Here is a 126,666-nt window from a genome sequence, read left to right as displayed (position 1 = left end):
GTATGGCGAGGGCTTCTAGCAAAGTTGCTTAAGAATAGTGGTGGCGGCCATATTGGCTGTCACCCACAATGCCCTACAGTGGACAGCACTGGATACAGAGCAATATGTGGTTTCTAGGCTGGGCATGTGTCCGTAATTGGGTAATATAAAACATCTATTTTTATATTATATATTGTTCTGTCTATCATCTGAGATAAGCAGGGTACAATACGGTGCAGCTTCCTGGGCACCATTATCAGACTGCACCTCCAACTATGGATTAGCTGCTTGCACGGTGCGGCCAAGCTGCTCATTGTTTACCATCTGAAAGAAACTGATAGGGAGAGAGTGAATCGTCACCTGACATGTAATCAATAGGCTTAGGAGCGGCTCAATATGAGAGACGTGCGAGTAGGACAGAGCCCTGCTCAATCCTTAAAGGGGAAATCCTGACAAAATTGTCTTCTGATATGTCACGGATACGTGTGAGAAATGGACATCTGTGACACCCGATGACTCCTGTTTATTAACAGAAATTTCTGTCAATAACGTCGCAATGTTCTCAGGCCCCCTTTAAGCACCCAGATAGATTTCCTGATCCACAGGATTTATCCTGAACATCGTCCATGACGGAAAATAGGCCTGGAAATGACACTGATCCGACACAGACTAGTGTTTCCTGATTGTAAAAACGGCCACGGACGTGTGAAGAAGGCCTTGGTGTTCATCAACCTGTGGCTATCCTGCCGCTGTAAAACTACAAATCACATCATGCCCTGACAGCCTCCTGTGCACAAGGTTTGATAAATCTCCCACTATTTTATTTTATGTAAATAGGTGTAAAGGGTTGCCCTGATTAACCCCTTCCCTTTGGTAACACAGAGTTAAGTTAATAGGGTCTGTGGCATCTAAGTGGTCAGCCTGCCTCTGCCTCCTGCCTTCAGGGTGCCAAGCAGATAAGATGGCAGCCAGGGGCCTAGTACAGAACCCTAGCCCTGCCATCTTTGTACTCCTTTTACTGAAGACAGGGTGTGTACTAATAGAGCAGTTACGCCCTATGGATATGCGGGGAGTCTGAACACTGTCGATAAAGTAGGACAATCCAAGGAAGGTCATCCCGCAGCCGGTGCTCCGGTCATCCTCTATGGGAAAGATTAAACTTTCTGGGCACTGAACTTGGAAATGTCCAACGGCCCCATAGAGAACAGATGGACTATTGGTTGTGTACACGGGGAGAATTATTACCCCATTCTTGGGATTGGTAGATCCCCCTTTTTAAAGCGGTATTTCCATTTGGGCTTAGAGATAACAAGCTAATTGGTATGACCTCCTAGACCACCAAGAACTAGGGGTACAGTTGCCCTGCAGCACGGATGGTGCTTAAAGGGGTTATCCAGCGCTACAAAAACATGGCCACTTTCTTCCAGAGACAGCACTACTCTTATCTCCAGCTTGGGCGGGGTTTTGCTGCTCAGTTTTGCAAACCGCACCTTAACTAGAGACAAGAGTCGTGTTATCTCTGAAAGAAACTGGCCATGTTTTTGTAGCACTGGATAACCCCTTTAAGCACCATCCGTGCTGCAGGGCAACTGTACCCCTAGTTCTTGGTGGTCTAGGAGGTCATACCAATTAGCTTGTTATCTCTAAGCCCAAATGGAAATACCGCTTTAAAAAGGGGGATCTACCAATCCCAAGAATGGGGTAATAATTCTCCCCGTGTACACAACCAATAGTCCATCTGTTCTCTAGGGGCTGGTGAATGTCTTGAAAAGGTGTACACTTTTCCGGTCTGACACAGTGCTCTCTGCTGCCACCTCTGTCCATTTCAGGAACTGTCAAGAGCAGGAGAGGTTTTCTATGGGGATTTGCTGCTGTTCTGGACAGTTCCTGACATGGACAGAGGTGGCAGCAGATGGCACTGTGTCAAACTGGAAAGAATACACCACTTCCTGTAGGCCATACAGTAGCTGATATGTACTGGAAGACTGGAGCGTTTTAAATAGAAGTACATTTCAAATCCGTATAACTTTCTAAAACCAGCTGATTTCAAAGAAATAAAAAATTTGTCTGAGTACCGCTTTAACTGAGTGTAGAAGAATACAGTGTATGCTTTAAACTCTAGTGTACAGGAGCAATGATTTGTCCAAAACTAAGAGTTGAATCCAAATTTTGGAGGGAAAATTCCGAGCAAATTTGATTTGGTAGATATAATTCATTCGCTGAAGGCAGAAAAAAGGGAAGAGTCTGGCATGTATCACGCTGCTGCATTGTATGAAGAAATACTGCAGTGTCGTCTCCCTACATGTGTCCTAATAACAGTGTGATTTGTATAGACACATGCTACATTCGTCTTATATTGTGCGCTCTTCTCGTACGTGAACCCATATGGCGGCTGGTAATTTAAATGACAATCTATAAAAAAAAAAAAAAAAAAAAAAAAACCTTATCAGAATAAGCAAATAACCTTAGCTGGAAAAAGACAGCGGCGCACGCTGATAAGGAATATTCTGTGCACCGCGGCCATCTGGAATCATCATCTGTTATAATCACCGCCTCACATGGTACAAATATAGATTGATTTCAGGACGCCGAAGGGAAGACGTGCTGATAGAGCGATGACTTGGGGGGACGCAGGTCACGGGGAGAAATGTATTGACTGTGCATATATGTCACACTGTGCTGCTGATGGATACAGCCGCTCGGCCCGTCTTTAATAAAAGCTTCCTTACTGCTGCTTACGGCTTCTCTGTAATCACAATGCATGACATTAGCTCCATAGAGACACAGTGTAGACACAGGTAGGACACGGTGATGGAGGATAATGTCCCCAAGACTGAAAGGAAAGGACAGTGATGGGGGAGGGGGTAAGGGACCTGATTCACTGTAATGGGGGAGCATGTCATCTATCTGTAGGAGTTATAGATATCAATATTCATCTATGTCGGTAACATACCCTCCAGCGTGATGTAATGTACTGCAGGACCCCCCATACTGAACTGCACTCATTGTTCAGACGGGCCCTAAAGGGATTTGTTTTTGTGTATTGGAGAGTCAAACAATTTTTTTGTATTATCCCTGTACTGTGACATCACTGTGTGTATTATCCCCCTGTACTGTGACATCACTGTGTGTATTATCCCTGTGCTGTGACATCACTGTGTGCATTATCCCTGTACTGTGACATCACTGTGTGTATTATCTCTGTACTGTGACATCACTGTGTGTATTATCCCTGTACTGTGACATCACTGTGTACTATCCTTGTACTGTGACATCATTGTGTGTATTATACCTGTACTGTGACATCACTGTGTATATTATCCCTGTACTGTGACATCACTGTGTGTATTATCCCTGTACTGTGACATCACTGTGTGTATTATACCTGTACTGTGACATCACTGTGTATATTATCCCTGTACTGTAACATCACTGTGTGTATTATCTCTGTACTGTGACATCACTGTGTGTATTACCCCTGTACTGTGACATCACTGTGTGTATTATCTCTGTACTGTGACATCACTGTGCGTATTATCCCTGTACTGTGACATCACTGTGCGTATTATCCCTGTACTATGACATCACTGTGTGTATGATCCCAATGTCTACTTGTTACTCGGCGCACCTTCCTCCCTTCAGTTGAATCCGCACTCTACATCAGTGTGTGTGTGTGTGGGGGGGGGGGGGATGAATGTATTTTCTCTTCTGATAAGTTGTAACTAGCTATGAAAAACATCTAATTTCATTTTACCTTTTTCCCATTTGTTTCCATCGTTTTCCCTGCCAGCCGCACATCCTCATGTAGCTGCCAATATCGCATATAGAACACTGATAGCCTTACTGACTATGAGAAATGTTGTTTGCCAGCCACATGGGAATCCCTCCATTATAGAGACGAGCGCCTGCACAATATTTATCACATTCTCACGCGGCGGGGAAAGAACATTTCATGTTAGCTGTAACTATTAATCAATGCAGTTCACTTTTCCTCCCCAGCTAGAACACAAGCCTCAGAAACCAGGCCCATAGATTTTCTTTCAAGCACGTTGCTCCTGAGAATATAATTCAGCATTGATGCCCGGGACACAGATTCCGCAATCTGTTTAGTGCCCAGAAATCTACTGTATTGTTGAACATGTGACAGAGCCGCAGATGGGTCCTCGTATCCAATAATCAATTCATTCAATAGACGCCGACCCCCCCTCCCCCCCACCAAAAAAAAAAATTCCTTGTTGAATTCTCTTCTCTTTTTTTTTCCTTTTTTCTGATATAAAACTTCTAATCCCCTGCAAAAAAGTTAACCCCTTCCTGACATTTGACATACATGGGTGCGATAATGTCAAGAAGGATGCCGAGCCTGCTCCTTAGGCACCCAGCAACAGCAGGCTGTGAGATACCATCTGATCCAAGCCATTTAACCCCCTAGATGCTGCAGGGTGTAATTAGTTTAATGGCGGAATAGAGTAAGACAGCAGTATTTTTTAACACCTTAGGTTAGGTGATCAAAAATATTTTACTTTTTTTCCTCCTCACCTTGTAAGAGTTATAACTAGATATAAGTGAACCAAACTCAACACATCGAGATTCTTGACAAAGGTAAAGTTTGATTTGTTACAGAACCAAACTTTTTGCAGAGTGCGTAAGGAGCATGTAAAGATGGCGGCTGCATATTTTATTACACATAGAAAACAAACAGAGCCTATGCTTACCTGTTTGCGCTCCCGCAGTGTCCTCCTAAAGATCTCCGGTGTCCCTCGCTGATTGCAGCTGCATCCACCTCACTCAGCCAATCAATGACTGAGACGGGCCAGCACCGAAGCCAGTGATTGGCTGAGTGGGTATCACTCCCGGGATGGGCAGTCACTCCCTATCACTATCACCACAGTCACCCAATCACTATCTGTGGCACTTTCCCATCACAGTCAGTGAGATGAAAGTGACAGCCCATTTAACCAGTAACTGACTGACTGAGATGGGACATCACCGTGGCCAGGGGCGTAACTACCACTGTAGCAGCCATAGGGCCCCTATGGGGCCCATCCCTGCAATAAACTGGGCCTCCTGAGCTGTCATCATACTACAAAGGGAGATGCCTGCCATTATGTACTGGGGGAGAGGGGTAGGGATAATAGGGGAGATGTCTATTTTGGGGGACACTATGTATGAAGGGGATACAACGTAAGATGCCTACCACAGGGGGCACCAGGGGAGATGCCTACCACGGGGTGGGGGGGTGATACTAGGCGAGATTCCTATCACAGGGGCACTAGGGGAGATGCCTACCATGGAGGACACTAGGGGAGATGTCTACCACAGGGGACACTAGGGGATATGTCTACCACAGGGGACACTAGGGGAGATGTCTACCCCAGGGGACACTAGGGGAGATGTCTACCACAGAGGAGACTAGAGGAGATGTCTATAATGGGGGACACCAGGGAACATGTCTACCATGGGGGACACTAGGGGTGATGCCTACCGTGAGGGACAACACTGGGGGAGATGTCTACCACAGGGGAAACTAGGGGAGATGCCTACCACAGAGGAGACTAGGGGAGATGTCTACCATGGGGGACACTAGCGGAGATGTCTACCATCGCGGACACTAGGAGAGGTGCCTACCATGTGGGACACTAGGTAAGATGCGACCATGGGGGAGCACTATCTACTGGTGGGGTTAGCAGATGCCTAACTGCCTAGCATATGCTATCTACTGGGTGGAGGGCTAATAAACAGGGGGATTATCTACAGTGGGATGGGGGATAGGAGGGTGGCCCAATCAAAAGTTTGCTATGGGACCCAGCCCTTTCTAGTTACACCCCAGATCGTGGCCAGTAATTGGCTAAGCAGGTATCAGTGCCTGGCAGGCAGTCACTCCCCATCACTTTTATCTTGGAAATGACAGCTTGCCTAGCCAATCACTATCTGTGGTTCTTTCCCATCTCAGTCAATGATTGGCTGAGCAGGCTGTCACTCCCAAGACGAGAGTGACAGCCAGTTTAGCGAGTCACTAACTTACTGAGATTGGACAGCGCCATGGCCAGTGATTGGCTCAGTCAGGAAGAGGAGGCGGCTGTGATCTGCTGGGGACGGGTGGGGGGTGGGGGGTTAGGGGGGAGCGGACAGGTAAGTAATGAAAAACAAAGTTGCTGAACCACCTGCAATCATTTAGCTGTTTTAGTGCAATTCGTTTAAGGTTCAGTTTGGAACTTCAAAGTTCAGCCAACCTGCCAAACCAAACTTTTAAAAAGTTTGCTCATTTATTTCAACTGAATCGTCAAAAAATACCCTTTCTTTTCAATACCTTTTGACCTTTGCTTGATGGTAATGTATGACTTTCATTAGAAAAAATAAGCCTCCATATGGCTATGTAGACGGATAAATAAGAAAAATATGACTTGGAAAACAAGCAGAAAAAGAAAACGAAACTAATGTTAACAAAAATTGGAGAGATAAAATAGAGTGAGCCCACTGCATACTGTGTTATTATTGAGGTCAATGTAAAAACCATATGCAGTAAGCTCCCTCTAGTGGTGGCTACAAGTTTTCAGTATTAGGGTATGTGCACAGGAGGAAGACAGGAGGCAGACCCCAACCCTGGAGTATCGGTCTCATAGACTCTTTTATGACAATTCTACCTAGTTAGAGAGTAATAGAGGCCCAGGGAGTGTGTCATCTTACAACTAATGGGATTTGCTATTGAGAAGTCTGGGAAAGGTGGATGATGACCATGAAGTGAGTTATAATACGGACGATAATGTTGACCTCTAGTGACCCCAGGATGCAATATACTGCAGGAAAGCTTTGTTAAAAATAACATTTCTGAAGCGACATCCTTATTCAAAAATATTTTATTAGGGCTCCATGATCCATAATGCGGCGAGGAAGCAGATTATCTAAATTGAAAAGCATTTGTTGAAAAAGCCTGAATCCGATCCCGACGGGTCGGCATAATCCAACATTTGAAACACATAAACCTGTATTTTTAATTGAAAAACAAATTGTGAGGAGTCGTCTCATCCCGTGTGGACCGAAGGAGAGCAAGAAATGAGATTGTGCTGAGGTAGAACGCTCAAACTATAATAAAGCAGGAATTACCGAACAAAATAAAGCCGCTCCGGAGGGACGGAAAAGTCTCTTCAGCAGCTGCCACAGAAACCTGTCATATTGCAAATCTGATGAAGAAATATTTTTGGAAGACAAATCCAATGCCAAGTGCCCCCCCAATGTGAAGGGTAACGTTCAGTATCACAACATGGTATACGGTAATGCTCACTCTTCTAGGGTAAGCTGGCCAGGCACCTTCAAGGCCTGGTGATTAGTGTTTAGCGGATCTGTCAAACTCTTGGGGTTCGGCAATGTTAATGGAACCTGATGCAGAATTTCATGTATCCATGTTGTCCTAGGGTAGCATCCAACTTCTGCAGCTGCGGGGAATCAAATGCTGAGCATTCGGGTTTGGAGAATGTTGATGAATCCAAACAGTTTGACAGGTCTGCTCAACTCTATTGGTAATAGAAACAGGTGATAGACCATCTAATGGGTATCAGGTTTTCTTAGATTGCAGATGTCCGCAGAGCGAAGGTTTGACACGTAACATTTCGACATCCCTAATCCTTTTGTTTTTGGTTGGATAAACTAATACCAGAAGAGTTTAGAAGAATACACACCAAACATGCATGTTAATGTGGGGATCGAAAGGGCATATGGCCAACAGCTATCTGAAATGTATGGCTCAGTTCACACCTACGTTGTGGTTTCCACACACCATTGGTGTCCAACATGAAGGACTTCATTGGCTTATAACAGAGTCCGGTAGATTCTGTCATGGTCTCCACCATTTTCTTGAGCTGCATTTTTGTTCCCATCAGATATCACAGACTCTGCGACAGAGGTTCCTGATGAAGCCGTCAGTGCAGATGTGTTCCATACAATGAAAAACATTCACTTTGCTGCATGCCTGAATTTTTTTTGTCACATGTCTTGCTAGTAGATGACTTGCTAGACACTTCCTGAGGGGCAACACTTCCGCCATAAGGATGTAATCACACATTACAGTTCTGTGGCTTTGCCATTCATACTGGTGGACTGTATGAATCACCATCTTCACCAAAACCCATAGCCAAGCCCAGCTGCCCAGGTGACTTTCTTTTTTTTTTTAAACTGTAGTTTTTATTATTATTAAAGTTTTATACAACAGAAAAAAATGAAACAGCAGGTTGTAAAGCCAAAAACAGGTGACTCTCCAGTACGGCATATAATGAGCATTAAGCTCCCGAGTGAGGTCGCAGAGCACGTGGCAGGCGGAGAGCACATAGTTCTTTCAGGAAAACTTTCATATAAACACTGGAACATTGTGAGGAAGTAAATCAACATAGATAATCTCCAAGCCTGTAAAAGTAGTGCAAAATCGGGTACTGACGTCACATCGTAAGTATATAGGACCAGAATAAGACACATAATTGGAGACCAAACGACAGAAGACACGTACTAAGAGAAGAAAGACGGACAGACATGACAAACAGCGACAGGGGGGGGGGGGGGAGGAGGGGGAGGGGGGGAGGGAAGGTAAGGCAGCGATCTAGACTTTTCAGGCATATCCCTGTTGTGTACAATAGGCGTCCCATGGGGACCACACTGCATCAAAGGTATCTAAACGGTTTGCCAACGAGGCCGTAAGATGGTCCATGGTCCTCATATCTTTTATTCTAGCTATCAGGTCCATCAATGCAGGGGGTAGGGTCTGCTTCCACTGTCGCGCTATCAAAGTTTTGGCCGCTGACAGTAGTTGCAGTGTAAGCTTAGTAGCTTTTTTATCAATATTCTTGGGGGTCAAATTGAGGAGGCAGGCCAGAGGATCACACGGGAAGGGTTTCTGTATAATATTGGACACCATGCCACACACAGTGGCCCAGTAAGGCCTAATGATCGGGCAGTCCCAAAAGATATGTTGAACCGTTCCGGTTCCCCCCAGGCATCGCCAGCACAGGGGGGAGATGGAAGGATTCAGTCTGTTCAGTAATTCGGGGGTGTGATACCACAGCATAAGCAGTTTGTACTGGGTTTCCTTGTATGCAGTGCATATGGACGTTTTGGCTGCTCTCTCCCATATGATCCTCCAGCACTCCGGAGAGATAGTCTTGGCCAAAGCCGCCTCCCATTTCGCCATGTATTTATGGCAGATCAGGGTGTCGTCCGGAGGCGAGCCTAATATCTTGTAGATATCAGAGATCATTCCCTGCATATTAGGACCTAGTCTAGACAATTGCTCAAAAGCTGTGGGCTTTGATACCGTGGTGGAAGCCATTAGGGTTGTCATGAAGTGATGTAGTTGCAGGTAAGTGAAATGCTCAGTCCGAGGGAGTCCATATTTCTCACATAGGTCCGCGAAAGGCAACAGAGTGCGGGTTAGTGGGTTGACAATGTCAGCGAATTGAAACAGGTTGTGTTCCCCCCATGTCCGGACTATTGCAGTCTGCATGCCAGGGGGAAATGCAGGAGTAAGAAGGAATGAGACTAAGGGCGATGCTTCAGAGGTAAGTGTAAATTTGGCCGAGCATATCTGCCAGATGTGCCTCGTATGTTTGATAGGGCCAAGGAGTGGATCAGGGAAGGTGGCGGCCGGGTTAGAGAGCCAGAGGATAGAGTTAGGATGGGTGGGGGCCAGCCACCTTCGCTCTATGGCCATCCATTTACTGTAAGCGTGATAGGCAGTCCAGGAAGGGATATAACGGAGATGGGCCGCCCAGTAATAATGTGTGATATTTGGGACCGCCAAGCCACCCTGTAGTTTACTAGCCATCATCACTTTTTTGGGGATCCTATGCCTCTTCCCATCCCATATAAATCTAAACATAGCCGCCTGCATGGCCTTAAGTTCCTGCATAGGGACCCTGACAGGTAGGGTTTCAAATAGGTACAGCAGTTTGGGGAGTATAGTCATCTTTACCGCTGCTATTCGACCCAGGAGGGAGATGTAGTGTTTGCTCCATTTTGCCATAAGGGTCTTAACGTCCCTAAAGAGTGTGGGGAAGTTAGCCTGGTACAAGGAGAGATAGGATGCGGTCAGACGAATCCCCAGATAGCGGATAGAGTCCGTAGACCAGCGAAATTTAAAGGTCGCCCGTAGGTGCTGCAGCTCTCCAGCTCGCAAGTTGAGGGGAAGTGCTTCAGTTTTGGCTGTGTTGACCTTGTACCCTGATAACACCCCAAACTCTCGCAACAGTTCATTTAAATTAGGTAGTGATATGAGTGGGTTAGTGAGGGTCAACAGGACGTCATCTGCGAACAACATCAGCTTGTATTCCCTCCCCCTGATAGTGACTCCGCTGATATCTACATTGCTCCTGATGGCCGCCGCCAGAGGCTCTATACAGAGGACAAACAATAATGGCGAAAGTGGACAGCCCTGGCGGGTGCCATTGGAGAGGGGGAACACTCCCGACCGTTGGTGCGAGGATACAATGGATGCTGTCGGGCGAGAATATAGGCCCTGAATCGCTGCCAGAAAGGGACCGGAGAACCCGTAAAGCGAAAGGGCTTCCATTAAGAAGGGCCATCCCAGGCGATCAAACGCCTTTTCAGCATCCAGGCTCAAGACCAGTGCCTTGTCGTTTTGGAGGTTGACAGCATCGATTATATCGATCGCCCGCCTGGTATTGTCTGACCCATGCCTACCCATAACGAATCCAACTTGATCCTTATCTACCAATGACGGCAGATAGAGCCCAAGGCGTGTGGCCAAGATTTTTGTGAAAAGCTTTAAATCCGTATTTAGCAGGGCGATGGGTCGATAGCTAGAGCAGTCTAGAGGGTCTTTGTCCGGTTTGGGTATTAGAGTTATGTGGGAATGAAGCATGGAGGAGGGGATGGGGGAGCCCTGCATATAGGTATTAAAGAGCGAAACCAGTTGGGGGGAGAGGAGTTCAGAGAAAGTTTTGTAATACAGATAGGTGTAGCCATCCGGCCCCGGGGATTTTCCCGAGGGCAGATGTTTCAGCACCTCCTGCAGTTCCTCAAGAGTAACTGGGGAATTTAAGTGTTCCATTGCCTCCGGGGTTAGAGTGGGTAGATTGCAGGTGGTCAGAAAGTCTCTTATCTTCTGGGCTCGAGCGGCTGGGTCAGATGGTAGGGAGGATGGGAGGGAATATAGAGCGGAGAAGTATGTCTCGAAAATTCGGGATATGTCTGCCGGGTGGTATTTGGTATTCCCCTGTTCGTCTCTGAGAGCCTGCGGGGATTGTGCGGCCGAGCGTTCAGAGAGCATACGAGCTAAAAGGGTATGCGCCTTGTTCCCCTTCTCATAAAAGCGTTGTCTAGAAAATAGGAGTAAACGCTCTACCTTATGGATAGAGAGATCCTTAAGCTTAGCTCTGGCCGCCACCAACCTACGCAGGGTGCTCACCGAGGGACGGGAAGACATGGAGGCCTCTAGAGTGCGGATACTGCGCTTAGCTTCTAGGATATCAGCTTGGCGGTCCCTTTTGAGTTTAGAGCTGAGTGCTATACAGTGCCCTCTTGTGACGGCCTTATGGGCTTCCCACAGAACTGAGTGGGAGGAGACTGATCCTTCATTCTCCCTGAAATAGTTCTCGATACATAGTTTAATAGAGTCTCGGGATACTTGGGTTTTAAGTAGGGATTCATTGAGGCGCCAATGACATTGTCGGGTGGGTGAGAGCATGGGGGCCAGGGTGATGCGGACAGGGCCGTGGTCAGACCACGAGATGGGTTCTATGTCTGCTTTCCGGAGTAAGCGAACCGTCGGGATATTCCCAAAAAAATAGTCAATTCTAGTGTGTGTTTGATGGGGGTGGGAGTAAAAGGAATACGCTTTCTCCAGGGGGTGCACAATACGCCAGAGATCATAAAGATTATGTCGGCGAATCAATTTACGGAATTCAACCGACAGCCTACGTGAATCATGAGAGGGAGGAATACCTGAGTGAGAGCATCTGTCCATCTGATCTGAGAATGGAAGATTGAAATCGCCCCCTAGTATTCTGGGGGAGGGCGGATAGGTTGCAAGCCGCTTGAGCACCCCTCGGAGAAAGGGAATTTGCCTGCGATTCGGGGCATACACATTACAAAGTAGGAGGGGTTTACCCTGTAGGGTCCCCTCCACTACCACAAATCTCCCCCCAGGGTCTGAATAGGAGGAAGTCACTTGTAGAGGACAGTGTCGGGAGATCAGAATAGCTACCCCTCCCCTTTTACATCCCATTGAGGCCGAATAGGCGTGTGGATAGAAGTGTTTAGAGAAGTTAAAGTTGGCTGTAACATCAAAGTGGGTCTCCTGTACAAAGGCGATATCTGCTCTCAAGGAGCGCAGTTCCTGCAGGAGCAGGCGCCTTTTAATGTTAGAGTTTAGCCCTTTGGCATTAATGGTGACTATCTGAGCCATAGGGAAGTCAGGTGGGACATAAGGCTAGTGAGAGCATAAAACTCACCCGAATCCACAACATAGGGGATCCACCACGGGAGGTAATCCAAGGAGGCAGGAAGTCCATTCGAAGTCTGGAGCTGCTTGGGAGGGGGAGGAAAGAGAGGGGGGGGAGGTACATAAAGGCTACATAGAAAGAAGAAAAGGGTAAACAATGCATCAATAAACATTTCAGAAAAATCCCAAAAAAGGGAGTTTATGGCTCTAGGCCATATACCCATGCAAAATGGGCATGGGGAGGAGCAAAAAAACCAAAAGAGGTTCTCCCTACTAAACACAGATAAATGTAGAATCAAAAAAAACATAGGGATAAGGCTCCTAGGGGGAGGGAGAGACCAGGTTGCAAACCAGACAGGCATCAGGGTGTACGGTAGTCAGGTTGGCAACCCATCCATGCAGCCTAAAGAGCTGTAGAAGCAAAAAATAGGCCAAATGTAAAGCAATAAACAATAAAAGGAAGAAACAGTCCCACCGCCAGGTGGTAGCTCAATGGGTCCAGAGGACAGGGCGCTAGATCAGCGAGGAGAGGAAGAAGAACCTCCAGGGTCGCGAGCTGGGGGAGGTGAGGGGTGAGAAGAGGATCTACGCCGCTTCTGCTGTGTGGAGTGCCAGACAGTCTCGGGAGGGGCGGGAGGATGAGCGACAGTCCATTCCGTGATCCGAGGGATGGGGAGGGCAAAAGTCTCGCAAAAGGCAGGAAGGTCGGAGAGGTCTCTCAGAGTTGCCGATCTGCCATCCTTCCTAGCCACCAAGGCGAATGGAAAGTTCCAGCGGTACATGACTTGGCTATCTTTCAGAGCAGTGAGGAGGGGACGGAGAAGCCGTCTCTTTTGCAGAGTGAGCCAGGACAGATCTGGGAAGAGCTGAATAGGGGCTCCATCGAACTCAAGATCCTTCATGGCTCGGACTTTAGTCATGATGCGTTCTTTCACCTCATAATCATGCACACAGCAGATAACGTCTCTAGGGACGCCAGAGTTCATCTTAGGCCGGAGGGCCCTGTGAGCCCTGTCCAGCTTGATTTTGTGTGAGGAGGGTTCTCCCAGGACTATGTTGAATATGGCCTCAAGAGTTTCAGAGAGGTCCTCATCGTGTGTTGCCTCAGGTAGCCCCCGGACCCTGATGTTGTTGCGCCGTCCCCTATTGTCCAAGTCCTCCATGTGGCGCTGCATGTCATTGAGGGCGGAAGATTGCACCCCTACTGTAGCGTGGAGTTGTGCGATGTAGGAGCGGGTGGCGTCGTGCTCCTCCTCCAGATTTTCTACTCGGTCTGACACATGTTGGATATCTTTACGGATTTCCGATATTTCCACCCTACACGCCTTGATCTCCGAGAGTAGGGCTCTGAAATCATTTCGTGTGGGGAGCTGAGAGAGAAGCTGTCTAACATTGCCCTGAGATTGAGCCCCAAATATAGACGAGTCAGAGTCAGAGTCTCCCCCAGGTTGCCAAGAAGTCTCATGTGGCGGCGTGGTTGCGAGGGAATTGCCCCCATTTTTAGCTTTAGTAGATTGTCTCTGGGAGGATTTCTGTTGTGGGTTTTTTGTGTGAGATTTGTCACTTCTTGGAGGCAAAGGTGCTGCAGCCATGCCTAGATTATATTTTATAGAAGATGCAGACCCACAGGAGGGAGAGAGGGCAGGGTGCAGGGAACTCCGCAAGGGGGGGGTGGGAGAGGCAGGTAGAGGGTCCCTCTGCGAGACGGGGGGTTGTGTAGGAGGCTGTATGGGAGCCGCTTCCTCCTGTTTCGTGTTTCCCTGGAGGGTTCCCTGGGGCCAAGATGGCGCCGGCTCTGAGATTTGGGGGAGTTCAGATGGGTCTAGGGTCCCCTCAGGAGGTTGTGGGCTATTGGGGGGGTCCCCCGGTCTCAGGGCCTCACTTACTGCGTGCTGGGATGGTGTCTCAGGGTGCCGGGATGCCTGTTCTGCGTCTCGTGCAGCCGGGCCCGGCGCCCCACGTGGACAAGATGGCGCCCGCTTTCCCTCCCGGTGCTCTGAGCGTGTCCTCGGCTCTGCGCTCACCGCCGAGAAGTGAGCCGCCCGGGTTCCGCAGCAGTCCGGTGGAGGTGCGGGAGGTAAGCTGAAGGAGCGGGTCGGGTCAGTGACTTCTGACCCTCCGGGTGGCTGGCGCTGGCTGCGGGATTCGCGGCCTTCAGACGTACCGCGCAGGAAGAAGCGCTCCAGCGTCTGCAAGCGGGTCCTCCGTGGCGCCGCAGGAGTCGGGGTAAGTGAGCGTCCCCCGGTGGTCTTCCCCATGTGCCGGTGTGCGGTTCTGGCGGTGGGAACACCTGTAATTAGGCTTGTTCAGGGCTGCATGGACGGAGCTCTTTCTGTGCACGTCCGTTCACATGGCCGGCTAGCTCCGCCCCCCCCCAGGTGACTTTCTACGTTGGTGATAAGTATACTCTATCACTCCCATAGCAGCATTTGTATCCATACATGATCTTTCTGTGAGATACGACCAAATCGTCAACTCCTTCCGCCAAGACACCCAATGGGAACACTGTTATGCTGGCTGTTTTATCATTTCAGACCATGCCATTTGAATCCAGAGCTACCTTGCACCCCAGCCTAAACATGTGATGCTTGTACTCAATACTACCTGTTGACGGGGTCGTTCCCCCTATAGGCCCAGTTGAGGCATCTAAACTGTTCACTTGGCCATGCCAACTGCAGGTCTTATTTTCTCATTCACCTAACCTTGACAAGCCTTCTTGGTATGCCCAGCTGCATCCCATAGGAGACCACCCAGGGACCTCTTGAAACTTTTTGGCTATGCGAACAGCTTATAACCTTAAAACTAAAACCTGTTGAGTTCTCATCCTACCCCAAATCCCAACTGCGCATCAACCCTCGATGTGACCCCATTCCAAGTTCTGCTCCTCTAACAATGTCACAAAATAATAATAATAATAATAATAATAATAATAATAATAATAATAATAATAATACCCTTTAACCACTAGGAAACTAAAGTTGTCACTCACAATACTGAAGAAGGGAGGCTTCCATAAATTCTGTATAACCTGCACCACCCTGTTCCGATTGTTAGTGAATTTGGGAGTCTTGAAGGAGTTTTGAGATCTATCCAGGTGCTGTTCGCCTCTGGGACCCTTTGATTGTCTGTTTATTCTTTCTTATCCAGGCATCTTCTGGAAGGGCACAGGAATCCGATGAGGACTGCAGTATACTCTTCTCACAGTCCTGCACTCTCAGCACTTACCCTTTGAGCGCCATCACGGAGATATCAGCAGATCAGTACTGAAGCTCCCAGCTATATCAATAGTGCAGAGGAGAGAGAGCAGAGGACTCTTATAGAGACACCAAGCTCTCAGTATGCTGATATATATCATACAGACTAAGCACATATACCTGAATCGTATAATTCAGCATGATGGTGGACGTCAATACTATAAGGAGGTGCTCTCTAAGAATATGGAAATTAGTGTGTTAGAAGGTATAATGCGTAATGCTTGGACGTGTCATCACTATCTGATCAGTGGGGGTAACTGCAGCATGCTCACTATTCTTAGAATAAACTACATTTGTAGTTGCCTCCAAACCCTGGTGCCTGACGATACCCAAAAGCTTCCTTTCCACATAGGATGACACTTGCATTATACACAGCACATGGTAGGTGACCCCACCGATCACTAGATGCCTGGCTGCCAACCTTTTCCATCAGAAGTAAAAGGGGTAGTGCGGCGTTTATTATTTATTCACTAAATAACGCACATTACAAAGTTATACAACTTTCTAATATGTGGTATTTAAGTGAATGGCCCCCTTCCCCGTGTTCCCCCCACCCTAGAAGTGTGGTGCATTATACTTACGTATTCGCTGTCGACCGCGGCCGCCATAACTATGCTCAGCCAATTGCGGCTGAGCAGCTGATGACGCGCTGGAACGGGGCCGGCATGATGGACGGCTGGAGCGGTCCGGCCGGCCTCCTGAAGATGACGTCGTCGACCCAAGATGGCAGCCGGGGTCGACAGCGAATACGTAAGTATACCACACCACACTTCCGGGTTGAGGGGAACACAGGGAAGGGGGGCATTCACTTAAAGGGGTAGTGCAGAGGTAAACAATTATTCACAGAATAACACACATTACAAAGTTATACAACCCCTTCCCCGTGTCCCACCACCCCCACCCGTGTACCCGGAAGTGTGGTGCGCTATACATACCTGTCACATGCCGACTCGTCTCCGATCTTCAGTCTGCCATGTCGCCTTCGGACGGCCGGGCCGAATCCCTCCGTCCGTCCTGAGTGCCGGCCGCCCTCTTCAACGTCATCAGATGCTCAGCCGCGATTGGCTGAGCACAGTTTGGCTCAGCCAATCGCGGCTGAGCAGCTGATGACGCGGCAGAGAGCGGCCGGCACTCAGGACGGACGGAGGGATTTGGCTGAAGACGACATGGCAGACTGAAGATCGGAGACGAGTCGGCACGTGACAGGTGAGTATAGCGCACCACACTTCTGGGTACAGGGGTGGGGTGGGGGGACACGGGGAAGGGGGCCATTCACAGACATAACATACATTACAAAGTTGTATAACTTTGTAATGTGTGTTATTCTGTGAATAATTGTTTACCGCCGCACTACCCCTTTAAATAACACACATTACAACTATATAACTTTGTAATGTGTGTTATTTAGTGAATAAATATTAAACACCGCACTACCCCTTTAAATACAAATATTTATAACTTTTTGACACCAGTTAATTTGAAAGAAAAAAAATTGCTGGATAACCCCTTTAACTCAATTGATCTCTATTGCAGTCTTGACCATTCACCCACACATAAAGTCTACCATGGAATACTTTTTTTACTTTTTGTATAAGCAATTTAAAGAACCTGGATGTAGAAAGACAAGACGATTATTGTTCCAGTGTTACCCCAATGGATTCTAATACGATTACTGAAAGATCTAGAGACCCCGTCTCAGTTCTGTAAGCATTCTTGCGACTTCTAAGGGTCTGTTAAAGGGTTTTTTTTAAGATTAGCTTAAGCACAGCTAAGTTCTTGGTAAACAGCGCCTCCCCTGTCTTCAGGTTGTGTATGGTATTACAACTCTGCTCCATTCACTTCAATAGAACTGATAAGCAATACCACACTCAACCTGAGGACAAGAGTGTCGCTGTTTCCTGAAGAACGCGGCCATGTTTTTCTAAGCCAGGATGACTAGCTATATATTGTTAATATTGGTCTATTGAGGCAGTGCAGACAGGGAGGGGAGGGCGCCCGGCTTGCTGCCCCCAGTAGTAAATATATTTATATATGTAATAACAACAGCAGATTGATTCTTTTCTGAGTTGGGATGGGAGCAAGCGGCGGTTCACGGGGAAGCGTAAACACAGCTGTATTGTGGGTTAATGGTGCCGTCTGCTTTCTGTTTCCTGCGCTAATCCAGTAATGTTGTCGTAGCAACAATCAGGTAGCTTTTAGGTACTGCACGGGATTGTAATGCTTTTTATGCAGATCTTTTTTCTTTTTTTTTTTTTGTATCCAGGCAACAAAAATAAATTGCATTGCCATTTACCTGGAGAAAATAGAGCAGCGCTATAGCAGACGATCCCGTTAATATCGCCAATTACATGAGATTAATTGCAGTCTGTCCCAGCAAAAACATAAGAAGGAAGGGGAACAAACAAAGATATATAATACAGGACTGTAACCTAATACCAGAGGTCAGAAAGATGGAGCCGGCTAAACTTTATGAGGGATTGAGGAAGTCAAAAACAACTGCGTCAATATTAAAGGGTGTTTTTTTTGTTTGTTTGTTTTTTTAAATAAATCCAATGCAGCAGTTTTGTTAAATGGCCCCAAATATTCAGCTGTTATCAGTGAGGTTGCAGCACCTGCTGCATCACTCCCTGTCTGCTTTCTGTAGCATCATTCATCACAAGGCAGCATGCTGTAATCACACCTCACTCACCCTAAATGTCCCAATAAAAATAAATATGTATCTGTGTACATGACAGGAAGATTTAAAGGGGATAAAACACCCCACAGCTGTCAGCGGTTTCAAAACATCCTGTGAAGTGCCATTCCCTCTGATGGATTATGGCAGCATAGTTAAAAGTAATTTTATCCCAGACAACCCCTTTAATGTAGGCTAGAGGGACCAGTCTGAGATGGTGACATCAGTCAGAGGTATGGGGCTAAAAAACAAGATCCAGCCAAGTGAGGGAGGAGCCAGGAAGCTGGAGACAACACACTTTGTGTAGTTCTCCTATTTTCAACTTCCTGTTAAGGGTGAATCACACAAAACCAACCTGAAGCTTGTACTACAATTTTAGTAGGTTATATCTTGGAGTGAAAGTTTTATTTATATACAATTTTCTGATACCGGAATACCCCTTTAAGTAACTGAGAGGGATAGGAGAGTGAGCTTACTTACTCTTAAAGTGTCCCTGTCGTTATAACTTTAAAAATCCAAATTAACAGTAGATATGATATAAAGCAAGTTTGTAATTTACGTTCATTGTTTTTTGTTTGTTATCATGGAAAACACAGCACTTTCTGTTTTCTGACTCTTTTCTCAAAAAACAGAAACAATCAGAAAACAGGAAGTCCTGTGTATTCCAGGCAATCTGAGCGCTCACAGAGAGAAGGCAGTCATGTGACTGACAGACACTTTAAGCAGTGACTCTCTGTACTGGCCAGAATTCCTGTGTTTAGTCTGTTGTTTTTTTTTTGTTTTTTTTTAACCAGCACAAGTCAGAAAATCTGCCTTCAGGAGACTGGACCTGGATTTCTGGTAAGTTCAGCTTTGTTTTACAGCATGATAACAACAACAAAAATAATGAATGTATATTGAAAACTTGCTTTATATCACATCTACTGTTGATTTAGAGTTTGAAAGTTATAACTACAGGGGCACTTTAAAGATTCTGCAGGGGTAAGATTTCCACTGCCCACTAAGGGTGGAAATGTGGTATTACATAGCAACCAAATGATCCTATGAAGCATAGGCAGACTCAGGCCCGCTTCTGCCATGAGGCGGAATGAGCCTTCCGCCTCAGGCGGCAGAATTTGCGGTCCGGCTGGGGGCGGCATTATGTCCCCCCTGCTGTCATTTTTGTTAAGTATCACTTAACAAAAATGACAGCGGCCGCTCACCTGTCCCGTCGCCCGCACTCTCCACATCCCGTCAGGTCCCGCGATGTCACCCTGCAGCTGTCACGGACCTCCAGGCTGTGGTGAGTGCCCGGGGTCGGTGGGGGACGCGCTGGGGTGATCGGGTCGCGCGGGACCGCCCCGGGGGGGATGCCGGCTATCACTCGGGGCGGCTGCCTGAGGTTTGCCTCAGGCGGCAGAAACCCTTGAATCGGCCCTGGGCAGACTCCTCATATTGGTATGCCTTGTAGTCCATATGGACATGCGTTGCCTTATGGGGACCCTATTGACTCTAAGGAAATACTGTTTAAATCCACTGAAATGAAAGGTTCTTCACTTTTTCTCTGATCTCTCGTCTTCCCTGCAATAGAATCAGGATCAGTTTCACCTTCAGTAAATCAATATCAATTCCCCTGCTCAACCGCAGTCATCTATCCTGTGTGTAAGTGACGGATATGTCCTGAGCAGCACAATGCAGCCCCTCCACAACCCTGTACAGGGGCCCAAGTATTTACATGCTCTCTATATATAGTTGTCTATATTGTGTGTATTGTATTGTCCATAGAACTTTTATATCAACCTTTAATGTAGTTATTTTTTATTCAAATTAAACAGTAAGTGGATTATTGTATCTCTACACCACACGCTGATCAACTAATTCTTCTCGAAATCTCTAACTTTTAAGACTTTCATCTCCTTAGAGCTCCCCATCATTTTCTACATCTTAAAGAAGTTTTTGGTAAATTAATTTTAGTATAGTAAAAACTTCTAAACCTTTCTACAATACTTTATGTATTATTATTATTATTATTATTATTATTATTATTATTATTCTCAGCTGAGAAGTGATACAGTTGTATCTAGTGTAGACAATGCTCTGTGAGCTCTACAGCCTGGACCCCAGACTGATACATTGTACATAGCTAGTCCTGCTCTCAGCTGAGAAGTGATACAATTGTATCCAGTCTAGACAATGCTCTGTGAGCTCTACAGCCTGGACCCCAGACTTATACATTGTACATAGCTAGTCCTGCTCTCAGCTGAGAAGTGATACAATTGTATCCAGTCTAGACAATGCTCTGTGAGCTCTTTAGCCTGGACCCCAGACTGATACATTGTACATAGCTAGTCCTGCTCTCAGCTGAGAAGTGATACAATTGTATCCAGTCTAGACAATGCTCTGTGAGCTAAACAGCCTGGACTCCAGACTGATACATTGTACATAGCTAGTCCTGCTCTCAGCTGAGAAGTGATACAGTGTATCCAGTCTAGACAATGCTCTGTGAGCTCTTTAGCCTGGACCCCAGACTGATACATTGTACATAGCTAGTCCTGCTCTCAGCTGAGAAGTGATACAGTTGTATCCAGTCTAGACAATGCTCTGTGAGCTCTACAGCCTGGACTCCAGACTGATACACTAGCAGTCCTGGTGGAATATGAAGCCACCCTGTGCCACACTACTGTATGTGAGGGCGATATATACACATCATATACAGAGCAGTGATTGTCCTGTTTTCTATCCCTGGAATATGAATCCAGACTCTCTCTGGTTCTCTCTGACCAGGCCGGAGATCTCTTGATAAATGGATTCCTTGCATAATGTGCATTGTGACTTTTCTAACTTTTCTTCTGACGCCTTAAATGGCGAAATGAATAAGTAATCACGCCCGGCATCAATAAGTGATTCCCTCATTCACATTCTAGCTGCGCTCTGAGGTCTGTGGATGTCAGACTTTCTATAAGTGGAGCCATGGGATGTGTCAATGGAGCGTCACAGGCAGAAATAGCTGTGGAGGGCAATGACATGGCTATGGGGAGACCTTTCCTGCACAAAACACATAGATATTTAGGGTCTTAAAGGGGTACTCCGGAGAAAAAAAAAAGTTTTTAATCAAATCGTGTCAGAAAGTTATAAATATTTGTAAATTACTTCAATTTAAAAATCTTCTTGCTGCATGTCCTGCAGGAAGTTGTGTATTCTTTCCAGTCTGCCACAGTGCTCTCTGCTGCCACCTCTGTCCATGTCAGGAACTGTCCAGAGCAGGAGAGGTTTTCTATGGGGATTTGCTCCTGCTCTGGACAGTTCCTGACATGGACAGAGGTGGCAGCAGAGAGCGCTGTGTCGGACTGGAAAGAAAGGCTGTATAGCCTATCATTACTGCTCGACTCGAGATGGCGGGGAGGGCCCCATCCACCCTCTCCTTGGGAAATAAAGTGAGTGAACGTCTCTGCATACAATCCAGCATTGATTCCCAGTCCTTTGAATAATATCCCCGTACTTTGCAGTAATAATTCTGGATCTTATTGACAGATGATCCGGAGACTTTCTCTGCATTTAGTGTCTGTAGGAGTAATGACATGCACAGGACACCACCATTCATCTAAATCAAAGCAAAATGGATCTTTGGTGGACAAAATAAATCACAGCGTCTCCCGAAGCATCTGCAGGAGGATGGAGGAGATGGAGGACGGACGATTGTGAGGACATTTACTAGAATGATGATGTACAGAGCGATCGCCAGACAGCAGAGAGGTGATGAATGGTGCCCAGTAATCATAAGGACAAGTAAGAGGTACACCAAGAGCGGGGACCATGGAGCCCAAGCATTGCAGCCTCCAGGTGGATACACAATGTGATGTCCTCCCCTCCATCCCAGCTCCATATATCCATATATCATGTATTCAGATGCAGTATTGTGCGGATAATACATGTGTTATACAATTGGGGCTAATCCCCCACCAGATGTAGCTTCTCTGGATCCCTTATCAAGTAGTGATGTCACCGTTTCTTTTCCCACATTGATTTTAGATCCTTAGGAGGCAAAATCTGTATGAATGTAAAATATGAACATACTCCTAGGATATGTTCACACACATATTTTTGAGCAGTTTTCTTCAATTGAAGTCTATTAAATTTGGGGAAATGCTTAGCAAATAGGAGCTAAAAAGGGAACTATCCGCAGGTTAGACAAATGTAACATGCTGATGGCCCCCTATTGCCCAGGAGACGCCAAGGAGGAAGGTATGTCTCCTACCTTCATCCTCAGCGCTGTTCCACTGCAGTAAGTTGTAAGCATAACAATCCGGGGAGACACTTAGGAGCACTGCTCGCCCCCATAGTGCTGATCTGGCCCACCCCCATCAGGTCTGTTCCACTTATTATCATTAGAAAGGAGCGGGCCAGCTCCTAACAGTGCAACACTGCTCCTAACAGTCTCACCAGACCATGGAGTAGATGACTAACACCATCAGAATGGCACTGAGGAGGAAGATAAGAGACATACCTTCCTCCTCAGCATCTCCTGTGCAATAGGGACATATCAGCAGGTTAGATCCATCTAATGGTGGTTTTACACGGAACAATTGATCGTTCGAATTTGCACGATAACGGTTGAATTCGAACGATAATCGTACGTGTAAACGCAGCGAACGATCAAGCGACGAGCGAGAAATCGTTCATTTTGATCTTTCAACAACATCGTTCGCAAAAAATTCGCAGATCGTTCCGTGTAAACATTCTTTCAACGATTTCACCTATGTATGAGATAGGCTTAAGCGATCGCAAAACGATCGCAAAACGATTTTTCCGTACGATGTATCGTTCCGTGTAAATGCTGATCGTTATGAAAAAACATTGTTCATTCTAAATCGTTAATCGTGCGATCGGGCGAATTATCGCTCCGTGTAAAACCACCATAACCTTTAATTGTTATGGCCATTGTTACGATAACAATACATTAGAATTTTGGCACGTCATTTGGGATGGGTGGAAAAAAATTAACGGGGGAGGGGGGAGTGTTTTAAAATGCAAAAAGGAGACTGAAAAAGTTTGAAAATGCCCTTTTTTTTCTAGTAAAATGTTGTTTTTTTTAAGGGTGAAAATTAGCCTCCAAAAGTCTGTGTGAACTTTATTGGAGGTGGGGGAACATGCACTGAAAAAGAGTGACATACTTACCCAGTTAGGGGGTATAGAAACATCTCAAGACATTGACAGTGCAGTTCTCTGATGATCCATTGTCACTGCTGGAATCAGTTATCAATACAGCCTAGCTGTTGCAGGCTGTACCAATCGATCTCATGGATCATGGCAGTACATATGTACTGCATTGATCTGTATGAGGAATCCAATGATTGGAAAATATTTAGTGATATTTAGTACATGGAATTGTCTCTGGGAACAGACAGATGGGCACAAGGTGATGTAAATGTGAGCACTGAGGACAGACCCTCCCTCCCTTATGCCAGCGCACTCTCTGTCACCCATCATTGTGGTACATTCAGTAAGAACAGGACAGGACGTTCCATTACCTGCAGGTATTACAGTAAAATATCTATAGTTTCCAGCATTATTTTTCAAGTTATTTGCTAACAGCATTACCGAAAATCTCTGCACTGTTATCCCGGAGGATTTTTACTGAAATTCTAAAAAGAAACAGTCACCTGCCGGGAAGGCTCAATAAGGATGCAGCGTATGTGGTAGTAGATGCATGAGATACATCGCCCATTCCTATCCTATGCCTCACAGAGGCCGCCACATGCAAATGTAAAACAATAAAATGCAGGATCGGTACTAAGTGGGTTCCCCAAAATTCATGATTAATGGTATCGAGGGGTATGTGCTGGCAAGTCCCCTGTAGGTCTAAATACCACTAGGATTTTAACATCAGAGAGGCTGTGATGTCATAATGTACAATTGTAAGACAACATTTTAGGACTACTCATATTTTTTTTATTCAACTGGTGTCAGAAAGTTATACAGATTTGTTAATTACTTCTATTTAAAAGTCTTCCAGTACTTTTCAGCTGCTGTATGTCCTACAGGAAGTGGTGTATTCTTTGAGTCTGACACAGTGCTCTCTGCTGCCACCTCTGTTCATGTTGGGAACTGTCCAGAGCCATTGCAAATCCCTATAGAAAACCTCTCCTGTTCTGGACAGTTCCTGACATAGCTTATCCTGTAGATATGCCATAAAAGTCTAAGGCACAAATATCCCTTACGACCTATAAGTTGTAAGGTACAATGTATATAGATCAGTCTAGAACATCGCTGAGAGGATCGATCGGACTGAGATTTGGGGGATTTGGACCACTTTGATCTCCTTACTCCTGAACAATGTCTGCAGTGTGGCCCCTGGGGCATTATCCTGCTGATAGAGGCCACTGCCATAAAGGAGGGGTGTATGGTCTGTAAAATGTTTAGGTCGATGTGTAGCTAGTAGGGATGAGCGATCCTTAAAGGCGCTCAGGTAAGTCCAAACCCGACCTCTCAGATGTAGATCTAAGGCTGCCTGAAAAACATGGAAATGGCCATAGGCCATAGGTTGTATCAATGTTTTCCAAGACTCCCTAGGGCTGCACCCAACTTCTTCAGCCACCGGCAATCAAATGCTGAGAAGTTGGGTTTGGATGAACCTGGGCGTGCTTGAGGTTCGCTCATCTCTAGTAGCTAGTCCTCGCTCCCCCACACATCAGTGATCTTGGGGAGCCATGACCCTATCCTCTGTCACTGTTTGTCCTTCTTTGGAGCACTTTTGGTAGGAACACCCCACAAGACCGGTCTATTTGGAGGTGCTCTGCCCCCATCTTCTAGATATCACAAATGTCAGGCAGATCCTCATAGCTGCCCATTTTTCCAGCTTCCTCTTTAACTGTTCACCTGTTGCCTAAGGGCCCTATTCCACAGTAACGATAATCGGCCGGATCGGCACCATTTGTCCTGATTTGGCAGATTATCGTTCGGTGAAATAGAGAGAACGATCAGCCGATGATCGTGTCATCGGCTGATCGTTCATTTAGGGCCAGACCTAAAATCATCGTTCCCCCACCGCGCATTGCATTGAATAGCGGTGCGCGGCGGGCGACCGACGATTTAACAGCAGCATCATACATTACCTGTCAGGTCTTCTTCTTCGCGCTGTCTTCATCCCCGGGTCCTGCGCTTTCTATCTTCTGAATGGCCGGTCAGCTGACGAAGCGCTCAGCCAATCACAGGCCGGGACCTCTGCGGCCTGTGATTGGCTGAGTGTGGCCTGTCAGCTGACCGGCCATTCAGAAGATAGAAAGCGCAGGACCCGGGGATGAAGACAGCACGGAGAAGACCTGCAGGTAATGTATTACTGCTGCTGCAAGGGCTGCAAGGACATCGGTAACAATGTCCTTGCAGCCCTCGCTCAACGATCATCGGGCCGTGGAATAGGCCCAGTAATCGAGCGACGATCTACCAGATCGCCGCTCGTTTACATCGTTGATCGGGCCCTTCTCGGCCCGTGGAATAGGACCCTAACACATCCCAGACCCTGACAGACACCATTGTAACCCGACAGCCAATGTTATTCCCATCACCTGTGAGTTATACATGGCACATCACAGAATTACCTGATAACTATGTATATTACTTATTAGCCCCGGTTAATGCATTACATTGCAGGAGATCTCTTTGGATGTCTTATGATTTGTTGTAACCTCAGCCGACATCAGTCCTTTCACACTCTCCAAGCTTCTCTTGATCAGATTTCCTTAGCGCTTTATGTCTAGGGTTTGATTACCCAGAGGCCTTTGCACTACAATGCTGTAGGAAGAAGAAAAAGTTCTTGCTGGGAGCTTTCCTGTCCTCAGACTCGGCAGGATTTCTTGAGAGGAATCACATTTCTTTGCATACAGCCGGTGATCCAGCTGTGCCCCTTTTTCCTCTTCGCTCTCCTATTTGCATTACAAAGACGCATTATTCCCAGCCGATCCTGCAGACTGCAGATTACTCTGAACCTGCCAGAACCCAAGCAGAGGTAAGTTGTACTGCCAACAAAAGCCTCCTATTAATTCAAGTACCAATTGAGCTGCTCGAAATGCAAATCCTGCTAAACTGTGGTTCTCCGCTATACATTGTCACTTCTCAAGTCAACGAGGGATTGTCAGCTAACTTCTAGAGTCCTACAGTGCCGTATGGCGTCTCTAGAACTGCCGTAACAACTTACACAAAGGTGGGCACAAGGGATATTGCTGATTTGTATTTACTGGTAACATTATGTTTTAAAGGGATTTTCCTTTGATCCCAAAAACATATCTTAAAGGAAATGTGTCATCAGAACACTAAAAAAAAAGGTGATTTTTTTTTTCTCATTTTCAATTTTACTATATCGGTTATAAAAAAATTCTTAGATCTTGCAGTATTCATTTTAATCACTAGGCTTCTAGGTAAGTTAAAATTTCCTGTTCTGTCTGTGATGATAAGGAGGAGGCTGCTGGAAAGTGATCTGTACAGAGTTACAGGGAAAGGTGACACCAAAAGATAGAATATAGCTGAGTCTCCAATATGGCTGCCCTTATACAGACAATACTGGAAGGAAGTGTGTGCCTTCAATATGGCCACTAACATAGAGATAATACAGGAAGTGTGTGTCTCCAATATGGCCGCCCCTATACAGACAATACATGAAGGAAATGAGTCTCCAATATGTCTGCCCCCTATACAGACAATACAGGAAGGAAGTGTGTGTCTCCAATATGTCTGCCCCTATACAGGCAATTCAGGAAGAAAGTGTGTGTCTCCAATATGGCCGCCCTTATACAGACAATACAGGAGGAAGGGTGTGTCTCCAATATGGCCGCCCCCTATACAGACAATACAGGAAGAAAGTGTGTACCTCCAATATGGCCGCCCCTAAACAGACAATACAGGAGGAAGGGTGTGTCTCCAATATGGCCGCCCCTATACAGACAATACAGGAAGAAAGTATGTGTCTCCAATATGGCTGCCCTTATACAGACAATACAGGAGGAAGGGTGTGTCTCCAATATGGCCGCCCCCTTTACAGACAATACAGGAAGAAAGTGTGTGTCTCCAATATGGACGCCCCTATACAGACAATACAGGAAGGAAGTGTGTGTCTCCAATATGGCCGCCCCTATACAGACAATACAGGAAGGAAGTGTGTACTCCCAATATGGAGTCAATACAGGAGGGAAAATTATGACAACCCCAAATGATTCTCTTAACAAATAAAACATCGACAGCATTGATATTAAAAACAAAGACATTATTACCTTCTACAGACTGACATCTACTGAATTAGACGACAATTCCACTGACGACACATTCCCTTTAAGACTTAAGCACCTGCCATGGAAATGTCCTCCCAGCTTCCCTAATACAAGCATGTTTCTATGGCATCCCTTGATCACACGCCGAGGTCATTTCCATTGTGCTCCTTATTCCTATTTTTACTCGGTTCATTAATGGATATCTAGGCGGTGCAGCAGATAAGCCGATGAAACGCGCCGCGCACTTTTAAGTCTTGTTGTCCTAGTGCTCTGGCTTCAGAAGATAACAAATCAAAAAAAGCATTATAGGAGCCAGGACCCCGAGCCGGGGATGATTACAGGCCTATAACTACACTCCTCACAAAATGATTCCTTCTACCTTTCATTATGGGATTTAATGGAATAAATTAGTTCTTTATCAAATCCAGTGATTATATATATATATATATATATATATATATATATATATATATGTATATACCTCCAATGCTGTATATCATGCAGTATAACAGTAATGGCGGCCAGCTACCGATGTCCGATACCTCAGCGTATTATCATGTTATATACCTGACAACTAGTATCCCCTGCAGTTTATAATATTCATATTCATTACCAACATGTTCTGATCTCCCTTGATGATTTTCTAATCTACTCCAAGAACCTGAAGACCCTTTGACGGCATATCCTCTTTGTGTTACTACAGATCAATACAAGAGCTTTGTTTCCTGATAATAACATTTTTTTTAAGAACTGATTAGCGGACTTGCTGAATTGTTCAGGTTCAGCAATGTTCTCCAAACCTAGCTGGAGAAGTTGGATGCCATCCAAGGGAGTCCTGAGTAACATGGATACATCCAAAGCTGTAGGGAGTCCTCAAAAACATGGATACAGCCTATGGCCTATGGCTGTATCTATGTTTCCCAGGACTCCCTAGGACGACATCCAACTTCTTCAGCCGCCGGGAGTCAAATGCAGAGAGTTTATGTTCAGAGAACGTGACGGACCGGAGCAGTTCAGCAAGTGTGCTCAACACTAGACTTGATATGTTCTTTGTAGCTCTGACCAGGCCACAAACTATGGTTCTTAAGGCTCTATGGAAGTTTCTTGGCTTTGAGTTGGTTCAGTACTCTCCCAGAAGTCTGAGAAGAATAAGTATCTACCATTGTGGTTCCTTGGCTACTGATGATGAAATAAATTTCCAGTGTCTACAGTATCTTCAGTCGACTTTCCAGGTCTGATTCTCCTGCTGATTCCAACCATATTGTGGCTGCTACTGATATCCAACTGGAGGACATTACGGTGTGCTTCCTGATTTATGCAATAAGTTTTTAATCCTGGACAAATTCTTTCTTATTGATGGTCATCCCGGAATTGAGGTCCTGTTGGTCACCAAGTTGCCTTTAGGCTGCTGCTCTCCACTCAAAGAAGTGACATGTCACTTCAGTGTGAACATACCCTAACTGGCAGGCAGGGAATGGGCTACATTGCTTCATTACACACACTTCACAAACTGTTAGGCAACAGTGACACCCACAGTCTTTAGTAGGTACTGCTTTAGGAAGTGTAGAAGTGTCCATTTTTGTCTAGATCTTGCTAGAAGGTGGGTGGAGCATGCTAATAGGCTCCAAATAAAAGGCCTGCACAGACAGGGTTTAGGGGAGACAAGTTGAGTACTGTAGCTGTTGAAGAGAAAAGCAAACTAAAAACCAGTAGAGAAGCTGTCAACACCAGAGAAGAAAAGCTGCTGTAGGAGGGGAACAAAGAGTAACAGTTGGATTTCAAGCTGAGCAGAAAAGAGGAAGACAGTTTTAGGTGAGAGGAAGAGACTAGGAGAGAGTTTGTCAGGTGCATTTTCCACAGTCAGGAAAGGACCTGCACTTCTACAGAGAGTGGGAATCCTCAGTTCAGGAATGCAGGTGGATGGACTTGAGTATGTTTGGGTAGCAGAGTTAACTAAGGTCTCTGTACCGCAAATTTCTAAGTTTTGGGGGGGTAGGATGTACAAGGACCCCTGGGCACTTCTAGGAACTGCACGTAGTGGCTTTTGGCCCGGCCTAAATACTAAAGCAGAATACTCCCTAGCTGACATAATCCTCTAGTTGCTACACACACACAAACACACACACACACACACTTTGTCAGTGATACAAATGCAAGTGACTTATAATTTTTAATAATTTATAATAATTTTTATTTATATAGCGCCAACAGATTCCGCAGCACTTTACAATTCTGGGGGTACATATATATAGACAAAAAATAGACATTACAGAGATATACAGTACATATAATTATCCATACATGAGAAGTGAGGTCCCTGCTCGCATGCATGAGCTTACATGCCTGTCACCAGCCAATGCCTGCATGCACAGGTCTAAGTGCTTAAATGCTTGGCGTGTATGTATGTGCCTGTGTGTGCGTGGTGAAGGTGTGTGGGGGGGGGGGGGGGGGTCGGGGGTGGTGGTTGAGGGTAGCAGTCAAAATTAGGGAACCTGGTAAGCCTGCTTGAACAGATGTGTTTTGAGGGCACGTTTGAAGCTTTGGGTATTGGAGGTGAGTATGACAGTCTTGGGTAATGGATTCCATAGAACTGGTGCAGCTCGGGTGAAGTCCTGGAGACGGAAGTGAGAGGTGCGGATCAAGGTGGATGTTAGTCGTAAGTCATTAGAGGAGAGTAAGGCACGGGTAGGACGGTAGACAGAGATGAGGGAGGAGATATAGGGAGGTGCAGCACTGTGGAGAGCCTTATGGGTGAGCAGGAGGACTTTGTATTGTATCCTGTGTTTAATAGGGGGCCAATGTAGTGACTGGCACAGGGGGGGGCATCGGTATAGCGGCTGGACAGGGAGAAGAGCCTGGCTGCTGTATTGAGAATGGACTGGAGAGAGGAGAGTTTAGAGGAAGGAAGGCCGATTAGTAAGGAATTGCAGTAGTCTAGACGGGAATGAATAAGAGCGACAATAAGAGTTTTAGAGGATTCGACAGGAAGGAAGGGACGGATTTTAGAGATGTTTTTTAGATGCAGATTACAGGAACGTGAAAGAGATTTAATATGAGGAGTGAAGGACAGATCAGAGTCAAATATAACCCCAAGGCAGCGGGCTTGTTGTGTAGGGGTTATGGTTGAACCACAGACAGAGATGGAGATGTCAGGTGGAGGGTGTTTAGCAGAGGGAGGGAATACAAGAAGCTCAGTCTTAGAAAGGTTTAGTTTTAGGAATAGGGAGGACATAACGTTAGAGACGGCAGACAGACAGTTACTGGTGTTCTGTAGAAGAGCGGGGGTGATCTCACGGGAGGAGGTATATAGCTGGGTATCATCGGCATAGAGATGGTACTGAAAACCAAACTTGCTGATGATTTGTCCGATGGGTAAAGTGTAAAGTGAGAAAAGGAGAGGGCCCAGGACTGATCCCTGAGGAACCCCGACTGTAAGGGGGAGAGAAGATGACGTGGAGCCAGAAAGTGATACACTAAAGGAGCGGTCGGAGAGATAGGAGGAGAACCAGGAAAGAGCAGAGTCCTTGAGGCCGATAGAGCGGAGCGTGGAGAGGAGGAGCTGGTGGTCTACAGTGGCAAAAGTGACTTCTGACATTAGGATTTTGTAGAAAAACTGTAACTGTACTGAACAGTTCTTGGGCAAAAACTATACAGGCCCTTAGACATAAGGCACATTAAATGCTTTTTAGCATTTAGCCCCCGTTAAGCCCCGCCCCCTGTGTACCCTCCCATGTTCCTCCTGGCCCGGGACTTCCTGTATTACACAGTGTGGAGAGGAGGAGGCTGGCTGCTAACCTCCAGCTACAGGCTCCTGCTTCCTGACCACCCCCCTCCTGTCCTGCTCTCTGCTCAGCAGCTATAAATGCAGCTACTTCGGGTTGTAGATAGGAGGGAGGTCGGGACAGAGAGGAGAGGGCTGTCTGCTGAGCTGGGCTGACAGAGGCAAACACACACTAGCATCTGTTCCCCCAACCCCTGTAGCTGCTGCCCTTTACCCCCTATAGCTGCACCCTCTTCCACAGGCTGCATTGCCCCTCTGCACCTGTAGTTGATATGTACCTCCTAAGGCTGCTGTGTGAGCCTTCCCCCCAGACTGCTGTGCCCCCCCCTTTTCAGGCTGCTTTGCCCCCCCCCTTTCAGGCTGCTGTGCCCCCCACCTTTTCAGGCTGCTTTGCCCCCTCCCCCCCCCCCCCCCCTCACACACACTTCAGACTGCTGTGCCCCCACACACAGAATGATACACACTTATAGAGAACAATATACGGTCATACAGAACCTTACAGAACAACACGCACCCATACAGAACAAAACGCACCCATACAGAACAACAAGCACCCATACAGAACAATACGCACTCATACAGAACAATATACACCCATACAGAACAAAACGCACCCATACAGAACAATATACACCCATACAGAACAACACGCACCCATACAGAACAACACGCACCCATACAGAACAATACGCACTCATACAGAACAACACGCACCCATACAGAACAAAGCGCACCCATACAGAACAATATACACCCATACAGAACAATACGCACTCATACAGAACAATATACACCCATACAGAACAACACGCACCCATACAGAACAATATACACCTATACAGAACAATACGCACTCATACAGAACCATACAGTGCAATATACACCCATACAGAACCATACAGTACAATATACACCCATACAGAACAATATACACCCATACAGAACAATACGCACTCATACAGAACAATATACACCCATACAGAACAATATGCACCCATACAGAACAATACGCACTCATACAGAACCATACAGAACAATATACACCCATACAGAACAGTATACACCTGTACAGAACAGTATACACCTGTGCAGAACCATACAGAGCAATATACACCCATACAGAACAATATACACCCATACAGAACAATATACACCCATACAGAACAATATACACCCATACAGAACAATATACACCTGTACAGAACCATACAGAACAATATACACCCATACAGAACAATATACACCCATACAGAACAATACGCACTCATACAGAACCATACAGAACAATATACACCCATACAGAACAATACGCACCCATACAGAACAATACGCACTCATACAGAACAATATACACCCATACAAAACAATCCGCACTCATACAGAACAATACGCACCCATACAGAACCATACGCACTCATACAGAACCATACAGAACAATATACACCCATACAGAACAATATACACCCATACAGAAGAACAGTATACACCTGTACAGAACCATACAGAGCAATATACACCCATACAGAACAATGTACACCCATACAGAACAATATACACCCATACAGAACAATATACACCTGTACAGAACCATACAGAACAATATACACCCATACAGAACAATATTCACCCGTACAGAACAATATACACCCATACAGAACAATATACACCCATACAGAACAATATTCACCCATACAGAACAATATACACCCATACAGAACAATACGCACTCATACAGAACAATATACACCCATACAGAACAATACGCACTCATACAGAACAATATACACCCATACAGAACAATACGCACTCATACAGAACAATATATACCCATACAGAACAAAACGCACCCATACAGAACAATATACACCCATACAGAACAACACGCACTCATACAGAACAATATACACCCATACAGAACAATACGCACTCATACAGAACAATATACACCCATACAGAACAATACGCACTCATACAGAACAATATACACCCATACAGAACAATACGCACACATACAGAACAATATACACCCATACAGAACAATACGCACTCATACAGAACAATATACACCCATACAGAACAATATACACCCATACAAAACAATACGCACTCATACAGAACAATACGCACTCATACAGAACAATATACACCCATACAGAACAATACGCACTCATACAGAACCATACAGAACAATATACACCCATACAGAACAATATACACCCATACGGAACAGTATACACCTGTACAGAACCATACAGAGCAATATACACCCATACAGAACAATATACACCCATACAGAACAATATTCACCCATACAGAACAATATACACCCATACAGAACAATATTCACCCATACAGAACAATATACACCCATACAGAACAATATACACCCATACAGAACAATATACACCTGTACAGAACCATACAGAGCAATATACACCCATACAGAACAATATACACCCATACAGAACAATATACACCTGTACAGAACCATACAGAACAATATACACCCATACAGAACAATATTCACCCATACAGAACAATATACACCCATACAGAACAATATTCACCCATACAGAACAATATACACCCATACAGAACAATACGCACACATACAGAACAATATACACCCATACAGAACAATACGCACTCATACAGAACAATATACACCCATACAGAACCATACAGTGCAATATACACCCATACAGAACAATACGCACTCATACAGAACCATACAGAACAATATACACCCATACAGAACAATATACACCCATACAGAACAGTATACACCTGTACAGAACCATACAGAACAATATACACCCCTACAGAACAATACACACTCATACAGAACCATACAGTACAATATACACTCATACAGAACAATATACACCCATACAGAACAATTTACACTCATACAGAACTATATGCACCCATACAGAACAATATACACCCATACAGAATATACACCCATAAAGAACCATACAGAACAATATACACCCATACAGAACAATATACACCCATACAGAACCATACAGTGCAATATACACCCATACAGTACAATATACACCCATACAGAACAATACGCACCCATACAGAACCATACAGAACAATATACACCCATACAGAACCATACAGAACAATATACACTCATACAGAACAATATACACCAATACAGAACAATGTACACTCATACAGAACCATACAGTACCATATACACTCATACAGAGCAATATACACCCATACAGAACCATACAGAACAATATACACCCATGCAAAACAATTCGCACCCATACAGAACAATATACACCCATACCGAATATACACCCATAAAGAACCATGCAGAACAATTTACACCCATACAGAACAATATACACCCATACCGAATATACACCCATAAAGAACCATGCAGAACAATTTACACCCATACAGAACAATATACACCCATACAGTACAATATACACCTGTACAGAACCATACAGTACAATATACACCCATACAGAACCATACAGTACAATATACACCCATACAGAACCATAAAGTACAATATACACCCATACAGAGCAATATACACTAATACAGAACCATACAGTACCATATACACCTATACAGAACCATACAGTACAATATACACTCATACAGAACAATATACACCCATACAGAACAATTTACACTCATACAGAACAATATACACCCATACAGAACAATATACACCAATACAAAACCATAGAGAACAATATACACCTATACAGAACCATACAGAACAATATACACCCATACAGAACAATCTACACTCATACAGAACCATACAGTACAATATACACCCATACAGAACAATATACACGCATACAAAACCATAGAGAACAATATACACCTATACAGAACCATACAGAACAATATACACCCATACAGAATATACACCCATAAAGAACCATGCAGAACAATTTACACCCATACAGTACAATATACACCCATACAGAACCATACAGTGCAATATACACCCATACAGAACAATACGCACTCATACAGAACCATACAGTTCCATATACACCCATACAGAACCATACAGTACAATATACACCCATACAGAACCATACAGTACAATATACACCCATACAGAGCAATATACACCCATACAGAACCATACAGTGCAATATACACCCATACAGAACAATAACACAAATACAGAACAATACACACATTTTGTTGGGTATTTTGGAGCATATTATATAGTATTCAGTATGTTGGAGGTCACCCAGCTTTCCCAGCATCTTGTAGTCAGTAAAATGGAGGTCACCCAGCTTCCCCAATTTCTTTCACTCAGTATAATATGGTCACCCAGCTTCCCCAATATCTTTCACTCAGTATAATATGGTCACCCAGCTTTCCCACAATCTTATACTCAGTAAGATGGAGGTCACCCAGCTTTCCCACCATCTTATACTCAGTGGCTGGTAGCCTCGGGGAGCTGCATAGTATATCTATACTGTGCAGCTGAAAACCATATCACCACAATTGTGCTAATTGGTTCCCTATAAAGGAGCACTCCAGCCCTTACCTATTATTACCCACCCCACATCAGTGCAGGGACGGTAGATGGCACCCCAGGCCTGTACTTCTGCCAGCGGCGATGTTCCAACCATTGGGGTAACGTCTCCTTCCCTTCTAGTCATTTGTGACAGGGAATTCCTACTGCTCTGTGTGAAGGGGCCAGAAGTCACCTTGTCAATGTAAGTCTATGGGATGGTTCCTTGTCAGCGCTGAGCCGTCCCATATACTTATACAGTAAAGAGATCCCCGACCCCGTCACAGCGAGCAGTAGGAATTCCCTGTTTACAAATGACTGGAAGGGCTGAATGTGTAATCCAAAGTGTGAGAACAGTGCTACTGGAGAAAGTATTGGAGTGGGTGGCATCTACCTTCCCTGCACTGGAATGTGGGGAGCATAATAAGTGAGGCCTAGAGTGGTCCTTGAAGGATGGGCCACTAGCCGGCTACTCATGGGCCAGTGCTGTGTGCTTGCCCCCCAGGCTAAAATTTGCCAGCCAGCCCCTGGCTATTTGTACTTTGTGGTCCATGAAAAAAGGTCCATAATTGTGTGGTGGTCGCACTCGCCTGTGTTAGTGCCCAACCGCCGGGATGATTTTATGCTGGTGGTTGGCGTATAGCTCAGCCAGTGATGATAGTGTTGTGACGCCAGTGCTAACTCAGCACACAGGTGTGATGGTATACCTGTTTTGTTTAGTGGCTGGCTATATGGATCCCCAATGGTCGGTGACCTGCCGGGCTGTGATGGGTCCCTTGGGCTCTTATCACTGTGAACCAGAGTGGGAAGATGACCCATCCGGACTGTCGGTATCGCCACCCACAGAAAGGAGAAAATTATTTAAGGATGGTGTAGCCTTTGTGTATAGGTGCTGGTACAATAATTACTGAGTCCCAGTAGAATAAATGACGTGATCTTTACTGTTGAGTGTTGAGTAGATTAGAGGAGTTCTGAAGAGTGGAGAGGAGTTTGTCGGGAGAGCCCCAGCCCAGTATAGTAATGTGCTCTGACGGAACTTGGAAGGAGAAATACTTGAAGAATACTTGAGAAGTGAATACCTGTGGCTGTGTTTTGACCTGAATGTTGTTATAACCACGTTCTGCCCTGCAGTGTCGGGTTACCCATCCTACGAAGGTGACACAAGCCCCAGTCTTAATTACCTGAGTGTAGCTAAGTGTCCCAATTTTTCTGGTGTCACCTGCGCTGTAAGATAGAGTACGTAGACCTTTATACGGTTGCTTTGCTCTATCCGGGTTAGTTCCTCTGTCTAGGATACCACCCTACTTTTATTAGAGATTCTCAGCATGGGCTGGGGTAATCTCTGACTTGTTCTCTTTTAGCTGCTTAGCACTGCATGGTGCCTGTGCGTATAGCTTGAGAAAAGAAAGTCTCTGCGTTCTCATACACGTGTGTCTGTCCACTACAACAGCTGGTCAGTCCCAGACAGGGAACCTGACAGAGCCAGGCCCTGGTTAAGTACAGCAGGGATGCTGGGTCTGTGTGTCCTACTCCTCTCCCCAAGTGGCTACATCCCTCAGGGTGTGTAAAAGTCCCTGTGAATGGTGGAGAAGAAAATGTGCAAAGAAAACAAGATAGAGATAGGCAGAAGGAAAAGAGCATCTCTCATTGGCTCACAGAATCACATAACAAGACAGTAACCCTATAGTGACTAGAGCTGTGCAACATATACAAAATCATACATAGTGATATCTTGTAGCGATCACCAACTTTTGCGACAGGTGTTCAGACTAGGAACACCCGTGGTGGGATACCACAATTGCATCTGTAGTGTATCCGCATCTGCAAAAAACTTTGATCTGCGTTTTTCAAGGACGTCACGGATGTCACATCCGTGACGTCTGCCGAAAACATGGATCCCATAGACTTCTATTAGTAATCCACACTGCAATCACAATCCGCATGTCCTATATTTTTGCGATACGGATTGCGGACTGTGTGAATAGCCCAATAGAAATCACTGGGCTTTAAAGCCCCTATTCCACCGAACGACTATGACGATCAAACGAGAGCTGTCAGTGGCCGAATATGGACGATAATCGTTCCGTGTAATAGGACCTTTAGGCCCTTTGCTATGGGTTACGGATTTACTTAAAGAACACTCAGTCCAATTAGACTAGACTCTGCTCACCAGGATCTTCACAGTTTGGCTGGCTGTGGTGAGAAAAGATTCATACTTACAGATAAACTCTGGGGATGTATGAGGAAGCCTCTGACTGAAGGCCTAATATAGAACGGCAACGCCGGGGAGCCTTTTCCTTGTGGACTTTTCCTTGGAATACCACCCCCCGAGTAACAGTCAGATGGAGCAGATCAATAACCAATGTTGGTCAACACATGTGGGGAGATTTATGAAAGGGTGTGAATATACACCTGGTCAGGGGCGTAGCTAATGTCTCCTGGGCCCTGGTGCAAGAGGTCAACTTGGGCCCCCCCCCCCCCTTTTCACGACCAAGACCGATATTACCAATAACACCAGCCTATAGGAAGAGAACATTTTATCACCATACATATTACCGCCATACTGTTATTGACCAAATCCTGTACACTGAGACCAATATTACCAGTAATACCAGTATATAGGAAGGAAATATTACCGCTACACCACAACCACTACCATCACTACCATATTGTTACTGACCAAATCCATACTGAGACCAATAAAACACAGTACCGGATAAAAGTAACAAATATTACCACCACATACTGACTAACACCAGCGCTGCTACTGAATAATCCACTGTACACAGATCACTATCACCTCATCCAGTCATATAGAGGCTGACCCAGCCCTACACAGGCTCTGTACACCATATACATTATAGTGCAGTTATATCAGGTGACTCACAAGGGGCGTCTTCTCTGATCAGAGTCGTTTTAATTTTCTCCTCCATCCGTCCTGGGCCGTTATGAGAACTTCTCCGAGCCACGAATCCACAGAATCTGCCAGACAAACATATTAGGCTCCTCACTCCATTAGGCACCATCCTTATCTCTCTACTAGCTGCACATCTGTATTGGTCCCTATATGCCCTCATTTAGTGGGTAGGCTGACACTATGTGATCCCCCTTATAGTATATGCCCCCCTCTGTGTAGCCTCCTTAAAGGCCCTCTCCCCCCTTACTTATACCCCCTTATAGATGGCTCCCCTCTCCCCCCTCCTTATAGATGGCTCCCTTTCCCCCCTGCTTACAGATGGCCCCCCACTCCCCCATAGATGGCTTCCCTCTCCCCCCTCCCTTATAGATGACTTCCCTCTCCCTCCCCCTCCCTTATAGATGGCTTCCCTCTCCCCTCTTCTTAGATGGCTTCCCTCTCCCCCCATTATAGATGGCTTCCCTCTCCCCTCTCCCCCATTATAGATGGCTTCCCTCTCCCCCATTATAGATGGCTTCCCTCTCCCTCCCCCCATTATAGATGGCTTCCCTCTCCCCCCTCCCCCATTATAGATGGCTTCCCTCTCCCCCATTATAGATGGCTTCCCTCTCCCCCATTATAGATGGCTTCCCTCTCCCTCCCCCCATTATAGATGGCTTCCCTCTCCCTCCCCCCATTATAGATGGCTTCCCTCTCCCTCCCCCCATTATAGATGGCTTCCCTCTCCCTCCCCCCATTATAGATGGCTTCCCTCTCCCCCTTCTTATAGATGGCTTCCCTCTCCCCCTTCTTATAGATGGCTTCCCTCTCCCTCCCCCATTATAGATGGCTTCCCTCTCCCCCTTCTTATAGAGGGCTTCCCTCTCCCCTCTCCCCCTTCTTATAGAGGGCTTCCCTCTCCCCTCTCCCCCTTCTTATAGAGGGCTTCCCTCTCCCCTCTCCCCCTTCTTATAGAGGGCTTCCCTCTTCCCCCTCCCCCATTATAGATGGCTTCCCTCTCCCCTCTCCCCCTTCTTATAGAGGGCTTCCCTCTTCCCCCATTATAGATGGCTTCCCTCTCCCCCCCTCCCCCATTATAGATGGCCTCCCTCTCCCCCCCCTCCCCCATTATAGATGGCCTCCCTCTCCCCCCCCCCCATTATAGATGGCTTCCCTCTCCCTCCCCTAATTATAGATGGCTTCCCTCTCCCTCCCCCCATTATAGATGGCTTCCCTCTCCCCCCCCCCCATTATAGATGGCTTCCCTCTCCCTCCCCTAATTATAGATGGCTTCCCTCTCCCTCCCCCCCATTATAGATGGCTTCCCTCTCCCTCCCCCCATTATAGATGGCTTCCCTCTCCCCCCCCCCCATTATAGATGGCTTCCCTCTCCCCCATTATAGATGGCTTCCCTCTCCCTCCCCCCATTATAGATGGCTACCCTCTCTCCTCTCCCCCTTCTTATAGATGGCTTCCCTCTCCTCTCCCCCTTCTTATAGATGGCTTCCCTCTCCCTCTCCCCCCCCCATTATAGATGGCTTCCCTCTCCCTCTCCCCCCCCCCCCCCATTATAGATGGCTTCCCTCTCCCTCTCCCCCCCCCCCCCATTATAGATGGCTTCCCTCTCCCTCCCCCCCATTATAGATGGCTTCCCTCTCCCTCCCCCCATTATAGATGGCTTCCCTCTCCCTCCCCCCATTATAGATGGCTTCCCTCTCCCCCCCCATTATAGATGGATTCCCTCTCCCTCCCCCCCATTATAGATGGCTTCCCTCTCCCTCCCCCCATTATAGATGGCTTCCCTCTCCCCCCCCCCATTATAGATGGCTTCCCTCTCCCTCTCCCCCATTATAGATGGCTTCCCTCTCCCTCCCCCCATTATAGATGGCTACCCTCTCTCCTCTCCCCCTTCTTATAGATGGCTTCCCTCTCTCCTCTCCCCCTTCTTATAGATGGCTTCCCTCTCCTCTCCCCCTTCTTATAGATGGCTTCCCTCTCCCTCTCCCCCCCCCCCCCATTATAGATGGCTTCCCTCTCCCTCTCCCCCCCCCCCCATTATAGATGGCTTCCCTCTCCCCCCCCCCCCATTATAGATGGCTTCCCTCTCCCTCCCCCCCATTATAGATGGCTTCCCTCTCCCTCCCCCCATTATAGATGGCTTCCCTCTCCCCCCCCCCCCATTATAGATGGATTCCCTCTCCCTCCCCCCCATTATAGATGGCTTCCCTCTCCCTCCCCCCATTATAGATGGCTTCCCTCTCTTTCCCCCTATTATAGATGGCTTCCCTCTCCCTCCCCCCATTATAGATACTTCCCCCCCCCCCCCATTATAGATGGCTTCCATCCCCCCCCCCCCCGTATAGCTGGATTCCCTCTCCCCCATTATAGATGGCTTCCCTCTCCCTCCCCCCATTATAGATGGCCTCCCTCTCCCCCCCCCCCATTATAGATGGCTTCCCTCTCCCTCCCCCGTTATAGATGGCTTCCCTCCCCCTCCCCCCATTATAGATGGCTTCCCCCTCCCCCCATTATAGATGGCTTCCCTCTCCCTCCCCCCATTATAGATGGCTTCCCTCCCCCTCCCCCCATTATAGATGGCTTCCCTCTCCCCCCTCCCCCATTATAGATGGCTTCCCCCTCCCCCCATTATAGATGGCTTCCCTCTCCCTCCCCCCATTATAGATGGCCTCCCTCTCCTCCCTTCTTATAGATTACCCCCCTCCTCTCCTCCCCCTGTGCACAGCAGATAACAAAAAAAAAAAACTCACCTGCCATCCGTTCCCACGTAGAACCTCTCGCCTCCTGGTCCGGTCCCCGACTGATGCGCGGCTGCCGGGGGTGTCCCGTCCTATCCCCGGCAGCGCCACGCATCAGTGAACTCCCTGTACGCCGGGGCTGGGACTTTTGGCACAGGAAGCGTCTCTGACGTGCGCTTCCTGTGCCGGAAGTCAGGGCCCCAGCCGGCATAGGGAGCTCACTGATTCGCCGCGCTGCCGGGGATAGGACGGGACACCCCCGGCAGCCGCGCATCAGTCGGGGAACATAGAACTCTTGTGACCGCAAGCAAAATTATGCTTGCGGTCACAAGAGAGTGCAGTGGCGAGGGGGGCCTCGCGGGCCCCCCCTCATGGCGGGCCGGGTCGCAGCGGCGACCGCTGCGACCCTGGTAGCTACGCCACTGCACCTGGTGTAAACTGCCCACAGCAACCAATCACAGATCAGCTTTTAGCTCTGGTAAAATATAAGAGGAGCTGTGATTGGTTGCTGTGGGCAGTTTACACCAGGTGTATATTTACACCCTTTTATGACTCTCACCCATGGTGTGCCTTTAGTCTATTTTACCAAAGCATTTATGGACCTGAGGCTGACTACCTTAAAGGGCAACTCCAGCTGAAAAAAAAATCTTTCAAATCAACTAGTGTCAGTACTTATCAGCTTCTGTATGTCATAGACATAGATATTCTGGACATACAGCAGCTGATAAGTACTGGAAGACTTAAGATTTTTTAATAGAAGTAAATGACAAATCTCTGGCACTTTCTGACACCAGTTGATTTAAAAGACATTTTTTTTTGCCAAAGTGGACTTTTAATCTCCATTGGAGTATACTGATCTTGAGCAGTCACTAATGATTTTAACTTCTAATGTTTGGCAAGAGACAAATCCTCACCTTTTTCTAATACAGGACAGCTATGAGGAATTTAGAACATTTATTGTCAGTGTTGGACTGGGGTATTTGGGGCCCACCAGAGGCAATGATCCTGAGGGCCCACCAATGAGGAACCAGTGAGAAAAGACATGTCAGTATTAGTGCAGGTTCTAAGCTGGGGGCCCACCGGTGGATTCTCCGCTCCTCTGGTGGGCCTGTCCGACACTGTTTATGGTACATGGCCACTTTAGGTCTTAGTTCTCTGCACATAGGTGCAACATTATCAGAAGAATATATTAGTTATCAAACTTACAATGAAAATGTATTTGAAGTAGCCAGAAAACATATGGATCCAAGGAGCAGCCAAAGGCGAGAGAATGTGGAAGTTAATTTTATTCCATCCACGGGGGACAGAAAATGGTGATCATAGTAATAAGGCCGCTCGGCGGGGTGAAAAAGAGATACTAAGTGGCAGTAAAAAAAATATTAATGTGATGCCTGACGGAGGTAAGAACATGACTTTATTTAAGTTTCCTGTATGTTATGTATGGGTGTGTTCACACCTACAGGATCTGCAGCTGATTTTCTGCATCATATTTCATTTAAATAACTGAACACAGCATCAAATCTGCTGCAGATCTGCTGCAGATCCTGTAGGTGTGAACGCACCCTCTAGCTGTTTTAGTAAACCTCTTCTTAAATTTTACTATTGGGTCATGTTAAAGGGGTAAACAAAATGCTTTCAAATCAACTGGTGACAAAGTTATACAGATTTGTAAATGACTTTTCTTTGAAAATCTCCAGTCATCCAGTACGTACCAGCTGCTATATGTCCTGCAGGACTTTTAATCTCAATTGGAGTATACTGATTTCGAGCAGTCACCAATGTCCTGCAGTCACCAATGTACTGCAGGAAGTGGTGTATTCTTTCCAGTCTGATACAGTGCTCTTTGCTGCCACCTCTGTCCATGTCAGGAACTGTCCAGAGCAGGAGGGGTTTTCTATGGGGACTTGCTACTGCTCTGGACAGTTCCTGACATGGACAGAGGTGGCAGCAGAGAGCACTGTGTCAGACTGGAAAGAATACACCACTTCCTGTAGGACATACAGCAGCTGATAAGTACTGGAAGACTGAAGTTTTTTAAAAAAATAAGTAAATTACAATTTCTGACACTAGTTGATCTGAAAAAAAAGAAGAAAAACTCTTTAACTCTGACTTATCAAAGTATAAGAACCAAGGAAAAAATGGTACCGTTTTCCTCATATACTGTGTATCTTCTGACGTGACAATCACTGACACGAGCCCCTGCCATAATTTCTTTAAAAAGTGACAACAATGTAACCGTAAATAAGAAAAGCTATCACTAGAGTCACAATGAGGGATCAGTCACTTCAGTCCGTGATACAAATCACATGACAACATGGCAGCCGTCTGCAGACACATTGATTTATTCATGATGGACGTGGCTGAAGGTTGAAGCTTTATGCGGCTGATCAATAAATGTCCTAAATTAAACCATAAAAGTTACGAGCGGCCTCTGATTTGTCACCTGTCCCCACATTATTTATCTCTCATACACAGCCGAGACTCCATTGTAAGTGCTGACGGCAGACATCCACCCTGCTAAGACCGGGCTGAGGAAGGCTGAGGTTGCATTAGCGGAAAAGTTGGTGACTTTAATCAAACTTTTAAACTTCTTTTGAAAGATGCAATGTATTAAAGGGGAATTGCGGAGAATAAATTGTTTTAAAATCAACTAGTATCAGAAAGTTATACAGATTTTTAAATTACTTTTATTAAAAAAATCTCCAGTCTTCCAGTACTTATCAGCTGTTGTATGTCCTGGTGTATTCTTTCCAGTCTGACACAGTGCTCTCTGCTGCCACCTCTGTCCATGTCAGGAACTTTCCAGAGCAGTAGAAAAATCCCCATAGAAAACCTCTCCTGCTCTGGACAGTTCCTGAAATGGACAGAGGTGGCAGCAGAGAGTATTGTGTCAGACTGGAAAGAATACAGCACTTCCTGCAGGACACACAGCAGCTGATAAGTACTTGAAGACTTGAGATTTTTAAATACTGTAGAAGTAAATAACAAATCTATATAACTTTCTGTCACCAATTGATCTATGTGGCCTGAACATGTGAATAAATCCTATAGAGGAGACTGTGTCTATACCTGGCTGCTTCTCTATGTGATACTGAAACTTTCTTACAATTATACAGAAGTTACAGAAAACTGACGTCAAGTGGTTTCTATTCAGTGGTGAGCAAGGAATTAGCGGCCCTGTTGATAGGATGAAGTGTTTCTTGCAGATAGAATTTACTGTAAAATCGCTGAACACATCTGAGGCCATTAGATCAGAACTAGAACGCATTACTGCCAGTATTCACAAAGATGTCCTCTCCAGTTTCCCGAGCTGTAATTGTCATTAATGTCACTCTATTTCTACAAGGAGAACTATAGCAAATGTTTCCCGCCATTGTGTACAGACCTGGAGAGTGATCCGATGTACAGTACATGTGACATAAGAGAACATTACATTACTTATCCTGTACTGATCCTGAGTTACATCCTATTTTATACTCCAGAGCTGCACTCACTATTCTGCTGGTGGGGTCACTGTGTACATACATTACATTACTTATCCTGTACTGATCCTGAGTTACATCCTGTATTATACTCCAGAGCTGCACTCACTATTCTGCTGGTGGGGTCACTGTGTACATACATTACATTACTTATCCTGTACTGATCCTGAGTTACATCCTGTATTAGGCTATGTTCACACGCTATAAACATCGGGGCGTTCCGTAACCCGGCCGGTGTCTGCCCGAATCTGCCCAAATCATGATCTGTCCAGCCGCAGAGCTCTGATGCGGGCGCATCAGTGCGCACCCGCATCAGAGCTTCCCATAGCACACAGCCAGAGCCGCTTGCTTCACTGTGTGAACTGACAGGGTTTCCTATGGCCGCAATTCATTGAAATGCGGCCACAGAAAACTGACATGTCAGTTATTTGCGGCCCCGTGCGGGATCCCGGTCGGAGGGCATACGATGTGTATACACTCCGGCCAGGATCCCATAGCTGAATAGGCTATGTTGCACTCCACACAAAGTACAACCGCTGTTGCCGATGGCAACAACGGACGTACTTATACGTAGTGTGAACATATATATTTTCTTATATGCATGGAAAGACAGGTTTATGTACTTGTAGTGTCTCACTACATGTTTTCTTCTCTTCTTTTACACCATGGTAAAAGTGTCAAAGGTTAGGACAGGAGGCTGCTGCTCCTTACTCCAACCACTAGATGTCGCACTTGCACAGCACAGGTGCAGCTAATATTAGGTCTAGCTACACACATGCTTCTCCTTTACTGCAACTACTTCCCTTTAAATATTCACAAAATAGCACACATTACAAAGTTATACAACTTTGTAATGTATGTTATGTATGTGAATGGCCCCACGAGGGACGGATGGAGAAGTTCGGCCGGCCGGCCGCCCAAAGATGACATCATTGTCCTAGATGGCGAACGGGGGTCGACACGGATCAGGTGAGTATAGTGCATCACACTTCTGGGTCTGGCGTGGGTGGGGGGAAACACTGGGAAGGGGGCCATTCACATACATAACATACATTACAAAGTTGTATAACTTTGTAATGTGTGTTATTTTGTGAATAATTGTTTAGCGCCGCACTACCCCTTTAAGTTAGTTAGTGCCTGGCTACAGGCCATAGAGGACGTGTGTATAGTTATTCCTGACAGCTAGCTTCCCAACCTTCATGGGTTGCTAGACAAGACCCCTAGGGAAACCAAAGACAAGGGAGTCTCACCCCTTGCCTATGCTGTGGATCGCATTATAGCTAAAACAGTCGACCACTTAGAGAAAAGGGACGGATAACTCAAGACTGAGTAGAGCACAGTGCCAGTAAGCCGCTCTCTACTGACAAGCGCTCAGCTTTGTAGGAAGGACACTACAAGCCAGCTCCACCCAGAGCAGAGACCAAGGACTCGTACTACCCTAGTAGGACGGAAACCCGACACTGTGGGGCATAAGGTGAGGCGGTGGGGCGGTTAGGTGAGATAATTGAGACTCATCTATACGTGAGTATGAGGATTCTTAACAACACTTCTTCAACACTTTACCACATCCCCGCAGAGTACTTAGCCCTCCTATCCAGTCCCTATATCCTGTTACTGTTTATTCTATCAACTAACCTATCCACCTGTTGGACTATTGTATTGAATATTTTTTGCACTAAGTACCTGAACACTGTTTGTGACTATTTTTGACCTTTTTCAAATAAGTTGTTTATAGTGTCATCTCTACCGTCGCACTTGCACCTACATCTCACCTTAGTTCTAACCAAGGTCCGGTTGCCGCGTGTCCGGGGTGGGTGTTACCGCTCCTGGCCACCGTGACAAGTAGATTTCCAGACACCAGAACCCACCAGCAGGCCCAACATCAGTTCCAGCATCCAGGGCCATGGCATACTTATCTAAATAAGGCTACGTTCACACTAGCGTTTTTCTTTTTTTCTAACGGATCCGTCTATATTAATTAAACGGATGAGCATAAACTGATGAGCAGACTGATGCAAACTGATTGCAAAATGTTCATTTTTTTTTTAATGGTCCGTTTGTATTTTGGCTTAAAAAAACTGACTTTTGTACATCAGTTTGCATCCGTTTGCATCAGTCAGCATCCGTTTTTCTATCAGTTTATTTTTCCTCTTTGGTTTCTTGCTGCTTCTGCGCATGCTCAGTGCATAAACGGATGAAAACAAACGGATGTGAACGGAAATACCTTCCGTTTTAGCTCCGTCCTTATTGACTACAATGTAAAAAAAAAAACGGAAGTGCACTTTCCGTTCGTGATCCGTTTTTTTTAAGCGGAAAGAAAATTACTGCAAACGCTATTTTTTCCTCCGTTCAAAAAAACGGATCTTGAACGGATTGCATGCAAACGGAGCACAATTAGGGCAAACGGAGCACACTAATATATCATGGGAATCTATGGGGATTTTAACGGATCCGCCATTTTCCGTTTTGCTTACTCCAAAACGGAAAAGGTAGACGGAATGGTGCCGGATGGTCAAACGCTGATGTGAACGAACCCTAACAGGGTGCCGCAGGTATTTACTATAGAGAGAGAGGCAGGGTGGCAGCACTATCTGTGCCTACAACATTTACAGGGAGAGTCAGTAATGTCTTTCTCTAGTTCAAAAACATTGCGATCTCAGCCTCACATTTAACCTCAGCACACAGATGGTGGTTTCCAATGCATGATTAACCTGGAGCATGTACTTTATAGGGCCGCACGCTACACTGCACCTTCTGATCAGGAAACCTTCCAGTTGAGTTGACAGCCAGTCATCGGGACATAAACTTTCTGAAGTTCTGCCTCCATCTCATTGGTAAGCAGTCATTATATAGATGCAGTCACCAAGCACAGTGAATGTTGACTGTGACTCATCCACATACCCCGACTCGCCATGGTGCCGCTAATGGATGTGAAGTTACAGCTTCCTTCTATGTACGACGCTGAGCAGCTTATTGCAGTAATTATGCACAGATACATCTGCGGTGCTTTCTCATTCCCTCGATGCTCCGATAATCTTATTCCCAGAAATAATGCTATTAGGGCACAACATGACTTCAGGAACCAAGAAATTAGCAACGGGGAAGAAACTTTCCATGTTAATGTGTCAGGTACTAACTTTCTCACTCCTAGAACAGATCCATATTGTGTTGTTTCCTAAAAAAACAGCATGGACTGTATGCAAATTTAAAGGGGTTATCCAGGATTAGAAAAACTACTACTTTATTGCAAATATGGCGCCACCCCTGTCCTTAGGGCATGTATGGTATTACAATTCAACTCCATTTGCTTAAATGGAATCTACACACGAACTAAGAATAAGAGTGGTGCTGTTTCTAAAAGAAAGCGGCTATGTTTTTCTAGTCTAGATAATCCCTTTAAACAGTGTTTTTATTTCCCATTTAACGGCAGAGCTTGCATGTATGTTCCTTAAAGGGGCATTACCAATTTATTCATTTACAGCAGGGGTGGGGAACCTTTTCCATGTCGAGGGCCGGTCGGGCCTTAATAAAATCATTCGAGGGGCCGCACTCAATGTTATACCGTGCGCGGCAGTTAGTAGCGGGGGTTTGCAGCACCCGAACAAGGCAAAGTATTGTTCCCCTAATGCCCCTGCTATTGTAGTTAATCCTCTGTGATGCCCCTTGTACCTGATTTGAATCCTTAGTGATGCCCCTGGTAGCCTAGTTAACCCCCCAGCCATGTCCCTGGTGGCCTAGTTAACTCCTCAGTCATGTCCCTGGTGGCCTAGTTAACCCCTCAGTCATGTCCCTGGTAGCCTAGTTAACTCCTCAGTCATGTCCCTGGTGGCCTAGTTAACCCCCCCCAGTCATGTCCCTGGTAGCCTAGTTAACCCCCCAGTCATGTCCCTGGTGGCCTAGTTAACCCCCCAGTCATGTCCCTTGTGGCCTAGTTAACCCCCAAGTCATGTCCCTGGTAGCCTAGTTAACCCCCCCCCCCCAGTCATGTCCCTGGTGGCCTAGTTAACCCCCAGTGCCTGCCCCAAATGAAAAAAATAAACATCCCACTCACCTTTCCTCCGCTCCCACGCTGTCCAGGTCCTCTTCTCCCTCCTCTCTTCTGTGCCGGTCTTCTCCTGCAGGCGGCGCGCGATGAAATGACGTCCTGGTGAGGCAGGAGCCGGCATACAACACATCTTCCTGTGTCTGTGCCAGCTCCTGCCTCACCAGCGCGGCGCACGTCACAGGAGGGCAGGAGTCAGAAGATGTGCACCGCTCTGAGGGGAAGGAGCCGGCACTCACAGCATCCTCCTGGCAGCTGTCACAGACACAGGAGGATGCCGTGTGTGTCGGCTCCTTCTCCTCCAGAGCGGCGCATGTCACGGGAGCCGCGGGCCACATCCGGAGGTGTCAGGGGCCGGATGCGGCCCGCAGGCCGGAGGTTCCCCACCCCTGATTTACAGCACATAGAGGACATGTGCCTAGGAATAAGGCCTGAGGAGGGTAATCTGCTATCCATCAGAGGAAGAAGGGAAGAGCTGGAGAAGGGAAATCTACTAACCATCAGAGGAAGAAGGGAAAGGCTCGTGGAGGCTAATATATCCATCAGAAGAAGAAGGGAAAGGCTGAAGGAGGGTAATCAAATATCCATCAGAGGAAGAAGGGAAAGGCTTGAAGAGGGTAATCTAATATCCATCAGAGGAAAATGGAAAGGACTGGAGGAGGGTAATCTAATATCCATAAGAAGAAGAAGGGAAAGGCTGGAGGAGGGTAGTCTACTATTCATTAGAGGAAGAAGGGAAAGGCTGAATGAGGGAAATCTAATATCCATCAGAGGAAGAAGGGAACAGCTGTGGAGGCTAATCTATCCATCAGAGGAAGAAGGGAAAGGCTGGGGAGGGTAAACTAATTAATCACAGGAGAAAGGGAAAGGCTGGGGGAGGGTAATCTAAAATCCATAATAGGAAGAAGGGAAAGGCTTGAGGAGGGTAGTCTACTATCTATCAGAGGAAGATGGAAAGGCCTGAAAGAGGGTAATCTAATATCTATCAGAGGAAGAAGGAAAAAGCTGGAGAAGGGTAATCTAATGTTCATCAGAGGGAGAAGGGAAAGGCTGGAGGAGGGTAATCTACTATTCATCAGAGAAGAAGAAAAAAAATGGAGCAGGGAAATCTAATATCCATCAGAGGAAGACAGAAAGGGCTGGAGGATAGTAATCTACTATCCATCAGAGGAAGAAGGGAAAGGCTGGAGGAGGGTAATCAAATATCCATCAGAGGAAGAAGGGAAAGGCTAAAGGAGGGTAATCTAATATCCATCAGAGGAAGAAGGAACTGGCTGAAAGATGGTAATCTACTATCAATCAGAGGAAGAAGGGAAAGGCTGGAGGAGGGTAATCTAATATCCATCAGAGGAAGAAGGGAAAGGCTGGAAGAGGGTAATCTAATATCCATCAGAGGAAGAAGGGAAAGGCTAAAGGAGGGTAATCTAATATCCATCAGAGGAAGAAGGAACTGGCTGAAAGATGGTAATCTACTATCAATCAGAGGAAGAAGGGAAAGGCTGGAGGAGGGTAATCAAATATCAATCAGAGGAAGAAGGGAAAGGCTGGAGGAGGGTAATCTAATATCCATCAGAGGAAGAAGGAACTGGCTGAAAGATGGTAATCTACTATCAATCAGAGGAAGAAGGGAAAGGCTGGAGGAGGGTAATCAAATATCAATCAGAGGAAGAAGGGAAAGGCTGGAGGAGGGTAATCTAATATCCATCAGAGGAAAAAGGGAAAGGCTGGAGGAGGGAAATCTACTATCCATCAGAGGAAGAAGGGAAAGGTTGGCGAAGGGTAATCTATCCTCCAAAGGAAGATGGTAGAGGCTATAGGAGGGTAATCTAATATCCATCAGTCCACAGATATTATGTCTTTTGCATTTACTAACATCATTGGTGCATGTTGCTCTTTGTGTTTTTTTTTATTTCTTCTGAGAATAAATAGGAACATTGAGATGACACTAAAATGCCTAATAAAATATTACTACAGCAAATAACATGAATGAGAGAACCCTATAGCGCCATAGCTTCTTCCTGCAGAGTAAAAGGCGGGGAGCCGTTCTCATCCTCCCCTCCCCCCTCGCTGATCAGAGTAACATCTTTATTCCTGCTGTATACAAGGAGGACACTTTAGAAATGCTAATAGCAGCGGCGGCGGCGGAGTAGTCTGATTTCCTACAATTTCCGCACGTGACAATTTTGTGGTTATGTGATTAGATAAAGATGGAGAATACGCAGCTGCCTCTCCGCTCCAGATGCCGAATGGGAAACGTCTCCTCCATCTCCTCCTGATTGATTTATACTGAGAGCTAAACTTCAACCCAGAGTCATTACATGGAGTTTAGTGTACATTTCATTCATTAGTGCTCATTTACAGAAATATTTCATTCTTTCACCAATGTTTTTTGACGTAGAAAAGTCACAACTTTGTGCGCACTCCCTTTATTGCTAAAGTTTACACCACATTCACATTTTCATTTAACAAAAGCCAGAGCTGCATTCACAACTGATGGAATTCCAAGCCGCACCCACTATTCTACTGGAATCCAGAGCTGCACTCACAATTCAGCTGGAATCCAGAGCTGTACTCACAATTCAGCTGGAATCTAGAGCTGTACTCACAATTCAGCTGGAATCTAGAGCTGTACTCACAATTCAGCTGGAATCTAGAGCTGTACTCACAATTCAGCTGGAATCTAGAGCTGTACTCACAATTCAGCTGGAATCTAGAGCTGTACTCACAATTCAGCTGGAATCTAGAGCTGTACTCACAATTCAGCTGGAATCCAGAGCTGTACTCACAATTTAGCTGGAATCCAGAGCTGTACTCACAATTCAGCTGGAATCCAGAGCTGTACTCACAAATCAGCTAGAATCCGGAGCTGTAATCACCAATTTTGGAAGTAAGTGGAGTAGCTAAAGTAATATGGAATTGGGCAAAAATTTCACTCATAGATTTCCGAAAAACAGTTTTTCTGCCCCTTCTTCTCATGGTGTTTTCCCATCTTGAGATATTGTAGTTGTGGTCATCATGTGAAAATGGCACAAATTATTCTTTAAAATGGCGCAAATGCGAAGATGCACCATTTCATTTTAACAGGTAAAATGGCGCAGCCACTTGTCTGTGCCAAATTTATGATGATGCGTGCGCCATTTTGATAAATTCCTCCCAAGGTTCTTAAAAAATTATCCAGGTTCACCGGGGGTCATCAACCATCAAGAGGAAAAAAAGAAGTAAATATAGGTCACTACCCATTCACCACCCACCATTGGAATTACAGAGTTTCACCTATAAAATAAAAGGGTTACGTTTAATGGGCAGTGATGGACAAATCTGGTTCCCATGGTGGTGCCCCTCATGACTGCAAAAATATATTATTCATAATGTGATAATAGCCATTATAATTCTTCAGAATCCTATAATATGGTGTACTAGTGTAAACAAGAGGCAGCAGTCATTCATGTTCCTTTGTGGTGTCTTCTGTCTGCTCAGTTATAGCTTTGCGTAAAGCATGGAGATGCAGCAGCCATGTATTACATAGAGCATTGCAGCTTTCTGCGTTTTTCTTGGCTTATAACATCAAATCCCGTGAAGCTTTGAAGACCTGTAAGCTAAATGGACATAATTGCTCGATTTTGCGTCTATTAGTTGGATTTGTCGACGTAATGGACACCTGATGCCGCCTTATCATGGCTCCACTGGTAATTAGCTAATGTCTCTTCCCCAGCCGCCTTTCACAGAGGGCGATGGAAATATCCAGCCATAAGGACGCACAAGGCTCCGATTTATTTTGGCATATTCTAAACGGGTGTCAGATGTTTCATTCTAACAATATTCTGTTGCTGGATAAAAGAGGATTTCGTGAAGCCAATACCTTCCGTCTGAGCGATAAGACCTGCACATGGTCTGAACCCTGCAGATGTCCAAAGTCACTTCCACCCCCAGCCAAGGTCATGTACCGATGGACTAGATGAGGTCTCTTAAAGGGCACTGCCCCTAAGATCAAAATGTGGGCAAATCATGCATAGTTGTTAATACATGACTAATATAGAGGTGAACGCTGCCAATAGTAGGACACATCAGACTTTTCCTGGCCGGTCCCACTGTGTGATATCATGGTGCTTGCTGTTACTCTGGCACTCGAGAGAATTTCTGAGAAGGTGCATGATCAAAAATGTTCTGCCATCTGATGATGTCCATAACGCTGGCGGTGTGCTATCACTCCCAGAAGTCACCACCACAGGCTCCCAATCCGTGCCCTGGGTGCTCTCCCTGTCTGCTGCCATGTTGCTTTTTGTTCCAGAGCTGTTACTGCTATGATCCTTACGGGCGAACAGACGGTCTTGCTGACTTATTGTGACTGTGTGCACACCCAAAATCTGTCCTCCACGTGTCCCGGCTCAACATGTCCTACTTAAAGAAGTTCTCCAGGCTTAGAAAAACATGGCCACTTTCTTCCAGAAACAGCATCTCCCCTGTTCTCAGCTTGGGTGTGGGGGTTTGCTGCTCAGTTCCACTGAAGTGAATGGAGCTGAAAGGAAGCTCCGGCCTGTAGCTGAGGTAAAATTACATGGGAAACATGCCAAAAGGAAGCCAAATGTTGGAGAAAGTCTCTAGGGAGTAACAATCATGTGTGATACCCAATAAGTGAGACTTTTACTGTAGTAAGTGCCCTGATATGATGGGATGATGGCAGAAGTCTGTAGAACATTGAGACTCCTTGATGATCATCATGAGCAGGAGGTGGCCCTACCCAAGTGGTGTGCTGAGCAGGAGACAGATGGCCAAGTTATCCAGAAACCTACAACAAGGCCTTTCCACCTAAGTGTATAGAGGAGGAGAAATGGTGGAGCACAAAAGGGATGAATGGAAAAGTCTTTTACCATGATGAAGTTGAGCAGTTCTTTCAGGAGACCATGTCCCATTAATAAAGGCTTGGATTAGAATTGCATTTGACGCCCTGTGGTTTTGTGTGGTGGAGAATTATGCAAGGAGGAATTCAGACCAAAATAAATGGCCACAGCAGAAAAATCAGGTATTGAACCGTCTCAGTGAGCGAGGCTATAGTGGATGGATGTTGGATCGGGCTGAGAAAAAAGTGTCCGCCCGTTCCCGGAAGACGCTCCTAATGCCTAAGGATCTAAAAATACGTAACCACTCCAGCACCTCCACTATAGCATTGATCACACCGTACAGCACAAATTTCAGAGAGGTCAAGCGTATTTTCTATAAAAACTTACAAATTCTTCATCATGATGAAATATTGCATGACATCCTGACCGCTGGTGCATCCATTGTACCTAGTAAGGGTAAGACCCTGGGACAGCGTCTATCGCCCAGCATCCATGGAATGATAATCGTTACTTATGATCGTAATTGCGATAGTTTTTTCTTCGCTATTTATTCGCTATTGCGTTTGTATCTATTGCGAACGGCCGAACGATGTCTTATTCAATGCGAACGATTTGCGAACGAGCAACGATAAAAATAGGTCCAGGTCTTATAAAGCGATCAACGATTTCTCGTTCGGTTGTTAATCGTTAACAACATTTCAACCGAACAATTAGAATCATTTAGATTCAAACGATTTAACGATAATCTGAACGATAATGGCCGGTGGAATAGGGCCCTTAGTCTGCCTTAGAAATCATGGGACTTTTAGGATCTGGCAGCGAGTGGCAATGGAGAAGTGCCAAAGAGGAGCACGGACGCCATGCTATGGAGCAATTTCAGGGGCAACTTATCATGTTGCACCTGGTATGATAATTAAAAAAAAAAAATTCTGTCTAGGTCGGATATCCTCAAATTGTATCCTAATAGTGCTCTCAGCACCAGATGCAGACCAGACAGGAAAAAGACTGTAGCTAAGGGTCCATTTACACGGAAAGATTATCTGCCAAAGATTTGAAGCCAAAGCCAGACTACAGAGGGGGAGGGATGTATACAGTATGAGGGGGAACAACTACAGAGGGGGAGGGAGGTATATAGTATGGTCTATCGCCCAGCATGTGTTTAAGCCAAAAGCAAAACAACAAAACCTGGCTACACACTACTGGTAATTTCAGATGCGGACACAATATTTGCAAAACTTGTCACCATATGCAGACGGAAAGAACATTTAAATCTTTGGTATCAGGAGTCACTTTCCCAATTAGAAGTTTTATCAATGTAATATCACTTGTAAGTCAGTTACAATATGTGGGTTGCACCACAGGTGCACTAAAAATACGTATGCGCAGACACATGTCTGACAGCAGTAATGTGAATATGGTCAACATCTCTGCGGTTTCTAAGCATTTTTCCTCTGTCCACCAGTGTGATCTACATAGCTTTTCTTGCACTGGCATTGAACACGTTTCTCAGCCCCCCTGAAAGAAGGTGTTACCATGTACCTGTATTACTTATATAAGTTGGAACACATTGTACACACTTATGCTACGATTAAGATCTGTATAGATCGAAACGCGTCAGATACTGCCAAGCTACCGTCAGGTTTTTATTGTTTTATACGGTTGTTACAATAAAGAATTCATTATGGACTTTCCTGGTGCTGGAATTTTTCTCCTGCTGTTCTGAACTGGTGAGGCCCACACCTCCGTGCACCTGGTCAGGAGAGATTACATGCAGGTGCGGTGAGCTGGATTGTATATAACTTGAGAATTATGCAAGGTTCTACTCAACCCTGTGAGTTGCTTATAGGTCAGAGGAGCTGTGGCAGACTGTAGACTCTTGACATAGTATGGGCTGAGGGTCAACAATCAATTTGACCTAAGCCAACTTGGTGGGTCTCCCAGTAGAGATCAAGATCCGCAACCCTAGTAGGACAAGACGGCAACACTGGTCATTCTTAGCCCTATCTTATTCTTAGCCCTAAATTATTTTTGCAACAAAAGAAGTGGAACTGTGGGAAAAGGATTTTACTAACTGGGGTCTCATGGCCAATACCTGGGGGCCTGTGGCCAACGGCCTTCTTTTGGCATAAAACACGACCATTGTTGTGGCCCAAGCATCACTGTGGTTTGGGTCATAAGACCTCAGGAGAAAATGTTTGTGGTACCCCATCACTGTTAACAACACGTCTGGCCCCAACCATCATGGCCGTCTTTATTTTAGATACAGTAAGGACGATATAATGTAAAGGCATTTCATCTTCTTCAGGAAGCTTTGTAATTACAGGAAAGTGGCCGCTCTCCTTTATGTCTCCTGTAATAGCAGAGAACGCGCTCGGTGAGGGTCATAAATCTCCCCAATTGCTCGTAGAAGAGCCTGGACTTTTATCATTGCTTTTATTGAATCCCCATTGACTCTAATTTCTGTCATTGGTCGGGGTCGGTTTTATCGCTCACAGACCCGGTGTCAAGTACAAAGCATCACACAGTGGCCTCATACAGCTTTCCTCCATCCACAAGTATCTCTTAGGTTGTCTCAGATTCAGTCATTGCCCCCTGATTAAATTATTTTTGAGCTTTCATTGATTTCATACTTGTTCTATATTGTAAGTGAATGAAAATCGTCCGGAGATTAAATGAAAGCAAAATTATATTATTTTTATTTGCTGTGATAAAACAAATGAGAAACGTGAGGGTAAAGTCGATATTCTTACAACTCTTTATTAAAGAAAAAAAATAATAATCATCATCATCATTACATAATTTCCATTTCATTTTTTAGTCTAAGGGTTAAAAATAAGAAAAAACGCACAAATATTCTCGGAGCTGTCCATTCTATCTTGATTACAATGCTAATGGGTAGCTAGACGGCAGAACAAGGCTTTACCTAAAGAACCTAGAGTCTTAAAGGGGTTATCCAGCACCATAAAAACATGGCCATGGCCACATCTTGTCTCCAGTTCAGGTGTGGTTTGCAATTAAGCTCCCTTCACTTCAATGGAACTAAGTAAAAAAAAAAAAAAAAAAATACCCAAACTGGAGACAAGAGTCATGCTGTCTCTGGAAGAAGGTGGCCTTGTTTTTGTATCGCTGGATAACCCCTTTTAATGGAATACTCTGACCAAAAGTGATATCAAACTATTGTATTGACCCCAAAAAGTTATAAAAACTTTCAATATACTCACGGTTTCCATGTGCATAGTGCTTTATATGCTGCATTTACCATGTCCGGAAGTGGTGTAGTCCTGTACAAAATGCTCATGCCTATGCGGGCACCATCTTGGGGCCATGACGTGTCCAGTGTGACATCTTCTTGGTGGGCCTGGTCTGAACATTGGGGCAGGTAAGAGACCGTGAGGCCATCTTTTCCCCACCGCACTTCTCAAGTCTCATGATACTTGGCTCTGGCCTAGAATCGGGCAGGGGCCGTGTTGAGCGGACTTGCCAAACTGTTGGGGTCTGGAAACGTTTTCCGAAGCCCAATGTTCGGCATTTGACACTCGGCAGCTAAAGAAGTAGGATACCTCTCTAGGGAGTCCTGGGACATTCAGGAACACTATTAACAGGAGCGAGGATGGGCAGGATAGTAGAGGTGGGTCAGAGAGAGTAAGGACAAAGGGTGCATTCCTCAGGTAAATGTCACTCTTAGGGCTCTATTCCACCGGACGATTATCGTTTGCATAATCGTTAACGATTAATGATCTCAAACTACCGCTATTTCGAAAGACCTGAAAACGTTCACTAATTTCCATGGAATGATAATCGTTACTTATGATCGTAATTGCGATAGTTTTTTCTTCGCTATTTATTCGCTATTGCGTTTGTATCTATTGCGAACGGCCGAACGATGTCTTATTCAATGCGAACGATTTGCGAACGAGCAACTCTAAAAATAGGTCCAGGTCTTATAAAGCGATCAACGATTTCTCGTTCGGTTGTTAATCGTTAACAGCATTTCAGCCGAACAATTATCATTTAGATTCAAACGATTTAACGATAATCTGAACGATAATCGTCCAGTGGAACCCTTAGTCCAGTAGGGCCCTTAGTCTGCCTTAGAAATCATGGGACTTTTAGGATCTGGCAGCGAGTGGCAATGGAGAAGTACCAAAGAGGAGCACGGACGCCATGCTATGGAGCAATTTCAGGGGTAACTTATCATGTTGCACCTGGTATGATAATTTAAAAAACATTTTTCTGTCTAGGTCGGATATCCTCAAATTGTATCCTAATAGTGCTCTCAGCACCAGATGCAGACCAGACAGGAAAAAGACCGTAGCTAAGGGTCTATTTACACTAAAAGATTATCTGCCAAAGATTTGAAGCCAAAGCCAGGAATGGATTTGAAAAGAGGAAAAATCTCAGGCTTTCCTTTATGACCTGATCTCTGTTTATAGTCTGTCTCTGGCTTTGGCTTCAAATCTTTGGCAGATTATCTGTCAGATAATCTTTCTGTGTAAATGGACCCTAATTCTTCCTAACTAGAGATGAGCGAACCGGGTTCGGGTTCGAGTCCATCCGAACCCGAATGTTCGGTATTTGATTAGCGGGGGCTGCTGAACTTTGATAAAGCCCTAAGGTTGTCTGGAAAACATGGATACAGCCAATGACTATATCCATGTTTTCCACATAGCCTTAGGGCTTTATCCAAGTTCAGCAGCCACCGCTAATCAAATGCCCAACGTTCAGGTTCGGATCGACTCGAGCATGCTCGAGGTTCGCTCATCTCTATTCCTAACCTTTCCCTGGACCTTCCCCTAACTAACACAGCAAACTAACTGTTTCTGAAATATCCCTGCAATAGCCCTGAATTACAAAAAAAACACCCAGAAGGTGCCAAGATCCAGAAAACCCAACTTATTAGACATGAGCACTAGAGATGAGCGAACTGGGTTCGGGTTTGAGTCGATCCGAACCAGAACGTTCGGTATTTGATTAGCTGGGGCTGCTGAAGCTCTAAGGTTGTCTGGAAAACATGGATACAGCCAATAACTATATCCATGTTTTTCACATAGCCTTAGGGCTTTATCCAAGTTCAGCAGCCACCGCTAATCAAATGCCCAACGTTCTTGTTCGGATCAATTCGAGCATGCTCAAGGTTCGCTCATCTCTAATGAGCACACCTGGAGCATGCTCAAGTCTAATCGTTCAGCATTTGAACACTGGCGGCTGAAGAAGTTGGATGCAGCTTTAGGAGGTCCGGGAAAACATGGATACAGCTCCCCCGCAAATAACCCTGAACATTTGGCTATGCTTAGGTGTTCCTTAAAGGGAGGGATTAGACCCAGCTAGACAGCTCTGGCACCAGCTGATACCTTCCAGAACAAAGGGGTTAGGCAGTGAAAATCCATCACACATCATTGGTTAGGGGAGACACAGAAGGCCGGCATACACCTTACACTGATGGCTGAACCCACCGCTGTCAGTTTTATGTTGGTTTTTGCCTAATGAAAAGTTGCACACTTTTGCAATATATTTTCTATATAACTTCTTAGTGGATCCTTCCTTTCTAGATCTTTCCTTGCTGTCCAACAATGGGTAGTGACGCTGTTTTCTTCGTGTTGGTTGACGTTTAATAATTTTTAATCTGACTACGACTTAGTTCCATAGTCTACATAGCATCTAGTTGGAAATCCATCCGTGAAATTATCACAGCTTCAAGATGATGTTCCTCCCCCGTGCTTTCCGATACAATACAATGGTGAGATTGACTGCTGTTATGAATAAAGGCATTAGCCCTGCAAGACGTCCGCTACTTATATTACGCCTACAGTGAAGCTAAGTGATCCCCGATAAGCAGAAATCCTGGAAATCAGATTATTTTTGTCGCAGTTTTCTGATTTACGTGACGCATTGTGACAGAGAAATTATATTATGACTAGTTTGCTATTTTTGCTTTGCCTCTTTTCGAAGGTTTAGCATTTTCACCCTTTTTTTTATATGCTCTGTGCAGAAGTCTGAGCTATAACAACAAGCAAAAGCAACCCGGGTCTTGGGTAGTGATGAGCGAACTTGCTGAACGCTCAGCAGAAGTCGGATGCCTCAGGGCTAGGGATGGTCCGAACAGAGTTTGGTTCGGGTTCGTACGAACCCGAACTCTCGGTAATGATTCCCGCTGTCTGCCCGCTCCGTGCAGCGGGCGGATCCAGCAGGAGGACCGCCTGGAAAACTGGGATACAGCCATAGCCATAGGCTGTATCCCAGTTTTCCAGGCGGTCCTCCCGCTGTATCCACCAGCTCCACGGAGCGGGCAGACAGCAGGAATCTGCTGCCGAGCGTTCGGGTTCATACGAACCCGAACCTCGGAGGGTTCGGACCATCCCTACTCAGGGCTGCCAAAAAAACAAGGATACAGCCTATGGCCTATGGCTGTGTCGATGTTTTCCAGGTCTCCCTAGGGCTGCATCCATCTTCTTCAGGCAGCACGAGTCAAATGCCAAGTGTTTAGGTTCAGAGAACATTGAACCCAATTAGTTTGCCAAATCTGCTCAACACTACCCTCCTCTTCTCCTGCTCCTTATTTTCAGGGACTGCCTGCAACACTGTTGTGCCTCACAGCAGGGGGATGCCTGCACACCATGTGGCTTGTGCCGCTCTGCTGCTGTGGCACCCATTCACACCTATTAAATTGCTCCTTCTCCAGTCTTCAAATCAGTTAATGAATTGGTTCATGAAGAAATGAATTGGAAGGGGGGGCCACTTTACGGGACGCATAGTGGCCTTTGAGCTGGCATTACCACAGCTGTCCCCAAATGGGGGGACAGCATCACTTTATAGGGGAAGCGGTAGAGCTGGATTATTTCCAGTGTTGCCTTCACTTGAAGTTTTCAGTTAAGACCTAGGCAAGTATAAAGCAAATAAGAGATCAAGGTATTCAGGTACATTTTGAGTGCAACCACCACCCACCCACCACCATCATCACCATCTTCCAGGGGCTTCTCCTTCTCCTTTGTTTTGGTGGCAAAACAGATTGCCATTGTCTTTCTATCACATGGGAATGAAACTTTATCTCACATGTCGATCACTCTGTCACTGTCAGTCCTGTGTATTTTCTATGCGATCTATGTGAACGCAGCAGATGTCCATACATATGGAATTCTGTAGGAAGAGGAAATCTGAAGTTTCATTTGCTGTCTCTAAACTTGCAGAACATCTTGTGTTTGTCGGCTAAAGCGGCAAATAAGAACTTACAACATCCAATCTGTTGCCTCTGCTCAGCCCGAGAACCATGCGAAACAAGCTGATATCTGCCATCTGCAATGTGTAGGCTGAATATTTTTATAATATTTGCGTTGCAGAACCCATTTCTCCCAACTTTAAAAGACTATATTTTTCGCCCAATCCCTGCCCATGCAGGGCCAATGCCGCCATATTATCTTACAGAGGATGCAGCATAAAAAGTGTTGTAGTGTGGGCTTATTGAGAGTAGTATCCTTCTAATATGTCACCTGGCAGGGTGGTGTAGCTATCCTGATGTATCCCTTTAAAGTGAATCTGTAGGCTCCTCCGTCCAACCCCTAAACCAGCAGTACTGTTATGTCACCACAGTCATTCCATTGGGCCTAGGGTCCAAATAGCTCCTGGTGCCGTCCATTTCATGAAAAAGGATCTTTTAATCCGGAGAAGTGGTGCCAATGAAGTGGGGCCTAAAACGTCCATGCCCTAGGCCTGCAGCTTCTTAGCTTCTTTCTTCTTACTGCCCACCAGGGGCACAGAAACTCTAGGCCCCGCCTCATTGACACCGCTACTCCGGATTAAAAAATATTTACTTTTTGAAATGGACAGCACCAGAAGCTATTTTGACCCAAGGACACCAACACAACAGTACCAGCAGTTTGGTGTGTATGGGGGGGGGGTGTAGGGGAGCCTACAGATTTCTTTCAAGAGTGGTACTTTATCCTCACTGCGTGAAGTGGAAAAAGACACCGGCTTATAGTAGTTTGGAAATCTGGACCAGATTCAAGTCAGGATTATTTCTAGTTCAATGTATGCATAGCAGGAACAGCCCAAGATTTTGCTCTTGCTAAAGCTAGACTTAGACTGGTTTGGGTCTACCTCTATTGGGTTAAGAGGTTGGACAAGGTATTGTTCCCTAGTTCTAGAGAATTCTGCAAGAAATGCTTAGCTAGGAAATTTTCATCATGTGACCAAGGCATCCCTCATCCTTACATGGGCATATGAAAACATGAACCTTTCACTACTGTTTCACTTTATCAGTGTGGTCACAAGCAAACTTACAGTACCCCATACTTAGAGGTTAGAAAAGGGCTGGTTGTTCACAGCACCATGACAACTGGTAGATGGAATACAAGAACTAGGACATTATAAATCTATAATGTGAAGTCTGAAAAGCTCAACTTACTATCGGCCTCCGTAAGCACCAAGGGTCAATGTTACTTCTTCCCCCCATTCAGCTACAGTACGCACCAGGTTTTGGACTTATTCAGGCTAAGCACCACTCTTATTCTCAGGTTAGGTGCGGGTTTTGCAGCTCAGTTCCATTTAAGTGAATGGAGCAAAATTGTAATACCCCACACAACCTGAGGACAGGGGATGAGGAAAATAGCTGTTTTTTTTCTAATCCTGGATAAACCTATTGAAGTGTTTGTTACTTTAAAAAAAACTTATCAAAACAACAAATTGCTAGAACAAGTGGGTGAGAGAAGTGCGCAAATGAGCTCTTCTCTCCCTGCGCCTGTGACTTAAAGGGGTCTTCCAGCCAAAGTAGACTAATGAGCTATCAATAGGATTGCACTGCCCTACACAGGGAATGGGGCTGGAAGCAGTTAGTCGGTGTAGTGGTGGTGACTTGTAACTGCAGCTCAGCTCCCATTCAAGTGAACAGGACCTTTTCTGTGCACAGAAAATACTTTTTTTTTTTTGTAATATGAACGAAGAAAAGTAACAGTGATCTCCACAATTTAGCTCATTACTTGTGCTGCCGCTTTAAACCAGAATGTCAAGTTTTACAAATACCCTGAACTAAAATCCCAAAACTCCTACGAGGTATAAACAGCGAACCATCTGCAATAATGAGGACAATCATTTCAAATAGTTTTCTCTCAAATGTGTAGCCTTCAGCTGTCACATCGCAGCCATGGTTTGGGCCTACAATGTCAGCCATTCCCGTTCAGAAGATTCTAATGAGCTGAATAAGAATATCTGCAGCCAATTTTTTGACCCAGCTTAAATGTCAGCTCCTGTCAGCGATGGAAATAGACACGAAGAGCGAGAGGCGCAGGCCGAGGATTGGTCACTGATATGATTCACTTTTAGCTGTGACTGACAGCAATGAAATTTCGGATTTTATTCTAGTAGGTGAGATTTTATTATTAGGTATTTCGTTTTCTTAAAGGGGAAGTCCATCCTGGGAAAGCAGTGGTTGTCAGCCAGCTTTAATGAGGGTGGTGGGGAACCTGAGGCCCTCTGGATTTGGCTGTCTAGGCATGATGGGAATTGTAGTTTTGCAATGGCTGGAGGACTGCATGATCCCCCACCACTGTCATATATTTATTTATTTTTTTGAGGCCAGTATAGGCCTCTAGGATGTGGACTTTTTTTTATTAAAACCTGGCCACCTTTGCCCTCAGACAAGACCTGGTACTACAGAATGCACCGCCAGTCAAGTGATCACTGCAATGCCAGAACAAGACAGGAGAGCACAGTGTCTGAGCTATTGTGGAGGATTGGTGTGAAGGGGGTCTGGTGTCTGTATTGGTTTAGGGGTCTGGTCTGGTGTCTGTAATGGTTTAGGGGTCTGGTCTGGTGTCTGTAATGGTTTAGGGGTCTGTATTAGTTTAGGGGTCTGGTGTCTGTATTGGTTTAGGGTATCTGGTCTGGTATCTGTATTAGTTTAGGGGTCTGGTCTGGTGTCTGTATTAGTTTACGGGTCTGGTCTGGGGTCTGTATTAGTTTAGGGATCTGGTCTAGGGTTTGTATTAATTTAGGGTCTGGTTTGAGGCCTTTATCAGTTTAGAGGTCTGGTGTGGGGTCTGTATTAGTTTAGGGGTCTGGTCTGGTGTCTATATTGGTTTAGGGTATCTGGTCTGGGGTCTGTATTAGTTAAGGGGATCTGGTCTGGGGTCTGTATTAGTTTAGGGATCTAGTCTAGGGTTTGTATTAGTTTAGGGTCTGGTTTGAGGCCTTTATCAGTTTAGAGTTCTGGTCTGGGGTCTGTATTAGTTAAGGGGTCTGATATAGAATCTTTATTAATTTAGGGGATCTGGTCTGGGGTGCAAAGAGGTCCGGGGTCTGTATTAGTTTAGGCGATCTTGTTTAGAGTCTGCGTGGCGGTTGGGGGGGGGGTTGTTAATCTGAGGTCTGTAACTATTTGGGTCGGGTCTTTAATCTGTATTTATTTGATGAGGTCTTGAGTGTGTATTCTTTTAGGTGCCTGGTCCGGCGTCTCTGCTTAGAGGGGTCCGCTTTGTGATCTGGCTCTGACCTGGGATCTCTATTGCGGAGTTCTGGCCTGTATTCACGAAGAGGACCCTTAAGAATTCTTTGAGTAGTGCAGTTTAATAAATGGTTTAGAGGAATTTTTCTGTCACCTTCTGACAGGTGTGATTGATGTAGCTATTCTCTCTGTAGAAACATTCACTCCTACAGCAGAGCTATATATTATAGTGTTGTAGGCCGTATTTAAAATTCAAACTCGACCTTAATTACCAATTCCTGGTGCTGCCCCCTACAGGATGTCACAATAGGTACTTGACCTAGTCTAGTGACAAATACGGCTTTAGTTGTAAGGACCCTGTAAAGCAGTGATCCCTAACCTGTGGCTCTCCAGATGGTCCAAAAACTACAGTTCCCAGCATGTCGATAGTGTGCACAAGGCTTTATAGTAGGGGCTAAGGTTGCAATTTCCCAATACGTTCACACATTCAAGGCTATTGGATCAGAATGCTGGACAATCTATACTTACACACTATATTTTTTAGTATATAGAGCTACAGTCCATCTTTCTTCCTTTGAACATCAATATTAATAAAGCAGATCCGTCACCCTACTATCAGGAATGGGCCACATCCGATGAAGTATTCCCACAACCTCCTGGCTGATGTCTGCAGCTTCCGCTCGCCTTCCAATACATATATTGTTATCTGGTACTTAAACAGGAATGACGGAATCATTATCCTGCAAATAGACTCAATAGACCAGGCGAGGCACAAGGCGGGTTATTTTAATGCCTCCGCTCGGCATCGTGTGGTCACCTGCTGGCTGCTATTTAGAGATCACCTTGTCCTATAGATCACTGCATCTCCACTTAGGAATTAAAGAGGGGGGAGGAGGAAGGTGACCTTGTGCGACATTGAGCGGCTTTGTTTTCCAGAACACGTAGATAGATCTGCATCTCTGAACTGGGCCGTACCATTCAGCATCCCCGTGATGGGCAGCAGTCTACACCCGCACTAGAGTATATCCAGACAAAAGAATCATTGTGCAAATGTAGAAGGGGGAATTTGTCAGCATCAAGAATTAGAGACAATGACAAACTCAGCTCTGCTACTCCTGCCACAAAAGCACACAATTAATTCCTACTTGTTTATAGCACTAAAAGGATATATAAAAAGGATGCAATGAATAGTCCGGGGGTCTAATTTACACGTGCACGTTACACTTGGGGCATCTTTTTAACATGTATTAGAATAGACATCAAGGGAGACCAAGCATTGCCAATACTAAATGCAGAAGCGCTTGTGATATGTAACTGCAGTTTCCAAGACAGCCATTTGTGGCAGCAGGTGTGGTGATGCCCCGCTGGGAGGCACGAGCGGGCACCTGGCAGATGGTGAAGTGTGACTCCACTGCAGTAGTGGTTGGTCGGGGAATAGCTCAGCCAGGTGTTAGGCTGTCTTGACGCCAGTGGTTGGGCACAAAGGTATAATGGCACACCTTTTAGTTTAGTGAGGCGGGCTATACTTTTTGCCCTGTGGTCAGTAACCTACTGGGCTATTTGGGGGTCCCTTGGGTTCTTTACTGCAGGAATGCTTGATACAGTGATACACAATAGGATTTTGGCTTGATAAGATACCTTGGACTTTAGTAACCAGATCTGGGAGCTTAAAAGAGAGTACTGCCTGGCTGACTGAGTTGCATGCTGAGAGGTAGAAGTTCAGAAAAAGTAGAGAGGAGAATGTCGAGAGAGTCCCAATCCAAAGTAGTACTGTGCTCTGCTGGAACTTGAGAAGTAGAATGGATAGAAATACTTGAAAGTAGAAAGAATACTTTCACGTGCCCATGTTTTGACTCTTTTGGTCTTTGCACCACCTATTGCCCCTCAGTGTCGGGCAACCCGTTCTAGAGGGTGACACAAGCCCCAGACCTTGTTACCTGGGATGAGCAGAGTGGCCAAGGTTACCTGGTGACACCCGCGCTGCGAAATAGAGTACATAGGCTTCTAGCAACTTTGCTCCATACAGATCAGTTCCTATTTCTTCAGGATACTGTCCTGCACTTTAAGAATGGTTCTTGGCATGGGTTGGGATAATCCCTGACTGTCCTCTCCAAATGTGCATTCAGCACTGCATAGTGTATAGAAGGGCTGCTTTTAAGAAGAGAGTGCTCTTGCTTCCCATGTGCGTCTGTTCACTATCACACTTCAGACTACGCCGGACACGGACTAATTGTGAGTCCTCCAACAAGGGACCTGGCATACGCCAGGGACCAGCTTGACCACTGTAGGGACCGCTCTGGCTTGTGGAACCAAAGCAAACCTTCCTTGAAAATGCTGTTTGAGAACTGAACTCTTTGATTCAGAACAGTTTGAGAACCAAGGTATCACTGTATGTGTGTATGCGTGTTTTATATATACAGTGGTACCTTGGTTTAAGATTAACTTGGATTAAGAGCGTTTTACAAGAAAAGCTCACAGTTTTCCAAAATTGTAACTTGGTTTAAGAGCATTGTTTTGGCTTAAAGTGTCACTGTCGTTACATTTTTTTTTTTTTTTTTTGCAGAAGTCAATAGTCCAGGCAATTTGATAAACTTTGTAATTGGGTTTATTAGGCAAATATGCCATTATCTGCATGTAAAAAAGCCTTTTCCCAGGTCCCACCTCCTCTCCTTTCGGTCATCCTCTGCTCAGAATCAGGAAATCTCAGCTGTCTGTGCTATGGAGAGGGGAGGGGGGAGGAGGGAGATTATTCTGCAGCAAAAAGCAGAGAACAAAGGATTATATAGTGTGGAACTGTGTCAAAGAGATATTCAGAGGTCGGAGAGTGCAGTGCTGACTGTCAGAGAAGATAGCCGGTGAGGTAGCTGTAAATTAACTCTTTGTTGTCCTGTTTTGCTGCCTCATCTCTTCCCTCTTCATAGAGAATAATAAAGATAATAAATAATAAAGATAAAAATGCCTTTTTCGGCTAACCTATTGCAAAGTTTCTTAAAATCGCCTGTACTATTGATTTCTGCAAAAACTAAAAATATATATTTTTTTTAATGACAGTGACACTTTATGAGCTCCCTGTGCTGGGTGGGAAGGCGAGTAGAGGAGGGGCATGGCCTGCATAAGGAGGTCTACAGCCCTGTACTCTGACCCTGAAAGTCTTCCTCACCTTCCAAATCATAGCAGATCCACCTCAGGCTGGGGCAGGACTGTAACCCCTTCATTCAGGGGACAGGACTGTAACCCCTCTCTGCACAGACAAAGTGTGCTGCATTTATGTGCCCACATATGTCCTGCTCATTCCTCCATGCTTCCTGCAATCTGTGTCAGCCCTTGTGTTTCCCATCCTCTTCATTCCTGCTGTAATGTGCCTGCACTCACACTCAGCTATACACACTGCTGCTCTAATTTGCCTAAACTTACTCAGCCATTCACACTGCTGTATAGAGAAGTTTCTGTCACTGTCCTCCTGCACAGTTCTGTCATTCTCACTTCCTGAATGGTCCATGCTGAACACACCCCCTTCCGCATTGCTGTCATGTGAACACACTGACCTCTGACAGCAACCCTGCTTCTCTATTCTAGCCTGTTGTACTATGCTACTGCATTATGAGGATCTGCAGTTCCATCCTGTATCTACAAACTGCTGCAGTTTTTCAGGTTTATGCACTTACTATACATTATACTCCACATGCTGATTGCAGTACAGTAACTTATAATATCACATATTCAGCTGTTTCTCATTGTTCGTTTCATCTGTTCTTCATTTTTTCCAGAAAAAAAAATAATTCATTTTTGGGGTGTGGAATCAATTGTTTGCATATCAGTGATTTCTTATGTGAAAATTTGCTTTGGTTTAAGATTTGGATTTGGATTGCAAGCAAAGTCCTGGAACGAATTATGCTCCTAATCAAAGGCACCACTGTATGTATGTATATATATATATATATATATATATATATATATATATATATATATATATATATATATATATATAATCTCCATCAAATATACCTGACAACTTGCTAGATCTAATAGAAAGTTATGCTACATCTATGCTACCCTTTTATATGTGATCTCATGCTGCAAGGGAATGTTGAAGTAGCAAAGTATTAGGATTCTATGCAGACAAAAGGGTTTCCATGGATACAGACTACGAACTCTGTAGTCTGATTATGAAGCTCATCCAATGTGATTTTACACTGTGAAATGTGACACTGAGGCCTGGTCATAAGCGCTCCCATATTCCAGGCCCAGGATTTCACAGGAGGTTGGGGTTGTAAAGAGAATGTTTCAGTCAAGGAGAAACATCCAGTAAAAAGGGGATGGAAACCTGTTAGTCTGCAACTATAAATGCCTGCAATGCCTGGTGTCTGTCTGGTCATAAAGACACTCCTATAAGACACTGGTTTTTATAAGGGATGCCAGGCAGGTAGACATTTTAGAGCCCCCAGGCCTTCACATTGCACCTGCGCCTGAAGTCTGCTGCTCCCATATAGGTGTCTGATATGTGTGAATGAGCCCTAAACCCATTCAGTTCAAAGGGTTCATAAAAATACAAGATTACACAAGGGTTAATTAAAACAATTTTTTTTTTATTAAATCCCATCCCCCCAGCCCCAATGTAACAACCAATGTTAGAAAACAGGTCCTGGTTGGTAGATGACCATCATCTCACAGGCTCAGGATGTTTTGCCGCCACTGAATACATTTATAAAATCTTTAGTTGCTGATTTGCTGCAAAGGCTTCAGGTCTGGCGACACCTGGAAACAAAGAGCCAAAGAAATATAAATTTTTCCGACTTAGGAAACCTGAATTTTAATGTTCTAAATCCTTTTCTGGTTCTATACACACACACTATATAACTTTTTCTTGCTAGTTTGTATCCATCTCTGAATGTATATTGTAAATGGTAAAGAACTGAAACTAAGTACATTGTAGCTAGTCCTGCTCCCAGCTGAGAAGTGATACAAGTGTATCCAGTCTAGACAATGCTCTGTGAGCTCTACAACCTGGACCCCAGACTGATACATTGTACATAGCTAGTCCTGCTCTCAGCTGAGAAGTGATACAATTGCATCCAGTCTAGACAATGCTCTGTGAGCTCTACAGCCTGAACCCCAGACTGATACATTGTACATAGCTAGTCCTGTCTACTGAGTAATGTGCACAGTGCTCCACACTGGTGATCGCTCTCAGATGTGGAGATGGAGGGGGGGGGGGGGGGGGGGCTGGCAATCTACCGGTAGATGACAGCCATGTCATGTATAAGCCTGGGGACCAGGTTCACCATTGAGCTGTGAGGATCTGACCTGACAAATCATAGATGAAGGTGCAGCCAGACACTTCTTTCTCCTTATATGACATAAAATACCTTTTAAATGTCATGCATAGAAAAGTGTGAAAGATTTTAAAGGTTCCGGCAATGACAGTCACCAGGAGCGATGTAAACAGCGGTGGTGGAGCGGCGGTACCAGTCATGTAAAATTAAACTGATGCCAAGTGTAACTTTTTCTTGCCAGTTTGTATCTATCTCTGAAGATACCGCAGGACAGAAACACGTAGAGGCATCAACCTTTTCATACAGAATGACTTACACTATATGGAGAAAAAGTATTGGGCTCCAGAGAGTAATCAGTGGATTAAGGCGTCTAATGTAGTACCACGGATGTATAATAGCCGACCACAACCAATGCAGTCTCCTTTACACATATTAGTGGGTCGTCCTATAGACTGATACCATGGCAGTGCTGTAAATGGAGCCACCCCTTTAACAAGTCAGTTTCTGAGATGTTTTCCCTCCTGGATCTTCCCCCGTCAGCTGTGATGTATCATAGAGAAGTGGGGACTAGAGAGAAGTCACCGAGTGCTGGGGACCATAGTGCATAAAAGTCACCAACACTGCTGACTCCATAACTGCAGAGAACCTCATCTGGTATCAGCACAAAGACTGCCTGACAGGAGCTTCATGGCTGAGCAGCTGTATGCAAGCCTTACTTCACCAAGCACAATGCCAGGCGTCAGATGGAGGGGTGTAAAGCCACCACCACTAGACTCTGGGGCAGAGGAGACATGTGTAGTGATGGATCACACTGTAGCTGTACAGTATGGTGGAGGAGGATAATACTACGTGAGTTTCCTCAGGGGTCGGCCTAGGGAAGGGAAATCTTAATCTTTCAGCGCCAAAACATTGTCGACAACTGTCATATGTAGTTTGGGTTTGCTGCTTTTCTGCTCCCCCATGAGTGCCCCCAGTGCATGCGGTGAGGTCCATAAAGACATGGGGGAGTCCTGACCCCAACCGTATCAGACACCAAGGTCAGAGATTGTTAATGTCTACAGATACAAAATGGGATAGGCCAACAATTTTGCCCATATAGTATAGATGTTTCAGAACGTAACAGAATCCACCAAGGCACGTATACAGTTTGTCAGAGGAGGGCGCTCCATGCTGGGGGGATTCCTATATAGATAACTAACAAAGCTCCCAGACCTGCCATGGCCATCTGCCTTCTAGGGCTCATAGACTGGTATACCCTGTAATAAACAGGAAAAAGTATCATATCCACAAAAAAAAGATTGTACAATAGAGTCTGGAAGTTCGCTAGGACTGAAACACATTGAAGATTAAAAAATAAGAAAATGCCGCAATCTTAGCTACTCACCACAAAGTCAGCGCCTGTACATTTCTTTATATCGTCTACAGAGAGCCCCTCCACCACCTCGATCAGAGTCAGACCCTTCTTTTTGTCCACGTCAAAGACGGCCTATTACACACCGGGAGTAAACGGCAGGTTATTACGGGAAGCACATCTACACATATACAGCAGGTGCCGGCATCTGTACACGGCAGACGCCCCCCCCCCCCCATCCTGTAACACCGTAATGAGCTCATCATCCTCACTACTGGACTGGAGAGCGGAGGAATACAGAGACATCAAGCCATTAACATGCAGCACATCCTCCGCCACACACACTGAAGCAATCGCCACATACTGCACGCCGCACAACTTCAAAGTCTATCACTTATTTAGATAAGTTGGTGCACTTCCAGTCAATTTAACGCTTAAAGGGGCAGATTTATCAATCATGGTGTAAAGTGAAACGGTCTCAGTTGCCCCTAGCAACCAATCAGATTCCACCTTTCATTTTCCAAAGAGTCTGTGAGGAATGAAAGGTGGAATCTGATTGGTTGCTAGGGGCAACTGAGCCAGTTTCACTTTACACCATGTTTGATAAATCTCCACCATGTTTGATAAATCTCCCCCAAAGTGTTTAGAAATAAACCTATAAAGAGAGGGAAAAAAAATGTGGATGTATTTTTTTTTAACATTTGTGATATATGAGGCATTAGGGCACCTGTAATCGCAGGGGAAGCGGAGATTATATCCATATAATGCAGGGGTGGGGAACCTTCTGCCCTCCAGCTGTTGCAAAACTACAATTCCCATCGTGCCTGGGCAGCCAAAGCCGAAGCCTAAGACAGGAACTGTCCAGAGCAGCAACAAATCTCCATAAAAAATTCTCCTGCTCTGGACAGTTCCTGACATGGCCAGAGGTGGCAGCAGAGAGCACTGTGTCAGACTGGAAAGAAAACAACATTTCCTGCAGGACATACAGCAGCTGATAAGCACAGGAAAACTTAAGATTTTTAAATAGAAGTAAATTACAAATCTATATAACTTTCTGATACCAGTTCACTTGAAAGAAAAAGATTTTCGCTGGACAACCCCTTTACGGCCAAGGCCCTCTTCAATCGCCCTGTGTAATAGGACCCAATGGATAATCAGCGGAATAGAACAATATCGCCCTAAGTCAACCCAGCCATAGCCATCTCTTTTACAATGTTTTTGCAATCCGTTTTTACACAAAATGGATGGAAAAACGGACACATTTGTATGCATCTGTTTTTCCACTGACTTTCATTATAAAAAGGTACAAATGCACAAAAATTTGATTGTCTATATTTTTGTGTATTATAATGAAAGTAAAAATGGAAAAAAATAATTACACACAAATGTATCCGTTTTTCCATTAATTATTTTTAAAAACTGATACATACTGTACCGTATTTTCCGGCGTATAAGGCGACTGGGCGTACAAGACGACCCCTGACTTTCAAGAAGATTGTCTGGGGTTCGCCTTATAAGCCGGAAAATGTTAACCCCTGCCTGACCGCAGCCCTGCTTCGGGTACTTCCGGAGCCTCTGTCATTCTTCCGAAGCTCTCCAATGAGACGCTCTGCTGCTCGGGACAGCTTCGGAGATCCCCGGCGCAGTTCGTGTACGTCATGCTGCCTGCACCGGGAACGGGACAGGAGGCGTGTGGAGGCCGGGAACGGGCCTCAGGTGAGTTAACAGTTTGGGGTTTTTTTTTGTAGTGGTCGCCCCATATGGTGGGGATGGGGCCATTTTTTAACTCCCCCACCGTATGGGGCGACCATACTCGGCGTATAAGATGACTCCCGAAATCTAAGAAGATTTTTCAGGGTTAAAAAGTTGTCTTATACACCCGAAATATACGGTAACTGATCCGCTGCGGATTTATTGCCTTGTATTTTCTATGAGAATACATACTCGCAGCAGGACTGACATTCCGCTGCAAGTATGTAAGTTAACCCCCGCTGGCTGGAGCATACTGTACCTGCTCCCTGCTCCGGCTTGCTTCGGGGGTTCCCAGCATAAAGTCCCGCTCAGCCAATCATTGCGCTTCCCCTGCCGCAGCCAATGATTAGCTGAGTGGGACATGTAGACACCGGGAGCCCCGGAAAGCAAGCCGGAGCAGGTACAGTATGCTTTGGCCGGCGGGGGTTAACTTACATACTTGCAGCGGAATATCAATACTGCTGCGAGTTTGTATTCTCATACAAGTTTAGATGATATCCCCTCTATGCTATATGCCCCAATAGCTGGCCATACAGATTACATAAGACCAGCTGATCGGCCAATTGTCTACTACAATGAACCCATCCAGTTACATTTCTCTATACCTGCAGAAAGGAGGCCGAGCCATTTGCGGTCTGTGTGGTCAAACACATAAAGCTGCCATACACATGTGATAGCAGCTGGCCAACCAAGCGTTCACCTGACATCCAAATCTACTGATCCTTCCAAGATGAATAAGACATAGATCTATGAATATTCCAGGGACTGTGTCATCCGCCAGGACTGTAATACCCTACAAGATCAGTCCTAGTTATAACCAATGCGTCATCCCATGTAATAAGGCCCCTATGAGAACTTACTGTATGAGTCAGGACCCTATGTCATCAGATGGTTGGCAGAATAATGATAATAATAATAACAACAATAATAAATATCTAAGCTGTATGGGGGCCCTAGAGTGGTGGGTTCACCCAACATACAGCTTTGGCTGAGAACACATCCCTAATTTTAAAGGGGTCACAAGTACAGCAGAATAGCGACGCGTTTTTACCTTCTCTGTGATGATGCGGTCCACACACTGTTTGCCAGTAAGGGGTAAGTTACATTGGTCCAGAATCTTGTGTGTTCCTCCCTATAAAGAAGCACAAAAGAACACGTTACTGTATGAGAGCAACATAGACAATGGCAAAGTAAAAATACCCCAACCCCCAAATGATGTATACTGCCAGATATACATATCATCCTGTTCTGGAAAAGATGACTACATCCTCCACCACATCATCAGGACTGGAAACCAACGTCATGACTGAACTGTGCGTCACTGAAGAGACTGGGAGGGAGGGAAGTATGAGCAGAACTGAGATTTACCATTATAGGGGTCTGGGAAAGATGGGAGAGCAGGACAAGCTATGTACAATGTATCAGTCTGGAGTCCAGGCTGTAGAGCTCACAGAGCATTGTCTAGACTGGATACAATTGTATCACTTCTCAGCTGAGAGCAGGACAAGCTATGTACAATGTATCAGTCTGGAGTCCAGGCTGTAGAGCTCACAGAGCATTGTCTAGACTGGATACAATTGTATCACTTCTCAGCTGAGAGCAGGACTAGCTATGTACAATGTATCAGTCTGGGGTCCAGGCTGTAGAGCTCACAGAGCATTGTCTAGACTGGATACAATTGTATCACTTCTCAGCTGAGAGCAGGAGTAGCTATGTACAGTGTGACCACAGAGACACTGAGTATATCACAGTGCTACCCCAGCAATATTCTATGACTATGGAGCCCCCAAGAGCCTATATAACCCTGAGTGACAAACTCAGCTCCTCTACATCAAATAAACTCCACTCTGCTAAATCCATGTGTAACTTAATCTATAGATCTTTATGGATCCTGTAATAAAATGCCAATGTTCTTGACCTTCATGTTAGTTGCTGCCATTTACGGAGTGCCTGTCCGATCGATTATTCGCAATAAATCATATAACCTGCTGGATGAGACGTAATTCTAGATTAAACAGCAACATGCGGGGGGTCTAATCCCATCTGTACCGGTGATAGACGGACGCAGCCGTCACTAGCCATAAAGTGACGATCAATAACTAATCCGCTACGTCCTGAACAATTACCGGCCATCAATCATCGGGACAAAGAACTCACACACAGGGGCAGCAATATGTCAGGGCTCTATACATACAGTCTATAGGGGGGGTCCTATGCTGAGAAGAGTACAATTAACAATTTATAACTACAGCTATACCATTACATGTAACAATGAACATTTAAAGGAATGTTACAGTTTCAGCTATTTTTTGAGGCTATAGAACATTGGACACACAGGTGCGGGGCTCGTTACATTAGTCCTGGTCATGTGATGGACACAGGTGCGGGGCTCGTTACATTAGTCCTGGTCATGTGATGGACACACAGGTGCGGGGCTCGTTACATCAATCCTGGTCATGTGATGGACACACAGGTGCGGGGCTCGTTACATCAGTCCTGGTCATGTGATGGACACACAGGTGCGGGGCTCGTTACATCAATCCTGGTCATGTGATGGACACAGGTGCAGGGCTCGTTACATCAGTCCTGGTCATGTGATGGACACAGGTGCGGGCTTGTTACATCAGTCCTGGTCATGTGATGGACACACAGGTGCGGGGATCGTTACATCAATCCTGGTTATGTGATGGACACACAGGTGCGGGGCTCGTTACATCAGTCCTGGTCATGTGATGGACACACAGGTGCGGGGCTTGTTAAATCAGTCCCGGTCATGTGATGGACACACAGGTGCGGGGCTCGTTAAATCAGTCCCGGTCATGTGATGGACACACAGGTGCGGGAGGCATTACATCGGTCTAAATCACATTACTATGTTACCATCTGTCCCTGGCTCTGTGGTGATACGGCCTTGTACAGGAGGAGGAGTATAACCCCTGTCACAGGGCTGCTTACCCAGCAAAATGTGAGCAGATCCAGGACGTGCACAGTGGGCCCTCCAGCACGAAAAGTTAAATATGGAAACGCACCAGAAAAGACGGCCGCCACGTACACAGTAACACAATGACTCCATTCTACCCGGCTCTTTTGTCACATATTGCCTTAAACTACATTTATGGCAGGCAGAGAAACAAGACAGGCATCCAGAAAATGAGCCGTTCCCATGGCAACCGCAGCGGCTCTGCCTAAATAGCACATCCATCTCCATTTAGCCACCATTAAATAGGGAAAAACTTCACATTTGTGAGGGGATTATTTCCCTCGAAGCTGTTAGACAGCAATCCCACCTTAAAATACCTGTGCTAATAAAACCAGTGCATTTCCACCTTAAAACCACAGACCTTAAATCCTGCCTGCCAGTGAATGGAAACAGTCTTGTTCATTTTTGTACAATGATAACAAACACCGGTTTTAAGAAGTCAATCAGAAATCAATGGCTGCCAGGAGCGTGGGGGAAGGTTTAGGATGCGCCTTCCTGGTCAAAGACGCAGTTTAGGAGAGTGGGACTCACATGAAAAGAGCTGGGGGTCTGAGGGTTTTGCTAGAAGAGAGAAGGGCATGGCTGAGCTCTTCCTTCCCCTATTGACTAAGGGCCCTATTCCACCGGACGACTATCGTTTGCATAATCGTTAACGATTTCGTTATTGCGAAAGACCTGAAAACGTTCACTCACTTCCATGGAACGATAATCGTTACTTATGATCTTATTTGCGATAGTTTTTTCTTCGCTATTTCTTCGCTACTGCATTCGTATCTACTGCGAACGACGTCTTATTCAATGCGAACGTTTTGCAAATGAGCAACGATAAAAATAGGTCCAGGTCTTATAAAGCGATCAACAATTTCTCGTTCGGTCGTTAATCGTTAACTGCATTTAGACCGAACAATTATCGTTTAGAAATCGAACGATTTAACGATAATCTGAACGATAATTGGCCAGTGGAATAGGGCCCTAACACTGGGATTCCGTCTTGGTCACATGGTACAGAGCCAACAGAGAGTGCACTTCTCCCGACTTGTTCTCAGTGCTCACACTCCGATCAATCAACACTTTTGACATGTCTCTACAATGTTAAAGGGTTGTTTTTTTTTAAAGAGACATTAAAAGGGAACATGTCACCTTGATTAGAGGCAGATACTAAAAATTGTTATTTTAGTCTAATCGGTTTCTATTTTCTGATTGTAACTTTTTTTATTTTACTTTTTGTACAGTGTTATCGGGGTAGCCATCTTGTCTGAGCTGTTTACAGTAACATGCTTTCCAGCAGGACTCATGGGCATGGATGACAACAGAGTCTGTTCCCTTGAGATGAATGTAAAATATTACTGAGCGTAATGAAGAGGACATTCCAGAGGGAGCTGCTATTGTCTTATACTGCTGGGGTGTCACCTGTCGCTGTTTTGCTGTACAGATCACTTTACAGCAGCCTCCTCCTTATCATCACAGACACAACAGGAAGTCATAGCTTAGTTTTTGCCCCAGTGGTGATAATGAAAACTGCAGGTATCAGGATTTTAGAATATAAATTGAAAAATTAAAAATGTTAAAAAAAAAATTTCTAAAAATCTTAAAATATGTTTATGATAAAAATATAATTTAAATAATAAGTCCTTTTATGATAACACAATCCCTTTAAAAACTATGTTTAAAAATTTAGCATTGCACAAAAATGTACTTTTAGGGTGCGTTTACACGTATGGGATGCACAGCAGATTTGATGTGGTGTTTAGTCATTTAGTTACATTTATATCTGCGCTATCAAATCCTGTATGTGTTAACGTAACCTTTAGTGAGTCTATACTGGAAGAAAAAAAAAAAATAAAAAAAAATAAACAGAGCATGATAGGAGAGCTTTTCAGTGTTTGTTCCACTTCACTATTCTCATCCAGACCATAATGAGGAACAAACACTATGGGGGAGATTTATCAAACATGGTGTAAAGGGAAACTGTCCCAGTTGCCCCTAGCAACCAATCAGATTCCACCATTCATTTTCCAAAGAGCCTGTGAGGAATGAAAGGTGGAATCTGATTGGTTGCTAGGGGCAACTGAGCCAGTTTCTCTATACACCATGTTTGATAAATCTCCCCCTATGTGTGAACATGGCCTAAGGGTGAATTCAGACACAACAGATTTCATAGAGAACATTTACATATACATGTGTTGCTAAAGCATCAGCTGCAGAGTCCCTCCTGGAGTTCTTCAGTCATGTGTGAACAAGGTGTTGGGGTCCATTAACACTACGGAATCGGCGCCGAAATTCTGCTCGGAAGCCCCGCCTGCGGACTCTGCGCCAAATCCCGCCTGCCATCTTATTCAATAGAAGGCCTTGCGCGCGCCTCCACTCAAAGAATTGACATGTCATTCCCTTGAGTGGAGGCGCGAGGCCTCCATTGAAAGAGAAAGCAGATGGGATTCGGCATGGAGTCCATGGGCGGGGGTTCTAAGTGGAATTTCAGCGCCAATTTTGTAGTGTGAACGGGCCCATAAACAGAATTAGACAAACATGGCGGCTTTCTTCCAGAAACAGCGCCACACTCGTTTACAGATTACACTACTGCATAAATTTGCAGAGCTGCAATACCACTCACAACCTGTGAATAAGAGTGGCGCAGTTTCTAATATCAAGCAGCCATGTTTTTAGACTTTCAGGGCTTTTGATGGTGAATGGTTTCCAGCTGACTACATAAAGGTCATCTTATAGTGTGACGTCCGGTATATAACGGACGCCCGATTTTACACCTGACGTCACCTGGTGATTAATATATAAGACCTCAATTAGGGAACCGTGGCGAAACGCCATTCCTGAGCCTCCTAGCGACTACTCATGAACAGCAACAATTGTAGATATGCAAACACATGGCCCCTAATAGACAGCGGTACGAAGAGCGGATCTAGAGGGCGAGTGAGACAAAGCATTGGCGCTGACTACAGCCGGCTCACAGGGAACAGCGTGTTCTTCTTAACCGGAGCAAATCAATGTCACGCAATATTTACAGCATTAGCATCTGAAAAGAAGCGAAGGCAAAGCTCTGTAACGTGACGGCTGGAGACAGGAGATCGGGGTCATGTAACGGCATAAGCTCTACCTAATGAGCCGAGCATTCAACACACAGCGACACGAGCCAGCGGCGGAGATCATCGCACCCAGCGGCTGACACTCCATTATGGAAACCTGAATGTGGGTTTATGGAAAAAGTCATTAGGGATTTAGAAAAACATGGCTGCTTTCTTCCAAAAACATCGCCACACCTGTCCTTAGGTTGCATGCGGTATTACAACTCAACTCCATTCACTTTAATGCAACTAGGGTGCAATACCAAACATAAACTGAGGAGAAGGGTGGCGCTGTTTCTGGAAGAAAAAGCAGCGATGTGTTTTGGCTCCTGAATAAGAAGGCTTCATCTGTAATTCAATGTAGAAGGCCGCAATGTCAGAGGGCCAGGAAATTGTTTTGCAGTCCTGAATGATGCTGCTGCAAGGTCTTGGGGGGCAGGAGGTTAAAGGGGTAGTGCGGTGTAAAACTTTTTTTAACTAAATAACACACATTACAATGTTGTACAACTTTGTAATGTGTGTTATTTAGTTAAAAAAAAAAAAAAAAAAGTTATTCTTGTGAATGGCCCACTTCCCCATGTTTCCACCCTGACGCTTGACCCAGAAGTGTGATACTGCATACTCACTGTCAACCCCTTAAGTCCTGGCCACCATCTTGGGACAATTAAGTCACTGCTCCAGCCCTCCCTCATGCCGGCCCCCCTCCAGTGCGTCATCAGCTGCTCAGCCACGATTGGCTGAGTATAACAGAAGACGCCTGTGGTTACAGCCAATCAAGAGGCTGCCAGTGCGCATTATTGGCTGTTACCCCAGACATCATCTGTTATGCTCAGCCAATCGCGGCTGAGCAGCTGATGACTTGCTGCAGGGGGGCGGTGTGAGGGAGGGCTGGAGCAGTCAGGCTGACCTCCTGAAGAGTGATGTAATCCTAAAATGGCGGCCGAGACTGAAGGGGTCGGGGATGGAAACATGGGAAAGGGGGCCATTCACATAAAAAACACACATGACAATGTTGTATAACTTTGTAATGTGTGTTATTTAGTGAAAAAAAAGTTTTACACTACACTACTCCTTTAATTCTTTGGATGTGGCCACAAAGAAAAGATTGAGGGACTCCTAATAAAAGTGGGATAGGACCAGAGTGAAGCAGTTTGCCAGTACTACACATATAGGTACTTCCTTCCCCTTACTTGTCTAGCAAAACAAGAGTCCGTGGAGCCTAGGTTGCGAGTCTCAAAACACAGGATAGCCAGATATATCTAGCCTGTTGCCACGGGGTGCCTCCATGATGGGGAGAGCACCACACAAATGCTGATAGGTAGCCCCCCACATGGTGGTGAGTATTGGAACATAAATTGGGAAACAATAGGGTGGCCCCTTTTTGTCAATGTCTAACTCAAGGTGCGAGTATTGCGACATGACAAGGGCTTGCCAAGGCTAGGCATCCATCCACAGACAGCCGTTTCGGGGTATTTGCCCCTCGTCAGTGTGGAGCAGGATTCTGGCTGGTTGGGGCAATGACAAATCAACCAACAAAACACAGCAATCACTGAACTCAAGGAGAACAGTGAAAAAATTCCAATGAAGTACTGAATCAACAGTCTCCACTTATGCCCCCAAAAATTTAAATATGCAAAACAAGAGTCCGTGGAGCCTCGGTTGCGAGTCTCAAAAACACGGGATAGCCAGATATCTCAGGCCTCTTGCCACTGGGTGCCTCCATGATGGGGAGAGCACCACACCACTCTGATAGATAGCCCCTTAAGTCCCACTCTGTTGCGAGTATTGGAACATAAATAGGGAAACAACAGGGTGGCCCCTTTTTGTCAACGTCTAACTCAAGGTACGAGTATTGCGATCATGACAAGGGCTTGCCAAGGCAGGCTTCCACCCACAGATCAGCTGGAATCTGTGGGAAAGCCTGACAGTATGTGTTTAGCTTTTCCTGCAGCACCAACACAGGAGGAATGGAGTATTACACGTGTATGTCTATGTAATACAGGTCAGCTACTGGACTGGACAGTTCTCCAATACTCATAACATATACATATATACTCACTTTTTATGAAGAAAAAAAAAAAAAAAAAAAAAAGAGGGGTCTTACCTTGGCAGAGTGCTCCATAGTTACAACCACTTTTGTTCCTGAACTGGAGACCAAGTCCATGGCGCCTCCCATTCCTTTTACCATCTTGCCCTGTAAAGGAAACAAAGTGTTGATTAAAAATCAGGAAAAGAAAACATCAAAAAATCTTCCAGTACTTATCTGCTGCTGTATGTCCTGCAGGAAGTGGTGTATTCTTTCCAGTCGGACCCAGTGCTCTCTGCTGCCACCGCTGTCCATGTCCCAAACTGTCCAGAGCAGTAGCAAATCCCCATAGAAAACCCCCCCTGCTCTGGACAGTTCCTGACATGGACAGAGGTGGCAGCAAAGAGCACTGTGTCAGACTGGAAAGAATACACCACTTCCTGCAGGACAGGACACACAGCAGCTAATAAGTACTGGAAGACTTGAGATTCTTAAATAGAAGTAAAATCTTAAACCAGTTGATTTGAAATAATTATTTTTTTTTGCCAGAGTACCCCTTTAAATGTGACAAATCTGACACTGATAGACATCTGTTATGGTAGACCTGGTCCTTTAAGAATCCCCATAATCTGAAGTTGAATGGGATAAAATTGGGTGAGCAAGGAGAGAAATGACAGCTGATCACCACAACATGCGTGAAAGCCTCTATGTATGCAAATAAAATGCTGTTGGTGCTACAGCGCCATCTACTGGGGACCTTTTTGCACTTTTTTTTTTATATAATAAATGGTGACTTCATCATCTGAATTTTGATTTTCCAACGCTGTATATCCAGAGAACGTGACGATACAGGCCTATGCTTTGGGAGCAGCCTTAGGTGGTAGCCTTGATGCCAATGTGAACAGAGCTTAAGAAGTTCTACCCTATTACAGGACAGGTCAGAAATCTATACAACGCTCCAAGTCGCTATTATCAAAGCTTTTTGTTCTGAAGTCAACAGGAATCTTTTTTTAGAATCAGATGCAAGTATTTCCAGGAAGACGCGACCGTCTCCTAAGAAGTGAACGTGATCTTCTGTAGGCTCGGCTATAGAGATGTGAACAATTCTCCTAATGCAATCCCTCTCTAAGAACAATGCCCGAGGGTTGCGCTATGACTACGGGTCAGCCAATCAGGCAAGTAATAGTACATAATGCTAAAGCCATGAGAGGGTCAGCGAGAGCGCAAGGCCGCCCAGCACAGAGACAGCTGCCAGTGTCAGCCATCAGAAGGAGGCTTCAGAGGAGAAAGCTGGCCGACGTCCATAACAAAGTCATGTCACTGATAATGTGAGCACAGTACCAAGAAGACCAATACCTGAGCCCCGGAGCCCAATCATCCTGCAAAGCCATAGACTAGAGGACAAGCACGGGGCAAGAGCGGCCAAGACTGTAATGAAGGAGTCTAAGGGTCCATTTACACAGAAAGATTATCTGCCTAAGATTTGAAGCCAAAGCCTGGAATGGATTTGAAAAGAGGAGAAATCTCAGTCTTTCCTTTAGGACCTGATCTCTATTTATAGTCTGTTCCTGGCTTTGGCTTTAAATATTTGGCAGAAAATCTGTCAGATAATCTTTCTGTGTAAATGGACTTTAAGAACCCCTTACTACAATTTCCAGAGGATGAGGGAAGACATATTATTGCACATGTAAAGTTTGTACATGAGCAGAATAGTGAGTGCAGCTCTGGAGTATAATACAGGATGTAACTCAGGATCAGTACAGGATAAGTAATGTAATGTATGCACACAGTGACCCCACCAGCAGAATAGTGAGCGCAGCTCTGGGGTATAATACAGGATGTAACTCAGGATCAGTACAGGATAAGTAATGTAATGTATGTACACAGTGACCCCACCAGCAGAATAGTGAGTGCAGCTCTGGAGGATAATACAGGATGTAACTCAGGATCGGTGCAGGATAAGTTATGTAATGTATGTACACAGTGACCCCACCAGCAGAATATTGAGTACAGCTCTGGAGTATAATACAGGATGTAACTCAGGATCAGTACAGGATAAGTTATGTAATGTATATACACAGTGACCTCACCAGCAGCCATAAACGCGGCCACTAGGTGTCTCACTTACTGGAAAACTGAAGTTCAGGCTCCATTACAAAGGCCATTTGGTCTTAAGTAACAGCAAAAACAAAGATTATATGCAGCAAGTGATGTCAGGAGTCCTCTGCTCTGCATAGACCGGCCCAGTGAAGATGAATGCTGACTGGCCAGCTGCTGTACACACCCCTCTAAAAGGACAGGAGAGGTGCAGTTTCTGGAAGAAAGCAGCCATATTTTGCTAAGCCTGGATAATCCCTTTAATGGTGCGTTCACACCTACAGGATCTGCAGCTGATTTTCTGCAGAAGATTTCATTTAAATAACTGAACACAGCATCAAATCTGCTGCAGATCTGCTGCAGATCCTGTAGGTGTGAACGCACCCTAAATCAAACAACAGGGACATGTATAAAAATTCCAAGTGTCCAAGCAATCAGAGTTCTGTCTGGTGTAATGGGGCTGAAGGATATAACATTTTCTCATCTAAAAGCACCATATATGCTATCAATATACCAAAACAAGCTGTAATACAGGCAGCAGCAGGTTCCTCTACATCTATCTACTGGGATCAGCAGTTTACAGGGTTTGAAGGTCATTCCATATCTTGAAAATTCACATTTTTAGTCCACTTTCCCATACAGTAGATTTTGCCTTTTTTTGCACTGTTGCTATGCAACTGCTCCCCCACCATTAATCTCCCATACGCGTCTTCTATCAGACTGCATGACATGATGTATGGCTGGCTGAGGATGATCCGCCGTCAGTAACTAACCAAAGATGGATTCTTTACTGCCAGCTCCCAGCCCTAAATATTACCGGGAAAAAATACAAACAGTTACAATATGCACAATGCAGCTATAGACTGTGTATTCTGTAGTTCACTCTCCTCCACAGCTGCATTCCCAATTCTGCATATTTCCGGGACAGACTGTTATTAGAGTAATGTATAAGTTCTTGTGTCTGACCTCTGCTTTAGCTGATGTGGCAGTCACATATTTTCAGCCACACTGATTTCTATTCCATCACAGAGATGCCCTAATACTGCCTACATTTCCCATGAGTCCGCTGTACTTGCAGAAAGGGGGCGGAGTCTCATCATTACAGCTCATTGGCCAATTAGGCGGCAGGGTTTTTGGAAAAAGCCAGTGACCGGCACGCTAGCGAGGGCAATCCGTCCTCTCATATCACCCGGCTGGCCGGATTCTGCCGTTCAGGCTTTTGTGCCTCCGATGTGACTGATGCAGCGGAGCCGCACTGTGAGAGGAGTTTGTAATTGTCGTGTTTTACAAATATCACAGGGAATAAATATTACAGATCAGTAAATGTCACAACCATTATTTCCCTTATTCAGGCAGCGGAAGCTTTGTAAATGTCAGGAGCGGCGTACACGGCGTGCCCGAGCATCACCACAGCCACTGACCCGAGCCAACAAGCAGCCGCCTGTACTACATTATATCACTAATAGTTACACAGTATACACATTAAAGGGGACCAAGTGGTATATATCCCCATGTGATGCATCCTCTACACTACACCACACAGTACACATCCTCTACACTACACCACACAGGACACATCCCCTATATACTACACCACACAGGACACATCCTCTATATACTACACCACACAGGACACCTCCTCTATACTACACCACACAGGACACATCCTCTATATACTACACCACACAGGACATATCTTCTACACTACACCACACAGTACACATCCTCTATATACTACACCACACAGGACACATCCTCTATATACTACACCACACAGGACACCTCCTCTATACTACACCACACAGGACACCTCCTCTATATACTACACCACACAGGACACCTCCTCTATATACTACACCACACAGGACATATCCTCTATACTACACCACACAGGACACATCCTCTATATACTACACCACACAGGACACCTCCTCTATACTACACCACACAGGACACCTCCTCTATATACTACACCACACAGGACACATCCTCTATATACTACACCACACAGGACCCATCCTATATACTACACCACACAGGACACCTCCCCTATACTACACCACACAGTACACATCCTCTATACTACACCACACAGTACACATCCTCTACACTACACCACACAGTACACATCCTCTATATACTACACCACACAGGACACATCCTCTATATACTACACCACACAGGACACATCCTCTACACTACACCACACAGTACACATCCTCTACACTACACCACACAGTACACATCCTCTATATACTACACCACACAGGACACATCCTCTATATACTACACCACACAGGACACCTCCCCTATACTACACCACACAGGACACCTCCCCTATACTACACCACACAGGACACATCCTCTATACTACACTACACAGGACACATCCTCTATATACTACACCACACAGGACACCTCCTCTATATACTACACCACACAGGACACCTCCTCTATATACTACACCACACAGGACACATCCTCTATATACTACACCACACAGGACACATCCTCTATATACTACACCACACAAGACCCATCCTATATACTACACCACACAGGACACCTCCCCTATACTACACCACACAGTACACATCCTCTATACTACACCACACAGTACACATCCTCTACACTACACCACACAGTACACATCCTCTATATACTACACCACACAGGACACATCCTCTATATACTACACCACACAGGACACATCCTCTACACTACACCACACAGTACACATCCTCTATATACTACACCACACAGGACACATCCTCTATATACTACACCACACAGGACACCTCCCCTATACTACACCACACAGGACACCTCCCCTATACTACACCACACAGGACACATCCTCTATACTACACTACACAGGACACATCCTCTATATACTACACCACACAGGACACCTCCTCTATATACTACACCACACAGGACACATCCTCTATACTACACCACAGGACATCTCCTCTATACACTACACCACACAGGACACATCCTCTATACTACACCACACAGGACACTCCTCTATATACTACACCACACAGGACACATCCTCTATATACTACACCACACAGGACACTCCTCTATATACTACACCACACAGGACACATCCTCTATATACTACACCACACAGGACATCTCCTCTATATACTACACCACACAGGACATCTCCTCTATATACTACACCACACAGGACATCTCCTCTATATACTACACCACACAGGACACATCCTCTATACTACACCACACAGGACACATCCTCTATATACTACACCACACAGGACACATCCTCTATACTACACCACACATACAAATTCTGGTCTGAAAACTTAAAGGGGTTGTCTGACAATGAAGTGGTAAATAAAGTTACATATTATTACCTTTTTAGTGTCTTCCATGCTTTGCTTCTGATGTAAACTGTCCAGACTGTTGTCTTTGGCCCAACATTCTGCCCAGTGTATATCCCATAACAGACTTCCTGTTCCTGCTGTGCACTCTAGCCAAGATTTCAGCCACCTCTATCTCCCCTCTACTACATTGGCTGAATTCCCAGCTAGAGAGATTTCCTACTAATAAGGATGGGACAGCTGCTTCATTTACCCTTCCCCGACCTGTCCATATGGTGTCTATGCTGAAAAGAATTGTGCGTAGTGGGTGGGTATACTGGACAAGACCTTGCTCTAGTTTCCTTGGGGCCCATATTACTCCTAGTAACTACAGGACAAGAACACTGAAGAGACTGACAGCAGTTTTTTGTTCTATAATATAGGGATTATACTGAACTAGTGGTGAAATATATAGTCAGTGCACTGGTTGTTAGTATATACACCCTTAGAACTGAAAAATGCTGTAAATGGAAGAATAAATGTAACAGAAAACACTGCTGTCAATCAATCACCCACATGAGCCGCTCGGCAATGTTCTGCAAAGTGACTAGCTGAAGGGTGGGGGTGGAAGCGGAGGTCTCGCTATAGATCTGGGTACAACGTGATCTCTAAAATACACAGATAAACAGGAGCCCCCGCTATCCTGTCAGCTAGAACTCTGGATTATAAACATACTATACTGTTATAGGCAGCATCAGCTAAGACTGAGCCACGTGTGAGCACAAAGCTTTATCTTTATTGCAAGGGAATGAATGGGGTGTCCCAGTAAATCCACATAAAATAATAAACACTATGGGGGAGATTTATCAAACATGGTGTAAGGCTCCGTTCCCACTGAGCAAAGGTAGCGGAATTCCGCGACTGAATTGTCCGCCGCGGAATGCCGTTAGCCTCCCGCTCATAATGGGACTCTATGGGAGGCGCGCGCTCCTGCCCTGTCCGCGCTGAAGAATGAACATGTTCATTCTTCAGCGCGTACAGAGCAGCAGCGCGCGCCTCCCATAGACTCCCATTATGAGCGGGAGGCTAACGACATTCCGCGGCGGACAATTCCGTCGCGGAATTCCGCTAGCTTTGTTCAGTGGGAACGGGGCCTAAAGTGAAACTGGCTCAGTTGCCCCTAGCAACCAATCAGATTCCACCTTTCTTTCCTCACAGACTCTTTGGAAAATGAAAGGTGGAATCTGATTGGTTGCTAGGGGCAACTGAGCCAGTTTCACTTTACACCATGTTTGATAAATCTCCCCCCTATGTGGATATGACAATATGCATTTTACACATTAAAGTGAAACCGGCCTTAAAAGGGGTTTAAAGCAACTCTGTACCCGCAATCTGCCCCCCCCCCCCCTCCAAACCGCTCGTACCTTCGGATAGCTGCTTTTAATCCAAGATCTGTCCTGGGGTCCGTTCGGCAGTTGATGCAGTTATTGTCCTAAAAAAATACTTTTAAACTTGAAGCCCTGTGCCAAACGGGAGTATCTGTGCCCTAACTTTGCACCACCCCTCTGTCCCTCCTCCCCACCCTCTTCATCACTAGGAATGCTCCAGGCAGATTGCTTCCATTCCACCTGTGTCAGCCCGGCACATGGGCTGGATGGTTAAGGACCTGTGCAATGTTCAGCATGGAGAAAATGTTTCAGTGGCATTCCTAATGATGAAGAGGGTGGGGAGGAGGGACGGAGGGGTGGTGCAAAGTTAGGGCACAGATACTCCCGTTTGGCACAGGCTTCAAGTTTAAAAGTATTTTTTTTAGGACAATAACTGCATCACCTGCCGAACAGACCCCAGGACAGATCTTGGATTAAAAGCAGCTATCTAAAGGTACAAGCGGATTGGGGGGGGGGTTAGATTATGGGTACAGAGACGCTTTAAAGTCTTTTTCTTTCAAATAAACTGATATCAGAAAGTTATAGAGATTTGTAATTTACTTCTATTAAAATTCTCAAGTCTTCCCATACTTTCTGACACCAGTTGATTTGAAAGAAAGATTTTCGCTGGATTTTTCTGGGGAAGTTACTGATGCCCTATTCACAGAACAGATCATTAATAACTTATTGGTGGATTGGAGACACCCTGTCAAAATACAAGCATAAAGTCCGCACTGAATCAATACGTTATGCCCTCCAGTGTGGAGCAGCCTGACTCCACCAAGTCCAGCACTCTTCAACACGATAGGTATGGAGGAAAAAATGGGATTCAATCCCACCACATCGGCTCCCTACATTGTATAGTGGTGGCGCCTGGTTACTGCAATGCAGCTCCTATAGGAGAGAATGGGATTTCTGCCATGAAGTCTTATATATATTTCAATGACCCAAGTGTACTCCGCTAGTGACAATGTCCAAGTCACTCAAGTTTTAGCTTGGATTGAAAAAGTGCACCAAACCGTGTATCTCAGCCCAAGCCAAAACCTGCATAAGCTTAGAAGATGACCCTAATGCAGACTACACTCTGGTCATTTAAATAAATGGGGACTGTGTCAGTCTGGGTATTGCCTAGCAGGCACATAGCAGAGTGTGAACCTGGCCTTATCTTTTATAACCTGTGACTCATCTGGATGGGACTCTATCAGGTGTTTCCATTCATTGCCTGAAAGCAGAGATCTTGAACATGAATATAAAGTTATAGAACTATCATACAGTGATTATGATGCCCCATTCCCAGGACCCCCCCTTCTCCATTTACGCTCCGTATAGTCCATGATTTGTAATCACGCTGTTTTCAGTATTTTCCCATCTTTTCAGGGGCGGGATACATCGCCCTGTAATAAGCGAAGCGAGTTCCCCGGGAATTAACCTTTTCATCATTCACGCAGCTTTAAGCTTTCTGCGGTAATGAGCCGTCTCTGAACGCTTCCTAATGGAGCCCCTTCAACTAGGAGACCGAACGTAATATGATTATTAAACGGTTAGAATGGAGAAGTGTATCCATTTTCCTATAATAAATGGCTGTGAACCTTTTAGTGAACGATTCAGTATAAGCTGTTGTGTGTGTGCGTGAGGAGTGCTGCTATTTCTGCCCCTTACATAACTGGTTTATGGTATTTTTCACCGGTTTTCTCCTCTGCAGGCTTCACCGCTAGTTTTCTTGTTGTCTCAGTTGCTAGTCTACGCCCACTACTTCAATGATGTCCCCAATCCTGCCCCTATATCTCTATAGCACACCCTCAGAAGGAAGACAGAATGGAGCAGTACTGAGTAGCGTAGGCTGTGAATCCAGCTGAAAGCTCAAATTATTGTCCCTCTACAGCTGATGCTGTCACTTCCCCCTCCTTCATAACTCTGCATTCATTTTGTCTTATAAGATATATTAAAGTTTCTTGTATTTGTTGCCCTCTCAACTTTGTTAAAAGATTGGCAACTTCTATCGCTATACATAGAAAAAATATGGCTTCTCTCTAAAGCACCACACCTGTCCATAGGTCATGTGTGGTACTGCAGATTGGAGAAAGTTTCAGATTAAAAAGGATTATTATTAGAGATGAGCGAACCGGGTTCGGGTTCGAGTCAATCCAAACCCGAACGTTCAGTATTTGATTAGCTGGGGCTGCTGAACTTGGATAAAGCTTTAAGGTTGTCTGGAAAACATGGATACAGCCAATGACTATATCCATGATTTCCACATAGCCTTAGGGCTTTATCCAAGTTTAGCAGCCCCAGCTAATCAAATGCTGAACGTTCGGGTTCGGATGGACTCGAGCATGCTCCAGGTTCGCTCATCTCTAATTATTATCTTAAGAGAACATATGCCCACCAGAGCATCCACCATCATTCTGGTGAGCCATGTACTCATGTATAGCAATCTCTTACAGCTCCCCAAAAGCATTTCCAGTCACCGCCTCCACTGTATACTCATTGAGCACTGTATATACTGCTGCTACTAGTTAGAACGACCTACATAAAGCATTTCCCTGTTAGGGCCCCAACAATCATCAGGGAAACCAGCATGTCTTTAATTTCCCGACAGCGCCACCACAGGAGAAATGAAGCATTACACTGTGTCCGTTTATATCAATGGGTAGCCTTTGTAAGTCAGGTCAGGATTGGTCCCCCAGAGTGAGACACTCTTTTTAACCTTTCTTCACTCTAACAAGGGGGGAGGGCAGGTTACCACCAGCCGGTAACATGATTGTACGCACATATTGTATTTCATTCACATTTCAGAAACGTGATCGTCCACATTTACCCCAGAACATAATTATAGATATTTCTGGTAAATCCTAATTTAGTTCGGGGCTCTATGGATGAATTCATTTTCTTCAAGGGATTAATCCATCAGTTATTTGCTTGAACAGTCAGTTCTCCTCTGTATCCAGCGGCTGACCTATATTTTTCTACACTAGTAAGTGGAGTTTACTTTTCCAGCTTGCTGCGGCCTTTAAGGGCAGAAATCCTCCCATCAACTCAGACAATTTGACTTCAATTGCTCCAATGCATCATCGTAAAAAAAGCCCCTTATTTGTCTATAGCTCTTGTGCAGACCTATCTGTTGCCATGGTACCAGACTACAAGCATATCCTGTGTAGTCTGAAATCCGTCTCCAAGGTCTTCTTCCCCTATCAAATTTTCGCTAGTAAGAACAAGACTAATTTTTGTCCATTTTTCCAGGCATTCTGAATAATTTGTTGAGTTGTACAACAGTTTATGGCTCAGTTTAAAAAAAAACAAAAAAACATTCCGACCCATGTTATAAGTTTAATTGAACTCAATGGGAAAAAAATTGTAACATTTTATGGTTGTAAACTTAAAAATTAAATGGGTTATCTGGAGAGCAGGGAAAGCTGAGTGAGCACATAGTCTGAAGCAAGGTGTATTCCCATCTAATGAGCTTAGCTCCTATGGTATTCACAGGTGCCAGGGGTGTGTGTGTGTGTGTGTGTGTGTGTGTGTGTGTGTGTGTGTGTGTGTGTGTGTGTGTGTGTGTGTGTGTGTGTGTGGTATGGGGGGGGGGGGGCATTGTTGGAACCCCCTACCAGTCCTATGAACAAGTTAAATGTTTTCACTCTATGACAGGCATGTCAAACTCTGGCAAGCTGATTTCTTACAGCTGACACTCCAACAGCGCAGCTTATTATAATATGGGCAGCAGTCTGCCCATATGAGAATCATTGAACCCCCCCCAATTGTAGACCCACCTGTCACCATGATTGTAATGTTGTGTGCACTCACTGAGCACCACATGTAGTAAATTACTGCAGCGATTGCCTGCCTTTTTTCACGATACCACACACACCATGGACTCTTTTGGCCGCCAATGGATCCCTATGGGTTTAGCATGTACATTGGGAGGCTTCACATACAGTTTAGCCAATGGATCCTGTAATAAAAGTCACTCAATAGAAATCCCAAATGAGTCTCAATGTGATCAGAAGTCACAGGCTGCCGTCTGGAGCACGGACCCTGGTGTAAGCACAGTCACTACAGATCAGCGTCAGGCCGGGGAGGGGGCGCGCTCCGAGGAACATAAAACCGTATTATCTGAGGAAATGTCAAGTGATGGTATTTTACAGGAAGCAATTTAATACTTATCACTCATTAGCTTTAGGCTTCGGCTGTCACAGATCTGATGATTTATTCGCTCCAGTATCCTATAAGCATCACCGCCGTTTGGGGCATACATATTAATAGATCTCCGGGGGGCATCGTTTATCATATTTATCAGTTTTCATCTTTTTTTTATTTTTTATTTTTTTTTTATAGTTTTTTCTGAGGCTCCGTTTAGGTGCAGGAATCAGGTTCAGGAGCTCCAGATGCATCATTAGTCAGAGAGCGGCTGTATTTATAGGAGATAGATGGATCTGGGCAATTTCCATAAGAGTTTAAGCAATGAATTATGCCGAACAGAAGAGAATTACAAGTCATGCATTCAGCGGCGGAGCAGAGATAGAGATAGATCTTATATGAGCGGACTAGACAGGCGGTGGGGGGAGCTTAGCACATCAACAATATCATAGGTACCATGACTGGTGGAAACGGCTTAGTAAAAATAGCCTCATTTTTAGTTTTAACTGTACAAAGGGGAAAAAAAAAAATCATGACATGTCTAATTCCTGATCAACACTTGGCAAAAATAAATAAAAAATATATATACATACACACACACAAACACACACACATTTTTATAGGATTATTCAGGCATATGGCCGCTTCCTTCCAGCAACAGCATCTCTCCTGTCCTCCGTCTGGGTGTAAGTTTAACAGCTCAGTTCTACTGAAGTGAATGGAGCTGAATTGCAATACCACATATAACCTGAGGACAGCGGTGGCGCTGTTTTTGCAAGAATGTAGCTAGGACAGAATGCAATAGAACATTCAGACCCCGACCGATCAAAACTTTTGACAGGTCTATATGAGATAAAAAAATACAAATAAAGCAACAGCTCACTGCTAATAGCGAGACATAAACCTTAAAAACAGCCCTCCCCCAACTGCTAAAAAATATCCATAAAAATAATAAGGCTCTTGGTATATCATTTGCGAATAGTGTCTGTGTACCATGTCACCACGATAAGGTGGCCTCATACAGGGGATGGAACCTACACTAAACTCTGACCTCTCCTTGGCTAAAAATAAGCCTGCAGGGTCTAACTAATACTGGCAAAAATAACCGCCAGGGTGGGATGGAAGGGGTGCACAACCAAGTAGAGAAAGCCACCCCCCTACCGAGCACTGACTGGGCAAGAAGCACCGGAGGTGGGCCTGCTGGCCAGGCATGAGCCGCATCACAGAAGGGAGGGGGTTTCGTCACACTGGGGGCTGACAGCAGGTGCTCAGCATCGTCCGGTACAGTGCGCGGGAACCAGATGGCAGTTGTAAAAAACAAGGACCGAAAAGCCTAGTACAACCAAAGAAGACTATAGGAAAACAACTGTCACACCTGGTATCAAAAAGTATAACCAAATCAGCCGGAAAGGGTGACTCAGGATGGGGTGTAGGAACCCCACAATTCCGTCCCCCTACTGGACTTCCTCAGGGGACCTCAACAAGGACCGCAGCACAGGCATCCCCACGCCACCACTGGTCTGTTAAAAAAAAAAGCTATGTACTAGTCGTACATTCGCTTTGAGGGTGCGTTTAAACCTATAGGATCTGCAGAAGATCGGCAGCAGATTTGGTGATGCAGATTTGATGCTGTGTTCAGTTATTTAAATTAAATCTGCTGCAGATCTGCTGCGGATCCGCAGTAGAAAATCAGCTGCAGATCCTGTAGGTGTGAACGCACCATAAAGGCAGAAAATCTGCATATAGCTAGCCCTGTACTAAGCTGAGAAGTGTACAACTGTATGCTCTGTGAGTTAAATAGCCTATCCAATGTATCAGTCTGGGGTCCAGGCTGTAGAGCTCACAGAGCATTGTCTAGACTGGATACAATTGTATCACTTCTCAGCTGAGAGCAGGACTAGCTATGTACAATGTATTAGGCTGGAGTCCAGGCTGTAGAGCTCACAGAGCATTGTCTAGACTGGATACAATTGTATCACTTCTCAGCTGAGAGCAGGACTAGCTATGTACAATGTATTAGGCTGGAGTCCAGGCTGTAGAGCTCACAGAGCATTGTCTAGACTGGATACAACTGTTTCACTTCTCAGCTGAGAGCAGGACTAGCTATGTACAATGTATCAGTCTGGGGTCCAGGCTGTAGAGCTCACAGAGCACTGTCTAGACTGGATACAATTGTATCACTTCTCAGCTGAGAGCAGGACTAGCTATGTACAATGTATCAGTCTGGAGTCCAGGCTGTAGAGCTCACAGAGCATTGTCTAGACTGGATACAATTGTATTCTCAGCTGAGAGCAGGACTAGCTATGTACAATGTATCAGTCTGGGGTCCAGGCTGTTTAGCTCACAGAGCATTGTCTAGACTGGATACAATTGTATCACTTCTCAGCTGAGAGCAGGACTAGCTATGTACAATGTATTAGGCTGGAGTCCAGGCTGTAGAGCTCACAGAGCATTGTCTAGACTGGATACAACTGTATCACTTCTCAGCTGAGAGCAGGACTAGCTATGTACAATGTATCAGTCTAGACACTCGTTGCTATGAGATCAGTCTATAGATTTAGCCTATTTTTGAAAAAAAATGAAAAACCTTAAGACTTATTTCCAGAAAACAATCCAAATACAGAGCATATTACTAGGTGATGTGTTAAGAAGCATGAAGGGTTAACCCCCAACACAGGCTGATAGTAGTTACAGCCGCTTATCTGGTACAGGGAGATAAAGCTTCTCTACATATCTTCAGACAACCTGAGAGAGGGAGCGGAGCATTGTGTATCTCACCTATACGGGTAAAGTGGAGAAATGTTTCTCTGACATTTATCATTGCACGTAGGATTGGAAACTGTACTTGTCATATAATAGTATGCAAGAACGGACGCCCATAATCTCGTAACGAAACCAATTGTATGCGTCTAAATGGCATCAGATAGTGACGTTCAATTTTAATACACATTTTTTTCGGGCATTTTAAATTTGCTGGAAAAATTGACAACTGAAATCTTGCAGTTCTCACACTGGCAACTAGAGCACACAACAGGCTGACTTTTTGTTAGCTTTGCTGTGTAGACTGGGTCATTATATTAGAGGGGGGGGACTAATGAGCTACAGAAGACTAAAGGCCCTATTACACTAAGCGATTATCTGTCATATTCGGCTGATTATCGGCCATTATGGCCGATAATCGCTCGGTGTATTAGCTACTGTTAAAAGGCAACGGTCAGCTGACCTGCACTACGTCGGCTGATCCTTGTCTTTCAACAAGTTGAAAAAAAAATTACAACGATAACGTCGCTGTGTTGTGTCTCATGTAATAGGAGCAGCAGACCACCGCTATCATTGTCTGGGGAGCCCCCCCACACTCCCCACTCACTGTCGGCGCTTGTAATAGCACAGACAGCGAGTGTGCTGACCCGACAGGTCTGGCCTGTTCTCAGCTCCTAGAGAGCCTGTAAACAACCAGCTTTTATATGAATCTTCTTGGAGAGGTTATCCGGGTTTGGGAAAAAAAACACAGCCACCTTACTGTAAAATCAGCGCCACCCCTGTACTCAGGCTGTATGTGGTATTACAACTAAATTCCATTCACTTCAATTGCTGTTAAACTGCACCCAAACTGAGGATATAGGAGTCATGATATTTCTAGGAGAAAGCGGCCATGTTTTTGCAAGTCACTGAAAAGGCATAGTGCCACAAGCTGCCCTGTTTACCCGACTCCCATTACAATTAATGGGAATTAGGCCAATTGCCTAAAACAGACTTGACTGTTTTCAGCTTTCGGACCACCTGCCAGCAGTAGGCAGGTCACAGTGAGTGCTGGGGGGCCCTCATACAATGGGATGTAACCCCCTTCTGCACCATATATACAAACAATATAGAAAGTGTCTGTGTCTCCATAGTGGCCACCTCTACATAGGCAATACTGGAAGTAAGTGACATCTTCAATACAGGAAGGGTGTATCGGCAATACGACCTCTCTTACATAAACAAAGTATGGAAGTGTGTGCCTCCAATATGGCCGCCACTCCACAAACAAGTAATCTGACTATTACTCTATAAAAAGGCAATTCTGCTCATTATATGGCAATAAAATCCAGGAGATCGATAAAGCAATAAAGCCGCTCCTAATGATCCTTCTCATACAATGTGTACAGGGCAATGCCAGCCTTGATTTATAATCTCCATGCCACGTGTGGTGTGACCCGCTGGTGCCCTGGCGTCTCCTCCACCTACATGACCTTCTCTGAAGGAGTCACAGATACCTCCCCCATGGCTCACAGCAGGCACCCGATAGAGGAACGCCAACAACTGCAGCCAACACACAGCGTCATGGCCTGTACTCTGATATCAGCCCTGGCTCTAAACACCTAGGGACGTGGCGACGGCGGAGGAGAGGAATGACGGGACAATCTTATAATATAGAGACCAGCTCAATAGAGAAAAAAATACCTTATCTGCTATTTAACAGATTATCCAGAATAAGAAAAAATGTAGCTGCCCCCCCTCTTTGAAACAGCACCACTCTCTTCCCCAGTTTGTGTGTGGTATTGCAGCTACAGGGGGTCAGTCACCAACTTCATACACCTAAAAAGATGATGCATCAAGTTTAGTTAATATAGGTGTTAACTAATGTTAACACGATGCAATGAACGTCTCGGTATATTGGTGTCAGAATAGTCTCCACAGTCAGTTACCATGGGAATAGGTGACCACTCATAACAGGAGGTCACATGAGTTTGTGCCTGCTCTGGTGTTGCCATGGTAGCATCAACAGTTAGAATTCCTGTCATGTGGTCTCCTGTTATCAGAATCTTATGTGCTTACATGTTGCCATGGCAACACCAGAGCAAGCACAATGGGGCAGATTTATCAAACAGTCTATGGTTAGATAGGGCTACATCCCTGTTTTCTATTTCATGCCCAGAAACATGACACTCGCCCTATCTTGCCATGTCTGCTTGATAATGTAAATGTCATGTAAATGTGACTGCTTGTAAAAAGATGCTGATAACAGGAGGTCACATGACAAGAAATCTATCTGTTGATGCTACCATGACAACACCAGAGCAAGCACAATATCAAACTCTTCTGTCATGTGACCTCCTGTTATCAGCATCTTCATATGAGGGACCACATGTTTCCATGGCAACACCAGAGCAAGCGCAATGGGGCAGATTTAGACAGCAGTCCATGGCAGGTATATCGGACATTCCCCGCCAATTGTCCCTATGCAGTGCATAAGGGATAAAAATCCCCTTTAACAAGAAGGCTTATATCTCCATGATAGTCCACTCTATTGAAGTGGAAAAGTATACCCAGAATCATGATGTGAAGCCCAATCTAGCTACAGGCTTATTTGTACCCTAGTTTTCCTGCTGGAAGTTCCTGCTTAAAGGGATTATCCAGGCTTAGGATAACATGGCCACTTTCTTCCAGAAACAGCACCTCTCCTGTCCTCAGTTTGCAGTTCAGTTCTAATAAAGTAAATGGATCTGAACTGATAGGGATGGCGTTGTTTTTGAAAGAGTAGCTGTGCTTTTTCTAATCCTAGATAACCCCTTTAAGTAGATTTCACACTTTGGAAAAACGTGGAATAACTTTCGGAAAAACGTGCATAACAGAACATTACAAAGTACAAACTCAGATGGAAGATCCCTTTAAGGAGATTATTTCCAGCACAGTATTACTCATTACTGACAAGGCAATACTCACAGGAATCATCCAGTTTGCCAGATCTCCGTATTTAGACACCTGCATAGCGCCCAACATGGTGAGATCCACATGGCCTCTGGGAAAAGAGAAAATAACATATACAGTGCCAAAATAAGCATTACATACAAAAAATATATAGAGGCATCCAAAGTTTTCATCCAGCTTTCACAGACTTCTTAACCTGCTGACCCAATAAAGATGCCTACAGAGTCCAAATAAGCCATTATGTAGTAAGTGTGGGCAACCACACATGGAGACAAAGTCTCAGCCAGTTCCAATTACAGGAGCTGCATTTAGGTTTGGCTCTATGATAGCCCTGATTTTAAATGGAACAACTCTGAAAGGGAATGATTCTGCAGCAGGTGCACAGATTTTATGGGAACCGCTACAGATAATCCTGCAACAAAGCCATCACGTTTGTATATACTTTTATATGTACAGTGTGGTCAGAAATTTGGGTACTGGGTACTTACCCTCTAATCATGGCAAATGAGTCATCACTGGAGAAATACGCCGCTCCTGGAAGAACTGTGACTGTTTCTTTACCTAGAAACCCAGAAAACCATATGTATTGACTAGATGACTGTATTATACCCTGAAGCCCCACTGTCTATTCTGCTGGTAGGATCAGTACAGGATAAGTAATGTAATATATGTACACAGTGACCCCGAATTACATCCCATACTATACTCCAGAGCTGCAGTCACTAGTATGCTGGTGGGGTCACTGTGTGCATTACATTACATTACTTATCCTGTGTTTCATCCTGTAATATACTCCAGAGCTGCACTCACTATTGTGCTGGTGGGGTCACTGCATACATACATAACATGCAGCACTGCATTCTGGGAGCCATTCTTGCAACTTCAGATCATAAGCGCTGGTGTTAAACCTTCTACAATGGCATACTGCTGCGTGTAAGGCTGGGTTCACACTGCGCTTTTGATGTCCATTTAACAGATCCGTTTAATGGAAAAAAAGGGATGAAAAATTGGATGCATCTGTTGGATACATTTTTTCATTGACTTCAATTATAAAAAAAAAAAAATGCATCCGTTTTTTTTTTTGTTTTTTTTTTAGAGTACACAAAAATGTGGTCGACAACATTTTGGTGTATGCTAAAAAAAACAGATGTGTTTTGATCCATTTTTATTTTTTAAATTGGAAGTAATTAAAAAAAATCTAAAAAGCAAGCACACAAATGCATCCATTTTTTATCCATTCTTTCCATTAAACGGACAGCAAAGACGTAGTGTGAACCCAGCCTGACCTATACGGACAGTGACCCAGCTAGTGGTTTACATGCCCCAGCAGCTGCCTGGGAATGGATGCAGTGTCCCAAAATTAACAGGGTGACATTTCCTCAGTCAGGTGAAGGGGGGGCTTATTATGAACTATTTGTACCTGCATTGATGAGATCAGGATCTACTTCTTCTTTCGTGGGGTAAGGACCCTGTAAAAAAAAAAAAGAGATAAATAAATAAATAAATAAATGAAAAGAGAATAGGAGACTTTGGTTAAAAAGAAAAAAAAAAAAAAAAAAAAGACAAAACAACCATAAGACATAGGAGTCTCTCTTTGCAGACTCTATGATGACTGTTACCACTCCCCCCCCCACTCTTTAGGGGGTCATCTGGAGATTTAAATATGAATCCCTTTAACCAGATAGCTAATAAGTATGATCGTTGGGGGTCCCCACTAAAAGCCAGGTCTATAGCTATTCCACCCGAATGCCCCTTACATTTATGCTGACCTGAGGATGCCTGCTTTTTAAAGGAGAGAGGGGAAGGAATAAGGTAACAGCTTATTAACTGTGGGAAATCCCATACTTGATATTTCTTTCCCCATCCCACCATCTATGCGGCAAGTGACAGCTGACTCCCCCATACAGAAGATAGATAGATATATCAGACATACCAGGCCGAGGACGCCGTTTTCACTCTGTAGGTGAACAGTGATATCTTTCTTTATGAAGTTGCTGGCCAGCATTGGGATGCCGATCCCCAGATTTGCTGTAATTTCAGTTAAGGCGGAATAAAGCCAGAATCTGACATAATCTGAGTGTACACCCTGATTTGAAACCTCATAGGCTGTATCCACGATTTCCTGGCAGCCCTAGGGCAGCAACTTCTGCAGCCGCGCGAAGTCAAACGTTGAGCGTTCAGGTTCAGAGAACATTGATAAACCTGAACAGTTCGGCCTCTCCGCTCAACACTACCCAAGGGTATGAACCCCACAGATTAAGGATACCATACATCCCATCCTGGAACTCCAGGGCTGCCCGTCTGATAATTCGCTCTCTCACGAGGTCGGATTCTTTCTTCGGTTTTGGTGTAGCATCTTCTGCTTTCCTTAAAGTGAGCCTCTAATGAAGACACAATGACATATACCATAACAATATACAGACACATATACATCCAGTGACTATCATATGTCTTAATATGAGGTCAATGCGAGACAAGGTCGTGCTCTCCCGATGTTGGATGACACGTAAAAGTAAGAAAAGAAAAGCACAAGGAGGAGAGGGTCACCAGACATGTGAGCCGGCTAGAAAATAATGAGATGAGGCATCATAATGGCACAATGATCAGAGCCGACCATCAAACCAAGATGGAGAAGTAACAAAGACCTTAGTGTCGATGGTTGCAGAACCACTCTATATTAGTCTACTGGCGTCTCATATCTAATGAGCCAGGGACACAGGACACAGAGGTCATACCTCGATCTTCTTCTGGTAGCTCTCGCCCTTAATGATACGATCAACATAGATGCTGGGAATGTGGATGTCTTCTGGAGCAAAGCTTCCCGTATCTACAATCTCCTCCACCTGGGAACACACATACAAGTGGGACATTAGCAGACGACTATTTACATGACGTATCGTAAATATATGACTTTTTTCCCCTCTTGGCGCTCCCTGACGTACAGGAGGAAAATGGGTAAAAACTTTACAGCAGAAAATGAAGAAGCACTGAAGTAAGTCACCCCAGACCCATTGGAAAGAAGTCACCCAATCCCTGGACAAGATGACTATTTAACATATATAGAGGCCTCCCAACATCTGTTGGTGGAGAAAAGGATCAGGCAAGTTAGATTTGAATTGCTCAATCCTTTTGTTCTCAGCCGCCAGAGAAGTCTGGCCTCTCTTCACACCATTCTCATAAACGTTCTTGGTTCTAAATGGATAGAATAGGTGAGTTGGCTGTCTCTCAAACCACCATAGACATTACTTTCTATCAACAGGATAGGGAATAAGTAGTGTCTGATTGAGGAGGGTCTGAGTGCTGGAACCCCGGGCTACCTTAACATCACATCTCCTGTGTGAACAGATCAGCAGTGAGCATACTCAACCACAACCACACAATAATCGTCTATGGGAGTGTTTGGAGATTGCTTAGTACAGTGCCTGGATATCTTAGGTACTCCCAGATACAATGAGGGGAATGTACTAAAACAGTCTAATTTTCAGACCGTGTAGGTATAGAATAGAGTTACTATTATAGAAGTCTGTCAATTTCTAAAATGCTGCAGCTGGCAGGGGGTGGGGAATTGCTTACAAGTACTAAGGGTCCTATTACACAATTTTTAACGACTAACAATCGCAAATGAGTGTTTATCGTTAACCTTAAATTGTTCACCATATTAAACAGAACGATAGTCATTAGTTGCGATTGTTACTATGATCGTTTACTCCATCTTATCCCAGAAAAACAATAAACAATGTGCAATTACAATGTGCGGAACTACAGCAAACGAACGTGGAATTACAGCAAACCATTAACAATGATTTTAGGTTCAGATCTGAATCAACGACACAACCGATTTTTCCATCGTTGCCTGCAATTACACAGAATGATTATTGTTTAAATTCGAACAATATAACGATTTTTCGCACGATAATCGTCCTGTGTAATAGGGCCCTAACTTACCTCTCCTTGTACCCACAGTGAGCAGTGGCAGCAGCAGCCGCAGGACCCTTGCCAGAAGTAATTTTCCCCTCGAGTTGTGATGATGCCACGACACGGGGGGGAAGATGCCTGTTCCAGCTGCAGAACTGGCCGCTCAGCCAATCAGTAACTGGTGCAGCGTCCCGTCCCAGTCACTGACTGGCTGAGCGTCCAGTCCTTCAGCCTGGTCATGATGTGGACACCCCAGAAATTCCAAAGCCTGGCGGGGGTCCCGTGGCCGACCCCGCCACTCACCACGGGGAGAGGTGAATACCTACTTGTAACCAATTTCCCCTCTCCCCCTGATTTTATCAATTGCCGGATTTCTCCTTTAACTCTATGCAAGGTTGAATATAGGAGACCACGTTGAAGCTCCCCATGGGAAGGTCATATGACCAGACTCTTTACTTCTGACTAGTATAAAGCGGATTAGCCGAACAATGTTCTCTGAACCCCAACGCTTGGCATTTGACTCCTGCTGTCTGGAGAAGTTGGATGCCATCCCAAGGAGTCTTGAAAAACAAGTATGCAGGCATAGGCCATATCCATGTTTTCCTGGAAGCCCTAGGGCGGCATCAAACTTCTCCAGCTGCTGGCAGTCAATTCGAGCATTTAGGTCTGGAGAATGTTGCCGAATCCGAACAGTTCGGCGAGTCCGCTCAGCACTACTTACGACCATAGTGTGACAAGACAATTTCAGATACTCTTCAGCCACACAACAACTTTTATATTAGTATTTTCCTACAAAGAAAACTACAGGATCCAGATAGAAATAATAGCGAGGAATCTAACGCGCACAGCCATAGTCTTCTCTCATGTAAAAGGTTTTCTGCCAAAAAGAGAATTTACAGCCGGCTTCATGTTTGCAGCCGCACACTGAACCCTCCAGGGGCCGCTCGGTTTTCACTAAACATTTTTTTTCCCTGGATGATCAGTTTCTGTCTGCACATTTCCAGGACTGATCGTCTGATCTTAGTCATTGGTGTTCAGTTCTCTTTGCCTATACATTAATAAGGGTATTTTTCATAAATTTGTCCAATAGAAAATTTCTTATCTAGTATATGTAATACAGAAATGCAATATTTAAAAGGCTGGAGAACATAGCTCCAAGGTATTTAAAAAAAAACTGTAACCAGTATACAGCTCCTATGCAGATCTATGCATTTCTGGTGACACCCTACACCTGTCAGAAGACTAAGCCGGGATGGGGTAGCGCCCCCTATCTGTCTGAGGTGTCTTCAAAAACTGACACATTATGTGATTTTATCAAAAATATGTGCAGCTTTTTAGGGGACTACTTATGTTGTAATACTATGGCTAGACAGGGGCACTATGGTAGGCCTCATGTCCTTTAGGCCCTATAACACAGGGCTATAGCCACCGATTGTCACTGTATGGTGCAGTATTTCAAGGAAATTCTCTTTCGGCAGCAACAGAACGTAATGAGAATACAGAATACACCACCACGAGCTACAGTATATGATCAAATGCATATGGCGGGGCCCTAGGGGCCTCTATGGGTGCCCTATTGGCCTCTATGGGTGCCCTATTACAGCTCGGTACAATATGGAGGTCATGTAGACGAGGCTTCGGAGTAATTGTACCTTGACACATTGGATTCTGTTGTAACACAAAGTTACAAGAAACACAGCTCTGTAACCAGTCATTATAATACAGATGAACACGGGGAATAAAGAGGAACATTATCAGGTTCATTACACAGAGATAATGGAAGGCACTGAGGCAGACTCCGCATCGTTACCAGGCAACAGGGACCGCGATAACTCCATCTATAGGAGCCTGCTACACGGTCACTAGTATACTGGTATCCAAAAACATTACTCCAATACACTGAAGGAATCTGTGATATTAAAGATGGCTGTAGGTGATACAACCCACCCAACCTTTCCAACTGCCATTCCATTGGCTCCTTGTCCCCCATTCTTCACTACTTCTTGGCTCCAGTGAGAGCCATCCCCACAGGAACTGCCCCACTCACACGGGAACATCACTGAAGCTGGCTGGACGGGCAGTTCTAGTTGTGGTCATATCTACATTAAAGGGGTTATCAAAGTCTTGTGTGGTATTATAATTCAGCTCTAATGAATGGAATTGATCTGTACAACCACACCCAACCTAAGGGCTCAAGGGCAATGTTGAGAACTCCTTACTGTGACTCCTATGTAGAAACAGCTACATCACTGGGTTAAACCCTTCAATGTTTTTTCTTTTTTAACAATATAATTAGGGGGGGGAAATGTGACAAAAAAAAAAAAAAAACTTTTACACCAACTTGATATCAATAAAAACTACAGATCATGGCGCAAAAAAAATGCCCTGTAAGTGGGAAAAAAGTGTTTTGGCTCTTAGAAGCCAAGGGAAGAAAGCTGCTTCTTTGTGACCTGGACATCCATGCATCAATGACCTTTGGTCATGATGGGGTTAACGGGGGGATATGTGCCATTGTGGCGGCGCTGGATACTTGTATCTGGTGTTTGGAGGCAACTTGTCATGGTGGCCAGGAGTGGTGATACCCACCCCCAGACACAGGACCTTTGGTAGAACTGGTGTGAGGTACAGAGATGACAGAGTCCCACTTAAACAATGCTTGAACTCTACTTAAAATTTTGGTGTGGTACAGAAAAAGTATAACAGTGCTTTTGGTACTCAATAATACAGTAGCTATCTCAACAGGCAATTTGAGGTACAGAGAGAGTAGAAGTTAAGTAGAGAAGCAGGAGTAGATAGGGGCTGGATAGGAGCCCATGCCTAGTTAGTATAGTACTCTGCTACAGTACTTGAAGAAATCCTCGTACTCACACTTAGATAAATCTGTGTTATCTGACAATCTTCTGCCTACAGAGTCACAGAGACTGCCCTGCGAGGTAGTACCAGGCCTCTGCTAACTAGTGAAAGTTTTCACAAGTAGTCAAGTGTTGTCAGTAGAGAGTAGCTTACTTGCATCTGTCCAAAAGTAAAAAAATGTTCCAGCAAAAAAAGTCCTTAAAAACCACTTACTTTATTGTAGAAAATATGCATGCGCAGGTATGTTTTTTTGCTGGAACATTTTTTTTAACTTTTGGATTTGCTGCTGCGGACTGTTCCCCGTAAAGTTCCTTCTGCATTTTTGTCCCAACACGCCGACTATGGGCAAGGTAAAGTGTCTCTGAAGATGCTATTATATTTCAGCATAATTATAGTGTATGTGGTTTTTTTATCATTTTGCTTTACTTGCATCTGTGCTCTACTGTGGATCAGTCCCTCCTCCTCTTTCTTCAGGGGTTGACTGTCATGAAGTTCGATCCTTGACGTAGGCAAGGGTATTTCCTATTTATCCGGTTACCCCGAATCTAAATTTAGCAGTGCATAACTGCTATAGTCTCTCACTTTAGGAACAGGGGTTGACTCTTCCTTGGCTAGCCAACACCTCCTGACTGGACTAAAGCCAGACAACAACTAACTATTCAGGAAGCGTGCGTAAGAGTGCAAAAACAGGCTAAACCTTCCTACATGAACTGCAGCTGTGCACAGGGAGAGTGAGACACCTAGTGGCTGGAGTAGGGCACAGCCACTAACCACTAGCTGCGGCACCTGAGTGAACTAGTTTTACCTTGGTGTGTAAAAGGCAAGAAAAACCACCCGTAGTGGGACACTACATATGAATGTGAAAAGCATTTATTTTTAAAGACATAAAATGAAAAAGTAAAAACAAAAAAAACAACGTTAATACAAGCATTTGCATGTAGCCGGCACTTACCTCTACCACTGTCACTTTGGCAGCTTTACACATCGGCTGGTTGAAGTTTCTTGCAGTTTTCCTATTTTAAAAAAAAAAAAAAGTAATTTACAGCATAACATGAGAAAACTCAACAGATATCAGCTAAAAGTACCAAAACGAAATAATGTAGGAGTATAAAGTATGTAATATCTTATATTGAAATACTACAACTCCCATCATGCCCCGATATCTGACAGCCACCATGCTATAAGAGTAGTGGTTGTTTTGAACAACTGATTTTAGGGGAAATGATCGGTAACACCTTTGTATCGTACAGGTTACCACATTTTGAATGACCCCCATATACATATAATGGCCTGACTATAGGACAATGAATACTAAAGTCTTCCCCGGGATACAGATTAGATTTCTACATTTTATTTTATAACTGAGGTCTACGGTGTAATGCAACAATTTTCGAGTAGGAGCAGTGTGGGTCTGTGCATTAAAGCTGAGAATCTCTGTAGATACACCGCACAGGGGGTTGTATCTATAAGGACTGGCAGAGCATTCACACCAATAGTCACCTGTGCCTGGGCCGACGTATGTAGCTAGGGGGCTACCATCAACCATAACATTCTGTTACCAGAGGAGAGATGACTTCCTCCATCTGCTACATCACCCATGAACTGTGGAAAGCAATTTGCACAAGCCATCATGTTGGAGACTCTACAGGATGTGGGGGCGCTCAGACGACAAGCCCATATGGAGCTGTGATGGCCACCTATGGCTGCTGTCAGCTTCCTTTCAGTCAGACTCCATCAAAGTGGATGTGGTTGTGTGAACACACATCTTCATCTGCTTTTACGGGAGGTGGAAGGGGTATTAAAGAGTCTAAATGAATTCCATACCCCTCCCCCCCCCCCCTAGACCAGGGTGTCAAATAAGAGTACAGTTTTGGGTAAATACATCAATATCCTCAGGTTTTATAAAAAAAAAACATTTAGTTTCCCCACTGACAAATGAGACGTCCAAATAGACTAAAATTAAGAAATCAATGCGTGGAGCGGGGAGACCGAGAGGAGCGGGGTGTGCGGGAGGCATCTGTCAGGAGGCTAAGCCGGGCTGGGTTACCCTGGTAACTACACGTGGAGGAGAAATGGAAGGAAATCTCATCCTGCATCTGACAGACGTGCAAAAGGGGCACAGACGGGAACGCTCAATGTTGTGATCCAAAGTGCAGACGCCATGTCAGGCATGGAGGACCATGCTGCTGCTAATATCCCATCCCAAAATATCAATACCACTCATACATAGACATCTTCAAGAGTTTGGTCTGGGGTCTAAGTTAACATATGAGTTTAAAAGGGGGAGACAGGTGGGAAAAAAAATGTTTCGAGATTAAGTGTTGTCAGAAAGTTATAAAGATTTGTAATTTTTTATTTAAAAAAAAATTCCAGTACTCCAGTATTTATCAGCTGCAGGAAGTGGTGTATTCTTTCCAGTCTGACACAGTGCTCTCTGCTCCGTGTCAGGAACTGTCCAGAGCGGGCAGCAGAGAGCACTGTGTCAATCTGTAGGGGTCCCAGTGGTCACTTTCTTGTCCTCAGTTTGGGTGTGATTTCAGTCCCAGTGAAGTGAATGGAGAATATAATATCACATGAAACCCAAATACAAGGGTGTTGCTGACTGAGGAGGTAGCTGTGTTTTTTGAATTCTGGATAACCCCTTTAAGTGTGGACCCCATCCCTGCGAGGTCTCTGACTTCCACTTAGTGGAGTTATCTCGTAACCAGAAGTCCATAAGATGTAAAGGCGTTGTCCAAACCAAAATGCACTCTTTAAGGGGGTTTCCAGGCTTTTTTGTTCTGGTTGATAACCTATCCTAAGGATGGGCCATTAGTATATGATCAGGGGGAGTCCAACTCTCAGTAATCTGATTGCATGGCCTACAGCACTAATTTAGCCCAGTGTCATCTTCACTTCCTACCAGACACGGCGCCATACTTGTAATAGAGGCTGTACCTGGTACTGCATCCATATTATTCACATTAATGGGATGACTGTGATACCATGTAAAGCCATTACCTTCCATGCCTTGTAGGAAGTGGAGAGACTGCTGCAGAAACATAAATGTTGGCTGGAGACCCTTCAATCAGAGGGTCATGAGGGGAGGGGTGCTGAAATCAGATACTAAAGGGATTATTCAGAATTAGAAAAAAAACAAAACACAACAACTTTCTTGCAAAAACAGCGCCATCCCTGTCCTCAGGTTGTGTGCGGTATTAAAATTGAGCTCAATTCACTTCAGTGTAACTAAGATGCAAACCCCACACCCAAACTGAAGGCGAGAAAGGGGTTGGTTCTGAAAGAAAGTGGCCATGTTTGTATATGCCTGGATAACCCCTTTAAATGGTCCAACCTTGGGATAGCCACAGTACCATGGGATGTTGACACCACATGTGCAACCCTATGACCCTACCTGAATACAACGTTCCCAGCACGATCCGCTTTCCAAGCTTTCACCAATGCAAAGTCTCCGGTGATCGAATTTTCCATAACAAAGTGGCGGCCATTGAATTCTTTAACCTAGAAGAGGTGGGGTTCATTATAAAGCTGTATTTACATATGGTATGGTCTGGCATGTAAAGCTCCTTTACGGCACTGTATGTTTCCATGGTGACAAGAGATTAAAGGTCTCTTCCATCTGTGCCTTGCTACTTGCTTTTAGATGTTTGATAGTTTGGCAAAAACTAGGGAGTTCGAGTGCAGGATCAGACTACACAGATTGTTTGTAGTCTGTTACCATGGAGACAAATAGGTCTGCACTGGAATTTTTTAAATTAAGATTTGCAAGGTCACTGTTTTCTCCTCAAACAATTGGACTCACTGGGTCAAACAAGTCACTAGTCACAGTTAACCTTTCAGACAAAACATGTGTATACATATTGAGCTCTGTTCACACCACATTTATGTAAGATTACATGCCCATTACTGTGGTTCAAAAGGTACAACAAGAGGAAAGCAAGTTCCACCTCTACATGTCCAAGCAACAGACTCACAGTGCTAAGCGAGCTGTTTCCAAATAACCTGATTACACACAAAAAGCTAAATGTGTCTGCTGCTACATTGCCACCTGGTGGAGGAGAAAAGCAACATCTTGTGCACCTCTGCTGACCAACATGGAGATTCAGAGTTTAGCTTCTACAACCCTTAGCTAAGTCAGCACCAAGTCCTAAAGTAATATAGAAAATGGAAAAAAAAAAACCTTTAAGATATGCAGTAGCATAGTATATTTACACGCTACTTTAACAGGATAGTGGTCCTACTAAGGCTGGGTTCACACTAGGTTTTTGCAATCAGTTTTTTTTCATCCGTTTCTTGCGAAAAACGGATGGAAAAAACGCATGCATGTGTGTGCATCCATTTGTATCCATTTTTCCATTGAATTCTATTTAAAAAAAAGGATCCCTTTTTTTTTTTTTTTTTTTTTTTACGTACACAAAAACGTAGTTGACCTAATTTTTGTGTCCGTTACAAAAAACGGATCCGTTTTGATCCGTTGTTTTTATAATGGCATTCAACGGAAAAACGGATGCATACACATGCATCTGTTTTTTGCAAAAAAAACGGATTGCAAAAATATTTGTGGTGGTGGTGGGGGGACCTTGTTCCATAAGTGAATGGAGCAGCAGTGCACATGCTCGACTACAAGTCCTTTCATTTTCTATGGTTAATCAAAGCCTTGCCATATGCTAAACTTGAAAGTGCCACAGAGGAATGAACGGAGTGCGGACTAAGGGACCTCAAAATCTCATGATCCTGGGGGTCCCCAACTGCCCAACTCCCTCCAATCAGCTGTTTACCCACTTGAAGGCTCATGTACCTGCCTAAATCCCTGTACCATACAGTGTTCACACTAGTGTGGGTCCCAGGGGGCATTATGACTTTTTGAGTCACTATGGATGGGGAATTTGTATAAGGTTATGGATGATGGAAAAGTGCCAAGGCCAAGCTGTTTGTCTGACAGACTCTGCGGGAGATGAGCCTTTGCTGGAACAAGTCATAATGGCGTCCCAGATGAGGATGACAGAGAAGACGTCACCTGGATATAACTGGACTGGTAAGTGATAAGCCCCCTCTTGTACTATGGTAACTGTATTGAGGTAATGTTGGTCTTATATGCACTGTTATTATGTGGTAGTAACACGTGGTCATGCTGTAGCCACATTGGGCCCTTGTGAAGTTATAGGTAAAATATATATATTATATATATATATATATATATATTATATATATATATATATATATATATATATATATATATATATACACACAGTGTATATTTTAGTAGTGTAATATACTGGGCTGGTAATATGTGGTATGCCGGCATCGTGCATTATCACAGGACACACAGATCATTCTCAGTCGTTCTCTTCACGAGTCCCTAGAAACCATGATAATAAAGCTGAATAACAGTGAGAGAGCGAGCCGTAAATCCTCCTCACCTCTTTGGGTTCGCTGGCGATGGCTATTGTGCCGTCTTTATTATATTTTATAGGCGCTCCACCTTGCTGAATTAATGTGCCGTAACCTGTGGGTGTATAAAACGCTGGAATACCTGCACCGCCGGCTCGCACTTTCTCCGCCAGGGTTCCCTGAGGGGCAATAAGAGACAAAGTTCTCCTTGAAACATTTATTTTTCAGTAACAAGAAAATCCTGTGTTATACGGCCTGGAGAAGGGCAGGGGCCACATGCGGCCAAGGCTACAGGACAGGGTGACATATGTTTCGGTAGACGCAGTTGGAGCGGTTCCTTAGTGAACGTCCTTGTAGGCAAGGTCACAGATCCCATATGCTGCATTAGCTGGCGCCTTGCTGTGCAATCGCTCCTCTCCTCAAGGAGACCGGAACATCACACATCTAGGATACAGGACCACAGCTCTGCATCTGCTATAACCTAGATTTCCTATAGATACTAGTGAATCAGGAAACTGATGCTGTAATAGGACCCGGCAACCGAAAACTACGCATTAGTGCAGACATGGCCCCTTTAAAGAGTGACTCCAGTGATTTTTTTCTTATAAGTTATATAGACTTATAAAAGTCTTCCAGTACTTATCAGCTGCTGTGTGTCATGCAGGAAGCAGCTCTGGACAGTTCCTGAAATGCACAGAGGTGGCAGCAGAGAACCCAGTGAAAGACTGAAAAGAATACACTACTTCCTGCAGGACATATAGCAGCTGATAAGTACTGATTTTTAAATAGAAGTAAATTACAAATCTATATAACTTTCTGACACCAGATTTGTAAGATTTTTTTTTTTTGTGCTGGAGTACCCCGGAAAAAACTGCCTGCATAAAGTACTGCATAGTAGGTCACGTCTACCCTGGGGTAGGGAAGCTGCCATGACCAGCAGTCTATGGGAGCAGACCCAGCACTAGGGCAAGCAAGGATCTAGCCTGCTTTTTTTTTTCTATTGGAGAGAAGTGGAGACATACTGGCAGTGCTAAGTGTTGGGCTTTATTATAGCTCTATACAGGTAGTGTTAGGTGTATGGCCCCATTAAAGCGATATACTCATACTGTTATGTAGGCCATTATGGGTGGAGTGTAGCGATGGTACTCATGTATGACACCATGTTCTACATCGAGAGATCACACACATGTATGCTGGACAGATCACCTGAGGTACGAGCTCCACTTCCAGCTCTCCTTGAAGATATTGCCTTTCAAATTCTGCATTCTCCCCGACATAGGAGGACACCATGCGCTTGATCTGCTTGGTTTTGAGGAGCAGGCCCAGGCCGAAGTTATCAACTCTGGAAAGAGAAAAAGCTAAATTGTGAGGAGGTCTGGATGAGACCGGAAAAAAAAAAAACAGATGCTAAAGAGTATTATCAAAACCAGGATTCCAAAAAATGCTGATGAGCGCATCTCGAGCACCATGGTTTCTATCTGAACCATAGCGTATGACACTCGATTACCGGATATCCTGGAAAACATGGAAACAGCTTCAGGGCTGCATCCTTCTTCAGCCAATGAGGAGCCCATGATTTGTCTTGATCCCTCAAAAGGGATCTTAGCAGATGTTTTCACAGGATACTTTGTTGCTCTTGTCTTTAGAAATTGGCCACAGACATAGCAATATACGTCTTCCAGATGTGTGCGACCTCAGTCTCAGAAAATCCTAGAAGGTTCTAGAGAAATCTGGACAGTCCTAGAAGGTTCATGATAGGTCTCACAATACCAGAAGCTTATAGAAGTCTATACTCAGCACTGAATATTTCACAAATATTCTTAAAAATACATCATACATTTGAAATCATCAAATAATAACTTTTTTCTACTCACACCTGGGAACAAAAAATGTCTTTGTAAAATTGTTACATAGTGTAATCAGTCCACGCAAAAAGGGCTTTGTACATAAGAAAGCTCAACAAGGCTGGCCGTGAAACCTGGGCCCTCTCTAGTCTACGTGGCCCTTAACATAATCAGCAAGGAGCGGTGCTAGAAATGCGTCGGCGATCAGCTGAGGAGCAGGCAAATATCCGTCGCTCAGCTGATGGCATCTTTTGTGTGATGGCAAAATCTATCAGTATCGGCCACACACCTCCCTGTGTAAAGGTGATTTGCGGCAGATAACAAAATAGTTAAATGGCCACACAAACGTAACTGAGATCGTTCGTGCGACCTGGCCACTCGATTATTCGCACCTTCTAAAGGCACCGCACATCTGTGTCCTTGCATGGCCCTGTGTAAAAGGACCCTAACCCCAATGGCCCTGACTCGCTTCAAACTCTATGGGGGAGATTTATCAAACATGGTGTAAAGTGAAACTGGCTCAGTTGCCCCTAGCAACCAATCAGGTTCCACCTTTCATTTTCCAAACAGTCTGTGAGGAATAAAAGGTGGAATCTGATTGGTCAGCCAGTTTCACCTTACACCATGTTTGATAAATCTCCCCCTATATTTTAATATCTAAGGTTGATTCACACTGACACCTGATAACTGGGTATTACGCCGGCTTCAGAGTTTAGGTGTTTTCTTTGAAGGCCTGGCCCCTGCCTGGGATATCCTGCGCTCTCTCTCTCATATATATATATATATATATATATATATATATATATATATATATATATATATAGAATTACCATATAGTCAGGAAAAGCCGCAAGGGGCGGCCGGCTTAAGCAAACAAAACATAGAGATAGGGATTATCTTATCTCAATGAGCTGAACAGGAGAATTGTGTCAGGGAGCGATCAGATAGTAGTGATCCACACACCAGAGGCGGCTACTGGAAGGCGGCCAGGAGGAGCATGCGGGCACAGAGCAAACATCACCTGGATTTATATACTGCAGGGGATATAGGATGGTTACTGTAGTCTGAAAATAGCATTTATGTACAAGTCACACAAACTATAGTAAAAACTAAAGGTTCATGGACACGAAAGGACAAATATAAGAAACTGTATTAGTTGCAATCAATCGTTTTCTAATTTATTGGTCAATGAAGTCATTGATCTCTCTATGAGTCCTTGTTATAGACGTATATTCACACCACGCAGCTATTCTCCAACAGAATTATCACAAGTCTGAGGTCTATCCTTATAAATAAGCATAAGGCTCCGCAATGATACACGGGTCTCCTGACACCATGACTATCCGCTACGGAGAGGACAGGCACCATCTAGTGGTATGAAAATCCAAATAACGGAAATACAGGTGCCGTTACACCATAGTAGCGTAAGGTCCAGTGGTCAAGACAAACTAGAAAAATCACCGGCGTATGGGGACCACTTAGGACTAACTAATACTTAACTTTTAATAATTCATTAAAAATTGTAGCAAAAAGGTCCACACTAACAACAAAAAGACATACACTAATGTGCTCTATATACAGTGAGGTAACCTACAGGGCAAATGTAGACATAGGGGAGATATCCCACGTTCCCAAAGGGATGCTAATACTTAGGGACTAATGGCCCGGTGTCAAAACACCTAGGATACAATTAAAGAGTCAGGGAGAAAAGGAGAGGAGAGTAGTGGTGCGCCCTGCTCTCTGCCCTAATAACCTCTTGCCCTGCCTTTTGGGGAACCCACCTCCTTAACAGGGTGGCCCCAACCACGGTGACAGTCCCTTCCTTATTGCACGTGCCCAGTAGGAAACAAGAAGCACAGAAGACAGAAAAGAGTGAAAAAACGGTGTATACTCAAAACCACCTTAAAAACAACCAGCAAGAAATATCATATTATATACACAGTACCTATTATATATAAGCTGTGCTTGTTCCTACACAGCGCCTATATCAAAAGCTGTGTTCGTTCCGACGCGTTTCAGCCATCCCAATTGTGGATGGATTCATCAGGGAACACATATAGCACTCCAAAAGGATGTGCTTAAACCAATTCCTGCTGTGAGGGATATCCTTTCATCATAACAAATACATGGACCTCTTAGGAATGGTACAACACAATATAGTGGTAAATGATTCGTACTCAATATGGTGACAGCAATTAAGGAGATAACAAAGGAGAACAAAAGAATAACCCCAAATAAATAAACGGATGAATATAGCATCCGTTTATTTATTTGGGGTTATTCTTTTGTTCTCCTTTGTTATCTCCTTAATTGCTGTCACCATATTGAGTACGAATCATTTACCACTATATTGTGTTGTACCATTCCTAAGAGGTCCATGTATTTGTTATGATGAAAGGATATCCCTCACAGCAGGAATTGGTTTAAGCACATCCTTTTGGAGTGCTATATGTGTTCCCTGATGAATCCATCCACAATTGGGATGGCTGAAACGCGTCGGAACGAACACAGCTTTTGATATAGGCGCTGTGTAGGAACAAGCACAGCTTATATATAATAGGTACTGTGTATATAATATGATATTTCTTGCTGGTTGTTTTTAAGGTGGTTTTGAGTATACACCGTTTTTTCACTCTTTTCTGTCTTCTGTGCTTCTTGTTTCCTACTGGGCACGTGCAATAAGGAAGGGACTGTCACCGTGGTTGGGGCCACCCTGTTAAGGAGGTGGGTTCCCCAAAAGGCAGGGCAAGAGGTTATTAGGGCAGAGAGCAGGTACCATCTAGTGGTAGCCTTAAGACATACACCTAGCAAACTGAATAATTTTACTTTTTAAGCGAATGTAACACATTCATTCGCTTAAAAAGTAAAATTACTCAGTTTGTATAAAATATATATATTATATACACACACACACATATATATACACATATGACCTGGTCAATGCTGGCGTGTAGATCCAGGTTGCGCCTTCCATTATTCAAATTGCAGCCTGTTTCATTATATGCAAATAGGGCAGGCCCAGCGTTCCCAGAGCACCGATATGTCCTCACCTCGGTGACGCGCCTCCTTCAGAATCGTCTGGCTGCATCACCGAGTAGAGGGGATATTTGTACACTGGGAGCACTGGGCCCGTCTGAAGTGCACTAGGTCCCAGTGTGCAAAAAATAAAAAATGAGCGGGTGGACTGAACGAATGATCCTTGGATAGTTCTTGCAGCCATAGAAACTGACAGCATAGTTATACGTGCTGACAGTCTCCAGATCACACAGCAGTACATACTAACCTAGTGCGTTGCTGCTGTGATCAGGTATCTTCTTCTTCGGCTCTCCCGACCAGCCACAGTGTCCTGCATCCTATGGCTGTCAATCATTCTGGATTAGATGGGATCAGGATGAGAAGAGGATGTCGGATCACACAGCAGCACACAAGGTAAGTATTTACTGCTGTGTGATCTGGAAGCTGACAGTACAGATATATGTATATCTGTGCTGTAAGTTTCCGCTTATGGTTATCGGCCAGACATAACCTTGTGTCCACAGAAAGAGGGGTGGACATGAACAATAAATTTTATTGCAGAGAATGCCTTGTTCACTCCACCGGAGAATAAAAGCATTACTCTACATCCTGGAGGCACAGACAGATATATGAAAGATGCCATGTGCCTCCATGATCTAACCGCTATCTAACTGTGTCAGAAGTTCCGACTGAATTACTGCCAACAGATTCCCTTTAATGTTACAGATTTATTTGGGTACTCCAATTTAAAGGGGTACTCCAGAGAGAGAAAAAAATATTGTCTTTAAATGAACTGGTTTTAAAAAGCTATATAGGTTTGTAAATTACATATCTACATTTCTTTAACCCCTTCCCGCTAAAGTCAGTAAATATATTGACCTGTAGGATGAGAGTTCCAGCACCAGTCAGTACATTTACTGACCTGCTTCCAATGCTCGCTGTTTACACAAACAGTGCCTGGGAGCTGCAACTAAATTGTTAGCTGATAGCTGACATCTTAGTGTAACTGCCTCTGGACCCCCAAAGGGGGTCCAGCATCGGCAATCGTCGACATTGGTGGATCAGTAACGGTAATTGGTGTGATAAAAAAACACATAGGATTACATTGGAGTCTCTGGAAAGAAAACGAAAATGTTAACTTTGCAGTTATTCCTGTGAAATGTCTTAAGGGTGAAAAAAACGGTATGAATGTCAATTTGAATACTTGAAAGGGTGAAGATTTCAAAATGGATTAAATTATGGGGGCTTCTAGTATACAGGCCTCTAAAATATACTCCAAAACTGAACTGGTGCCTAAAGAATTTCTGAGTTTGAAATTTTCATGAAAATTTAGAAAATTGCTACTAAACATTTATGGCCTCTAATATCCAAAAAAAGTAAAAGCATGTTCACCAAATGCTGTTATTATAAAGTAGACATGTTCTAGATATGAATTAATAAATAATAAATGACGAATTACTATTTACCTTATTTGCAGAGACTTTCAAATTTAGAGAAATGCGCTTTTTAAAAAATGTTTACAATATTTTGGAGTTATTCACAAAAAAATTCTAAAGATATAAACTCAAATTTACCACTAACATAAAGTGGAATATCTAACGAAAAAACAGTCTTGGAATCACAAGGATATGTAAAAGCATTCCCAAGTTATTAATGAATAAAGTGACACATGTCATATTCATAAAATTTGCCTTGGTCCTTAAAGCCATTTCAGGCCTGGTCCAGAAAGGGTTAAAAAAAAAAAAAACTAAAATCTTTCAGAAAGGGTTTTTTTTCTTTCCAGTCTGGCACAGTGCTCTCTGCTGCCACCTCTGTCCAGAGCAGTAGCAAATCCCCATAGAAAACCTCTCCTGCTCTGGACAGTTCCTGTCATGGACAGAGGTGGCAGCAAAAAGCACTGTGTCAAATTGGAAAGAATACACCACTGCCTGCAGGACATACAGCAGCTGATAAGTACTGGAAAGTTGATGTTTTTTAAATAGAAGTAATTTACAAATCTGTATGACTTTCTGATACCAGTTGTGTTAAAGAAAAAATTCTTTACCTCTGGAGTACCCCTATAAATTAAAGGTTTTTTTTTCCATATAAAAAGGACCCTCGTCCCCACTGTTGAATGGAGCAGTGCTATCAGTATGAACATTAGCAATATCATTCCCCCTTAAGAGACTTTTAGGGGTACAAGACCTCGATAGTTCTCAAGGATTTTGTCTGGGGTAGCTGGGTGACAACCAAATATTGCACATTATGAAGACAATGCCAGGTAGCACGGCATGGCTTCCTGCAGTGGATTACATCATAGGATCTTGCACGTGCTGCAGCCAAAATAAATCACATACTTGGTGTAGTAAATATAGGACATATAGATGGCAGTAATTCTATAGCACACAGGGACGATATTCACAGCAGGCCTATGTAATATAATGGTGCAGCCAAGGACAGGGAAGGTCAGTGCCACAACACAAGGGTGAGGTCAGAGCCTAAGCAGGAATATATTACTATGTTCCTGTTTGAGTGGAGAGACAGAGCTGTTTGGTAATGTTCTCCAGCTTATGGCTGTATTAATGCTTTGCAGGACTCCCCATGGCTGCATCCAACTTCTTCAGCCACTGGTAATGTAAACAATCAGACTCGAGCGTGCTCCAGCTGCATGCATCTCTAGTAGTCACATTGGCGTGTATACAGGAGCAGGGTTCTTTGCAGTTCTCCATAGAGGCAACTTAAAGGGGTAGTTCCCAAAAAAAAATTATTTCAAAATCAGCTGGTGCCAGAAAGTGCCAGAGATTTGTCATTTACTTCTGCTAATAAATCTCAAGTCTTCCAGTACTTATCAGCTGCTGTATGTCCTGCATTAAGTATTTTTTCCAGTCACAGTCCAGTTCCAGACACAGTGCTCTCTGCTGCCAACTCTGTCCATGTCAGGAACTGTCCAGAGCAGGAGCAAATCTTCATAGAAAACCTATCCTGCGGTCCAGACTGGAAAAAATACACCACTTCCTGCAGGACATACAGCAGCTGATAAGTACTGGAGGGCTTGAGATTTATTAACAGTAGTAAATGACAAAGCTCTGGCACCAGCTGATTTGAAAGAAAAATCTTTGGTGAACAAACCCCTTTAAGCTTAGTGGTAGACTGGCAACACTGTCAAGGCCATAGCTCACTAGTTCAACCACTTTCCGACCCTGTCACTAGTCTGCAGGCCCAGCTTCATGGCACAATACTCTGCACCGGCACTGCTCACATAGTCCCCTCCTGTATCAAGAGTGGCCTCTGGCCTAGATGTCACTCCAGCTGTCAGGGAGTCCAATTACTCCAGGGTCCTCGGCCACAGCTTCATCTGCACTTGACAGCTCTGGCCGCATTAAATGTATGCATGGTGGAGGTTGTAACCCACGTAAGGATGTCTAAATATAATGTACCTGTCCTCTGTACAGAAAGGCATCAGCAGTGACATCACATCACGGCACAACGCTAACAGTGGGCAAAGGGAGCTTCTGCACAGTTCCCGGCTTCCCCCCTCACTACATGGAATCTGCCGGTAGAAATACAACTATGGACAAATCCAGATTAGCCGGGAGACTTCTCATCAGATATTGATTAGAATCTTCATTCAAATGTCAAAATACTTATATCCTCCTCCGAGCCGTACACTACAGCCACATATAGATTTCCTCCTGGTCCATGTCGCCTCTAATCCGCTTAGTACTGATATTCTCCACCTGCTATCTTGTCCCTTATTGCAGTTTCCGCCTGAGCCGCCTCATTAACACTTAATGAACATAACATAGTAAATTATTAATAAGAAGTGTTAGAGTTCACAAACGGTATGTCAGGAGCACGCTTCATTAGATCAGTGCAAGAGATCGTACAGATGAAGCAGAGCTGGTGGTGTCATTTAAGGGTATTCCCGTCTCACCTCATATAGTTATACTTATAGGGCTCGCCTGGTTAAATAATTTTGAAAATTCATTCATTTACCTTCTCCAGATATGCTGCTCTTTCCTGCTCATTGTTGACAGCCTGTTGTCTAGGTTACCAACCACCACTCTGCTGTAAAAGCAGTTGTCTGGCTGGTGTATACATAGCTATAATATACATGTATAATAGTGTATGTATACTGTATAGAATATATAAATATGTACACTATATATATATTGTGCATATTATATATTTTATACAGTATATATACAGCCATACACCAGCCAGATCACTGCTTTTAGAGCAGAGTGGTGGTCGGTAACCTAGACATCAAGCTGTCAACAATGGGAGGGAAAGAGCAGCATATCTGGAGAAGGAGAAAAGTTTAGTAAATGAATGTATTTGCAAAATTTGAAAAGTACAAGTAAAAACATTAGGATGAGAATAAATTACAAGTCTGTATAACTTTCTGACACCAGTTACAAAGAAATACATTTTGTCGGGGTACCCCTTTAAGGCTTGGGTCACACTAATTTTGGTTGAGAAAGATTGCAATGTCTCATTAGAGATGATGCTGCTTCAGGGTCAAGGTAAGTAAATAGGGGATTGCAGTGTAAGGCCTCATTCACACGGTCTGTGCCACGATGACTGGAGGAGGACTACGGCATTGATCCCCCAATAGAGGTGAAGCCCCCGTGCCGCCCGGCAGCAGAGATGACAGGAGTGCAAAAGACAACTACGTGCCTTCTCTCCCCATGCCAGGTGGATCACATGTTCACCAACAAGGCGGGGAATAGGCGAGTAGTTGTCATCTCTGCTGCTGGCTGGGTGGGGGGCGAATCCCGTCTGGAGTGTAAAACACATTGGGGGAGATTTATCAAACATGGTGTAAAGTGAAACTGGCTCAGTTGCCCCTAGCAACCAATCAGATTCCACCTTTCATTCCTCACAGACTCTTTGAAAAATGAAAGGTGGAATCTGATTGGTTGCTAGGGGCAGCTGAGACAGTTTCACTTTACACCATGTTTGATAAATCTCCCCCATATTGTACACTCCAGCTGGGATTCCTAGCAGCCACAGGAAAAACTGACATGTCAGTTTTTGTGCGGCCGCTATTCATAGAACAGCGGGCGCACAGACTTGTGTGCTATGATGCATTGGGATGCGGGTACACACGGATGCGCCTGCATCCCAATTCAACAGAAATTAAGTTCATCCGGTTGGTACTGCAGTAAAGGTTGGGATGAACTTCACTGACACCGGCCGTTCTGTGACACGGTCGGGTCACAGACTGGCTGGTGTCTTACAGTGTGTGAACTCGGCCTTAGACTGCAAGACCCAGTTTACTTACCTGGGCTCTGATGCAGCATGACCCCCACAGCGTAACATGGCGATCTTTGGCGAGACAAATACACTATGTAGCTCCAGCATAGCCCATCATGATAATGTAGGACAGCAGCCATATAATCATTAAAGATGAGCGCAACTGGAGCATGCCAATCGTTCTGCATTTGAATACCTGTGGCTGAAGAAGTTGGATGCAGCCCTAGGATATGGCCTATGGCTATATCTATGCTTTTCAGGACTCCCTGGTGCATCCAACTTCTTCAGCCACCAGCATTCAAATGCAGAATGATCGGACATTCATGCTCGAGTTGTGCTCATTTGCAATGACCTTAGTCCTTTATAATCCACAAGTGATTGGGGCCCAAAGAGTTAAGTAAATCAGCTCAGCCACGTGTGAATACAGACAAGGATTACATAATCTGTGCTGCAGTATTACCACCCATACTGGGCACCATGCCCGACATTCCTGCCTGGATCAGACAACACAAACATATGACCAAAGTAAATGTGACAGTAGAAGTAAGTTTAGAAAGACTACCAAGATTTTCACGCTGGTTGTTAACATTGCAGGGACAGGGGAGGCATTAAAGCTCCAGAACGGATGTAAGCTGGAATACCTCCTCAACCCCCTATTTCACCTTATCCCTATTACTTTCAGCTCACCATTAACCAGACACAGACAGGGATGGGAGGGGGAGCAAGGAGACATTCCAGCTCACATCAGTTCAGGAGCTTGGGAACACCTCTTTGACTACAGGAAAATAAAAGAATCTACGTTTTGGAAGCACAGCTGGATATATGAAAAGTACAATGTGCCCCTTCACCAAATAGCAGCAGTCTGGAACGTAAATTGCAGCCGACAGATTCACTGTAAGGCTCTCACTACTAGAAACATGACATCATTTATGACTTCCCATCAAGCATTACAGTCAGCCTCTGGTTAGCTTAAAGTGGCTGATAACAGGGAGTGGTAGCACTCTAAGTCACACTGCAAGTAAAGATATAATTTTGTATTGTGTTCCTTTAAGAAGAGGATACACACAGCAGGCCTATATCCAGAACTTCTTCAGAAACACCAGAGTTCTGGCTTCCCATTGTATTATAGTCATCCAAGAGCAGCATATGACGCCCTTATGTGGTGGCGGATGATGGAGGATGGGCACTTACCCAGCATTGTTACTCACAGCCGTTATTCCTTTCACACCAGTTTTAAGGAGACCCCCAATAAGATTCTCTGGGATTCCACACAAGCCAAATCCTGGGGAAGAACAAGCAGAACGTTTAGATGGAAATGTTCAACCAACATTATGACTGGTCTAGAGCCAGGGGGTGGATAGATGTTGAAACGGAGAAGGGGGCAACAATGTTTGGATTCTGAAACACGCCTTCAACCTTCAAAAACTTAAAAAGGGAAAATTCCCCTTTGAGAATTTGGCTATGAGTTATCTTTAAACTGTAATAACTTGAAAATAGTCTTCTATGGTATCCACAATCTCTCTGTTGTGTGTCTCCATGGTAACAGACTACAAACAAACCCTGTGCAGTCTGATCCTGCAGTCACACTCCTATCTTTCTTCTACCAAATTGATATTAGGAAAGCATGGGGACAGCATGGGGACAATAGGAAGCAGGACTGCAGGATCAGACTACATGGGTTTGCTTGTAGTCTGTTACCATGGAGATACAACTCCTAGTGACAAAATAGTATACTTTTTTTTTGTAATGAACACCATATACAAATAAGGTATTCATTTAAGATGTAGTCAAAGATGGGTGCCATGTGAGGTAAGAAATATAACTTTCCTCATGAGCGGCGCAGAAAGACTCACAGGTTCCCTCTGTGATTGGGGATAAAGGAGGACTCACAGGCACTCTATGAATCAGTAATATAGTGGGGAATCTCATACTTGGTAAACAGGGGGTTGGATGATAAAGAGGACACATACCCTCTCTCTGTCAGAGACTCTTTCTATGGGGGTGCCTGGGGACAGGAGACCTGACAAAAGCCAAAAATTCTACAGGCAGCTTCACAATATAAGTCAAGGAAATTTACCACCAACTAGCAGCGTGGAGCCATCTGGGATGTCCCTCACCGCTTCAACTGGATCATTGTAGAACTTAGCGTTTTGTGATCTGGATGTGGAAAAGTAACAAGCGCAGACCTGAAATCACAGAACTCAATGAGTGGAATGAAAGATGATAGCCACTCTATCCCTATCAGTCCCCCAACCAGGTTGTTATCATTTATACCAATAACTAGAGATGGCCTAAAGGGGTTATCCAGCACTACAAAAACATGGCCACTTTCCCCCTACTGTTGTCTCCAGTTTGGGTGGGGTTTTGAAACTCAGTTGCATTGAAGTAAATGGAGCTTAATTGCAAACTGCACTTGAACTGGAGACAACAGTAGGGGGGAAAGTGGCCACGTTTTTGTAGCGCTGGATAACCCCTTTAGGGTATAAACCCACACACCGTATATGCAGCAGATATGCAACAAATACGCAGCAGATTTGATGCTGTGTTCAGTTATTTAGATCTAATCTGCTGCGATTTTGCTGCGAGTTTGCTGCGAGTTTGCTGCGTATCGCAGCAGTAAATACGCTGCATATACGGTGTGTGGGTTTATACCCTAAAGGTTGAAAGAAACTCAAGACAGAAATTTTGTAGACAAATAATAAAGGATGATTCTGGGAAGCACCACAACAGTATACTGAGTGCTATTGGTGGGGGGGGGGGGGGGGGGGGGTTACCATTTAAAACATCGTTTGGAAAAAGGTGAGGATGGTGCAGATGGCATCTGGCAGACTCTTCGGAGATGAGTTGTTGCTGAAAAAAGTGATCATAGTGGTATAGAGAAGGAAAGAGTGACTCCAAGAAGACATCACCCAAGTGTCACTGAATGTAACTGCACTGTAATCACTTATACAGGATACAGAACAACTGTGTAGAGCTGGTATATACCTCTATATGGTCACTATATAGCAGTATTATATTTTATAGGGAGCTGTAACACATTGATAAACTGTCATGGTGTGGTGGCATTATTAGTCCTTGCACTGGGTGCTGTATCACAGTCATATACTGTCATGGTGTGGTGGTATTATTAGTCCTTGCACTGGGTGCTGTATCACAGTGATATACTGTCATGGTGTGGTGGTATTATTAGTCTTTATATTGGGTGCTGTATTGGTGATATACTGTCATGGTGTGGTGGTATTATTAGTCTATGTACTGGGTGATGTATCACAGTGATATACTGTCATGGTGTGGTGGTATTATTAGTCTTTATATTGGGTGCTGTATTGGTGATATACTGTCATGGTGTGGTGGTATTATTAGCCTATGTATTGGGTGCTGTATCAGTGATATACTGTCATGGTGTGGTGGTATTATTAGTCTTTGTATTTGGTGCTGTATCACACACTGATATACTGTTATAGTGTGGTGGGATTATTAGTCCTTGCACTGGGTGCTCTAACACACTAATATACTGCCATGGTGTGGTGGTATTATTAGTCTTTGTATTGGGTACTGTATCTGTGATATACTGTCATGGTGTGGCGGTATTTAATATTAGTCTTTGTGTTGGGTGCTGTAACACACTGATATACTGTCATGGTGTGGTGGTATTAGTCAGTACATGGTGGCAAGGTCATGATATGGCAATATTATTAGTGCTGATCAGGGGCTGAAGATGCACAGTAATATAAGACAGTAGGTACACCTGCTCTTTTGTACCATACAGTGGACACCTGTCACTGTTCCCTATAATCAACTTGGACTATGGGGCAGGGTGGGGGAAGCAGGTTCTATAGTCTGTGGTGTTGTTTTGCTTGTAATTGACCTTGCTCAAAATGCCCTCAAGAGAGAACAATGTAGGTGAAAGATCATATGATCCTGGAGACATGTTCAAGAGACAATGAACAACGCCAGGAGGTCTGCAGAGCCCGGGGCAATAAGGCCATACAACCTCCATGTGCTGCCATACAGGCTCCACGTATAGACACAATACACCCCACATGGAGACTGGGACGGCAACAAGGACCGACTTGGGCAAATACCTGCAAATCTGGTCAAATGACACGAAGATCACAATGGTGCACTGCACATCTTATTACCAATGTGGTCACAATACAAGTTGGAGAAGACTTTGCCAGCACTGACATCAATGCAGGTTACACACAACTGCAATAGGCTTGTGGCTTCTGTGAATAGTCTACTTTATTATACACCAAATTCGCTAAAATATTTGGTCGGTTGACATAGATCTGATTGGCTGTCACTGAGATATTAAGGTCATGTATGACACATCAGCGACACACTACACGCCTAGTAAGGCTGGGTTCAAACTACATTTTTGCTATCCGTTATTTTCAAAAAACAGATGAAAAAAATGGATGCATTTGAGTGCATCTGTTTTTTTATTGACTTTCTTTGTAAAAAAAAAAAAAAAAAAAAGATTAAAACGGATCAGTTTTTATTTAACGGACACAAAAGTAGGGTCAGATACGTTTTGTGTTTTTATGTCCGTTAAAAAAAAGGAACCATTTTGATCAGTTTTTTTTTTAATAATAGAAGTCAATGGAAAAACATATCAAAACGGATGCACACAAATGCATCAGTTTTTTTGCAAAAAACGGATGAAAAAATTGCAAAAACATAGTGTGAACCCAGCCTACCTGGGGAGAACATCTGCCATACAGACCTGGGGCAACTTCTATAAACCTCAGTAGTGGCTGCTGCATAACCGGCCGATGTGGGCCCCGATATAAAGTCTGCCACAGGGCCCTTTGCTCTAATGCTTCATTTACAGTACAGGTCTTCATATAGGACAGGGATGGGGAACCTTCGGCCCTCCAGCTGGTGCAAAAATACAATTCCCATCATGCCTGGACAGCCTTCGGCTGTAGTTTTGCAACAACTGTAGGGCCGAAGGTTACCCATCCCTGATATGGGAGAATGCAACTTACATCCTCAGGAGCCCAGGTGTCAAATCTGTGTCGCTCCTCCAGTTGTTGCAAAACTACAATTCCCATCATGCCTAGACAGCCAAAGCTTTGGCTGTCCAGGCATGATAGGAACTGTAGAGTTGTAACCACTGGAGGAGTGGAGGTTTGACACCTGTGCTCTAGATCAGTGGTGTACAACCTACAGCTGTCGCAAGACTATAATTCTTATCATTGCCTGGACAGCTGAAAGGTGCCCAGGCATAATGGGAGCTGTAGTGTTGCAACACCTGGAGGGCTCTGGAGTTAGGCTGGGTTCACAATGCGTTTTTGCATAATCTGTTTCTCCATTAACATCCATTATAAAAAGAAACGGATCAAAACATCAGTTTTCTTATTTTTTTTTTTTTTACATACTCAAAAACGTAGTCAACCTCATTTTTTGCGTGCCTTAAAAAAAACGGATCCGTTTACTTTTATAATGGAAGACAACGGAAAAATGGATCAAAACAGGTGCGCATAAATGCATTTGTGTTTTGCTAATAACGGATGGAAAAAAAAAAAAAACAGATTTCAAAAACGCAGTGTGAACCCAGCCTTATGCTCCTAGCATGCAGACAGGGACATAACTATAGGGCAGGGGTAAGACACTTTTGCACTTTCGTTTATTAAGTTTCCCTCAAGGTGAGGACAGGGGTAGTGCTCTTTGGTTTTTTCAGTCATGGATAACCCCTTTAAGTGGCATGGCTGGAAGATGCCATGCCCAATTTAAAACCTGTCATGGGGACCCTGAATTTCCCAGACCCCAGATATCCCCCCTATAGTAGGAGTAGAGAGCTGTTGCAAAACTACAACTCTCATCATGCCTGGACAGGCAAAGCTTTAGCTTAGCAACAGCTGAAGAGCCAAGGTTCCCTACCCCTGCTATAGGGGATACCTGGGGTCTGGGAAATTCAGGGTCCCCATGACAGGTTTTAAATTGGGCATGGCATCTTAAAGTCATGCCACTTAAAGGGGTTATCCATGACTGGAAAAAGTAAAGAGCACCACCCCTGTCCTCACCTTGAGGGAGATTTATTAAGACCGGCATACATCCAGCTCTGCCCTCATTCACCCCGCTGGATATACTATGAGGTGAATCTACACCTGGTTTTCCAGTTTCCATGATACATTAGGCACAGGAGGCAGCCATGCTGAGGCGAGCTGGGTATACACCTGGGGAAAGGTGGTAATCTCTACCTTTCCATACATTGAAAAATCTGCCCCCTAAAGTTCCCTCAGTGAAACCTAGCTGTGAATACCACACACACACACACACACAACAGCTCCTAACCCCTTCACATTGGGTACAGTATGAGGTCACCTTCCCCTCCAGCACATCATGCCCCCAATAGCACAAGCTCTGCACTGTATACATGAGGGCAGGTGCAATGGGCACACAACTTCAAGGGTGCCACAAAGTCACCCATGTACCCCAGCATGCAGCATGGCCAGCACTGGGCACCTGCTGACGTCACGGCCACAGCAGCTGTCACCCACGTTCCATGTGATACAATGTATGGAGCAGGTGTGACGTCACTGTCCTCCCATGCCCAGTCCGGCAGCTGGCAGCGGGTATACCTTGCTGTGTGCCCCCCAGGGCAGGCTCAGGCCTCTTCTGAGGGTCGGCAGGAATCGGCAGGCGGCCATCATCCAGCAGCAGCAGCGATATACCGAGGAGGCCGGGGCGGGAAGGAGATCAGCCTGACAGGGGGAGGAGGCGCACGGAGGGGGCCGCCCAATCTACAAGACGCCATCCCGATCCCTGCCGCCCCGTCACCTTCTCACGGTCACAGTGTAATATATGCATATACAGATGTAGCAGAGCTGAGTGTGCTGCGTTACCGCATAGGGGTGCAGTGTATGTGACGTTAGGCAGCCACCGCATCGCTCGAGTCTTCTTATATATTTCCAATAAGCGCAGCTGCGG

General features: G+C 44.7%; 1 protein-coding gene across 1 annotated transcript; it reads right to left on the bottom strand.

Moving 5' to 3' along the window:
• Nucleotides 1–68,896: 68,896 nt before the first annotated feature.
• Nucleotides 68,897–126,446, bottom strand: OXCT1 (3-oxoacid CoA-transferase 1). The gene is made up of 17 exons (XM_069963107.1): nt 126,318–126,446; nt 121,805–121,913; nt 120,919–121,009; nt 110,837–110,972; nt 109,660–109,809; nt 107,634–107,740; nt 105,192–105,252; nt 100,207–100,314; nt 99,738–99,852; nt 99,405–99,499; nt 98,892–98,940; nt 97,960–98,032; nt 97,487–97,562; nt 80,869–80,958; nt 73,759–73,839; nt 70,989–71,090; nt 68,897–69,086 (listed from the first exon to the last, which is right to left on the bottom strand). Exons 1-17 carry the CDS (start codon nt 126,387–126,389, stop codon nt 69,045–69,047), a joined length of 1,557 nt encoding a protein of 518 aa, XP_069819208.1. The 5' UTR covers nt 126,390–126,446; the 3' UTR covers nt 68,897–69,044.
• Nucleotides 126,447–126,666: the final 220 nt, after the last annotated feature.

The sequence above is a fragment of the Dendropsophus ebraccatus genome, chromosome 3 (genome assembly GCF_027789765.1).
Source record: "Dendropsophus ebraccatus isolate aDenEbr1 chromosome 3, aDenEbr1.pat, whole genome shotgun sequence".
Lineage (NCBI taxonomy): Eukaryota > Metazoa > Chordata > Amphibia > Anura > Hylidae > Dendropsophus > Dendropsophus ebraccatus.
Note: the sequence above shows the minus strand (reverse complement) of the source record. Positions and strands in the feature narration are given on the sequence as shown.

What these genes read in the sequence shown, in the direction of transcription:
- OXCT1 (XM_069963107.1), bottom strand. Translation starts at nt 126,389, where the DNA reads ATGATGGCCGCCTGCCGATTCCTGCCGACCCTCAGAAGAGGCCTGAGC. An exon ending in TCCTGATCTCATCAATGCAG is followed by an intron (nt 98,033 to 98,891) that starts GTACAAATAGTT and finishes CTGGGTTTCTAG; the next exon opens with GTAAAGAAACAGTCACAGTT. An exon ending in TGGCAAACTGGATGATTCCT is followed by an intron (nt 80,959 to 97,486) that starts GTGAGTATTGCC and finishes TTTCCTTTACAG; the next exon opens with GGCAAGATGGTAAAAGGAAT.